Consider the following 124,070-nt stretch of genomic DNA (forward strand, 5'->3'; position numbering starts at 1 on the left):
TTTTACCTTAAATCGGTAGCTTTTATGTTTGTTCCAACTTGCAGAGATGCTCAAAACCTTGAGTACTCTCATTTTGTTACATGGATAAACGTCTTGAAGAAACATCCTCTCTAACTTTTTCTCCATTGTTTATAGGAAGGGTTCCAGATTAAAGGAAGGATCAAGTTTGCATTGTGTAAGAGTCCAAGGGGTGACTGCCACTATGAATGCTTTGGTTGTCTCATTTGCTAGGCCACAACAACACAGCAAATTAGAATTAAGTGGTTATGTAAGTATACGGTTTCTCAAGCATGTTATGTCTGATGGTAAACATTTTCTCATGGCTGTATATACTACCTGTAATAAGTAGCATGAGTCTGAACATGAGCAATGCTGTATCACATGTAGCCTATAGGGACAAACAAAATGTTGTAAAAACAATTACATTGCTTGTAAATGTAACTACAATAAGCCAGTAAGTAACATAATTGTACAATTCTGAAAAATATATATAAAGTTAAAATATCCGATTATTCGCATCTGTGGACTGAAAACATACACTATTCATGTCACTGTTACAGAAATATTACATTTCAATGGAGGCCACATATTAAAGGTCCCAGGAAATTTAAATTATTAAGTATAATTAAGTTTTTTTTCAGATGTAAGTATCAGTATTATTGATTTTTAGGATATCTATAAACTAGTGTGCCCCAAAACAGTGACAAAATTAGCATTTAGAAAATATAAAACTGATATAAACATGTAAAGCTTGTAGTTTGTCACTTCCACCCTAATGGATCGGTTTTATTCACATCACCTCACACTACAGTTTCTCATCACATAATAACCAATCAAATGCTCTATAGTATCTGACATGCCCCACCCACTTTCAGTACACTTCTCATTTGATGCACTTGAGCTCAACCACTTTCACTGGCAGAGCTGTGATCAAAGCCTATTGGCTGTTTTTTAAATAGCGGAGGAGCTACTCTGTTCAAAACTCTTATCGTGTTTTGGTAGAGATTACGTCAACATCGAATAAAAATGCATTTCAAAGCACTTCATGGGACCTTTAATATAGATATAGTATATAGAGTATAGATTAGATGGTACGCAGACAACCAAGGTATTCCAGAAAGTAGGTAATGTGAAATGCTCAAAATAGGTTTTAAGATATGCAAGCGGGTAACCTCAGCATTTGGTTACATAAAATTAGATTATTTTCAAGGCAAAAGTTGTAGAAATTCAGGAGTAGATGTTTCAGGGTTGGTTAACAGATTAGTAAGCATTTGGCACATTTGGTTTCAGAAATACAGCCCAGATACCAAACACCTCATAATTAGTCTGTTAACTGCAGGAGAAATTGGCCAATTTAAGAAGGGCCAAATTGCTGACTATGCGATGGAAACAGAATCTCCACAATGGTTAGAAATTACCAATAGTGGTCCAAAGAGACACAAACCACAAATCAACAATAGGGCACACAAGGCTTATAGATCCACCCTAGCAAAAATTTTGTTTAATAGACGTCTAATAGACAAGGCTAAACTTGGGCAGTCAGTGATAATCTAATAGATGTCTAAGAATAGGCCAAAACTAGACTAGTCATCAAATAAACAGATTTGACAGACTTTATTTGTGTAGTCATTCATTTCTGTTTATTTGATGACTAGTCTAGTTTTGGCCTATTCTTAGACGTCTATTAGATTTTCACTGACAGCCCAAATTTAGCCTTGTTTAGCTAAGATGACTGTTTAGATGTTTATTAGACATCTTTTAAAACCAAAAATTGCTTGCTGGGACATGGACATTTAGGTAAAAGATGCTCTCCTGTCTGGTCAGAGAAGGTCTACTCTACTGTGGCAAAAGTCGCTTAAAACAGTGGTTCTCAAAGTGGGGGTCGGGACCCCCCGAGGGGTCGCGGGGCAATGAAGGGGGGTCGCCTGGTGATTTCCAAAAATCTATTTATTTTTATTAAACCATAAGAATTAACATATTTTATCCATAACCATACTGAAAATAAAAATAGTCGTTTATAGTTAATATATACTATATAGTAGCTTATAGTTACTAGTTCTATTGGATTGCGACCCCAGGGGTAATTACATTATATTAAAGGCAGCAATAGCGTCAGATGCGTTTTGTTTTTATAACATCAGGTTATACTTTCTGGCACATTTAAAGCACTGACACAAATTCAATTGGTGTGTCTGCGTCATTGCTTGCAAGGTTTCTGTATTTATAACCACCTCAGAGGATATTGGGGGTCGCGAGTCACTGGCATTGTTATTTTGGGGGTCGCGGGCTGAAAAGTTTGGGAACCCCTGGCTTAAAACACATTGAAATCACATTTTACAGGGGATAGTGATATGCTCTGTTCTGCTGGGAAACCCAGGGATTATGTACATACATTAAATTTGACATATAGTACCTACCTAAACTACCAAGTTTTCATATATTTTATTGACTACAGACTATGTGTACATGGACACCAGTAATCGAATTATTTACCTTAATCTCAATAAGACTTGAGTTGTCTTTTGAATGTTCCTTTAATGATCCTGTTTTACATGTTATAGCACATAATTTGATTAACGTCGATGCGTCACCACGCTATCCATATTTCCACAATAGTTTCATTTTCAATTTGTCAACTTTAACTGCAGTTTGGCACTTTCCCTTTCATTTAGGAATAATTCATGCATGCACCCCATGTAAAAAGATATTGGATAGGAGTATGAACTACTGGAAGAGTGTAGTTTTAATGTAATTTAATACCGCAGGCCATTTGGAAAAAAAGTGCAGAGAATAGTGTCAAACAGCCGTGTGTGTATATAAATTATCCTGTGGCAAAATGCGGCAAAAATCCAACATGAAGGTAATAGTTTGCTTGTGATAAATGTCTGTCTACATGTCTGTACTGCACTTCAATAATGCAACTCGACATACTCCACGTCTTAATTTAATTTCTGTTTAGTTCAATTATGACCTAATCCGATTAATTCAATTAAATGAATCAAAAATCGTTGTTTACATGGTCCAGGGGTGACCAACCCTGTTCCTGGAGAGCCACCTTCCTGCAGATTTCAGTTGCAACCCATATCAAACACACCTGCCTGTAATTATCACGTGGTGTTCAGGTCCTAATTAATTGGTTCAGGTGTGTTTGATATGGGTAGCAAGCAACTGAAATCTGCAGGAAGGTGGCTCTCCAGAAACAGGGTTGGCCACCCCTGTGGTAGACTCGTTTTAAATGCTGTGTTAATTGTATTGAAATCCGATTATTGGTCTCCATGTAAACATACTTATTGATTCCTGGTTGAAGTGGCCTCTTTTATCGGGATAATGCACCTTGATACAAATGGTTTAGAAGATCAAGGTGTTTGCCTGACCTCCAAATGATCCAAATCTCAATCGAGAGCAGGATCTGTGGACCAAGAGGTTTGATCCACAAGGGCACAACCTTCCTTAGAGGAATTAAAAATTCTTATACGAATAGTTCCATGAAGAACCTTTAACATCCATAGAAACTTTCCGTTTAACAGACAATTCTAATATTGAAAAAATGTTCTTCATGCTAATAAAAATGGTTCTTTTAAGAACAGTTCCTCATAATAAAAATGTGTTCCATTTCCAAACAATTCAAGAAAAAATCACTTCTCTGGGTGTGGAGGAAACGCTGTGATTTGAGCTGTTTAAGTTCACAGACTTCACACTAAGTGAGTGCCCAGCAGCACGTGCATGGTTGTCAAACAGAAGGAGATTTGAATTCAATTAATAAACAAATAATCATCATGTCAATTAGTTATTAAAATTGTTTATCGCAGCCCTATTGATATGCTCTTTTTGTCCTTGCTGATCTTTTCAAGGAGAGCAATATGCGTCAAGGTTGATGAGCTCAAATAGCCAGATCCCTTAGTAGTGATGGAACAACTGCTTATTCAGAGAAAATGAAATGGTTTGAAATGAGTCACTGCTGATTCACATCTGTAAATTTGAATCTGATCCATTTGTGAGTCATGTCTGTGAAGGTAACCGCATGTGGACACAACAGACCAGAGTCTAGCCTCCTGCTAAAACAGTAGCAACTTTAAGAAATGACAGGTTGGATGACAGAAGTGAGGATTTGCTTCCTCAAACAGAGCAAAGAGGGTGGAAATGGCTTTGTATATCACTCACTTTTTGACACCTTCATATACATAAGGAATTTAGCACATCAAGGCAGCTTAGTGTCTTGGAAATACTATGCTTAAGATGAAATAAAGGTTATATTATTCTGCAAAAGTCCGCAATTGACTTTATGCGTAACTATGGCATATTATTTATTGGCTCTAACATTATGGTAATCCTTTAGTAATGAGACTTTCTGTACCACAAGATTACCTCGGCCTGCCAACCATTGAAGATTTGAAAACTTGATCCATTTTACAGACATTTCTACCGTTCGCATCCAAGCCACAAGTGGGAAAGTATGAAGTCACTGACTGCCATTCTCTGTAGCACATCCCATTAACCCTGATTCATCACTTTACAATAAAGCTCATATAAAGCTAAAGGTAACATAAACTAAAAAACTACCTAAGTAATTTTGTAACTATTATCCACATTTTAAATATTTACTATTAATTCATGCACATAAATGTTTGTTGTTGATTCATGATTGTTGTGCTATATCGAATGTTCATTCAAGAGTTCACACTTAGCTGATGATTGATTATAAAGCGTGTTTGGCATGCTGTCCTGGGAGAGAGCCCTGGGCTCCCTCCCGTTTGCAGTGCAAGAGGAGAGTTTGAGCTCAGGTAGATCAAGAACTCCCCTGTTGTTTGTAGCTAATGAACAATTAGGGATTGCTATAAAGAGATAACTCCTTACACCTATGGTGCCGATTTGGATTGGTCAATTAACTTTAGTTGCATGTTTTTAGATGGTGGGTGGAAACCGGGGACCAGGAGGAAACCTACGTGTGCACGGGGAGAACATGTTAACACCGCACAGAAACGTTAAGGACTACAACCAGTGACGTTCTTGCTGTGGGGCAACAGTGCTAACCACTGGGTCGCCATGCCACCAATATAGGAAAGGAGGAAGAGAAGGGGTGGAAGGGGGAATTCTTGAAAATGATAACTGTAGTATCACACTGCACTTTTCTCCCCATAGACTTCCATTCAAATGTACGCGAATGCGTCAGACCGCAAGGTCATGCGTCAAGTTTCACAGTTCGCTGCATTGGAAAGTTCAAGCTTGGTAAACACTGATCTGCGAAATCACATCTATTGACTGCGTGAGACCAATTGATGATCAAAACATGACCTTTCTGTACAGAAATTTAAAATATGGAGCAGTTGCCTGCTTTTTTAATGTCTGATCATTTTAATTAATCCCGTCCCTTGTCGCAGCGCTGTACAACAGAATTTCACACGTTCAAACAATTGTGTGACCGCAGCTTTAGAAATCGTCTGATTGGCGAGTCATGAATTGGCTAATGCAGGACCAGCTGTGATCAATCATAAGCACATGATTTTCTCGAAATTACTTTATAAATAAACTTCACTTCATGCATTTTCAAATGTACAAAAAAGTATTATTTCATGCAAAAATTAAAACAACAAAAATCAATAAACGCTGCAGGCTGTATAATTTGTTTTTTTTAACATATATTGCAATAACATATATTACATAATCTTGTTGCCATTTCACATGATGCAGATGCTATTATTATATGTATATTGCAAAAAATAAATATTACATAATCTTATTGTATTTGTGCCATTTCACAATCGAAATGCAGTTTTACCAGTCATTAAAATACAAATTATGCTAAAGTTATATATTGTAAGAGTAAAATAAAATAATAATATGAATATGTATTCTAAAATAATGCAATAAATTATAATCAAAAGTGTCAGTAAAGACTTATAATAAAGTATTGTATTTAAAAGATATATTTGTAATAATCAAAATGTAATTTCTATTCAACAAGAATCTTGAGAAAAAAAAAAAAACTGGTGGGGTTACTTAGTGGTCTACCGATCGAAAATATTTATATTAAAACTTGTTCACAATCTGGTTTGTTTTTAACATGATTTTTTTTAACATCTCAATATTGATCAAATCCTATAAATGCTTTAAATGTCAAACCCTTATGCTTCAGAATAAGAGACTCTATAGTAAAAAGGTAAATAACCAATAGATGCTATTAAATCAGTGATATACAATAACATTTTCCACTTACTCATATAAAAAAATACAAATATTAAATTGATATTAGCACCAATATTACCAGTTCAGAAGGCAGACATGTCACTTTGCACACTAGCATACACATAAAACACATATGCATAAGGATAAGGCTGCAATAATCAGGGCAACCAGAGCTGGGAAAACTTTTCCAAAAAGACATTGTAATTTGAATGGCATCTACGCTTATGTTGGTCTGTTTCTCCTCATCCCAAAGTTCATATTATCTTCAATCCAGCCCGTATCCAGAGCAGATCGTCATGTTCATCAATAGGTTGAGAGCACAAAGACTCCAGTGGCAGACAAGTCTCTGCATTGATATCTTCGGCAAGTCTGAACAACTGCCCGGAGACATACTTGGACCTGCATCTTCTCCACGATAAACGCTTAACTTTCTCAAGCCTCCAACATCCTGAACGCAGCTCTGCCCAATACGATTTGTCAGAGGTGAACTGATCGCCCTGGCTGAGTCTGATTTCTCCCAAGGTCTATTCTTTACTTCTGTAAATTGGTCGAGTTTTGGTTGCTTGCCACTGTCACCTCTGGGTTGCTTTGTTGGGGTTGGCGGAGCTCCACATCAGTGTATTTTTCTCTTCAGTAAATCGGCCTTCAACAGTGACATTTGCATTACACTGATCTGATTTAAACTAAACTGAACTTTGATGACATTTAAAATAAACTGGACTGATGCTGTTTTAATTAACTAGAACTACACCAAAAGTCTACCACTACACTTCGTCTGCCAGACTTGCTGGAATGTTCCACAATTTTAAATAATGTAATGACTTTTTATTCTCTATTCTTAATCTAGTTAAGCTGCTCGGACACAATCTACATTGTAAAATATGAACTGAATTAAACTGTGTTTACAGTGTTACTGTGTTACAGGTTTACATTGAATTGTTACGATTGTGCAAAGAAAAATCCCAAATAAGGCTAAAATCACACCATCAAATGCTTGTTCAACTGCTGGGAAACTGGTGGGCAAAGAAGCACAGATTGCTTCCCAAACACCACCAAAGCGGTGCGACTGGATTCTTAAACACAGACCAACTGATGATTGAGTGGGTTTGGAGGGAAAAGAGCTTTGACTGTAATCTCGAGGATGGCAGTCGAGGCCCTGTTCATTTGGACAGTTAAATACAGGAGGAGCTGTAATTCATGTGGTGGTGTTGAATTCACAGAAGACGACGAATGCTGACTCAGACATTAGTAAGACAGAGAAAAACTAGGAGAACAGATTTTTTTTTACTTACAGATTTCTGGACAGAAACAGTACGAAGAATTAGCAACATGTTTTGGAGAGTTAAAAGTTAAAAGGTATAGTTTACCCAAATTTATTTATTTATTTTTTTCATTTACTCAACCTCCACTTGTTCCAAATTGGTCTGAAATTCTTTTTTTTTTCTGTTAAACACAGATAAAACATATTTATGAATGTTTGAAACCAGTAGCCATCGACTATAAATTAGCCTATCAGTTCACAGCATTCCTCAAAATATCTTCTTGTGTGTTCAACTAATAAACACAAAGGCTGAGTAAAACATTATTGGTTGATTTATCCCCATTAACTTAAGCTCAGTTTCACAGAAACAGAAAAATCCCTTAACGGTACTTAAATCAAAACGTTGTTGAGAAGTTTAGCTGACAAAAAAAAAGTATAAGCAAAAAAGAAAATCTTTTAAAGTCTTATCTTGTCTTTTTCATAGCTAAATCCATTGCTTTAGCCGAAAGGTTTAGAGATGCCAGTTTCTGCTCCCACATTCTCTCCACCACTTTGTACAGTTCCATGGTGGCTTTGGCATCTTCTACTGACGAGTGGCCTCTATACCCTGTCTGAAAAAAATAAGAAGAGAGCTTTTCAGTGGAAAAGAAACTCAAAGCCATGCCTATCCTTATTTTCACTTGTAAAAATAGTCTGACTCTCCACTTCAGAACTGACTAAAATTGACTATGTCCGCAAGTCCTCTGAAAGCCCGAATTACAGTCGTCTAAATCCTCTGAGGTGAAACTGACGATGTTCAGTGCTGAATTGAACCCACCTGAATGTCTCTCTTTAAGATAGCTTGGGTGAGCTTCTTCAAAGACACACATTGTTTTTCAGGAAATCCAGCTTTCTCGTTTAGCAGTGGAATCCGCGAAGTGTCTCGTGTTTGGAAAGCGGGGTGGAAATATTTTAGGGCCTTGAAGTCATTATGGATAGCATGTCCCACAACCACCTTCCCTGTTATTATCTTCACAATCTGTGTGCAAAACATATAATAGTGTTTTGAAGATTTATTCAATCAGTCAGCAATTACTAGTCGGCCATTACCTGCAATAATGATTGGAATAATCTTACTTGGAACCAGTGAATAAACACAATCAGCCAATCACATGGCAGCAACTCAATGCATTTAGGCATCTAGACATGGTAAAGACGATCTGCTGCAGTTCAGAAAGGTGATTTAAGTGACTTTGAATGTGGCATGGTTGTGGTGGACCAGATGGGCTGGTCTGAATATTTCAGAAACTGCTGAGGCACTGGAATTTTCACGCACAATCATCTCTTGGGTTTACAGAGAATGGTCTGAAAAAAAGAATATATCCAGTGAGCAGCAATTTTGTGGGCACAAATGCCTTGATGCCAGAGGAGAATGGCCAGACTCGTTCCAGTGAAAAGAAAGGAAACAGTAACTCAAATAAACACTCACTACAACCCAGGTATGTAGAGGAGCATCTTTGAACACACAATGCATTAAACCTTGAGGCAGATGGGCTACAGCAGCAGAAGTCCACACCGGGTGCCACTCCTGTCAGCTAAGAACAGGAAACTGAGGCTACAATTCACACAGGCTCACCAAAGTTGGACGATAGAAGATTGGAAAAACGTTGCCTGGTCTGATGAGTCTCGATTTTTTGCTGTGAAATTTGGATGGTAGGGTCAGAATTTGGCATCAACAACATCAAAGCGTGAATGCATCCTGCCTAGTATCATCGGTTCAGGCTGCTGGTGGTGTAATGGCGTGGGGGAAATTTTCTTGGCACATTAGTACGGAACCCCGGAAGGGACGTAGTGGAGGAGAAAAAAGTTGGCTGGGTGAAAAAAAAAAAAATGGGTGATAGAAAAAAATGTCAGTCAGCGCTTATACATGCATTCACTGGTTCAGAGGTTGCAAAGTGAAAGGCGACGATCAGCGCACAGTAATGTAAAGAAAGTGGGGAAAAATACGGGAGAATTTTCGGCAAAAACGGGAGGGTTTACGTAAGTGCAGTGAACAGGTAGTGTTTGTGGAGAAACAGTTTTGCGAGAGAACGCAAAACATCTTTGCGAGGGAACGCAAAACTTTGCGAGAGAACGCAAAAACGTAGAAATATATATTTTCCTCCCACCTATTTTTTTCTTTCACCCAGCCAATTTTTTTCTCCTCCACTACGTCCCTTCCGGGGTTCCGTACATTAATAGAACCAATTGAGTATCATATCAACGCCACAGCCAACCTGAGTATTGTTGCTGACCATGTCCATCTCTTTATGACCACAGTGTACCCATCTTCTGATGGCTACTTCCAGCAGGATAACGTGTCATTTTATAAAGTGCGAATCATCTCAGACTGATTTCTTGAACATGACAATGAGTTCACTGTACTGTACTATCAACAAAGGAAAATTAAGACCTGTTTTAGAAAGATTTAAGATCCACAACAGAATATTTCAGTAAATTTTAAGACTTTTTAAGGCGTAAAATTTAGATTTTGAGATTTAAGACATTTTGACTCTTTTGAAACCCTGTATAAAAGTGTCCGATCCACCATTGTCCAACACTCCAAGTCACTTTGCCTGAATTATGGGAGTAATGTCCATTAAACTGTAAACAATCAGTGATACATTTTTATTTTAAAAATAGATACAATTCAGCCACTAAATACAAAAATAAAACCTTGTTAGAATAAACTAATTGCTTTTAACAGAGATGAGTCTACTCATCCACTACTGTAAATATTAATGTCACCTACTGTAAGTGTAACATTATATTCATGACAGATAAAAATAAAGTTAACGTACTGTACCTTTGAGATTTCATTAAGCATATGGATTAATTGCAGTGCAAATATTCATGTTTTGAAGTGAAGTTACCAAAAGTAAAAGAGGAAGCCATAATTTAAAATACACTAGGAATGTTAGGAAAAGGTGGACATAAAATTAAGCATAATGAAACCTTATCATTTAGCTACTGATGCTTATTTCATACCTCTTTTTGCGCATGATAAAAAGGGGTGGCGTGGAGTAGATCCTGCCTCCTGATTCCACTCCAGCGAGTGCGATAGTCAGTCACTGGATTGATGGGTTTGACATATTTATCATAAACCACATCACCATCATAGGAGACAATACTGCAGCGGGCCAGTTCACTCTGAGCCCCCTTCGGCCCTGTTCCCACCATCTCACAGTCCAGAGCCAAGTATTTTATAGGTCCAGGGGGGCGAGGAACTGCCATTCTTTGTGTCAGATCCCTCTGAGATATGTTGGCATGGGATGGAAATAAATATGTGGACGTCCGGGAATACGCTTGTGCAGAACTAGAAGGCTCATAGGTGCTATTAGGCAGATAAGAGGTAAATTTAGGAAAAACCGCACGTGGTTTTGAATGCTCTCCTACGTTGAACCTGACATTTCTGGGCTTTTTTTTCGTCTTCTTCGGTTGGATCTTTTCAGGTTGCTTTTGATTTTGTTTCTCAGTTATCAAACCTTCGCTCTCCAGGTAACGCCTTCGTGAAAGAAAACGATCTTGTTTGGATTTTCCTCTGGATTTTCCTGATCGACCTCCTTGTCTAGGCTCACAATACCTGTTGAACATCATCCCTGACATTCTTATACCATCAAAAGTCGACTACAAAAAGTGTCTTCTTGATGTCTTTTTGCTCTTAAACAGAGAGAGAAAAGAAAAATTACTGTTCAGACAAGAGCTAACAATGTTCTAATGTTCAAACATTTATCTATCTATCTATCTATCTATCTATATATATATATATATATATATATATATATATATACACACACACATATATTTTCACCGGCCACTTTATTAGGTACACCTGTACCAACTGCTAGTTGTGAATTAAAGGGACAATAAGTTACAACTTACACAGTACTAAATATTTTTGTGTTGCACCACTAAACTTAGTTTAAATGTAACGCTATGTTCTAACTAAATCCCCCCCCATGTATAATGATAGAAAAGAGATGACTGCAAGATGAGTTTACATTGAGCAGCTCGCAATCATAATGAAGAATGCTCTCCCTCTACTCACAGCCTTATTTTCCACCCAAATCTCGTTTTTTTTTAATTTTTTTTTTTATAAAAAAGAAGTTTTATTTTCTTTCAAGGAGGGTTTTGTGTTTATTTTATCCATCAATTAAAATTTGAATTTCTTCATGACTGAGACTGAGTTTTTCTTCCTGTTCTTTTCACATAGGAGTATAGGATATAAAAGATCAAGTTTGCATTCACAGCTCTGACTGTAATCTAGAGACTGGCTAATTTAATATGCTATAAAGATGCAATTTGTTATTTCATTTTTATAGGACAGCTATATATAGATGCATTAGTTACAGAATTTTAAAGCAGTTTAACGATTTAAGTGCTTTTTTTTTGGATATTACGATATTCAATCTGACTACACATGACTTTACAAAGAAATTACAACCTACTGACTACTGTTTGCCTTAAGAACATGTGGTGCAACTGAATGAGAACAAATTTAGTTGCAAACTAGCTAGTAGTTACCAATCCCCTAGTCTGGACTTTGTTTCAGTTTAAGAAAGAACTTACGATCAGCTGGTGTAACCCTACCCTGATTTTAATCCAATAAAGCACCTTTTGTAAGTGGTGGAACGGGAGATTCGCATCATGGATGTGCAGCTGACAAATATGCAGCAACTGTGTGATGCTATCATGTCAATATGGACCAAAATCTTTGTTGAATCTAGGCCATGAAGGATTAAGGCATTTCTGAAGGCAAAAGGGGGTCCAAACCGGTACTAAGGTGTACCTAATAAAGTGTCCGGCGAGTGTGTATGTATGTGTATGTGAATGTGTGTTTTATATATATATATATATATATATATATATATATATATATATATATATATATATATATATTTCTCCAATAGATTATATATTCGGTAAACAATTATTAATATTTGAATATTGAGTAAGCGTTAAACACTCCTCGTTGTAAACCAGTTTCATTAACCAGACAAACGTGATATGTTTAACGTTACAAGTCATTTTGTAAACAGTTTTCAGAAATAACTGACTCTTGAATTTTATGAGCACCACCCCGTATAACATTAGTCCGAATTAATTCGTGTGATTACGGAGAGAAAAACAATTTACAAACGGATAAATACATACCAATATTCTTAACGTTAGCCCTCCAAAAGGCAACTTTGATATTTTTTCGATTCCTATACTCAAAACAATCACACCGAACGTGTATGTGATTTGCTCTTCCGGGTCGAGGGTAACGTATGAATAAAATAGGAAATTCGACTCCTTTGAACAGTTCATTTCAAAGAACCGAACCATCCCGATTCAGCGAATTGTATCTCGTACAGTAGTTGTACTGTTGCTAAAATAATAAAGTAATAATAAATTTAATGCAATTAGAGGTGTTTCCCAAACTTGTTCTGTGTGTTTTAAATGATTGCACATGCAATTAATGTCTGTAAAATATTTATAGAGTAAACTTAGTCAGGGCGACACAGTGGCTCAGTGGTTAGCACTGTCGCCCCACAGCAAGAAGGTTTGGTTTCGCCCACAGTACTAATACATGCGCTATAGGTGAGTTGGATAAACTAGATTGGGAGTAGTGTAGAAGTGTGAATGAAATTGTATGGATGGTTCCCAGTGATGGGTTGCAGCTGGAAGGTCATAAAACATAGGCTGGGGTAGTTAGCGGTTCATTCCTCTGTGAAAACCCCTGATGAACAAAGGGACCAAGCCAAAGGAAAATGAATGAAGGCATAACTTCATTACTTAAAACAAATGTTTTTTTTTTTGTTAAACTAAACTGTAAATTAACATTTACATTAAAATAAATGTAAAACGGACAAAATAGATAAAAAAATATATTAAATATTTTAATAAAGCTAAACAGCAACATTTGATCTAATAAGCAATGATTCAACTCGTGAACAAATCGCCTAACTTTTGAATCAGTTCAATTCTTTGATTCATTCACGAGTCTGACATCATTGATAGGCGGCGCTACTGCAAGCACGCGTGCTAGGGTGACCAGATGTAAACACACAAACCTCCCACGTTCCTTCTAAATTCTTTAATTAAATAACCGGAGTTTTGACGAACACAATGCTCGTGGCGACATTTTCAGAGCAAGAGCAGAAAGAACTAGCCGAGAAGCTCACATCGCTCCTGTCAACCTACAGGCACATATCAGACTCCTACATAATAGTAATGAATGAACAACTTCTTTATTGCTTGTGCTTCATAACTGCATGTTTTATTATTAGTGAGAGTGTAACAGTAAACGAATAATCCCGTGAATTTAAGCCGCTGGGTTTCTGTCTGCTGATCATCACGTTTATCGCGTGATCAAATATTGATGCAGATGTGAAAGTGTATCTCGGTGTTTCAGGAGTTCTTCAGCGAGAGCTTGTGGGAGACTCTGCCGGTGAGCTGGCAGGAGGCCCTCGGTGATCTTACACCCCCGATGATCGCTGATCTGCTGCTGGATGACAAGATTAAGGACAGGCGGTAAAATGAGTTTATTCTCTGTCTCCGGTTGTTTACAACACCTTGACTTAAATTAAGATAACGTTACAAAGTCAGCACGTTGCCCACAATTCACTTTGTAATCTATCAAGAGCATCTGCTTGTATAAAAAGCTTGAGGTAAATAGAAATACACTGCTTTAAGAATACAAACACACTATGGGTTCGAATTGAAGACATCTACTGTTGTGATGACTGTTCCCACATACTAAATTTACTACATTAAAAATATGAATTAATCTGTTGTGGTAATTTTGTATTTGGGGTGGTAATGTACTGTAGTAATATAAACAAACTACCCAATGCTGTAAAGTTTTCTACAACTATTGGGTTTATTATTATACTACATTACGCCACAGTTATTGTGTTCAGCCTCAAAAAGAGTACTGTTCAAAATGTGTTTAATTCAGAAAAATTGTGCGTATTGAGAAAATATGTTTGTGGATGTTAGCTGAAAGTTGTTGAATTGATTTTTTTCTTCACAGCTACTCATCTGTTTGGCCTCTGTCTTTACTGGCACTGCGGACAGCAGCACATGCACTGACGTTTCCACGTACAACTCCAAGTGGGCACCTGCAGAACGCAGGTGTAGCAGCAGAGGAGTTTCAGTCCAACCACAGTCAGAGCTCTTTGTTAGGACACATTTTCCGTAAACACGTCAAGCCAAAGAAGCAGCATGAAATCCGCCGACTCGGCATGGTACAAGTAAATTACTATACATGTAAGACTCTAAATTTGATCTCTTCAGATCATAAATGTTTGTCCTCTTAAACTTTTTTTTCTAGCTCGTCAAGGAGTTGTGTGATCAGGCTAACTGTAACTGTGTGGTTGATGTTGGGTCTGGACAGGTACAGTAAATAATATCTTGTTGAATTTTGTTATTTAAAGCAAATTTAACCCACTTTAATTGTACCCATTCCTGCAGGGTCATTTGACTCGCTTTCTGTCTTTTGGACTCGGTCTGCATGTCACCGGAATCGAGGCTGATCCTAACCTTGTTTCCATGGCTACCAAATTTGATAGACAGCTGCTACAGACACTCACCAAGGAGAATCAAAGTGTACGTCCAAACATCTTTTCAATTATATAGTCCATAATATTCTGTTACTGTAACCATCTTTTCATATGACAAAACATGACTACTTTTTCAATTTTCTAATTTAAATACAGTTCTTCAGTTCAGTTTTAACTTCTGAAATCAAAATTTCAATCACAACAAATGTATTATATGTTTGTTAAATGTATAAAATGTAATGTATAAAAATATTTGTTTTACTGAACACCTGTCATTTTCTGAAAAGTACAATTGCCCTAAATGACAAGACGTTTGTTTTATAGAATAAAAAAATATCAAAATGTATCTCAAATTCATACTTAAAAATCCAGTCTGCCCAGGATTTTTCAGGGACATTTCCTTTAATATTTGAGGCCTAAAATTACTGATTTTGTGACAGGTTTTCTCAAAGCTTAAGGGCCTTTATTGCTCAATCCTTGTGTTTGGCTGTGAAAAAAAAATACACAAAAATGTTCCTTTTTTTATCTTAAAATTCTCAAAATTTTGACTTTGAAAATCCTGGAGAGGCCGATAAACCAAGTAAATCTAGAAAAACTGACAACTTTTCTATAATTTTATAACCTAATAATTGATTTTATATTAAATTATATAGTTTTATGTTATGTCTTAACTACAGTAAACCTAGTTTTTTTACCTGTACCTCATACCTGTAAACCCTCCCATTTTTTGCCGGGATTTTCTCGTATTTTACTATTCTTTCCCGCTATCATTGAAGTATTTTCTCATATTTTTAATTTTTCTATAAAAAGTTAGTCAAAACAACTATCTCAACTGTGATATTATTGCAAGAGCTGTTCAAGTGAATTATGCTTTCGCTTTAGTTTGGCTTGAAACCATGGTTAAATGTATATAAAAAAAATTCTATAAAACTATGGGTGGATCATCACCCTTCCTGTGCAACCTCTGAATCAGTCAATTCATGTAACGTGCTTACTGACGGAGGCGCTCTGTATCACTTTTCTCAGATCAGCTTCTGTACACGTGATTTGAAGAGGAGTGAAAGTGGATGCTTTGGGATTTGCATGTGTTTTTAAAAAGACTAATACACTTAATAATATGCAAACTAATATTATTATATTGCGTCTTAAACAAATAATTTTGTCTTAAATGAGCAGAAAAAGTTACAAAAGTAATCAAATTTGTTCATCATAGATCTGTAGATTCTTGTAGGGACACCTCTGTTATCAAACAAAACAGTGGATCAAAATGAGAAATTATAGAAAATGTATTTCATATTTTAATATAGTGAATATAAAGTTAACAAGATTTTTAAAACCTTAAAGGGCCCCTATTACCCCCTTTTTAATATTAAAGACAAGTCTTTTGTGTCTTCAGAATGTGTCTGTAACTCAAAACACTCATCAGGTTATTTATTATACCTTTCAGAATATTGGAATTTTCTGCTTTGAACACAATGTAGCAGTTTTTTTTTTGCCTGTGCCTTTAATGTTAGTTTTCTTCACCCACCATTCCCACGTGCCTGTCAGAGTGTGCCTTAATCTTAATGCCTTAATGCAGTGGTCACCAAACTTGTTCCTGGAGGGCCGGTGTCCTGCAGATTTTAGCTCCAACCCTAATCAAACACACCTGAACAAGCTAATCAAGGTCTTACTAGGTATACTTGAATCATCCAGGCAGGTGTGTTGAGGCAAGTTGGAGCTAAACCCTGCAGGGACACCGGCTTTCCAGGACCGAGATTGGTGACCTCTGCCTTAATGTTTTTGCATGCAAATGTAACAGGATACCTGTTAATATCCACTGCTGTATGGATATCCGTTATGTTAATGTACAAAATAAACCTGATGCAGTGTGGTGATAAAGACAGTAAAATCGTTGTAATTCATTACAAACATGCACTGTTTTAAAAACGTTTTAAACTTGTAAAACTCATTCTTGATCACATTCAATGATGATTGATGATCACAGAGAGGTCAACAGATATTTTAATCCCAGGTGCTTTGTGCACAGTCTGTCTTGTTGATATGATTGTACGCATTACTATGTAGTCATGTTAATATGAAGATATCAATCAATTTGATGGACATTGAAACTGCACTCGTCACGTTGCAGCCTCAAAATGGGAGGGATTTGGATCCTATTTTAACATCAGGAAATTTAAAAAAGAGACTTATTGTGTTTCTAACACCCAAATATGACTGTGGACACACTATACCTACACACAGTTCTGTCCAAACAACTTACAAAAGATGAATTTCATCATAGGTGCCCTTTCAATAAATTTGACAATGTTTACAGCTATGTAACAGTAACACTTATTTGTCTTGTGTTGCAGTCAGGAAAAGCTCACGTTCTGCGTTCTGAACCTGGACCTCCTCCTCGTCACGTGGTGGGCTGGGTGAACCCAAAGGCTTCATGGGACGTCTTCATTCAGCAGCTCGGTATGACAGCAACTGAAAGTGACAGTATTGGAGCAACCACTGAAAAAAAACAGCGAGTGGAGGATCTGCATCTGGAGCCGCTTTCATGCCAAACCAAAGCAGAGGACTTACAAAATACACTTCACTGTCAAAAAACTGCCTCTCAAACAAACACGTCCATTTTTCCATCAGGCACAGCAACCGAAATGCTTACCTGTAAACCTATACCCATTCCTAAACGTGATCTTGGTAGTTTTGTCCTAACAGGTCTTCATGCCTGCGGAGATCTTAGTGCCACACTTTTACGGCATTTCACCAACTGCCCTCATGTTAACGTCATCACATCTGTTGCTTGCTGTTATATGAAGATCTCCACCCAGGAGAACCCAAACCCTCCTGGAGTTTTCCAGCCACCGTTTTTCTCAGGCATCACAACGGCAGATTTTTGTTCGGAATTTGGTTATCCAATGAGCAACTGGGTCCGTGGATTAACGGGACACCAGCTGTCCTATAAGGCCAGAGAAGGAGCATGTCATGCAATAGAGGAGTATCTCCAGCGGCTGAGAGAGGAGAGCACATTATTGCGCACACACTGCTATAGAGCCATCCTAGAAAACATCATCAGAGCCCACAGGCCTGATATCCGCAGACCGGGAGTTCAGACCGTGAAAAAAGCCCACATGCTGTCATTTTCAGAGTTAGTTACATTTTTTTGTCACATTCGTAAGTAAGAATATTTTTCAAGAATAGAAAGGGCCTCAGAAACTAATTTTGTAGACATGAACTAACTAATCAAATTCAGATTTCAGTCATATAAAGGCCCAATCACAATTCTATTTTTTTTATTTCCCTTCCCCTTCCCCCTTGAAACAGAATGTGAATGGAAGGGCTTTTAAAATTTACCCCTAAGAAATGGGACAGCACTACTGCACCTGCACACGTCATCATATGTCATCGCAATCTCTTGCTTTATATGAGATCGACGACGGCGACTGCTGTAGTTATTCTAGTTGCTTTGTTTTTTGTTGGTATTTATCTTCAGGACATCACACAGAGGGGTATCTAGCCCTTCCCCTTAGCCCTACGCCTTCATGCTAAAGAGAATTGGGACACCAATACCCCTTCCTGTGAATGCAGCGCAAAACGAGGGGTAGAGGGAAGGGCTAAGGGGTAGAATTTGGATTGGGCCTAACTGTCTAAAGCAGAGATGCCCAAACTAGGGCCTGCGGGCCAAAGTTAGGCCATAGTGATGGTTTAGAGATTATATTTTTGTTTTAATGTTCAGCTACAAAAAAGCAAACTAAAATGAAATGTTTCAATTTAAATGGTATAAATTACAAATAACGTACAATGCAGAGACTTTAATGAGCGAATCAAGGCAAAGGCAGTTATAAATGTGTTTGTTTTCATTCAAAGTTATACTGCATTAGTTAATATGATTCAAAGTAATGTTTTCTATTTTTCAATATTATGAAATTTATTAGAAAATTACTCATGGCAACTTTTATGTAAAATAGTTAAGAGAGGTATATTTGTCTTCGGTCCACGGATTTCAATGATATTTGGTTTTTGGCTCTTCAAACAAAAAAAAGTTTGGGCACCCTTGATCTAAAGTGACATTAGGATTAGCACAGAATCTTATAATGCAATTAACTTTTCAACTTCCACTCTAAATCACTGCTCACACTGTGCGATTTCAGCCACGATTTGGCCGTCGGAGACAAGTTTGGAAAAGTACTAAAAGATTCTAATAATTTAGGACTATAATCTGTGGTCTTTGATGATTAGTTTTGACATGTTCACCAACAGCTGCTTAATAGCCGGTGTGATCAAATTTTCCCTGCGATGAAGTTCTGGCAGAGTCAAGAGATTTCAGACTCTTTCCTGTAGTGTGTTCAGCTGAGCATCAAACCAGGACACAATAGGAGTGACGAAATCTGATGACGAAATTAGCACGGCATTTACCAACCAGCACAGGGAACTGAAAGTTTTTTTTCCAGGTTTTATTATAGATCATTTCAATGTGATCATGTCATTGGCCCATGAACATTTCCTGCTGTTTTTCAAACTATTTCATAACTGTAACAAGAGGCAATTCCATCATAACTTAATGTTAAAACAGCTATTTTAACGTTGTTTATCAGTATGTGGCTCATTTTGGATTGTTGGAAGCTATAGAAATTAAAAATGTAAAATAGGGAATACATTGGGGCCATTGTTTTTGTTTACATCCCTCAAAATGGTCTACGGAGGCTAAATTACCGCTACAGTTTGTTTATGTTTGGTGTAAGGTAAAAGCTCAGAACATGAGATAGTGAACCTGTCACAGATGGATGATGTCAAACTCGGGGCGAGTTTTCTTGCGAGTCCATGTTTGGCACATCTTGATTGTCGTTCAGTCTGACATTATGACAATTAAGGTCTTACAGTGGGACATAGCAGTCATGTTCGGGCAGTCTGACATGTTACAATTGTTTAAGATTATAAAAAATTGCACAGCGTGAGCCAGGCTTAACAACTTTTTTTTGGCCAATTCTCTAAGCAATTTGGAGTTTTAAACGGTAAACCAAAAAGTTAAGATGAAAGTTAAAGGGATAATGTAAGCACAAACCAAGACTTGCTACACTTTTTCACCAAAAAGTTGGCGTCTCGACTGATCTAGAATAATGACGAATGAGATCCTACAGCGTGAGGTTTTTTAACTGTGTGAGCGCTTTAAGCTAAAGTAGGAACGCATTTGTACAGTTCAATAGTAAGGGTTGTTTACATTGTGACAAAAAAATGTAATAATAAAAAAAAAAAATAAATAAAAAAAAAATATATATATATATATATATAAATATATATATATATATACACACACACTTGATGACAAACTTGAAAACAGCTTTCAAAGTGCAAGTTTTTGATACAATACTAATAATATTTAAGCGTAAACTACATAAATGTGATTTTGCAAAATTGCAGTTTTTAAGTACAATCACTGTTATTATCCATAAAACTTTTCTATAAACTGGAAATAACACATAAAAATTCCCCACACACACTATATCTGTAATTTTAGACTGCCGCAATAAACTCTTTCCTGCTGTTTTATGGCAGGTATGCTCGTCTGGCACTGCCACGGGTGGGTTTACCTGCTGATCTCCCATTTGATCCTGTCTGTGTGGATGCAATGCTTGCCCAGCAGGGTAAAGTAGTGGCGTATTTCAGCCTGGTTCTTCTGCTGGCACCGGTGGTGGAGACTCTAGTGTTACTGGACAGAATCATTTTTCTGCAGGAAAGAGGTATGTGGAGAAGAATGTATTATTTTTCTTACATTTGCATATTTAAAAATATAATCCTTAACTGTGTTATTATTGTCCATACATTTCACGATAGCTGTTTAAGGTGCATTTATTTATTTATTTAAAAGCATAACAGGGATAATTTAATCGTCATAACCATTAACAGGAATGATATATTCATCAATTGTCTTTGCATTTTCATCACTAGGTTTTCAGAGTAAGCTCATCCCGCTCTTCGATGCTGCATTTTCTCCACGAAACCTGGTTCTGGTGGCCGTCAAGTCTAAAGAAACACGAAGCTGATCTCAAAACCACATAAACTATACAGTAACGCATTATGAAGGAATTGCCCTCGAATGAACCCCTACACAAACTACAAGAAATTTAGGATGTGAAATTAGAGGTCTGATTTTCCAGAGAGATCCATTACTGGCTCATTGTTCAGTTATCTTTCCCCCTTCATGCTTGATTTGACTTATTAGTCTTGATAGTTTAAATTGTTGCTCGTCTGAATATGTGGTTTCAGTAGTTTTGACATTTAAAGATTAATGACAGACAAATTGTATTGCTTTATTTCTCATTATCAGTCAGGAGTTATTGTACAAGCTTGTTTCTCTAATAAAATACTTTTCACCTCCACTCTAAAATACAATTAATATATAATTGAAGGATTATTCAGTGTAAATGTTATCGTGCAGAGATGCCCAGACTAGGGTCTTAGGGCCAAAGTTGACCCATAGTAACCTGTGCGAGTTGGCCCACAATACAATTAGAGAAGTGATGGTTAGGGGTGAATGCTTTTAACTGAGATCGGCATTTCTGATATAACATGACCTTTTTAAATTATTTGTTTAATTGCTGTGCTACAAAAACTAAAATGTTTTGATTAAATCTTGTAAATGAATCTGATTTTCAAAAATGTAAATACTCTGTCTACAGACAGAGAACAATGCAGAAAACATCAGTGAACAAATCAAGGCAAAAACAGGTGAAGCTAAACTCGTGTATTCGGCTTTGAAATCCTTTGTTATAAATGAGATTGCTTTTACAGTTATGAATTCAATAAACATTTAAAAACTCAGCAGTAGTCAATGTAAAGCAATGTTTTCTATTATTATTATTATTATTTTTTAATATTATAAATTATCCATGGCAACTTTAATGCATTACAGCTTTGGTATATTTACCTTCAGCCCACAACCCTCAATCAAATTTGGTGTTCAGCCTCATGAAAACGTTTAAGGACCTGTGTGTCTACAACATTGTAATAAAGACAGGCTGACTTCAACCTGTAGATGGCACTGTTACGACAAAATCAAATGAAATCCTCAATAGCAACAATACTTTTATAAAAATATATATACATTTTTTAATAAGCAATATCAAAATAAATATGCATCAAGAAAAAAAAATTGTGAGTTAAATCACGCAAGTCCAGTCTAAATTACACACTCTGTAAGTCATGGAGACAGTATCTTTGTGAAAAATTAAAAAATATATATTGATTAGGCCTAAACAGGTCACAAAGATGTACCTTATGACAACACACCCCCATATGGACATTTTAGTATGTTTATTTATATAAGAATTTATAGGACTTTTGGATTAGAAAAAACACTTTCAAAACCAATTTTGCTGTTATTTAAACCATTTAAATTTCAAAACTAATATAAATATGTCAAGAAAATAAATAAGACTTTTATTTTATCTTTTTTAGCCATTTTATTTTGCTTCTGTCATAATGTACATCATTAACATTAAAGCAGCATTTCTTAAACAGGTGAATCTAATGCACACTTGACAGTTCATATACCACTGTACTTTCCCATACAAACACACACAGTCTGCAGTGTATTAAATGGATGAACAACATTTAGAAAACCTTTTCCAGCAAATTAAGTAACACATGGAAGTTTAATTCTTCATGCTCTCTACAAAAAACTCATTGCATGCCACAGTGAGAGCAGCCACCAGCACAACAAACTCCTGAAAGTCCACCTCTCCATCCCGGTTCTCATCCAGATCAGACATGATCTTCTCCACCACCATGGGGTCTTTACTTGCCTACAGTAGGACACAAATATTACTTCAAATGTGCGGAATGCAGATCAGACATTAAATGATAATTGTGGAGGTTGAAACCTACGGCTAAAAAGTCACTGAGTTCCCCTTGAAGCAAGCTTTTAAGCTCAGATTTGCTTAGCTTGTACTTGTCTCCCTCTTTTGAGGAGTATGTGTGGAAGACTTTAATCAGGCCTTCCATTGCATTTTCTAGTTTCGAAACCATGTTAGAAAATATTATCTGCAAGATAAATAATTAAATATAAATCAAACATCAACAGAATATCAATTTTAAAAATAAATGCATGTACAAAAATTTAAACAAAATAAAAATTACATTTAAATTAATACAATTGTATTAAAAATGTCTAAAATAAAAATGTTTTGTTTTCTTTGTTTAAATACCAAGTTTAAAAATCCACTTTCTGTTCTGTGCAGGCATTAGTCAATTATATGCTCCATTTAAATGCATTTGTGTTCATTAAATTAAATAATGCACAAACATAATAACAATTTTCTAAGTGCGTATACCCTCTCTCAATTTCTACAAGCTTCTAGTAAGCTATTAGCATGGACACCTGCTGACCCCAGGGGCCCCTTCATTACAGAGAGAGAAAGCGAGAGATCTAATATCTTTGAGCAGACTGGCCTTTTGGCATTGGCTGACTGATGACGATCAGGAGGGAGAGGGAAGACAGGTTTACATCAATTATTCAATTAGCCTTTTGTATGAACTAAAGGGTCTGATACCATTTATGCGCTGTTAAGGCATGTAGGCCTTAATTTTGACATTAGACTGCTATTGAAGCCAAGCTCTGGTATAGAATTTAAATTAAAGACACCGACATGATGTTGACGAGGATATTCAAATCTGAACCAACACTGCCGACTTAAAAATAGAAATAACAGTATTATGAACATTTAATTAAACTGCAGGAACCTCTATTGGTTTTAATATACAAGTATTATACGTTTTAAAAACGGCTTATTCGTATGAAATGGAGTAAGCTGCGTGAAGTTACACTTCTTCCATGAGCTCTAATCACGTGCGTACACTATTGACATAGTTCTATCGAATTACTTTGATAGGGTTTTTCTTACAAAACCGGAGAACACATGATAGTGTTTTAGAAAGCTGACATGAATAACATCTAAATCAAAAGGAAAAGTGTTATTAACTTACCCACGAGACGAGGAGCGGTGACGACAGCTTGAAAAGATGTTACTAGAGCTCATTCATTAAATAGCGTCCATCACCTGTGTGGGGGAATTAGGCAAATAGGCGGAGCCTACTCCAACTGCAACCTGTACGTCTAATGACGTCATTAAGCAATCCCCACCCCCAATTTAAATATAACCTGCAAAAATATAACCTATTTTTAAAAAGGTGTAACTTTAAACCATGCTTTAAGACGTTTTGGCTGAATTTTGAAGTTCCAATTTGGCTGACTTGATTTGCCCTATTTGTTAGTTTTAAATTATTCATTTAAAAATACTCAATACATTTCAATATCTTCTCAATGCATATCATGCTTTTTTAATTAAAGAAATCTATGACTATGCAATAATGTGATAATTTGATCTGTGGTGGATAACTGGTGCTTCAACAATAACAGTAGCTTTATCCAAGGAAAAAACATTAAATTAAAAAGTTTCAAGGTTCAGTTTGAAGTGTGACCGTCATGAGGTCTTATATTCACATAGTGGCTTTGTTCTTTAGTACAAACAGCTCACTTTTCATTTTATCTCATTATTTGGTGACACTTAATTTTGATCTAGGCCAAATGATATCGGTGTCAAGCTGAACGAATCTAATGCTGCACAATGCTGTGCGTGGAATGAGTAATGTCTGTGGCTGCATGAGGCACGAGCTAGTTTTTTAGTACCATTGTGACAAGTAATACTCTCTAGTGTTTACATCATAAAACACGTTCAGTGGATAGCATCTTAAAATATATTGATTAATTATTTATTTTGAGATAAAATGAAGTAACATCAATGTCAACACAAAGTAGTTAGTGTAGTGACTAAACAGAAGTAGTGACTAAACATCCACCACGTTCATTCATTCATTACTCTAAATGCTTCCTCATATGAGAGAGAAATCACGTGAGAGGTAAAACTGGCCTCCAAGATTGCAAAACAGCTTATTTTCTTCCTCTTTTTTGTAAATATGCATTTTGTTCAACACATTGTCTGATTAATAATCTGATTAATAATTAATAGCTTCACAGAACCGACACAGAACATATACAATTAAATGTAATTCTGCCTGAGGTGATCAAACTTGGGAGTGAGAGGCACATTTTGGGCTTAATCTAGATAATAAAGTATCATAAAATAACAGAAATATTACATTCAAACGGCAAGTTTAGTTTTCTTACAGTAAATTTACTACTTTGTTTTGTAACCTTGGCAACTTCTCATATAGTATACCTGTATTGATTTCTTCTCAAGAATCAATCGAGCACATCTGTTTCTCCAACACTCATTAACAGAATATCCCTACTATTATTTACGTCTTATTCCATGTACAGTAATAAAAAAAAAAAAAGTAAACATTTTGATCACAAATTCACTGATACATTTTAATACATTTTACATTTATACAATGATGGTGTCTTATGCAATATAATAAATATATCAATATTAGTTTGATCTTTTTTCTGTGACATGATTGCAAAAAATTAAGGGCCTGGTAAAGAAGGAACACAAATGAATGGAAAATATGGAAACCATTTCTATCATATAAGAAACAAAACGCATCAAAAGTCAAACTTACTATAATGATAATAATAGCATTAAACTATGTACTTTAAAGTCATAAAGCCATAGAAAATAGCCTGTACTAAAACTTTTTAAGAAAATGTAGGATATATATTTATAACTATCTCAATAATATATTTTCTGAACCACAAAAAACACCATGTTATTGAAATAATGACCTGATTTATTAGTTTTAAGTGAGTGAGCATGCAGTATTGCAGTTCATTACCCAAATTAAGGTAAGTATATATGCTTGAACACTTAGGTAAATAGGACTGTATTGATCGTCAAAGTGAGCATGTGTGTTTGTGTGTAGGCTATTGGCAACTAGGTCAATAAATCACTGTCTAGTTTGTCTAGTCACTGACTGAATTTATGAGTCAGCATTAATTCCTGTCCATCTGCCACCAGTGAGTCAGACAAACCGGTTTAGACAAACCTTGGGAGCTCCAGTTCCCCCCTCAATAGGACATGGAGTACAAATTGTTTTGTTTTTTTAACATCTACCACAATCGTAACCCTACCTTTAGAGTAACCTATTGTTTTTTTAATTATGTCTTACCTACCACCACCTTAAACCTATCCCTTAAAAGTAACCTGTTGTGTTTTTATTAATGTCTACACTTAACACAACCCTAAATTTACTCCTTGGTCTCAAACTCGATTCCTGGAGAACCGCTGTACTGCACAGTTTTGCTCCAACCCTAATCAAACACAGCTGATCCAACTAATCAAGGTGATTAAAACTAGGTGTGAGTTGGAGGTAGTTGAAGCTAAACTATGCAGAGCTGCTCCCTCCAGGAATTGAGTTTGGGACATCTGCCTAAAGCTGCGGTCACACTAGAGTTTGAGCTTGCGAAATTCTGTAGTACAGCGCTGCAAAAAGGGGTGGGATTAAACAAGAAGATTTTTTAAAAAGACATTTAAAAAAGCGAGCGATTGGTCCATATTTAAAATTTTAAAGTTTATATACTCAATTGGCCTCACGCACTCAAGTGATGTGATTTCAAAGGTCAGAGTTCACCAAGCTTGAACTTTGCAACGCAGCGAACTGCAAAACTGTACCACGAGCTTGCATTCCAGTTTGATGCATTTGTGTTTGTATGAATGGAAGTCTATAAGGAGAAAAGTCCAGTGTGAACCGCAGCTTTAGAGTAACCTATTGTGTTTTATTTACGTCTACAATACCACAATCCTAAACCTACCCCTTACATGAACCTGCTGTGTTTTATTAATGTCTATACTGTGTTTTATTATTGTCACCTACAATGCCCCTAACTCCAACCCTCAGAGACATCACGTGCAGGTGAGGGCTAGTGTTGCTCTGCAGTGAGTACCACTTGCAAACCATCACTTCTATTCATCAATTATTTTGTGTGGCCTCATGGGTTAGTAAAGTGTCCATTTAAAAAGCCCTTCAGAATCTCACCAGAAGTAGTAAGTCGTCTGGGTACTTCTTGGCTACGGTGTTTTGAATACTATGGCTACGTCTAGTTTTAGCTGCTAACTTGTTGCATCACTGCTCTAACGTTTTATTGCTTGAAGGCACACAGCATAACAATAAAAGTACATACAGCAAAATAGAGAGCGCTTTGGTGATCATTAAGGAAATATTTTTTTTAATACAATAATAACTTCTTGGTAGAAATGCCATCAAAAGTAGAAAACATTAAACAAAACCTTATGTTTACACACAAATCGACATTATAACAGCACTTTTAGATGTCGAATAATTTTATAGCTCAAATTTAAGAAATAGAATGCATAGGATTGTGAGATATTGAAGGTAGTGAAGGACACATCTATGCTGTCCTGAAATTGGATTAGAAGAAGGTATCTCAACGGACAGGAATAAAGCAGAATTTGGCTTTGCTTTTTACTTTAGAATGCTGCATCCAAAAGGCACATTGTAGAGCTTTCCTTTGGATGCAACCTATGAATTTGAACACGCTCAACTTGCATACTGTTTTTCACATATATAGTAGGGAAGTATGTGAAATTGATGCACTTGCTACTTACTGTACTACAGGTTCGTTGAATGTTGATTCTAATTGGCTGATGGACATTCTGAGGGTGCTTTCACACCTGTGAATCGATTCATTTGTTCCGAAACAAGGATTAAAATTGTTCAATTGTTGCTCTTTGCTCTTGGTGTGATTCGCTTTCACACAGCAAAGTTCTAAACTGACAAAAATAGCTAAAACAAGTCATGTGTGAGTAAACTCTCCTCAAATAGGTCAGAGTTTCACGGTTAACTTTGCAGAGTCCCACTCAGCTGTCAGGGGAGGTGGTGGTTTGGTGGTGTTTGACAGAGTCCTGGAACTTCCGGGAGACTAAGATGTCTGGAATGAATCCCGCCCTACTCATAATTCTCTCTTTATATAGACGTATGGCTATTGCATATCCATAAAAGACTGTGATATAACCGGGCTTGGATCGTATCGTTCTCTCAATACAATCGATCCGCTCCAGAGTTTGTTTCAATTGAGCCGAGACCACCTCATTCAGGCGATCTCGGACCGATCGATTTGGCGCGGATCTGAGCACGTTTGCTAGATTCACATATACCAAACGAACCATGAAAACTGGGCAAACGAGACATGTTCCAAAACAATAGTCTAGGTGTGAAAGCACCCTGAGGTTTGCAATTATTTTCAGGTTACCACATGTACCACATTACTATGCTACACAATTTATTTCACAGACTACAAGAGTCAAAAATCTAATCGGATGTGATGTGTAAGAAACTATTCGTAAAGTGAGCTTAGTCAAGTATGGTTTTACCCATACTAGAAATTGTTTCCCTGCTTTTAACCCATCCAAGTGCACACACAGATTTTGAGTAAGAAGTGAGAGCACACACATAGTGGGCATAGACCAAGAGCAGTTGTCATCGCTTCAGGGTATCGAAGATGGATTCCACATCTTAAATTCCTGCCAGGATCAACCTTTTGATTACAAGTCCATATCCCTACCCGTTAGTCTTATAAGTCTTGACACACAACTTCTGAGCAGTGTCTTTAGGTGTTGCAATGTTGGTATAAGTGAAATAATTCATTCTAGTAAGTTAAATTATTAGAAGATTAAGACAACTCGAGCTTGCTTTATTTTCTAATAATTCAAAAGCTCATTGTCAATTACTCCTTTGTATAATTCTGTATGTAGAGGGAAAATAAAAATACAATCTGGTCACCTCTTACTGCTTTACATTGAAAGTCTTGTATGTTGATGTCCTTCAAGCAACTTCTATGCAAGTTAGTTGACATTTATTAGAAGGCTGGGGGCTGTTCTGGTGATCCTCTTCATCTGGGCCTTCAGGATCTTGGATCTGTGGTGCCTCTATCAAGGAAACAGACCTCGCTGAAGACAGTCTACTATGTCGGCTGATTGTTCTCGGCCGTATAGAGTTTGGTTTACCCAGAACACTCCTCAGCTGGATCCAGAAGAAGTTCTGTTCTGTGGGTTGCTGAGGCCACTCTAGATAGGTTTTGGTGTTGAGCATTCTTTTGAGTTTGCAGAATTTACTGGGAAGAGAAGTGGGATCAATGGGCTCCTTCACGACCAGGATGACATCGCTAAATGTTTTGCCAATTGCCCGCTGCTGGGCAAAGTAGAGCTCATAGTTGCACCACTCACTGTTGACGAAGTTATGCGACAACACAAAAATGACCTTAAAAGAGAGAAAACTCTGATTACTTTCAGCATTTTGTCAAGTTAATTAATTTTTTACTTTTTAAAAATGAAATATTTTATATTGAATATATAAATATATTTATATGGGAACCTACTTTGATCTTGGAATAAAAAAAGCCAATTTTTATAAAGCTATAATGTGACAATTTGTAGAAAATAACACTAAGAATATAAAGTTGCAACTGCAAGATAACCGAGTACACCTGCTATAAAATCACAATTGTGAGATATGAAGACATTTAACAATATAAATAGGGCTGGGCGATTAATCAAAAAGTAATCAAAATCACAACCTCTAATCGATCTTTTTTCGATTTTTCCAGATCAATTTTCTAATCCTACATGACACCACTTTGTTTATACTTCTGCCTCGCGCACACGTTATGGTCCGGCGAACTTTTCGCGTGGTTACAGATCCCTCGCATCTCTCAAAAAATGTAACTACATGTAGCAATGGCACATAGTGCAAGCTCTGTGATTGGTCGGTTTGGAATCAATGATGAGTGTGGGAAGCGAGTCTGTTTACATGTGTCGAATCCCATGAAGGAGCTCCAGTTTGAAACTTTTTTGTTTACCTTATGATTAAAATAAACACCCGTGAAGACATTTTTACACAAAATATTTTCTTTGAACTGTCCATTCAAGGAAAAAATACTAAAACAATATCAATATATTACGCAACACAACTGTTTAGAAATAGCCTATTACTTCTAAATCATGTTTCTGTTGTCAATAATCTTCATATCATTATAAGTAGACCTCAGAGAACAGAACAAAATAAAAAGACAGTTTAAAACAATTGTTGCCAAAACCAAGTTACACAAATTTTTTTCTTCTTTTTAACCTATGTGTGATTAGTGTAAAATTACAGAGAACATCACAGCTCATGCATTTTGGTTTTGCCCCTCTTTGTTTGATTTTTGGACAAACATTTTTTATTTCTACTCCAAGGCCTATTACATTTCCCTTCTCCCAGACAGAGCCTGCAATTGTTGGTGTTTCTGAACACTCCCTCATCGTTCTAAAACATCTCCAACAAGCCCTCACTCCTGGCATGACTGTAGCCAAGCGGCTAATACTAAAAAACTGGAAATCTCTTTTACCTCTTTCTTTTAGAATGTAATTAAAGGACATGGCCTTTGTCATCCATTTGGAAAGGCTCTGATTTATAAGGTCCAATTCTAACGGAAAAGTCTTTGCTACCTGGGAAACCTTTCTTGAATAATCAGACTTGAAACGTGCACAATCCAAAACTGACTGGCACACTACCTTTTAGGACTTTTTGATAACTACATACTCTGTAACACTACATTTCTATTTTTGTACCTCTAATAGCAGGACCCACATGTATGGCAGTTCATATTATAAATACCTGCAAAGTGTGTGTATTCTGAGACAATGTTGTTTGTTAGCTATTTTGTACTTAAAAAACCTTAAAATAAAAGTATTTAAAAAAAAAGAAAAAAAAGAGGGAAAAAACTATATAATTGTTGCCAAACATATCAATTACTGCAGCAAAGATCTAACCGTGCACTTAAATACAGTATTTGCTTACTCTTAAATCCAAACAGTGACTCTATTATTAGAAGTGTTTGGCCAGGCAGTGTATTTTTCTTTTGTAAAAAGGCATCTTCAATGTACCTAAGTGTGTGTGTCGACGTACCTTGCGACTGTTTTCAATGTTCTCGATGATGTTGTCAATGATCCACTTCCCCGGAATGAAGTCCCTTTCATGGATGCAGAGCCGGTAAGGAGGCTTAGCATTCTCTAGACAAGGAAGCAGATGATTTCGAACCCAGTCTGCATCCGAATGACTGTAAGAGATGAATGCATGAAAGGCGTAATCCACCCCTTGACCTAAACCTTCCTTATGGGCCCTGTACTTGGCTCGGATGATTTGGTATGTGGCTTTAACGTACCATGGAACATGAAAAATGTAGCACAGAAGCATAATAACCAGGACAACAGCTGCCGTTGTTGACACGGAGATAATGATAACAAGTGTTATATTACAGGCTAAATGACCTGGGGAGTATTTTGAGACCATCGTGTTCAGAAGACGCTCAGGATGGTAACACTTGTAGTTGTTGGGCCAGTCAGTAATGGTCACCTTGCCTTTGCTTGTAGTTTCCTGAATGAATGTGTACAGATCACAGGTACAATGGTAAGGATTGTTTCCTGCAGTCAAAACACGCAGGCTAAGCATGTCCTTAAAAGACTTCATGCTAACAAGTCCAAATGAGTTTCCATCTAAAGCTAGCGTCCTCAAATATCGATTCTTCCATCCTGATGGGATGAATTTGATCTTATTTCCGCTAAGAAGGAGCTCGGTTAACTCAGAGGCTTTATTGAAATAATCCATATCCAGCTGGTCTAGACTGCTGTATGAAAGATCCAGGAAGTTTACCGAAGTAGGGAGGCACTTAAAACTGTCGCTTGTTAAACTATTGTGATGACCGATCACTTTAGTAATGGTTTGTCTCCAGTCACAGGCACCGTTGCCCAGGTATTGCAGCTGGTTGTGGCTCATATCGATTGTTGTTAGCTTGACAAAGTCTTTAGTCAGAGATGCCAAGTCACTGAGGCTGGTAAGTCTATTATGACTGACGTTAAAGGTGTCCAGCTTGTGCAGTGTGTTCCTGGTATCACATAGCGGGTTGTATATATAACTGTCCAGCAGCTGGTTGTTGGAGATGTCCAGAAGTTCAACACTCTTCATCTCCGGCCACGAGTCGCAGGGGACACTGTTGAAGTTTACATTCCATACAATGAATTTGCGGACATGATTAAGCCATGTAAAGCTCCAGTCGAAGCGCATTATATCTGGATTACTGATGTCCCTGAATGGGAGAAAAAAAGATATAGCAATAAAGATGAGAATAATTAACATATTTACATAAAGAAATATGTATTGTAATGAATTTAGCGAGAATCATTTCAGTTCAAAATTTATTCTATTGCAAAATTAATTAAATGCATTTAAAATAAATAAATAAATGAGGCTTTATTACACTTTTATTGCTTCAAAACCTATATTAACCCAATTAACAGTAACAAATTATTAATCTTATTATCACATAATAAACACACATGGTAATCTTTTAACATTAAAAAAATGATCATTTGAGCAACTAGTTAGTAAGTCCACTGATTTAAGCCTTTGACATGTACAATCACACCTGTGTGATCAGTGTGGTCCCTAGAGCGTACGATTATGTCATTATGATTAGAACGTTCAGTGCATCATGTAATCAGCTGAAAATTTAAAATCTGCTTTCATGCGGTGGCTCATGGTGAGCCAAAGAAAGACACCTGTGACACTTGATACAAATAATAATAAATATGTAACATATAATATCTAAAATATAATGTAATATAAAATGTTTAAACATAATAAAATTATGTGCTTTATTCACTTCAGGTATACAAAATATAGAATACTAGAACATTTACTCTATTCCTCTTAGAGTTAAACAGCCACTTATTTTCATGTATTTTTGGAGAAGCTGATGAATTAACCTTTTCTAAATCCAGCAGCTCTAGTTTCTCCACTGCACCGCAAACTAACTAATGGCCTATTATATCACCAATTATAGACCAAATAATATGATCATTGTTAAGCTATTTAAATGACGAAATATGTCTTACACATATCGGAGAATCAGAATATCATTTTTCACAATAAAACTTATTGTCATGGAACCTTTTATAGTGATGCATTCTTAATAAGAGTATTCTTTAAAAAAATGTAAGTTGGAAGAGCATCTCAAACTTATGTAAAAAGGGTTCAAATCAGTGGTATGCTGCATGTGTCTGTTTTAGTAAAACAAATGAGTCATTCTTTCTGTAATTAGACTACACCCCCTTTTGATTTTTAATTAAAAAAAGGTAATTCGTCTGGATTTCTGAGTGATCTGGCCAAGCTTTATATTACTGATTCAATTAAAAAGAACTGACTCATAAAAGTCTCCATCAAGGATTAAAGGCAACATTAGTGAATCATTATTTGAGCATTTTTAATGAACAGGGGTGATTTATAACTTACGAGAGAACCAGCCTGTCCAAGGACAAGTTCTTCACACTGGATCCTTGTGTTCTGTTCTGCGAACGAGCAAAATCGATGAGCAGCAGTTCCAGGGCTTTGATTGGACTGATCTCCACATTTTTCAGAGCCATTCTCATAACTTCCTCGTTGAATTTACCTCGATAGAAGGTTAGGGTTTGAGCATTTACATACTGAAGGCCATAAAAAATGTCCCGTTTTCCTGTGTAATACTGAAATTCAAAAAGGTTTCTGAAACGTAGCACATCAAATGTCTTGTTTGCCAGATCTTTCAACATCTTAGGAAGTAAATCAGGATTTTTGTCAAAAGCTATATCAAACCACAAGTGTTTTGTGCTGAGGCTTTTGAAATACCCCGGTTCATAATCCCTAAATCCAGTGCCTGTTTTTACTGCAAACTTGTCTAATGAAATGTTTTTCAACACATAAATGTCACGGCTTCCCAAACTGCTAACCAGGGGTCCGCCAATGGACAGCACTTTCAACTGATTGAAATTCAGGAAAGCAGCACCCAAAGATGCTTGTGAGTACAGATTATTGGACATTTCTAAAACCTTCAAATTGGTGAGTGGCTCAAGGGCTTTAAATGGGATTTCTGTCAAGGAGTTGTTGAATAAGTTTAGCTCCTCCAGCAGCAGGTTTCCCTGAAAGGCATCATCCAGAACAAGAGAGATGTTGTTGAAATTAAGCTTGAGGACTCGTAGATAAGTGAGTTTGAAAAAGTCTTGTTTGCGGATGACGTGTATGGTATTGAAAGACAGATCGAGCTCTTCCAGAGAGTCGGGCAGTTGTGTTGTAGGCACACTGTCGAGTCGTAGACCTTTGCAGTCTGCTGAAAGCTTATCAAATGCTATTGTGCATGACTGCTTTGCTTTTGCATGCTTAATGTGCAGAACTGCCTGAAGGCTGAGAATAAGTGCCAGCGGAACAAGCATTTTCACATGCGTGGGAGAGATCTGAAACAGACGAAGGGTATTGGTTATTAGGATTCTAACCTTTCAGTTTCATTTATTCAACTTCTGTGAGAATGGTATAAGTGTTTTGCATGTCTGAAGGGTTACGTAACAGATCTATGACTGTGGACAGAATAAAAGCTAGCTCATATGTTTTAGTTGTAGCTTTTAATTTGACAAACATCCTATAAAACAGGGTCACTAATTAATACATTTATGCTCATAATTTATTTTAAAATTGCTGTAATTACTTGAAAGAAGCATAAATTATTGAGAATTAGCTGTATTTTGCAATTGGGCTGAACAATACTGGACAAAAATGGATTGGAATATTTATTTTTCTGCAAAATACAGCAATATAATAATTTCATTAGATGATTTGAAAGCTGTTTGGAAAGAATCCATAATTTGAATTGGTGAGGGAGTACGTCTACACTCACCGGCCACTTTATTAGGTACACCTCACAAGTAGGTTGGGACCCCCTTTTGCCTTCAGAACTGTCTTAATCCTTCATGGCATAGATTCAACAAGATACTGGAAATATTCCTCAAAAGATTTTGGTTCATATTGACATGATACCTGCAGATTTGTCGGCTGCACATCCATGATGCGAATCCGTTCCACCACATCCCAAAGGTGCTCGATTGGATTGACCTCTGGTGACTGTGGAGGCCATTTGAGTACAGTGAAGTTATTGTTATGTTCAAGAAGTCCCTCTGAGATGATCTGAGCTTTATTACATGGCGTGTTATCATGCTGGAAGTAGCCATCAGAAGATGAGTACACTGTGGTCATAAAGCGATAGACATGGTCAGCAAAAATACTCAGGTGGGCTGTGCGTTGACACAATGCTCAGTTGGTACTAATGAGCCCAAAGTGTGGCAAGAAAATCTCCCCCACACCATTACACCACCACCAGCAGCCTGAACTGTTGATACAAGGCAGGATGGATCCATGTTTTCAAGTTGCTGACAACAAATTCTGACCCTACCATTCAAATGTCACAACAAAAATCGAGACTCATCAGACCAGACAACGTTTCTCCAATCTTCTATTGTCCAATTTTGGTGAGCCTGTGCGAATTGTAGGCTCAGTTTCCTGTTCTTAGCTGACAGGAGTGGCATCCTGTGTGGTTCTCTGCTGCTGTAGCCCATCTGCCTCAAGGTTGACCGTGTTGTGCGTTCAGAGATGCTCTTCTGCATACCCCAGTTGTAACGAGTTGTTATTTAAACTACTGTTGCCTTTCTATCAGCTTGAACCAGCCTGGCCATTCTCTTCTGATCCCTGGCATCAACAAGGTATTTACGTCAACAGAACATCTGCTCACTTGAGTTGCTGCCATGTGATTGGCTGATTAGAATTTTGCGTTAACAAGCAGTTGGACACGTGTACCTAATAAAGTGGTCGGTGAGTGTATAAATTTATAATAAAAAACATTTTAGTATAAATAAATATAATAGAACATCAATATTTTATACAAAAATGCTAATTATATTAACAGTCCTTTATGATTTTCTGTGGAGTCTGACAGTACAGATATTAAATAATCAAATGTAATATAACACTGTGTAGTTTCATTGTATTAATTAAATATAGTTCATCTTTTTAAAGCTACATATGCCATTCAATGTTTTAACAAATGTTTCTGAATTCTTTGAACGTTGTTGGAATGTTAACATGGTAACAGGGTCCAGTTACTCTAAGTAAGCCCTGAGAAATTTGACTTAGGGGCATCCCTGAGGGGGAAAAATTCCTGAGGCAAGAGAATTTCATTAAGAGCCTTCTAACAAACTTCTTAACTGTCTTCCAATGCATTTAAGCAAAACCATGGCTGTGTTCAAGGTTAAGTGTTTCACTGCAGTTTCTGGCAACATATGGCATTGAGTGCTGTGGTTGTATTCTGTTTGCACTGTTTGTGTTAAAAACTCACACATTTTGACCTACTGTATCTGGCTTTCCATATTTATATGTGTTGGCAGATGGAAAATATTAAAAGCTATATTACAGAAGAGCTCACCCACTCACTGAATTGTATGACAGGCACATATTAACATGTCTCCATAGTAACACATATAAACATGTACACAAGACAGGAATTGCATATAAACTGGGATAAAAAGATCTGTTCAACTCTCTGAAATAGACTGCACCTAGTGAAAGTTTAAAACATTTTAAAAACAGTGCATGTTTGTAGAAAAAAAAACAGTAAAAATCGCTATTTAATTCATAACTGCTGGAATCAGCACATCTATATAGTGTCAGTACAACTATAAATGAGGATGCTTCAATCGTACAACAGTAGTCTCTGTTTGTGGAATTTAAACAACATAGGCTCATTCTGAAAACGTAGTACTATATATGTTTTTCTGTGGACCACACATTATGTAGCCAGAGGTTTGAATGGCTGTATTTAATTTTTTAAAGGAGTGCTATGGGTCGGTAATCACGCCATTCCTTTTCGCGCTTACCTAAGTATAAACAGCTTTCCTGCTGTGACCAGTTTGTCTCATTAGCATGCTATGTATGTTGACAGAATTACAAGAGGACGCAGAGAGGAGTTGACCACGACGACGTGGTTTGGGTCCGGTGAAGCAGGTAAGACAAGAGTTCCAGAGTTCAAGAGTGAAGAGTTCCAGAAAGCACTTAAGACAAAAACTAAATCCAAAAAATAAAATAAACAAGTAAATAACAGGTTGAGAATGTGGTAAAATCTGAAAATATGGTAAAAATCAGACAAAGGGCTTTTTTTCTAGATTGCTTTTGAAAAATGTTGGTTGGGTTTAGGGAAGTGGGAGGGTGGGTAGGTCAATCAATAAAATTGGTTGGGTTTAGGAAAGGAGGATGGTGGGTCAGTTGATTGGTCGGTCAGTCAGTTGTTCAGTTAGTCAAACAGTCAGTCAACAGCGGCCTCTGGTGGGTTTATGCGAGAACAGCAGGCGCGAATGGCCCTCGCGAGATCTTAAAAAATGTAAAAAGCGGCCTCTCGTGGATTCACAAAAACAAAAATTAAAAAAAAGAACCTCCTAGCACGCGTTTCGCAGTCTCCAGAAGCGTATATAGAGGTACCTTTTCAGAATGAACCTGGGTTGATTTTAAAGTACAAAACAAATTAATAAATAAATAATACAAACTGGATCTCCACTTCATTAGTGTCATTCACTGACTGCTGTTTATCTGGTGTGACGCAGGAGAAGCAGACACACATTTTTGAATAGTGGGTGGGGAGAACCAGCTCATTTGCATTTAAAGGCACAGGCGACAAAAACAGCTACAATTTTCTCTGAAACCAAAATTGTCATTTTCAGCAGGGTGTAAAAATTATCTGGTGGGTATTTCTGAGCTTAAACTTTACAGACACATTCTGGTGACATCAACGTCTTATCTTAGATCTTGTAAGAGGGGTAAAATAGAAGCCCTTTAAAATACATATAAATTCACTCAACCGCTTAACTTTGAGTGCTATTGAGATGTGAAGAGACTTTCAACCAGCATAACAAAAAATGGTTTTAAACCAAATTACCTACACTGCCTTAACGAAAATTATGGGGGAACTTATTAGCAGCCTTAACTTCCTTTAGTTAGGTTTCAGAGTGAAACCAAGTTTCATTAAGAGTACCCTTTACATTATTACTATGGAATTTCTTAGTTTAAGTGCTTTCATGCAACCAGGCCCAGGTCTCAAACACATAAAAATTATAAACATCTACTTTTTTATGGTTAAAATTTGCAATAAATCTCCTAATCACATGTGCTTTGAACTGTGGTGCCTGGTCAACTATGATCCCTAGTGTACATCCTGTAATGTAACTGTTATGACGCTGAAACAATACATTGTGCAGCCTAATGTCATTCTAATGTCATCATGGGTGGACAATGAGGAAATGAGAAAGCAGTTGGTACAGAAAATGTTTGTTTTTTTGTAACAGAGTATTAGTTTTCAGTTTTTGGAAAATTGAAAGGATCTTATTTCAGTACACATTCCCTCATATGTGATGATACTCTTCCTTTGAATGAACAACAACTTTTATTGTTGTGGTTTCTCCAAAAATCTATAAAAGTTGTATGAGAAACTTGTAACAAACTTCTTAACTGTTTACTTAAGTATTTCACTGTAGTTTCTGGCAACATTTGGCAGTGAGGGCTGTGGTTGTTATAGTTGCAGCACTTCAAATCAAATGTAACAAACCTTAAAGCTACCTTAGCCTTAGCTTAAACCACAGTTGTATTAATACATTTTGCTACAATATTCACTGGAAAAAATGGTTAGATAAAATGAAAAGCTATTTTTTTAGATAAATTTGGCAAAAGAAATCTCAAAAAATTGCACAAAAAGTATTGCATTCGCATAAGAATAAATGCTTTATTATATATGATTTCTTCAAAAAATAAATAAAAGCTGTATGTACTGTATGTAAATAAATAAATAAATAAATAAATATATATATATTATATGTCCACAAATGTAGCAAATTGACAATAAAGCTCAACTTGACTTAAACCTTATTTCTGTATCTGTATCATTTAACTTTTTAAAGTGCATCTTACCTTTCACTCAGGAACTGTGTCTGTGTTTGTGGGTGAAGCACAAATCCACAACAACCTTTCCGACTTCATCTGCTGAAAAGAGTTATTAGTCTGTCAAAATGTCCAAATGTTTCATACACAGTAATAATTATATGCCTATCTGCTGAGTGGCCTAATAATGTAAACAATATCTAAACCAAGCACAGAAAAAAAGAAATAATTAACCAAATGCTGTGCTGCCTTGTTAAACAGATCTTGATTCAATGTTTTATCAGCATAGCAGGATTTAGTTTTTTTTTCCATTTTATGTACAACATTTCTTGTGTTAAAGACAAAAATATGTGTATTTATTTAGTATATGGCATTTTCTCATGTTAATAAACATAATTAATAAACTTCTAATAGACATAATTAAATGATTAGCAAACACTTGACATATTAACATTTATTAAGGCTTGATATTGAAAAACAAAACAAAAAAAAAAAGAAATTATTTTCTAAATAGTGAAATCAACACAAACTGTGTAGCTCTTTGCGTAAGTTTGAGGTCTAGATCCCACCTATGATAATTCATATAGAACAGTAGCATGTAAAATAAACCAATTCAAACTGCATATCACAAGCTGACACAAAAGATTTAGGTGCTTTAAAATATAAATATTTTGAAACATATGGTTTTACTTTATGTTATAGTCAGAGTAAGCAAACTGTGGGTGAAAAAAAATAGACTATAGCTTATTAGTGAACGTTTGAATTTTTTTTGACAGAAAAAAAAAAACAGCAATGTCACATTCATGGCATCCCCATTTCCGTTTGTATCGAGCAAACAGAACTATTCGATTGGGGGTGGGAGAAAACACCTGACGGCCGCAGGAGTTCCAGAACAAGATGTTTATGTGTACAGAGTGTTCATCCTTCAGCGGTCAGCAAGTATTTAGGGCAAATTTGGACATGACAAACATTCGCTGTTCACCGGTTTGTAATAAATCTGTAGTGTAAATAATGTGGCGATACTACGCGCAGGAGAACCACCAATGAGGAGGGAGAAATGTTTATAAAGTTGCTTCCGTTAGTAGAGTCACTCACACATTACAGGACTTGATTCATTTGATAAACGTTTCAAGAAAAACAAACGCGCGCCTAATACAAACACAGGTGGGTTATAGGGACGGTATGCTACTTGTTTAAAATACATGAACCAGTTGGTAAACTTCGTTATAATTTAATTCAGTAAAAATCAGTGCGAAGAAGAAATACAAATAAAGCATCGCGTGTTCGTAAAAATAAGAAAGAAGACACTGCTGCTCACCTCAGTACAACTCTTGAAAAAAGATTTCTCAAACTTGAAGTTTTGGTTCCATCAGTTTTGGTTCCAGACGTTTCCACAGAAGAAATTGGCTTCATCAATAAGCTACACCTGCTCAGAAGAAGTTCAAGCGCATTGTTTGAAATTTCAGGTGGTGCCTTCAGGTCGTGCTGTCTGCACTAAAACCGGAGACGAGGATGAACCGCCCAGTTAATGGTTCAGTTATTCAGCTGGTATGTTAAACAGGGCTGTTCTACTCCGAAGAGCTCTTTAAAGGGATAGTTCACCCAAAATGAAAATTCTGTCATTTACTAATTCAGTTCGTAACATCATTCAGTTCGTATGAGGACCAAAGAAGATATTGTGAAGAATGTTGAATGAGCAACAGTTTTGGTTTCCAATGACTTTGGTTTTTAAATTATCTTTTTTTTGTCCACAGATCTCAGATGACATGAGGGTGAGTAGGTCTTAATGGTGACAAAAGTTTCACTTTAAGTTTAGTTAGGGAGATAATTATTTTCAAATACAATTGGACTTTTAAACATGTTGACTGCAACACCCCTTATGGATATTAGCCATGGTTTTATGACATGCAAAAACAGAAAAACGTTCTGCATATAAAATTGCCCCTATAGCATACCCTTATTAAATATTCCCTACATTAGTCCACAAATATTGTCCACTTGACGGAGGGAATGAAAATGAGTGAATGTTTGTTCGTGCTTTGCTGGTTGATAAATCCCTCAGATGGATTAGATTTTCAACTTCTTAATCAGATTGTGTTATTGGTCAGATAGTTGTTTAACACCTAGTGAACTCTCTGTTAGTAATGAAACTAGGTATTTTGTCTTCTGTCATGTAAACAAATGTTAATTTAAGTAATATTATGTTTGGAAATTTACACACCGATAGTAGTCCGCTGTGAATCTTGTAGTGAGATGCGGAAATTCATACATGTGTGCAAACTCTCATGGCAATAATGGCTATTTTGTAGCCATTGAGTGTATGTGGGTTGTGCATTTATTATTGCAGTGTGTTGTAGGATTGATTGAGTGCATTACTAGAAATGGCGGCTATTTCAAATAATATACAAGAGCATAGGGGGCTATTTCAGGTATAGCCATGGTTTTGCTACTGTATAAACAATGTAAACCATTATTCATGGCAAAATTATTAAATTGTTTTGTTATTCTAACAATAGTTTAACCATAGTGTATTTAGTAAAACTGCAAAATATGCCACGTGGTTACTGACATTTTACTAAATTCATGGTTAAAATCTGTAAGGGACATGATTTAAATGTGTGAATTGTTAGGTGTAAACCATTTAGTAAATCCATTTGTCCGCTTTAGAGACATTTATTTTTTCCCTCCTTAACCTTAAAGTTTTAAAATATTTGTGTTAAAAACAGACAAGCTATAAAATATTTAATCCTCATTGCTTTATATTATGTCATGCATAAGTGCCGCTTTAATTGGGAGGATTAGAATGAGGCTCTGGTCACTCAGGGGGCTCAGCAGACCCCCATAATTTGCAAACCCGTTTCAGGTCTTTCAGTCTCTGCTAACAAGTTGAAGATCTGAATCAGGTGTGTTTAGTTAAGGAGATATAGAAAATGTGCAGAGCTGATGGTCTGGTTTTAACCCAGATAAGGCTCAAAGGAACCAAAAGTGCATATTCTGTCATTATTTACTCGCCCCATCTTGTTACAAAACTGCATAACTTCTTTTTTCTGCTGTGGAACAAGTACTTTTTTTCTCCATAAAATGGAAGTCGGGTAACCGAAACTCTTCACTGGGGTCCAATTATGTTTACAAGATATGGTGCAACACATTATTGACGCAACTCAACCAGGTCTTGTCACATTGAGCATGCATTGGGCCAGATATTATTTAAGTTTGGTTAATTTAAGACAGTTGAGGCTTTTGAGGGGGTTCAAAAATAATGCTGGCTGAATAGCTTTATTAGGAGTACAATTTGTGCTTCGCAGCCTTGCAGATCAATTAGATTTTATGCTCAAATGACAGCATTTACCCCCCTTTTTAAAATGACAATTTAATTTTGGGCAAAAAGTTGCTTTTAACCTAAGCTACTGCAATCGTAAGGCACAGGTTTGATCCCAGACCGTTTCAGTCCAAACAAGGCTTCAGGGTGCTCCAGACGATATGACACTGCAATTAGTGAACTGTTCTTTGCCAAAACATCTGCTAAATTAACATGTAACCACATGTTCGTGCTTCTAGCCCCAGAATTTCCATCTTTTGAGATGCTTCTACGTGGTGTAATGGCAAAGATTTGTTTGTCACATTATCATTTTTAAAATATATTTCAACATTTAAATCATTGAACCATTTGGAGTCATTAGTCATCTATTTTACTCAAGCTCTTTAAAAAAAAAGCATGCTTTTTCATAATTTTCATATTTTCTATTGACGATAGTACTCAAAACAAGTTCTGTCAGCACTCTGTCATCAAAGATGACTTACAATTAGCATACATATTGTGTTGGAGGAATAGCTTTTTTCTGGAAAGTCATGAAGACTTCAAAAACCCCAAGTGTAAACAGAACAGCAACAACGTTAATGATTAATATAGCAAATATTATTCATGTTCTTTGTGACGATGTTTGATTTAACAACATCTGACTCAACAAGAAGTATCTATTGGCAAGCCATGACTGGAACAAAGTTGCTAAGCAATCAAAAATAAAAAAAAACACAATATAGTAAATATTTATGTTGTTTATTTTAATGCACATTTTCAGGGAAACATTTATTGTATAATTATATGTTTCTGTATTTTACAATGTCTTTAATCCCTTTAGAAAAAATTGCTATGACTTTTGGCAACAGGTTATAAATATGAATTATTAAGTGCAAGCTTACACAACTGCAAGATGCTTTGAGCAGTAAACCGTGCTAAATGAGAAAACACTCCCTGCCACAAGTCCTAAACAAACACAAGGCATAGCAAATGACAGACAACAAAAACACAGTGGCCTTAAAGGTACAGCTCACTCAAAAACTGAAAATTCTCTCTTCAAAAAACTTTCAAGGTATCCCCCTTTCATGATCCCTAAAACAATTTTTGAGTGAATTATCCCTTTAAGTTATCCTCACAACACCATATAGTTAAAAAAACAAAACAAAAAACATTTAACAGTTGTTTACATTTGTTGTTGTGTTTATGCGCTATATTGAAGAACCCTGTGTCATTTACACTGGCGAAAGAGATTTAGAGAGTCTATTAATAATGTGTCAGTGTGTGTGCGTCTAGATACAGCTAACTACATGTAAACGTTTGGCTTCGAAGCACAGTGGAAAAGTTAGAAAAGCTTGAGAAAAAAATTGACACAACATTGGTTTGGCACTACAACGTTCCTGCATTTAGTGCAGTGTAGCACATTTGGCCAAGAGACAGAGGTACGAGTACACAGAGGGTGACAGTGCTGTGGCATTCGGCATGCAAACAGATGGGCTAGCATATGTAGCTAACGCACTAATGTAAAGCGACACCGCGGTCAGTCCCTGGACTATTTACATGGCTTTGAACATCTGGATATTATGCCTAATATGGCAAGCCTTTTAAACATTTAACCTTTATAGCACACTAGTATGTATTTCAATGCAACTAGTACTAGTTTTGGTCACACTTTATATTAAGTGTCCTTAACTACTATGTACTCACATCAAAACAAATACATACTGTGTTCATAATGTATTTGAGAACACTTGTGGAGCTTTTAAGTTAGGATAAGGGTTGGTTAAGAACAAGTTTGGTGGTATTGGTAGGTTTAAGAGTGGGTTAAGGTGTAAGGGATGGTCAACAGTGTAATTACAAATGTAATTACATACAGGTATTTAATCAAGCATAAGAACAATGTAAAAACATGTATTTACACAATAAGTACATTGTAATGAATTGTTAATTTAGGTGTACATATTAGTTAAGGTCACCTAATATAAAGTGGGACCCTAGTTTTTTAAGTAATTTAATAAGTAAATTTATAAGTAATTTTTAGAATTTCATTTTCACTTATTAATTAAATACGAGTACCTTTTTAAAATATACTTTTTTGGTTTCATTAGATACTAGTAGTGTGTATTAGATGCTAGTTCTTATTCATTAGCTACTACTTATTTAAAATAGGGATTAGTATTCTAAAGTTAGTAGGTATCAAAAAAGAACTAAAGTAATTACTAAAATAAATTAAAAATAACTAATGCAAACTATTAAAATTATGTACTAATCACAGTTGAAAATGAATACATACTAGTCAAAACTGAACCGTTGATATACAAATGACGGTCTCTATAGAAACCAATGGCAAGCATTTCAAATTTGCTATTAGTGACAATAGAATTGTTACTGCTGAAAAAAAAAATGTTTAAACCAGCTTAAGCTGGTTGGCTGGGTTTAGCTGGGTTTAGTTTTAGGGGTCTTAGCTGGCCAGGCTGGAAAATGACCAGTTAAAATCAGCTTGACCAGCCTGGTTTAAGATGGACATAGCTGATTTTGAATGAGCTAGAATCTAGCTTGGAAATGGCCAAAACCTCTCTAAAACCAGGCTGGTCGACCAGCTTAAATCAGCCAACCAGCCTAGGCTGGTTTATGCTGTTTTTTCAGCAGGGTATTCAAGCCTCATTCACCCTACGAGCAACTCAAAGCGGCTAAGTGACAAGTGACTGTTCACTTCAACTGATAGTTCCGTCTACGCAACCAGTGGCGACAAGGTGGGCATGTCAAGCGAGGCGACAGAGATCCTTCAACTATTTGTAAATGAAGAATGACTTTTTTTATCGTCAACCAATAGAAACACTAATAGAAGTCAGGTGATCCTCCTTGTACACCGCCACCCAGAGCGACAGGCAGCTACAAAGTTGCTGCTAGTGTGAATGAGGCATCACTAATGAACAAAATACTTGTATTTAATGAACAAGTACTAGTAGGTACTAGTGTCTACTAATAAGTACACACCAGATGCAAATTAAAGGATTCACATGAGCAAATTACATATAAATTCAGTGCGAGTGTGAATATAGGCAAATTTCCTCTAGGCGGGTGAAATGATGTGGAATGCGCAATGTGCTTGCCACCAATGCATTGAATTTTCATCAAATGCATTGTTCGAACAAGTTCAAATATCAATTGAAGCAGAATTTCACGAGTAAACTAGTGATGCAATCCCATTTTCTTTGCATTTGGTGTGAACCCAGAATACCATTAGTAAAAAAAACACTAGTCGCTAAACAATAATTAAAAAAATACTAATACTTATTTAATGGAAATACTATCTTATATTAGCTACTACTCATTTATTCATTCCTTTTGTTTCGGCTTAGTCCTTTTATTAATCTGGGGTCGCCACAGTGGAATTAACCACCAACTATCCAGCTTATGTTTACAAATACACTGCGGCCAATTTAGTTTATTCAATTCACCAATAGTGCATGAGTGTGGGGGAAACCAGAACACCCAAACTCCACACAGAAATGCCAAATGACCCAGCTGGGGCTTGAACCATATTATCTACCAATAACATGAATATTAAAACTAGTATTAAATGTTCTATTGGCTTGCCATATGTCTAAACATCAAGTACAAAAGCAAAGACAACTCCTTTTAGCGTTTTAGCTGCTTAGGATAAACATGTCACGAGTAGAGCAAGAAACAGAACAACACAAGACCTAACTAAGGAGTCACAACATCCATCAGCTGAAAACACAATGCACTTCTGGTTAATTAGTGATCAATAAGTTCCTAACACCATTGATTCACTCCTGCTCCCAAAATACAGCAAGGAAAGAACGAGGTTAAAGACAAAATTGGCATTTGGGGTCAGTTGCTCTGAGAGAGAGAGAGAGAGAAAATACAGAAATAGTGTGCGTTAGATGACGAATTAGAAGTGTGCTAGTTAAAAATTTGTTTAATTTGAGCATTTCCGTAATATACATTTATATGATGATGACCACCATAAAGATATTAAGCTGAAGTGGGAATGAAATGAAATGGTCTGAAGTAAAATGATGGCAGATTCGCTCTCGGAACACCTCGGCTCTTTAGATCCATCAGGAATACTTTCTATTCCCATAGGCAGCAATGGTGAAGAACAGCATATGCAGCATTACAATTAAAACAACATCATAATTAAGCCCCTTTACACTACAAAATGCAACTCTATATTACACACACCGAAGCTTATTTCGTATGGATGCGAAAGATGTTTCATGAGCGTGAAAAGTACAGGCATTAAAGAGTGTTTGTTAAACACAGTGATGTACTGAGAGAAACTATCCGCTTGCTATGGATTCCGGTTATTATCGCTGTTCACCCACTGAGCAAAAGCAGTTGAATCTGTGTCTCGTATAGGATCGTTTTACAGCTCATATTTCAAACTGTGACTGATAAGTGATTTCAAACTTGCAAACAGGCGCAAAACAAATCAGCTGCATGTACTCCTGAAATAACATTCGCAATGACTCAATGGAAACACAAAGCCAGCAGATTCTGCAGGTTCTGCTCAGTTTGCAAGTTGTGCTTCGGATGTGGCCCTTGCAGAGACTCATCCTTGTTTTAAGGCTTCAGAACTGTCCTAATGGCACACAATGGAAAATACTGAAGGATTTATAACAGTATTATGTTTCAGCACGTACTGTACTCCTCTACAATTCTACATACCAAAAAAGTAAGACTTTAAAATAAGGTTCAGTTTGGTAACACCATTAGGTGTATGCTAAATAACCAATTAACTTAAACGAATAGCAAAACTAATGTATTTAAGCATTTCAAGTTGTATTAGTTCATGTGTTAGGCACAAAGATTAAACGATAATGAACATTGGTGTATTCAATGTTACACAATAATAAAGTAATACTTTACTAAAGTTGTAAAAACAAGTCAATTCATAAAGAAATAATTATGCAAAATTTGTTGATTTTCTCTAACTCAGGCCATCCAAGATGTATAGGTGACTTTTTTCTTCAGTACAACCTTTAAGAGACAAAGGCACACTTTTAGGGTCAAAAGGTACACATGTTGAGAAAACAAAAGACATAGCTATTGATACAGCACAATGAGGTCTGTCATATGTTATGTTATACACATTATGTACATTACATAGCTGTGTTGTTATAAATACTATGTTGTACTATAAACAATGTTATAAATATTGTTCGGTTTTAATAGTTTTAATTCACAAGACTTATTCACAAAATTCACAAGTTTTAGTTTTTTTCTCACGGTCTATATTAATTTTTGTAGCATGTACAACAGAAATCAAAATCAAACATACAAAATAAAATAAATAACTAAAAATAACAATAATAATATAAAGGTGCATCATATAACAATAATGGTATATCAATCGCAGGTTATACAAGTTACACAGAGAAAAGATTTGTATCAGCTTCCTTCAGGAATCCTAGAAAGGGACTCCAAATTTTGAAAAACTTTTCAGGTTTTCTCTTGACTTTAAGTTAATTTTTCTAAAGTCAAACAATAAGACAAATTCTGTTACCATTGTCCAAAATGCAGGCTTTCTGTATTTTTCCTAAAAACAAGCTATTATCTTCACAAGATTTAAATATATCGTCAGGTGTCATGAATAATAATATTGTTAACAAGTACCATTGTAACAAGTACCAAAACCATTGACCTCCACTTTGTGAGTCATCAAGAAAAAAAAACTTCAATGTTCTGCTCAAGAAAAAAATCAGATTTTTCATCTTGGATGGCCTGAGGGTGAATAAATTACCAATGTTTGAGTGAACAATCCTTTTATTATGAACTGAACCAACTTAAACTGAATAATAATATTTTAAAGCTAAATTTAAATCTGTCGTTTATTCGATGTTGTTTGCATTACTGATTCGTATTATGCATACTGTCAATCGCCTTTCTTATTGTGTGATTTGATTGAATCTGATTTGATAGTACTGATGCGTTTGACTAAATGCGACTGAACTTCTCTGGAAAGTGTAAATGAGAAAACAAACTGTTAAAGAACTGATTGGGATTCCATGTCTTAGCAAAGCAGTCCTCTGAAACATCTGAATGATGGCACTAACATTTTGCAAGCAATGTACACAAACCTCATGTATTAGATATTTAAACATACAGTATATAAGTCTAAATGTTGGCTTCAGGCAGATGGCAGGATGAAAGTTCACTTACATATAAGTTCATGTTATACATAACATTGGAGTTTGGTAATGGTCAAGCGTTTCGCTAAATGAGACGATAGTAGGCATTTTCTCGGCCCTTCAAAGAAAAGAATAAATCTTGTGATTTAGAGCTGCACGATTTTGGATAAAATCGCAATTTATTTATTATTAGAGATCACGATTCTCCCATGATCCTGAATAGATGACATTATTACAGAAAATAATCATTTATTCGATGTTCAGACGAAATTTTAATTAACTGCAGATTAAAAAATAATTATATATAATTTAAACGGATAATTTATAATTTAATAATAATATAATTTTAATTTAAATGGTTATAATTTAAATTAACTTCAATTTAAATGAACAATTCAACGACTCATTTATAAAAACTTGGAACGTTTCATTACCTGATGAATCAGCATTTTTGAATCGCTTGAACACATTATTGAGTGACAAATACTTTTTTAATAGTTGAAGTTGACAGTGTAATTACTACAACCTTCATTTGAAGCGTCAAGTTGCTTAGATTTTTTTAATCTCAGATATATTTATATGTAAATTAATATAATTTAATCTACCGCTACTGTAGACATCAGTGTGTTTAAACTTACCCCAGACCTTCTGTGGCAATTATAATATTTATAAAACAGAAATAGTAACACTGTCTGAAAAAAATAAATCGAATGCAGGTTTGAACCAACTGTACAACTATAATCATCAAAGCTTTAATAAACACACAAATTACAGATTGTTAAAAAATGTATATCATTCATTTTATTGTGGTGCTTTTACTTATATATATTTGTAGCCTGTTGATCTTTCATATGTAACCCTTAATAAAATTTTATATAGCAACATTTTATCAACAATAGAAACAATGTAAATGAGATTGTATTTGGTGAACTTTGACACTTGTATGGTATGCCTTTTTTTGCTTCCATGTTCCTTTAAAATGTTTTCTTTGTTTGTTTTGTTCTGAACTGTTTTGAAAAAAATAAAATAAATAAATAAAATATAAAAAAAATAATTAAACTATTATAATGTGGGTGTCTGAATTAAGCTAGCGATTTTTACCGATTAATCGTGCAGCTCTATAGTGATTGCTCCGAATAAGACACAAGAAGCTCAGTTTATACCGAGACCAGCCGCTCCTGCAGTTAAGCTGAACTCATGCTCTGCTGACCTTAGCATAACACTGGTTTCTTCCTTAATCTGGATCTACAGGAGCCAATGTGCGGTGACAGCCAGCAGCAGAGTGGAGCCCAGTGTGGAGGCCAGAGAGGTGGAGAGTGGCCCACCGTTGAACACCAGCTTATAGGACACCACCTCCTGCTGCAGGCCGCTCTCCTCCGCCAGACAACGGAAAACACCCTCCTTCAAGGGCAGCTCGGGGGTCGGAGCCAGGACGCAGGAGGAGCCTGAGATGGTGCAGGGGTACGTCTTGATGCAGTTGTCTTTCTCCCAGCGGTAAGAGGCGTGATAGGAGCGAACGGGGCAGGGCAGCAGGACCGGCCCATCTTTATCTACTAAAACTTCTTTGGGGATAGTGCTGCGGGCTTTAGGAGCTGTTTTAGAGAATGGTGGGAAATGTTTTAGTGTGATGAAATGATTATGTGGTACTTATAGTGTACATAAAGGACAGTGCCTATTTATTTAGCAATATACAGTTGGAAGACAGAATTATTAGCCTCCCCAAATTTTTAGCCCCCCTGTTTGTTTATTCAACACGTATTTAAACATAATAGTTTTAATAAGTTATTTCTAATAACTGATTTATTTTATCTTTGCCATGATGACTGAAAGTAATATTTTAATAGATATTTTTATGACACTTCTATACAGCTTAAAGCGACATTTAAAGGCTTAACTAGGTTAATTAGGTTAACTAGGCAGGTTTATTATATAATATATTATTGTATAATGATGGTTTAACGAGGGGGTAATAATTTTGACCTTAAAATAGTGTTTAAAAAATTAAAAACTGCTTTTATTCTAGCCAAAATAAAACAAATAGGACTTTCACCAGAAGAAAAAAATAATATCAAACATGCTGTGAAAATTTCCCTGCTCTGTCACACATAATTTAGGAAATATTTAAAAAAAAGAAAAATAATTAAAATTGTATCTTTAAATAAAATCTGTAAATGAAAAAAAAAACAAAATTAAAATAAAAGGAAAATTAATGAACACACACACACACGCATCTATATATATATACATACACACACACACACATACATACATATATACATACATACATACATACATAGATACTTACATACATACATATACATTAAATTTCCTTTTATTTTAATTGTAGTTTTTTTTTTTTTAAGTAAAAGTACAACGCCTTAGTCATTACATTACATTTATTCTTAAGAATATTTCATTTGATTATAGTACTTTTGACAATTTACATATTGGAATCAGAATCTGAAAACGTATATCCCAGATAAATAATAATAAATGTTAACAAAAAAAGTGCAAGATAAAAAGTAACAGAGGCTGCAATATCTGCTACCAGATTTATTTTCAGTTGGTAATTTATAGTTAATACTAAAGTGTTTTTTTACCCATACTGACACTGACACATCCAATAGAGATGTTAAAATCAGCTAAAATTTTGCAAGTAATGTATTTTGTATAGGTGTGTGGTGAGGGGGCGTGGCCGAGAGCCGTGGGAACGGGGTGAGGCCACCGCGTAAGTGGATACACGTGCGGTGCGCACCTGCCTCGGATCCCACGGAAGGAGCTCTGGACCATAAAAGGAGGACCGATGGCAGAGGAAGCCGAGAGAGGACCGGGCCCGGGCATGTTATTTTACTTTTGCTTTCAGTTTGACGGCAGTCTCCGTGAGGAGCTGCCGTCCGTTTGTTTTTGGTTTAGGCGGCAGTCTCCGTGAGGAGATGCCGTCATTGTTATTAATAAATATTTAAAACCGGCGTCGGTTCTCCGCCTCCTTCTTCCCGGCGGCCAAAGGGCCGTAAACTTCATTACAGGGGTGCCGAAACCCGGGAGAAGGAGGGACGCGTTGTCCAGATGCCCTCGCAGCTGAGAGAGGGGGCGAGTGTTCGGGAGTTAACCCGAGTGGGGGAGAAACCCGTCCGTCTGCCCAGAGTGCCGGGGCGGCCTGAGGCTGGCGAGGAAAGGATCTGCCTGCTGCCGTCTCCCAGCATGGGGAGGAGCAGGGGACGCGGGGCTCACCGCCGGAAGGGAAAGAGCTGAAGGGAGCCATCCCACAGAACCCGGGGGAGTCGCCGCGATCCGCCATGATGCCAGAGCCTGCATCCATCCACCGAAGCGGGAGCGGAGCAGGAGACCAGAAATGCCGCCAGCCAGCCAGGAGAACCGCCGCCGGACGCCAGAAGACGGACGGGTGGATAGATTCCTCCACAGGGCTCCCAGCACGTCGTCGCATCTCTCAGCTGGTGGAGGACCGAGTGGCAGCGTGTCTGGAGAACCGAACCCCAATTATTATTTTTTTTTTTCCTCTCTCCCCTTTCTCGGTCTACTCTGTCTTTCCTCCTTTTTTTTCCATCACCTTTTCTCTCGGCCCGTCTCATATAGGTCTTGCGGGTGCTGCGGCGCCAAACCCCCCCCCCCCCCCCCCCCCCCCCCCCCCCGGAGTATGCACAGCCACGGGGTGCCCCCGGCCTGTGATGGGAGATGGGGGTATGTGGCGAGGGGGCGTGGCCGAGAGCCGTGGGAACGGGGTGAGGCCACCGCGTAAGTGGATACACGTGCGGTGCGCACCTGCCTCGGATCCCACGGAAGGAGCTCTGGACCATAAAAGGAGGACCGATGGCAGAGGAAGCCGAGAGAGGACCGGGCTCGGGCATGTTATTTTACTTTTGCTTTCAGTTTGACGGCAGTCTCCGTGAGGAGCTGCCGTCCGTTTGTTTTTGGTTTAGGCGGCAGTCTCCGTGAGGAGCTGCCGTCATTGTTATTAATAAATATTTTAAACCGGCGTCGGTTCTCCGCCTCCTTCTTCCCGGCGGCCAAAGGGCCGTAAACTTCATTACAAGGTGATATATATATTACAGCACCAAAAACACCAAAAATGATTGAGGTCATGTTCATGTTTTGTGTGATAAGTCAATATATTGATTATTGTGACAGGCCTAAAGTAGTGCTTTCAAAAGACTGATCGCATCCACAATAAGTTTGTATTTACATTAATTGTGTGTACTCACTGTGTATAAATACTGTGTTTATATAAATAAAAAATACCTAAATTGCAAAAAAATTCAACTAAATATTTACCTATATTTATATTTACATCGACTTTGTATTACATATAAATATTTAATTTATAAAATAAGCATTATCTCAAATATATATTAATATATGCATGACAAGCATGTTATTATTTCAAGTTATTGAGTTATTTCAAAGTAACTTAAGGTTAACAAGTTCCAAATTAAATACTCCCAGGCAAGTGATAAGAAAGGAATGAAAACTGGATGTTTCAGAGGAAACAGGAGGATGCTGAAACAGTTTGGAACGCTTTCAAATTTCTCAGTCAGTGCTGTAAAGTGTAATGTAATACAATACAACAAAAAATATTTTGAACAACCTACCTTTAGCATCGCCACAGATTGAGGCATTAGAGTGGTCAAGCGTCTGAATAAGGCTTCTGATTTCAAAAAGAAAGACACAAAAATCGGTTTACTTCAGAAATGAAAGCAGTGATGCATCATTTGTTGGTTTATTACATTAGCTAGTGCATATGTACCCGGTGTTAATGCTGCCTGTGGTGATCGCAGTGCACTTCTTCTTGTGCACGTCCCACGCACAATATGGGTCCCGTGAAAGGATGCATTCCCTACAGCTGAGACCGTAACGACCGCAGTCCGCCAGAGGGAGGCGCTGCACTTCAAGTTGTGTGCCAATGTAGAGATGACCCTGGCACAAAGCACAATACAGAGGTGAAAGCGCCATCTGCCTCCTATGATCAAACACTATTTTTTAAAACTATGTGAACAGCCTTTGAATTACATTTCGCTGTAAAGTAAAAATGTTAAATATTATTATATTACAGTAGAATAATGTGATCCAGCATTGCAGGCTAAAATTGGCCTATTTTAATGTAAAACAAGACACTGTAGGCAGGTTTTTCGTTCACAGTGCACATCATTTTTGAGAGTTTGGACTATTTTTCCAAGCAGGACTCATATACACCAAACATTTTTATACATAGGTATATTATAAAGATTTATACAGAGGGATTTAATTTGTCAGATTATGTATACAGTTCAAATTTCAGAATTATTAGCCCTCCTGAAATATATATATATATATATATATATATATATATATATATATATATATATATATATATATTCTTTAATTTATTTTGCCATGATGACAGTAAATAAGATTTTACTAGATATTTTTTAATATGCTAGTATTCAGATTAAAGTGTACTTTAAAAGCTATATTAGGTTAATTAGGCATCTTAGTTAATCAACACATATAAGGGGCTAACACTATTAACCTTGAAATGTTTTTTTTTTTTAACTGCTTTCATTTTAGCCAAAATAAATCAAATAAGACAAATTATGTTTCTATTAAACATAATTTGGGAAATATTTGACAGTAGGGCTAATAATTCTGACTTCAACTGTACACCATTTTCTGAATTATGGAGTGATACATAAAAAAGATTCCCAAAATTCCTTTTGTCAAATAAAGAAATAAATAAAAACAAACAAGTATTTTAAATGTGACTTTATCCAATGCTTAAATGTTTGTGCTAGACCTCTATGCAAATTTGCACATATTTAATTAAACATTTACATATTTCATATGGTTATCATTTACATATTATATATATTATATTTACTATTATTATAATTTATTCAAGTGATGTTATCTACAGTAGTCAACATTCGAAGTGGATAAAAAAAAATCTAAACTGTCCTGAAACCAAAATGGGTGTTGTTCAATAGTTTTAAAATGATTTGATGAAAGGTGATAAACCACTTCCAATGTTGACTAAAATATATTTATTTAGTTTTTCACTTGTAGTGTCTTGTTTCAAAAAGCAGGTCTCTACCTTTTTGGGGTCGATGGCCATGTTGGTGACAGGACTGTCGTCATGGAATAAGGAGTACTGTGCGATGATAAAGGCTCCTTCTATGGTGTGGAGCACCTTCAGGACTTTACCTTTTTCTGTACAGAAGACACAAGAAAAACTGCATTACAAAAGATTAACAAAACAGTAACAGAATGAGAGAAAAATGTATGGGATGCCATAATGAATGTTTGATGTATTCTGTATTTAGTTATAGAAATTTTAATTAGCATTCAGGTTTGTTTGTTTTTTTGAAAGAAGTTTCTTATAGTCTCACCAAGGCTGCATTTCAATATTCTTGTGAAATATTAAAGTAAGCATGGATATATTTTAGAATATGTTCAGTTCTTGTGATTCAAAGTCTGTAAATTCAGGAATATTACTCTTAACTCTACTCATTTTATTTCTAGAGCCCTTTCAACCAACCACAATGGGTACCAAAGTGCTGTACATAAAACATATAATACATGCAAACTTGCAAGGAAGGAGCCAAAACACAAAAACTTACTACACGTGATTAAATGCTAAATAAAAAAAAATGTTTTCAGTGACTTCTGAAAAGACTCCAAAGTAGGAGATGTTCTTAAGGAAAGTGGAAGATTGTTCCAAAGTCTTGGAGCTGCTACTGAAAAAGCTCTATCACCTCGACATTTCATTACTCTGGTCTTCAGTGTCACATGATCCTTCAGATATCATTTTAACATGCTAATTTGGCTGCTTTATTGTGATCAGTTATTATTGCTGCTCAATCATATTTTATCCATATTAATGTGTGCTTGATGAATTGTGTTTAATGAAGGTTTTATATTAAAAAATTGTCATTTAAATGGTAACATAATATACTTTTTTTGCACCAAATCATTAGTATGATTTCTGAAAAAAAATGCAGCTGTAAAATTCAACAGAAAATAAATGACATTTTATAATTTATTCATTTAGAAATATTAAGAACATTTTTTTTAAATTATAATAAAATTTTACAATATTAGTTTTTTATTGTTATTTTTAATAAAAAAATGTATCTGGTGAGAAGAAAAATAAAGTATTCCTTTTAAAATAAACACTTAAAGTTAATTTAAAAAAAATATATACATCATAAAAGCTTTCATAATGTATTTTGTACTGTGATTTATTCTTGCACATTACTGAAGTCAGTTCTTTGTCATGATTGAATGCATTAAACATTCTGAATGTGTACTAATGAATAAACAAATACTGCAGTGACAATCAATCATGACATCATACAGTACATTACGAGGTGCATTACGCAGCATAAATAATGCATTAAAATGCTTTTATAGTACATTATATATAAAGGCTTATGGTAAAGTGCTACCAAATAATATGAAAATTACTATTTGTCAGTGTCATCAAAAATCCTTATATCAATGCATCTCTAGCTATAAAAAAATCTCAATTACTCATGCTCTTTAGCACATTTCTCTGCAGTTTACTGTACCTGTGCCCAGATAAATGATGCTGTAGTGTTCATCATTGACAGCCAAGACTGTGTCTGCCACAATATGAGTGAAGTGGTCTTGAACAGACAACTCCAGAGGAACGTCATGGACCGGGCCGATCACTTCTTCAATTTCTGGGTGATCCCTGATCACACTCAGGATCTTCTGGTTATGAGCTTGAGTGTTATTCTTGAAAGCACACTGGATGGAGGAAGACCACACAAATGATGAATCAGGTTGTGTTTTTGTTTTAGTATCTAATAGATGTGTTAAAATGCATAAGAACGTGATTAAAAATACTGTATAACCTCTGTTAAGCTAATTTTGACTTTGCTTTGACTTTGTGTGTTTACCGTTCCAGGACGTGGATTTGCCAACGGTGAGTTGTAGCCCTTCAGTTTGGATGAAGAAAAGGCTTTGTCAATATCTTCAATAGAGTACGCACATACTACGGTCGTGTTCCTGTTGAAAAACATAAACAGGAGACACAGATTTTTGAAGCCTGTGCATTACTGTACACCTTCGCTCATATGCAAAAACTAATTAGCTGATAATTATTTTTTACATTTTGGTCTTTAACTCATGATACGTTTTTCACAGAAGCATTATCTACAAAATTAGTGAAATGCTTTATATCTTTTGAAGATCTGAAACCAATATTAAATACATATTGCACATCAAAAACAAACAGCAGACCAAACGGGCTGCAAATGAATCAGTTGTGATGTGGTGATAAGATATCTACACTGCAACATTTGCTTATCTTACTTAGATTTTCGTCTTTGTTTCTAATCCAAATATCTAAACATTCTTAAATCAAGAAGCCTTTTCTAGACAAGCAAACATATTGTCTTGTTTTAAAAAATAAAATGCCAACATTAAGTGAGTTTTTTCTAAAAGCAAGCTAAACAATCTGCCAATGGGGTAAGCTAAATAATCGTATGTCAAAAAAAATATATATATATATTTTGCTTTCACCAGTGGCAGATTATTTTGCCTGTTTTGTGTGTTATTAAGTTTTAACTATTGATTGATTGATTGATTGATTGATTGATTGATTGATTGATTGATTGATTGATTGATTCATTTATTTATTCATTCATTTTCCTTTGGCTTAGTCCCTTTATTCATCAGTGGTCATCACAACGGAAAGAACCTGCCAACTTATCCAGCACATGTTTTACACAGCGGATGCCCTTCCAGCCACCACCCAGTACTGGGAAACATTCATAAACTCTCACATTCACACACATACACTACAGCTAATTAAGCTTATTCAATTCACCAATAGCACATGTCTTTGAATTGCGGGGGGGAACCTTAGCACCTGGAGGAAACCCACACGAGAACATGCAAACTCCACACAGAAATGTCAATTTCAAATTATTGCTATGAAGCGACAATGCTACCCACTGTGCCACTGTGTTGCCATTTGTTTTAACCAAGTTAACCAAATTTTATAATTAAATTTTTCAAGGGAAAAAAAAATAAGAAAAGGCTCATATTCTATACATTTTTTTCTGAATGAATGAAAGACCAAAACAAAAGACTTCAAGTGAAGATCTGTAAGAATGTAATGAACTGTACAAAAATTTGTCATTTTGAAATCTGCCAAAGATTGCATTTAACATCACAGTTTATTTTATTTATTTGTGCTTTAATTAATTGGTTTTATGTGATTGTTATGTAAAAAGAGGGGGAATATATATTTAAATATACAATGTCAACCAATATTGACACTGTTAATATGATATTAAAACTTGTATATCTGTACACTACCTGACAAAAGTCTTGTCACCTACATAAATGTTAGGAACAACAAATAATAACTTGACTTCTAGTTGATCATTTGGTATCAGAAGTGGCTTATATGAAAAGCAAAGGCCTCTAGATTACAATTATTTTACCAAAATAAAATATCATGCCTTGATTTTTAATTATTTAATTAGGACAGTAAGGTCTGACTTTGCTTAGACATGAGTCTTGTCACTTAACAGAAATAATGTACAGTATAGAATATAAAGTCATGGTGCAGTAGAAAAAGAATGAATATTGTGTTTGACTCCCATGAGCTTGGAGGACTGCATCCATACATCTCTGCTATGACTCAAATAACTTATTAATAGTCATCTGGAATGGCAAAGAAAAGGTTCTTGCAGGACTCCCCAGTTCATCAAGAATGTTCATGTCTGGTGACTGGGCTGTCCAATCCTGGAGCACCTTGATCTTCTTTGCTTTCAGGAACTTTGATGTGGATGCTGAAATCTGAGGAGCAGTGCTACACTGCTGAAAAATTTGCCCTCTCCTGTGGTTTGTAATATAATGGGCAACACAGATGTCTTGATACCTCAGGCTGTTAATGTTGTCATCCTCTACATATCTTTTGCACCCCCCATACTGAATGTAACCCCACAACTATGATTTTTTCTTCACCAATAGGTCCTCTGTAGTATTTGTGATGATTGGGATGTAATTCAACAGATGATTCATCAGAAAAATCTACCTTCTGCCACTTTTCCAAATGATCAACTAGAAGTCAAGTAATTGTTTGTTGCTCTTACAACTGTGATCGGCGACAAGACTTTTGTCAGGTAGTGTACTGTATTTTCCAGAAAAAAATTGTTGGACAAGACTTTATCTTCGGTTTTTGTATATTGTATTGTTGAAAGGTGGAAAATCATACAGTACAAGTATAGTCTAAGTCACATTTTAAAAAATCATTAACAAATAATGTAAAACAGGCTACCCATAGACCAGCAAAACATCTACAAACATTATAAAAATGTATTTTGCTTCCCCTCACCACACAACAAATCCCTTAAAAAATGAATGAGACCTATAAAACCAACAGAAATGGTTTATAAATTACATTAAAACAAAGGCAAATGGCATTTGCTATAAATGACATTTCATCATAAAGGTCAAGCCAAAACAAATTTATCAAAACTAAAAGTGGAACTAGCTTTGTGTTTTAACTGTGCTACCTTACAAAAATCACTCCCATCTGCACCAACACACACACTTTGCATACTTAACACTAATTACATTTTATAACTTGCTTCAGGAAATTTAAGTTGCACATTTAAGATGGTAAAAAGTATGTAACTTTCATTAGAGAAAATGTGGTTTTATGTGTAAGGGCTTTTTTTAATAAACCGTACTGTGCAAAAGTCATTGGCCACCATTAGATTAGTCATGTTAGCATAATTATTTATATTATAATATAATATAATATAATATAATATAATATAATTAAATATAATATAATTAATATAATATAATAAAATATAATATAAAATAATTAATATAATATAATATAATATAATATAATATAATATAATATAATATAATATAATATAATATAATTAATATAATAATCTCTTGTTTTTCAACTAAAAAGTAATGATTTTTATAGAAAATTATATTGTACTTATAATCATTGCCTTCTACGTATTACTGTCAACATTGCCAATTGTATATTGTTTTGTTTTTTTGGGAGTATGCTGTTGTAAGTTGCACTGTCTGTATTTTGCACTGTCTGGAGCCAGCACCTAAGTTTTTCACTCATCATAGTACACGTGCTGCTGATGATGTGACAATAAAAGTGATTTGATTTGATTATTGATTCTGACATTATATGAGTTTCCCAGTGATGGGTTCCAGCTGAAACATATATAAAACATATGCTGGATAGGTTGTCGATTTTTTTCCGCTGTGGCAACCCCAGATTAATAAAGGGACTATGCGGAAAAGAAAATGAGTGAATAAAATTATATGATATTTATAGATATTCTTGATATTTATAAAATATAACAGTCATGAAATGGCCTCCACAGAGTCCAGACCTTAATATAGTATTATAGAGGCAGTATGGGATTGCCTGGACAGGAAAAAAGCTTAAAAAAAACACAAAAATTATAAGATAGACTCTGGGTCTGGTATATGGATGCATACTAATTACCATCTTTTACTAGCAGGAGCCATCTTACTCTGAACTTTCTCAATTTTGTGCACATATCTGTTTATATCTTAATGCAGAGACCAGTCTTATATCTAGAAGGTCATTAAAACTTTTCTAAAACGCCAAAACTGTTGGGCGACCAAAATTTTGGCACAAAAATGTATATATATAAGTATGTGTTTTGAGCGTTAATCTATAGGGATGTTTTTCTGTGTTGAATGTAGTTCTGCCAGAGGCATTATTCAGCAGTCTGATGTCAAATGCTACCATCCTACTCACTCTCAGACTCTCAGACATCTGCTTACCAGGCATTGGAGAAAATGCCGTAGATCAAGCCAGTGCGGAGATGAGAGGTCAGAACAAAAGCCTGCTTGAAGTTGTTGTACTGTACAGGAGTACCAGATTTCCCACACATCACACGTGCCTTCAGGAATGTAGTCCAGGAGTTAGGCAGCACATTCTGAAGCCCTCCCTCGTCGACCTGAAACACAGATATAAAGGTCATCCGAAAGCTTGTGTCCTTACAGCAGTGTGCTGTATATGAAGCAGGAACTGCTAAAAGCTTGTTACCATGCAGACTCGTCCTATCCGTGCCCTGTACGGCTCTTCATCTAGACTGGAGCTGCTGTTGACTTCGCTGAAGAAGAAGTAGATCTCATTTTTGAGTTTCTCCTCGTGTGGTATCACAGCGGCTCCTGCAAACTGCGGATCTAAGAAGGGTAAGACATTTGGTATTGTTATAGATTCAAACTATGCTGCATTTGAAAGTATAGTAAACCATTTGCAGTATTAGTTGATTTCAACAGTTGTGGGGCTATTAGTATAGCTGTATTTGAAAGGCACAACATGGCAACATTCACTTATCCTCAATAATTTGGGTTTCATTACTAGCAAAACTGAAAAATAATATATTTATTTAAATACATAATTAAAAAATGCAGTTTTTTACACTTTCTATTGATCAAACAGTGCTGATAAAATATATCACAACTTCCAAAAATAATTTTATCACTAATTTACTATACTGTCAGTAATCATCAGCACAGAATTTGTATATAAGATCATGTGAACACTGAAGACTAAATAATGACATTTTAAATTATAAATATAGCTTCTATGACAGGAATTAAAAAAAAAAATAAATAAATAAAAAAAAAAAAAAAAAAAAATATATATATATATATATATATATATATATATATATTAATAAACTCACTTTTTATTGCAATTTTAGAGCACAAAACATAACAATAACATAAAATAAATACAATATATGAAGAAATATAAAATATTTACAATTATTCAGAGTTGATTTAAGGCTTTAAAATGATTAACAGTTTTTTGCTTTGGTATTTCTTGTTTCTTTTAACGTACACAGGTAATGACTTATTTTTATTTTAAAGTGATTAAAATTATTTTTTTTTCACTGCCCATTTACATTTATGAATAAAAAAATGTCCCATATATAATGAGCAAATTGACAATATGCCAAATTTTGAAATCAACAGCATTCTCATTAAAAATAAAACATATCTTTATTTGAATTCCAATTCAATAATTAAACTTGTTTAACAAACAAAGAACACAACAAAAGAATTGTGTATAAATGCATTCATATAATAAATGAATAATACTCTCTTCTTTATCTTTACAGATACACATTTCAAATCTATATCTTTACAAAATTTTGCAATTACCTATTTTAAAGGATAACTACGATGAAGATTTTAAAATGGTACCTCTATAATATTTGTTATACAAAAACATCTGGAGATCTTTAATTAATAAACTAAATTGATGATAGCTTTTGATATACAGTACAGTAGTTGTAGTGAAGACAATCAATTACATTTAGATTAATTTTTGCAAGTGGATAAATTTACATTTAAAATGCATTACATAATCTTTAGAGATGAAATTAGTTCAAAAACATTTGAGGCTATCGTGTTTATGAATGAGTAAATATTGTATCTTTGTCTGAATTAATACATGAGAACATGTGTATATGTGTACTTGCTAATATAAGTATCAGAAAAAGTGAGTACTTGAGTATACAAGTATATAAGTGTATACGAGTACTTGAGTGTGTGTGTGTGTGTGTGTGTGTGTGTGTGTGTGTGTGTGTGTGTGTGTGTGTGTGTGTGTGTGTGTGTGTGTGTGTGTGTGCGTGTGTTGAAGTCAGAATTATTAGCCCCTCTGTTTATTTTTTCCCCTAATTTCTGTTTAATGGAGTGAAGATTATTTTAACACATTTCTAATTTACATGACAGTAAATAATATTTGACTAGATATTTTTCAAGACACTTCTATGCAGCTTAAAGTGACATTTAAAGGCTTAACTAGAAAAATTAGGTTAACTAGGCAGGTTAGGGTAATTAGGCAAGTTATTGTATAATGATGGTTTGTTCTGTAGACTATCAAATATATAGCTTAATAGAGCTAATAATTTTGACCCTAAAATGGTAAAAAAAATTAAAACTGCTTTTATTCTAGCCAAAATAAAACAAATAAGTCTTTCTTTAGAAGACAAAATATTTTCAGACATACTGTGAAAATTGTCCTTGCTCTGTTAAACATCATATTATACATATAAATACTTTTACATATATATATATATATATATATATATATATATATATATATATATATATATATATATATATATATATATATATATATATATATATATATATGAGATATGAGTATAAATGAGTACTCGAGTATATGAGTGTATATTTGGGTAAAAATTAGTAGATGTGGATGCGTACATTATAATTAAAGATCACTTGAGAATACAAGTATACGACTATCCACATGTATGAAGGAGTATAAATGAGTGCACAAGTAGATATGACTATAAATGAGTACAAGTGTAAATACTGTATGAATTTCTGTGCATAAATGCACATTAGTATATATGACTAATATATGAGTATCTATATGTTTGTAGGCGTATAATGAGTAAACAAGTCATTATGTATGGTGAAGTACAAGTGTATGTATGGATATCTGTGCATGAATGAATACATGATTGTATTTTCTGTATATATTGAGCATGCATGGGTATAAATGAGCAAGAGCACATACAATAATTGACTAATAACATTTCATAATGTATTATCTGCTCAGTTAAAAATCTGTTTAAAATCCTGTTTTATTGCAATTATTTATGATATACATTTTAAAAATAATTTCCAAAACAGCTTTTGTTTTTGCTCTGCTGTCATAACAGACCTGAATCCATTAGCTCCGTCCTTCAAGAAAATCTCCAAACCTTTAATGTAGTATAGATAACAACTGTCAACTCACTTTGTAACCATTTATTCTCTGTCTTCAGCTGCTTTTTGGAGCCGAATGTGCGACGGATAGAGCCAGTCTGTCCTGCAGCCGCTGACAGAGCAGAGTACAGATTCTCATCTAAATGAGGAGAGAGAAAGAGAGAGATAAGTATATCCATCAGCCAAAGCTCTGTTACTACACAGTCCTGTCAAATCAAAGAATCCGCTACACTTTGATTCAGAATTAGCAATGTTTGCAATACTTTGATACTCAGACTAAAACAGAAGGCTGCGAATGAACTGCAAACTACCTCTTTCTGACTGACAGATAAAGACATTGCAGAGACATTCAACGTCTTTCAGGATCAGTGTTGACCTTTCGGCCGTGTGGCATATAAAATAATGAACTTTGTATCTGACATTTAGAGCGCTAAAGAGAGATTTCTCTGTTTCATATACTACAGGGATTGTTGTTCTCTTTGTAAGTTGTTCTTTTGCATTTACTGTGATGCACACTGTTCTTTCTGAGCAGAGCACACAGCGTTTTCTCCCATCATCTTCACATTATCTTCTTTTCCCTTCCTCCGTTCCTCTCTTGTCCCCTACCTGCTGACAGACTGATGGAGCGCTGAGAGGGAAAAGGTGCCAAGATGTTAGATGCTGCTGTTTCCTCAGACATGTCCGTCAGTGTGCTGTCATTTACCTGGGTGAGAGAGATGATGTGATTATTCAGTGCTCCTCAGGCTTTCTCTATGAAAACAGCACTGAAGACCCTTTAGCACTCTCTGAAATCAGAAATGTGCTGAAAACTTGTTTCCTCATAATATTAATCATCCACTAACAATGCGTCCCACATTTCAGGATGGGAAACTCTCATTTTATTATAATGCTTTCTGTTCTGCCTGGTTTTAATCCAAGCACAGAGGCGAAACGAAACTGTTAAATGATTCGGTTATAAATCACACCCACAGCAGAGAGACAGAGGTTATGGAAATGTGCACAATAACGCAGAAGCAGTTAAATAAACAGCCTCAATTCTGCCAAAGCAGCTGAGCTCTGACAGAAAATTGGTCTCATTTTCCCTTCGCTTTTTCGAGTAATCGACAGAAAGCGCTTGGAAAGATGACAAACAATACTCAATAAGTGTCTTCAATACATAAGAGAAACTGACATGTCTGAGCAGATGCGGCGTTTCTGCAATTTTAGATTGTAACTTAAACAATAAACATATCTTATGGTGCGTTCACACTCCCTGTTGTGTTCATGTCTCAATCAAACCACGTCAGAGTTTAAGTCTTGATCCATTTCCAACAGAACTTTGATGCAGTTTGAATGAATTATGAACAAGACACTGACAAACGATATCAACATGAATCAGAAACAAGATGTGATGTCTAAGCTATGGAGATCACCGTGTTCAAGGTATACCATGGTTTGGAAAAGTCAAGGTTTTAAAACCGCCAATTTTTCTGCCATACCATTCCTAAGGTATGAGTAGGATCTCCAGCAGAAAAGATCTCCAAAGTTGCTGTTTTAAATTGTAAAATAATCTGTGTTTTTGAATCAAATAAAGACAGCCGAAGTCCATAATTCATTTGAATTATTCAGCCTGACATGTTTACTGTTCCAAAATAGTTTAAATGTTTCTCAAATTAAAATATATTGTGTACAAAGGGGGAAAAGGTTTTGTTTTTTACCCAGACATTTAAAAAGAAGTTATTTTAGAGCAGTAATCTCAATACTGTCATACTGTAAAACCCTGATATTTATATACAAGGTTATCATACCATCAGAACCTTATACCGGCCCATGCCTAGTGATGTCACACTCACAGGGAAAAAAAGGTAAAAAAAAAAAGGTTCCCTGGGTGGTACCTTTTCAAACAATAATAATACCTCAAGGGTACTGTGGAAATATAAATTTATATAATCTAGTTTCAAATTAACAATAATCTATGTATATAACTGTAAAGTTATATTCTTTGCTTTTTTAATTATATCATTTCATTTGAAACTTTGCTTCCTGAGCTCCGACTGAGCCAAAATGATGCAAATGTTTTGGCAGGGTCTTAACGACTGCCTTTGTCTTTAGGTGACACTTTCAGAGTAAAGAAACCCTTTTGTTGATAAACTTGTGTGGTCAGTGGCTTGGCAAGTTTATTCATTTACCTACCTACTTCATTTGCATGCTTTGTTTAGCCATCTCCACCTAGCCACTTCTAGGACATATTATATGTCCTTCTAAAAACATATAACAGACTCATTTTAGACATGATTTTAAACTTGTGGTAAAACTTGCAGACTGCAGACCTGTAAAAGACTCCTGTAGGCTCTTGCAGACTCGTTGACTTCTTGAAGATGCTGTATGACTACAGACTAACCAACACATCTCAATGAATAAATTCTGCTTGTTCAAGTTTACTGGACTGGGTTCTGTCTTCACATATTTCTTCCAACAGTATGTAATAATACATAAAAAGCACAAAGCTTTATCTTGTCGAAATTTCTAGGTACTAATATATACCTTTGAGTTACTAATATGGACCCTTAAGGTAGAAATGCGTCCCTTTTGAAAAGAAACCACCCAAGTGACAGCTCTTGTACTTTTCATAGTGCAGAGGATGCGACCATAAAAAGGACAGAATAGCCAAGCATACCAGGATTTTGCAGGCATGGGTTGCCTTACATGGGATAAAGCCCACAAAAGATCCACACAACAGTAATATCAGTAATATTATTTTTTTATCATAATGATTATTGAATTTTTTCAAAAACTATTTTAAGGTTGGCTAATATGTGGCTAGAAGGGTATCCACCACATAAAACATATGCCAGAATAATTTGCGGTTCATTCCACTGGGGCGACCCCCAATCAGGAATTAAGCCGGAGGAAAGCAAGTGAGGTTCCCTTATAATTGTTCCAAATTCAGTTCAGCTTCTGAAGTAATTGCAAAACTAATTTCTCCAATAGTGTCTGTGGTGCACACCTCAAACTCCTAGTGCCAGAGAAAACAGATCAGGCCGTAATCTGGCATGTTTATAGCCTACTGGTTATTGACAAATTGATAGCAAAGCTGAACCACAGGTTCAGTTCATATGACACCACAACCCAGTGCTTTGGCTTTTAACATCCTCTCCTTGACTACAGAATAGTGGCATGCATTAAAGATTTTTATTTCACAATATACATAATTTCTATTAGAATTTTACATTTTAAAGCTGAGTATTAAATCCCTGTATAATAGGCAGCTTTTACAGATTGCCCAGAACATTAGTAGATGTAGCTCTCATCTTCTGTCTGAGGAGTTTATCCTGCTCCCTTCGGGTCAAAGGTTTCAGATACGTTTTAGTAGGAAATAACATTACAGGAATAGCTTTGTCCCATCATCTTTTTTCGCTCTGAAAATATTTTAATATTTTAAAAGGTACTTTTGTATGTGTATTTGCGGATATGTATATGTGTGATTTAATCAACTCAACTCATATGCACAATTGTAGAGGTGGAGGTGGAGGGAAAGAACCGCCCAATGCAAAGCACATTTAAAATCTTTTAATGCATGGCACGCAGTTGATTATCCTATTTAGTCCGTGGTCATTTGAAAAGTTATTGACAATTTACAAATAGTACTGGTTTTTGCAGTGTGATATTTGACCAAATCAAATGTTAGATCTCTCAGTTTTAACCAACTAACCACAGGCAAACAGAGAGAGTGCGTGCTCGAGCAAGACAGATAATGTATGTACATAAAACTAAGGGCATATATATCTTATAAAAACATGTTACCACTTTGCAAATGTTTTTGCGAATATAAGTGAATTGGTTGATCTCCATCGACTCGCTGGTAAAGTACTAAAGTCTGTGTCCTTGAGATCACACAGAGGATTGAAGGCTTTAGCAACTTTCACTGAGTTTCTATGGTTAATATTTGAGGGTAGTGCATTTATTTCAAACTCAAATCTAAATAGAACTATCTGTGCACTAAATGATCTTATTGCAAACCTTCAGCCAATCAAAATCAAGAATTTCAACAGACTTACCAGCAGCCAACATTTAGGAGTTCCTGCTCTTGTCCCACACACCACCATTGAATCACCGACTTTTTCAATTACCGTGATGAAATTATCACACTCATGCTATTGAAAGATAAAAGAACAGTCAATCCAAGACATACAGACTATTATACATTATATAGACACACACTACCAGACAAAAGTCTTCAATCTCAGTTGTAAGAGCAACAAATAATAACTTGACTTTAGGTTGATCATGTGAAAAAGTGGCAGAAGGTAAATTTTTCAAATGAATCGTCTGTTGAACTGTATCCCAATCGTCACAAATACTGCAGAAGACCTATTGGAACTTGCATGGACCCAAGATTCTCACATATATCAGTCAAGTTTGGTGAGGGAAAAATTATGGTTTGGAGTTGGATGGCAACATCAACAACCTGAGGTATCAAGACATTTGTGCTGCCCATTACATTACAAACCACAGGAGAGGGCAAATTCTTCAGCAGGATAGCGCTCCTTTTTATACTTCAGTCTCCACATCAAAGTTCCTGAAAACAATGAAGGTCAAGGTGCACCAGAATTGGCCAGCCCAGTCACCAGAGATTAACGTTATTGAGCATGTCTGGTGTAAGATGGAGGAGACATTGAATATGAATCCAAAGAATCTTGATGAACTCTGCATGAACACTTTCTTTGCCATTCCAGATGACTTTATTAATCAGTTATTTAAGTCATTGCAGAGATGTATGGATGCAGTCCTCCAAGCTCATGAGAGTCATACACAATATTCGTTCTTTTTCCACTTACTTTATATTCTATATCATACATTATTTCTTTTAAGTGGCAAGACTTTTATCTAAGCAAAGTCAGACCTTATTATCCTAATGAAACAATTTAAAGTCAAGGCTTGATCAGTTTATATTGGTAAAACAATTGTAATCTAGAGGCCTTTGCCTTACATATAAGCCACTTCTGATAGCTAATGATCAACTAGAAGTCAAGTTATTATTTGTTGTTCCTAAAACTTGGATAGGTGACAAGACTTTTGTCAGGTAGTGTAATTACTAAAACATTTAATTGTGAGTTTGGAGAAGATCTGTCTTTTCCCACTATCTATACAACATGCTCAATACTAAAGGTTGTAAAAAGATATTATTTTTTGGTTCCATAAATAACCTTTCCAAAAATAATCACTGATTTCTTATAGTGATAAACATTTATTAATTTAAAGAACATTTATTGCAATGGAAATGTTCCATAAAGGTTAAAGGTGACCATTGGTGCCATCATGGCACCATCAGTGCTAAAAAAAACGTATTTTTTTAACATTTAATTAGATTTTGTTACAACTTCATTTCTCCTGAATGATCAGTATAACCACCCCAACCACCATCTTTATGATTTCTAAACAAGCCAGACTATCATTTGACAGCCTGTCTGTGCCATTACCCTTAAAAAATAGCCTCATTCAGTCAACTCTTGAGTGATGACCTGCTCATCATGGATGACTATTTCTGTAAATGTTGAACCAGGGCAGTGAATCCAGCCAGGCTTTAGCTCACGAGGGAAACACTTTCACAAATGGTCTGATTACAGTCAGTCTCAGAATTCTACATTTATTATAATCCCGCTAAACCTGACGAGTGCAATTCACACTGAGGGGTTTAGGAGAACAGATGAATTGAATCACAGACTAAATGAGTCAAGATAATCCTTTTCTTTGCCTGAAATCACAAGCTACCCGAGGTCTAAACTGGCTGAATACTGCAGGATTGTCTCTCTTACCTTCCATTGGGATGATTTAGAGTGGCACAACTCTTTTGCATTCTCATCCATCACCACAGGGATCTGTGAGTACATCAACAACAGTACTAATCACACAGCCTTGCATTCATAATAATGTACTGTAGGGATGATTTGTTCTCATCATGTTAGAGCTATATTCTGTTATAGAAAACAGAACATAGTATAATTGCTGTAGTTAAATGGTAAGAAACCATAACCATCTGTCCTTGGCAAGAAATGCTTTCTTTACCCAACCGCAAAGTAATCGTATTACAGAGCCTCCGTTATAAGACATTGTTCTGCTCCATAAATAATAGCACAGTTTTTTTGTTACTTGCTGAGTACCAGCTATCTAGGTCAGGATTTAGAGCAGTGATAGATCTACTTTGGCTCTGGGTTACAGTGTCGGCCCCCCTACCTGAATGTCATGCACTTCTTTATCACGAAAACTGAGCTTATAGATGACCCCTTGGCCCCCCACATACAGGACATCAGTCTCCTGTTGGTGGTAAACTGTAGTGAAGTTCTCTGGTTTTATGAAGCGAAATCGAGGTGATTCTAAAGACAAACAGACAGAAATGAAGTGCGTACACAAGTCTGGTATATATGTTCATATATTGTTACAGAGAAAACAATGAAAATACAACTATAGTCATTAAATTTGAATAAGACAGCAAAACAAATGGAGCCTAATGAACCTACAGTATTTAAATGCGTTGAATGTTTCCAATATATTTTGCTGTGGATTTTTCTAAACCATGAGTTTCCTTCTTCTGTTAAACACAAGGAAATATATTTTATTTAGAATGTTGACTTTAATATTTGTATTTCCAATGTATGCTGATGGTTACAGGTTTACAATATTTTTTTCAAAATATCTTACTTTGTGTTGAACAGAAAACCAAAACAAAGCAAAAAACAATTGGTTAGGAAAAAGTTAAACTGTATAAAGTCTAATGTGTATGTCCTGGTCTTCCAGGGTAGGGGTTGAGCGCTGGGTTAACGACCCACCTTAAATGTCACAAAACACCAACATGATGCTGCTAAATATCAACTTTGATATAAACAGCCCTGGGAGTAAGTATCCTTTAAGGCAATAGTCTCAAACTCAATTCCTGGAGGGCCGCTGCTCTGCATAGTTTAGCTCCAAGTGACTTTAACTTAGACCGGCTTAATAGTCTTTAGTAGTCTTGAACACCTTGATTAGTTAGATCAGCTGTGTTTGACTAGGGTTGGAGCAAAACTGCAGGGCTGCGAGTTTGAAACCTATGGTTTAAGGGCTATATTTTGATTTCTACTCGAAAAAACTTGATATTGGAGACCCTATGGTGTTTTGGTTCAACTAATCAGTTGGTTATGCATTAAATTAATAATTGTTTCAGTGATGCACTGTAAAAACAGTGTTATTTTATTGGTAAAATACTTGAAAGGGCATCTAGTTCACCACTTTTACAAGAAGATAAGCCTTTGGATTCTCCAGAATGTATCTGTAAAGATTCAGCTCAAGATACCCACCAGATGGTTTAATATAGCCTTCAGAATGGATTGTGGCTTTAAATCCAAATGAGCTGCATGTCCCCGCCCACCACTCCCATGTGCATGTCTGCTTATTATCATGTGGTACATCAGATAAACAGCCGTCAGTGATAGAGACAGACACAGATGAAGCTGAAATACAGCTCATTAGTCAAAAATGCCCAGTAAGTTTATTCCATGTATTTGTGATGTAGTTTATTTTAGCCTTTCTGAAACAATGAGTCACAGTCAAATGCTGTTTGCAGTATACACAAACACACATATATATATATATATATATATATATATATATATATATATATATATATATATATATATATACATATATATATATATACATATACATACATACATAAATACATACATATATATTATTGCGCATTAACTGACACCATGTGGCCATGGTGATTATATCGTTAAGAATTACATAGCCATAATATTTTAATGCCAATTCATTTGGAAAAAAATGTTCATCAATGCACTGGAATTTAGGTCTAATTTTAATAATAATAATAATAAATCTAATAATAAACTTGCTGGGTTTATATCACTCTAATATGACTATGGACACACTATACATACAGTAAGTTCGGTCGAAACAGCTTACAAAAGTTGATTTTCATCATAGGTGCCCTTTAAATTGATATTGAATAAAAATAATTGGTTAGTTTCTTTATTAAGTGCAAAAAAAACTGTAATGGAAATAACTCAAAATTTCAGTTTTAGCAGCAGTGTGCACTGTTGAATTTGCTGGTTTAACATATGTTCACAGATAAATATTCTGGCAACAACGGTTGGCTTTACATTTTATAAAAAGCAAGATATATTTTTTACAGCATGTCTAAATTGTTATCACTATTCTCCCTATATATCATTTACTATTAATGAATTCCACTGTACAATCTTGTTTTTGGGGTTAAACAGTTGATGAATTTTGTGGGCGTGCTTCGTTTGACCTAAATTAAGGGAAATGTCAAATGTGGTTGTCAATGGTAACCGCTATGTAGATATAAATTATTGATAGCCTGCTAAATTGCATAGCCCACCGCGGGGCTGCGCAATTATTTCCTAAAACTAATACATTGCAACAGGTGTTTGTTTCGCTCTGCGCTGGCAGAGATCTTAATCAATAACTGGCGTTTGAACAGGGGGGTTGACGAGGTCGAAGCTTGCAGACCAGTCTGATCTGGTTTGTATTTGCATATCGTTTTCCATAAAGCAGTAGTTTAGCTAAGAGTATTTGTTCGCTGATCGCATCCTTCATTATTTTAATGAAGACGTGCGCTGAATTGAGAATTGAGGGAAGCGTTGTCCATGGTGCTGAAGTGGGCGGTCAAGTAAATTGCTCCTATACCTTATTTTCTCATGTTTTAAGAGGTTGTAATGTCACGTTACACTTAGAAGATGAGCAAGAGACGTGTTGATGTCTTTAAATAAACACCTGAATAGTGAATCGCAGGGCTTTATAGATACACAAGTCTATGAAGAACGTGCCTGGAATAAACAATAATGGTAGGTTTCGTGGAAATTTCCATGGGCTATTCGAGAGTGTTTCTCGCTGGTTCGCATGTTGTGCCCTGTGTCTTGGAAATGCATCAGTTGCTGCAGTGCCATCATTCCCGTTCGCTCGCGCACCTGCATTGCAGCTCTGAAGATTGCGCCTTACGCTTTTCTTAAAACTACCAGCCGCGGATGTAGCCCAAAATAACTGCGTACAGCAATGACATTCATTGCGAATACATGTTTAGGGAGCAAGTGGATGGTCGGTTGATGAAATTACTTATTCAGTAGCCTCCAGGAAGAATCAAGAGCTTGTTTACTCAAACATCTCAAGCAGACTACTCGATCTTGACCAGCCTAACAAATCTTAAAGAGACGTTTCTATGGCTACACCATCAAAAAGCCCTCCAGTAGTGTTGTATAAAGCGTCGGGTTTAGGCTATAAACACCGCTTTATTGACAGCATGATTAAATGTATTTGTGTTTACATTTTCCCCAAATAACGCGATGCTACAGCTTTTTTTATCAGTGTAGTGCAATAAATAAACTTACGCACTCTTAACCACGATTAATATCACATATATACGTCATGATGTAAAGTCATGACGTGAACATGAGCCTCAATCGGTTTTTGTTTTCAAAACAGCTATGTAATGCAATCAGTGCCCTGTCTTGGCCTGCTTCCAGTCACCAACATTGCCATTTGATTTCTTTTATCCTAACGGAAGTAGATACGCAGCAGTTTTTTCCCCCAAGGGAAAAATAAGATGCAATTTGTGCTAGAGTAAGGATAAACATGGCTTTAGAAAAATCCAGAACTTTCCACAGAAAAAAATACGTATGCGTTATGCAGACTGAAACTGTAACGTTAAAGACAAATAAAGTCTTACCATTCACGATGAATTTCAGCCGAGGTGATTTTTCGGCCAAAACCACTGAGAAAAGAGTTGCTAGTACGAGCAGATTCATGTTGCTCAGCGGTGCTCTAATTAGAGTGACGACAAGCTAATGAAAGAGTGCTCTCGCTGAAGGACTGGGGTTGTTTTTTGCAGAAGTGCGCGTGCGATAAGCGGACGCCGCCTCGCCTGTCTGTCCCTCAGAGCTCCGCGAGAAGCTGAGCGGTAATTGCCTTCACGTCACACCTCCTGAAAGAGAGAAGGAGCGAGCAGACATGCGCTCACCCCACTGACAACTACTAACAGAGCAAAACACTCACTTTATTTACTAGTTTCAGAGCTTCTCGATTACATTTGCTTGTTTGTCACTTTATATGTATTATCACACTTAATATCAGTTTATATTTGTTAGAGATCTATATCTATCTATCTATCTATCTATCTATCTATCTATCTATCTATCTATCTATCTATCTATCTATCTATCTATCTATCTATCTATCTATCTATCTATCTATCTATCTATCTATCTATCCATCCATCCATCCATCCATCCATCCATCCATCCATCCGTCTGTCTGTCTTACCATTAAAAATACGGCAGGAACATAAAATAAATCTTACTATAAATTACCATATTTCATAAATGTTTTGTCCTATACATCAAAAACACAAAACAAAATAAACCATAAAGCTAAACACAAACAACTTTTCCCACAAGCAGCATACTTATATATAGAAGGTGCTCAGTGTCATTTACATAACTACAAAACACAATCTTGGTAACACGCATGGCACTAAATTAATGCAATAAACATTATATGCCATAAACGTTACATGTAACACAACTCTCATGTACATACCTATAAAAAACATAGTAATATCAACAACAAAAAAGCATAAACATTGAATTGTCATATAGGGAATTAAAGGGCAATTATGATGAAAATCATATTTTGGAAGCTGTTTGGACAGAACTGTGTGTCGGTATAGTGTGTCCAGTCATATTGGGGTTGATATAAAGACAATCAGCCTCTTTTAAAAAAAATTCCTGATGGTAAAATAGGATCCAAATCCCTCCCATTTTGAGGCAGACCGCAACGTGATGTAGGAAGCATCGAATTGATTGACAGCCGCGTATTAACATGTTTCCATAGTAAAGTGTATAATCATATCAACAGAATGTGCACAAAGCAACTGGGATTAACAGACCTGTTTAGCTCGCTGTGATCATCAGTCATCATCAAATGTTATCAAGAACGAGTTTTATAAGTTTAAACTTTTTTTAAAACAGTGCATGTTTGTAATGAATTACAGCGATCTTTACTTTATCACCACAGCCACATCTTAGTACAATTCTAAAAGAAGACGCTTCAATCCCAGTTTGTGGACATGAAATCACGTTTAATTTGTACATTAACATAACAGATATCCATACTGCACTGGAGATTAACATGTATTCTGTCACATTTGAGTGCAAAAACAGTGCAAAGTTAAACACATTTGCTGTGTGTGTGTTTGTGTGTGTGTATGTGTGTTTGTGTGTCCATTGTAACTTTGTAATGACATTGTGTGTGACTCATTGGAAGGCTTGAATTAACTGCAGTAAGAATCTTTGGAAAAGTTCTTACTGCAGTATTTCTCACAAACCTTACGTGAGTTCTGCTTCCTTCATGTTTCTCACTGTGCTGTTTATCTGACGTAGCCGAGGCGAAGATTGAGGCCACATTTACACTAATACATTTTAGTTTTAAAACGCATAAGTTTTGCTTCGGTTATGCCGGCCGTCCACACTACGCAAGAGTTTTCGAGCACCGGAAACAAATGATTTTAAAATGCTGAAGGGAATGCTGAAAAGGCCGTTTTCATCTTAAAATGCTGCAGCTCAGTGTTAGTATGGATGGGGGAAAACTGAGAAATTTGAAAACGGAGGAGTAGCTGGAGACATTTGCCAGTCTGATTTGGGCTTTTTCCTCAATATTAAGTAGCCTACACACAGTTCAGTCTTGCATTTTTTCCTTGTAAGTTCAGACTTCACAGGTTTGATATGGAAAACAAACTCCCGAGGACACGTTGAGTAAATCTTCAAAGGGAACAATGTACTTTATAACGTCATTCACATCATCCTGGCTACATTGTTTCACTATCATAACAATAAAATGAAAACATGATTTAAGGAACTGTCTATTTTCATTTTGATATTAGCAACTTAACAGACATAAAAAATGTTGAGGCGTCATGTAGCTCCATATTTATATGACTGTCATCTTTACTGTATGCATATTTTTAATAAAACGGAGCCTTTAACATTATTGCCTCCTTTCATTTTCATTGAAAGTACGAAACATACCCTCTCTTTTGCTGAATATTAGTTTTAATAATCAATAATTGCCATTATAAAAGTATAGCATACAATAAGTTCATACATTATATGAAGTAAATGCAAGCAATTAGTCAAATGCACAGAATCAGTGTACGTGGTTACATTAATTAACATATTAACTATCTTTGGGCTCAGCCAGAACACGTTACCTGAGAATAAGTAATAGATTCAAAAGACCGAAGTCAATGAATATGTCGTTAGATATAGACTAGATGAATTAAATATCACGTTTAACAAATATAGTGAGATTAGATCCAGTGGTTGAGCGGTAGATCCTTAATGGACAGTCCGACGTGCTTAGCTCTTATCTGGGTAGATATGCTGCAATGCATGCCAGAGTGTGTGTGAGTGGTCAGGTGATATCAGTGATGTAGTGTGGATGGAGAGTTTTTTTGGAGACGCGAAGTAAAACTCCAGTGTGGACGCGAATCATTTTCATTCCAAAATGCTGTTTCAAAACAAAAACGTATTAGTGTGAACGGAGCCTGAGGCACACTCTAACAGGCACGTGGAAACGGTGGGTGGGGATAAATAGCATTAAAGGCACAGGCAACAAAGTAAGTAAGTAAAGTAAGTAAAGTTTATTCATAAAGCACATTTACTTCAGTTTGGCACTGACCAAAGTGCTGAACAAAACCATAGCACACACTCTAAAAGAGTAAAAGATAACAATAAAAGTAATAAGAGAAATAAAAGTATTACAGCAACAACCGCAATAACGATTAAAAGCCTGGGAATGCAATAGAATAAAAATGTGTCTTAAGTCTGGACTTAAAAATAGAGAGAGAAGAAGCACTTTGTAATCTCCGGTGGTAGCTGGTTCCACAAACGAGGAGCAGCGACTGCAAAGGCTCTATCCCCTTTCAATTTAAGTCGTGACAGAGGAATTTGATGTAAAATTTTATTTGAGGACCTAAGTGACCGAGGAGTTGACTGTAAGTTAATAAGCTCTGATATATAAGAAGGTGCTTGCCCATTCAGTGTTTTAAAAACAATAAGTAAAATCTTGAACTGAATTCTAAAATGAACAGGAAGCCAATGAAGGGATGCTAAAACTGGTGAGATATGAGCATGTTTTTTGGTGCCTGTTAAAAGTCTAGCTGCTGCTTTTTGAACCAACTGCAACTGTGCCAGTGAGGATTGGGGGAGACCAACATATAAAGAATTGCAATAGTCGAGGCGGGATGTGATAAAAGCATGTATGACCTTTTCCAGATCTTGAAAGGAAAGAATGGATTTGAGTCTGAAGATGATCCTCAGCTGATAATAACTATTCTTAACCACTGAGCTAATTTGTTTTTCTAGACAAAGCTCAGAATCAAAGATAACTCCTAGATTTTTTACTTGCGATTTAACATACGGTGCAAGACTTCCAAAGCTCCCAATATACAACATTCTTGTTTATGAGGGGCCGAAGAGAATAACCTCAGTTTTGTCATTATTAAGTTGAAGGAAGTTTTTTGCCATCCAACATTAATATCCTCAAGACAATTAATTAGAGACTGCAGGGAGTTCTGAGATTTTAAGGGAACATACAGCTAAGAGTCATCTGCATAAAAATGAAAAGAGATGTTATGTTTCCTTATAATATTACCAAGAGGAAGCATATATAAATTGAAGAGCATTGGACCCAGAATAGAGCCCTGGGGGGCACCACACAGAAGAGGGGCAGATGTTGACAAAAATTGGCCAACAGAAACTGAAAAAGACCTGGGGCCTCATGTATCAACGCTGCGTACGCACAAAAACTTTGCGTACGCCAGGTTTCACGCTCAGAATCGCTCACGTTTGGATTTACTAACAATGAACTGAACGTGGGAATGTGCGCAGCTTCACGGCAGCTTTCTGGCAGGCGTACGCACATTTTTTGTGCGTGTCTGTTTTATTTCCATCGGCGACTCCTAGAGGCAGTTGTGTTAAATTGCTCTCTACAAAGTGTCTGAGCCTTGCAATGGCAGCTGTATGAGACGGGTTCAGCAGGTATATAAGGTTTCCATACCATACATTTGACCAGCTAAACATTAAAGCACAATTTGCAGCAGTCGCCTGTTTTCCCAATGTAATCTGAGCGATCTACTGCACGCACATTGCTATAAAGACACTATCTGAAGATGAATTTGCATGCGTGAATCAGAAACATTTCCATTCAATAAATGTGCAAATAAAATATGATGCTTATTGATATGAACTTATTGATGATTCCTACTTGTCTTTCTCGTGATAAATAGTTGGCAAAATCTGATATGTAGCGGGGGAAAAAAACAAGAAAGAGTTCATCAGACGCTGGATTCGAGCCAAGATCATGCTCGAACGTATCAATTCATGATCACAAGCGTCTTACGAGTAGCGCCATTGAAACTGTTAAGCGTCCTGCAACATTTTACAGATATAAACCACACTATTTCTTTTTTTTAATGCACTCAGTGCGATGTTCAAACCCAACTGTGTTAACCGCATCAGCTAAACTCTCCCACTCTATATTTGTAGTTAATTCTGGAGAACAAACTTGCAAATAACACCGCTTTTCTCTGGTCTACCTCTGAAAGGAGCACCTCCAATTCACATTCTGTTCAAAGTTTCTCTTTTTGCTTGCTTTTGCCATTGCTTTTTCATTGGGTTTTGCCATTAGCATAGTCATTAGCATATTCATACGGGGGAGGAGGCAGGGTGGGGTTTTGTGCTCGTGCATGTTGCGCTCAGTTTCACGTTCATTCAGATGTACAAAAGAATATGCGTGAGATTCGGCGTACGCAGTGTTTCATACATCTGAAATTTTTTCTGCGTATGCACATTTACAGCTTTGTGCGTACGCAATGTTTTAGTAAGATTTCCACGCAAGTCTTCGTACATGAGGCCCCTGGATTTCAGATATGACTGAAACCATTGAAGTGCTGAACCCTTTATGCCGACCCAATGTTCCAGACGTGACAGAAGGATGGTATGATCAACTGTATCAAAAGCAGAACTCAGATCCAGTAAAACCAAAACTGCATTAATGCCTGAATCTACCGACAGCAGTAAGTCATTCCACACTTTTAACAGAGCGGTTTCAGTACTGTGGTGCATTTTGAAACCTGACAGTAAAGGTTCAAGTTTATGGGACGATTTTAAAAAAGGCTGTAGCTGTGATAAGACAGCTCTTTCTAGAACTTTTGACATGAATGGAAGTTTAGAGATAGGACGGAAGTTATTTAAGCAATTTAAATCTGCATTGGGTTTTTAAGCAATGGCTGGACAACTGCATGCTTTAAAAACGCAGGGACAGTGCCTGAAACTAAGCAGGAATTAATAATTGCTTGTATACTAGAACCTATTGTGTTAAAAGTCTCCTTTAAAAGGTTAGAAGAAATAGGATCACACGGCGAAGTTGAAGCTTTTGTCTGAAACACTAAACCCCTAACTCAGAGAGAGACACCGGTTCAAAATTACAGAAGGTAGCTGAAGAAACTGTCAAGTCCACACAGGAACTAGGGCAGAGAGGAGCAAAAGAGGATCTGATATCAGCTACCTTCTCAGTAAAGAACCTTTTAAATCTCTCACGTATCTCTGATGACTGCTTAATTTTGCATGAGGTTCGTGGAGAAATTTTTGAGTTAATTGTGTCAAATAAAATTTTAGGGGTGTGTGAATGTTTATTAATAATGTCTGAAAAGTATGTAGCTCTTGCCTTTTTTGCTGCTTTTTGAAAGTTTACTTGTGCATCTCTAAAGATTTCAAGAGAGACAACAAGGTGATCTTTTCTCCAGCGCCGTTCTGCTTTACGACAAATCTGTCTGAGTGAGCGAGAGAGATCATCCAGCCATGGCTGTGATTTCATTTTTGGATACTTATATTTTAAAGGAGCTACACAGTCTAAGATATCTGAACAAGAAGAATTAAAAAGAGAAATTAAATCATCAGGGCTTGAGGAATGCTCAGCAGCAGCTAATATTGCTGTAGACACTTTGTTACTATTAAACATAGTAGAAAACTGATTTGCAGTGAGAGAGTTTATGCAGCGAGAGTGAAAACCTTCACTTTTTGTAGTACCAGAGAAGTATGATAGAGTGGTGTTAAAAACAATGGGCTTATGATCTGAGAAGGAGGCATCTTCAATGACAATATTTTCTATGGAAAACCCGTAGGACATTATAAGGTCCAAAGTGTGGCCTATTGCATGTGTAACACCAACAATATGCTGAGTAAATCCAAAAGAAACCAAAACATGCATAAACTCAGTTACCAAAGGCTTTCCAGGGCAGCAAACGTGAATATTAAAATCCCCTAAAATTAATAAACGATCATAAGATGTGATTATATGAGAAACAAATTCAGAAAACTCCTTTATAAAACCTCTATCAGGTTTAGGAGGCCTATAAACCAGAACACACAGAAAAGGAGTGGTATCCGATTCTATCAGAGCACATTGGGATTCAAATGTAGTGAAGTCCCCGACAGAAATAGTCCGACATCTGAACCAAATTCGGCCGGCTGCCATTTGTCCAGGAAGATAGGCAAGTGACAGGTGTATCTCACGTCCCACGAGCGTCTAGCCGGGCGCAAACCATGGTGACCATATGTAGGTACAAATGAGCACGCAGTATGTAGAGCCAATGAAATAGAAATTTCCCTCCTCACCCTCACCCGGACACCTCCGCGATTTCCCCTTCTTCTGCGACGTTTTCGTTGATAGATAAGACAGCAGGAAAGCCGGCGAACAAACGCGTGGGAAAAGGAAACGATGAATAGCAGTAGTCTTGTGTTATGGAGCAGTCTCTGGGTTGATTCTCCAACAAACCTCTAATGTTTAACAGTGCTTGGCGATCATATGGAATTAATGCATCAACACAGCTCATGACTATGAGCAGAAAAAGCACTGATAGAATGGTTGCCGAACAGACATTTAAAAATTGACGAGGCAAACGGCATGCCGACAAACACACAGGCGCCATCTTTTGCACACGTCAGCTGTCAGTGCCATTTCTGTGCGGAGTTTGCATGTTTTCCCTGTGTTGGCGTGGGTTCAACTAAATTGGCCATAGTGTGTGTGTGTGAATGCGAGAATGCACAAGTGTTTCGCAGTATAGGGTTGCAGCTGGAAGAGCATCCACTGTGTAAAATATGCTGGATAAGTTGGCGGTTCATTCCGCTGTGGCGACCACTGATGAATAAAGAGACTAAGCCAAAGGAAATGAATGACAAAAACTATTAACAAAAACAGCTACATTGTGTTCAGAGCAGAAAATTCCAATATTCTGAAAGGTTTAATAAATAATCTGATGGGTGTTTTAAGCTGAAACTTTACAGACACATTCTAGAGACACAAAAGACTTCTCTTAAATTTTGAAAAAGGGGTAAAATAGATGCCCTTAAAATAAAATGTTTATTCTGTAAAATGTTTATTCAAACATTTTACAGTGACTATTATGGCTCACAAATAAAATGAATGGAAAAAAATGAAATATCTAAATCCAGATCCAAGCTTTTTGCATCAAATCACTTTTTATGCTGAACCGTTTAACCAATCACACATTTTTCTAGCAGCCAATCACATGCGTTCGGATTAGTTACCACTGAAAAAGGCAGCATTTGGGTGCATGCTCAGTGGCTGATTTCTGGGCTCTGTTGAATTCTATTATCATAAGCAACAAAAGTGATAAAACAATTTAAATAAGAGATTATTCACAACTTTAGTGTGTTTTTTTATAACCCACCTTAGACTGTATGGATCGTCATGTGAAGTTATTATGATGTGCCGTTTCTGCAAACACAAAAAAGTTATACATTCTGGTAATCATCATTATTTATTCATTCATTTATTTCCTTTGGCTTAGTCTCTTTATTCATCAGTGGTCGCCACAGCGGAATGAACCGCCAACTTATCCAGCATGTTTTATACAGCGGATGCCCTTAGAGCTGCAACCCTAGGGTCTGTGACAAATCTGTGACCTTCTTGCTGTGAGGCAACAATCCACTGAGCCACCATGTCACCCCATGCAATCATATTCATTATATGCTATTAATCATTATGTATAATAATAATCAGCAATAATAATTTTTGTCATAATGATGCTTCTATCTGATTGATGCAAAGTAGCATCTAATTTGACGTTTTTCAAATTGTCTTATAAAACCTATCATCCAAATCCTATTTCAAGCTTTAACATGTAAAAAGCTTAAACATCAGGTATTCTGATGGGGATGCACCTCTGTGGCAATTCTGACCAATACCAATAACCCATAACTTTTTTGGAAATTGATTAATTTCGATAAACAAAAACTTTTAATATGGTGGCACAGTATATTAAACACAGCTGATTCGATTTGGCTGGGTCAGTTGGCATTTCTGTGTGGAGTTTCACGTTCTTCCTGTGTTCACGTGGGTTTCCTCCAAGTGCTCCGGATTCCCCCACAAGTCCAAAGACATTCACTATAGGTGAACTGGGTAAGCTAAAAAAAACTTTCAATAGTGAATGAGTGTGAAATAGAGAGTATGAGTGTTTCCCAGTGATGGTAAAACATTTGTGAAACATTTCCAGTTGTCAGTTCATTCCACGGTGGCTAACCCTGATTAATAAAGGGATCAGCCAAAAATAATTTTAATGAATTAATTAATTTTAATATGACTTTATTTAGAATATGTAACAAATGAAAAGATTACAGTGTATGGATCGATCATCAGGCACACTCTCTTGTGTCTTCTGGGCTGGGTAAAAAAAACTCTGTGGACTGCAACACCTATTTCTGATGCTAGACAGAAAGTCTACATTAGACTGTTCATCCTACATACTGCACCTTGAAAGAGGAAATGTACTAAATTTCAGTGTTTTTTTTCATTGTACTATTTAAACCTAAAACACTGTAGTATCGTTCAGAAGTATGCAAATTGGAATGCACCTAGGCTTGGACTCTAGTCTTCCCTCATAAACTCCAATACATTGCTACACGTGTCATATAATGTGGAAAGAACAACACGCTCATGGCAAGCAAAATGCATCTAAATTGGATCAACCAAAGAATACCAATCCATAATCTATCAGACAATACTTTTTTTTTTATTGGGCTGAGGTCGATCCATCTTAAAATCAATATGCAATTTGAAAGAAAGTTGTCCTCTAGAAATAGTCTTTTCCTGACCATGACAGCATTTACATTAGTTCAAAATCATGGACAGGAAAAATGTACTCAAAAACGTATCTGTCAGTGTTTCCAAACAATTATGTTTGATTTACCAAAGACACACAAGTGGCAATTTCACATCCGTCACATCCATAACAGAGAGATGTCACATCGCAACAAAGCTTTTTCCTCATAAATGCAAAAATGTAAAATCAAATAAAATCAATCATGTTTGTTCTATAGTGATCCAACTCTTATCCTTTTGATTAACATTAGCACAATTTCTTTTGGGTTGTGCAGTTTATTCACAGAATTTCTACAAAGTATGTTGTATACTGTAAACTTGCAGACTTTTTTGTCACATACATAACACGTATATTGTCCTAATTTAATATATAAAAAGTGTTTACAGATTGGTATTTTTCTGCTCCCACAACTCTGTGGCTAACGTTAATTGTTTAGAAAAACATAAAGAGATGTTACAATATGTTGACATATACTTCGTCTGTTAATTTATGTTTTGACATACTGTAAACGTCACATCCATAACACTGGAATTGCTCATAGTTAAATATTTCACATGAAATATGGTTCATTTCGTAGCAAAATAATCCTTTATATATCTATTTATTTGTTCATGCTAATGCTAACTATATCACGCGAGGCAAATGTAACGTGTTACGTTACACTGTAGGTTAACTTAGCTAACAAGATGTTGTACGTTGTACCGCAGTTGAAAGCCTTAATTATTTGAGACGGGACACATTTCAGGAAGTTGTACCGTTGTTTAAAAATACATTACAATGTTCATTCAATGTTTTCATCTTACTTTAACCGTTGAAAATATATTTTGCGTCCGACTTCATTTCCTTCGCGAGCACTTGTCGACAAGATGGCATGGGGCAGACCTAATAACGCCCATGACGAAGATAGACTCCGCCTTCACTATCAGCAAAGATATAGAAATGCGATTCGATGGTCAGATTGTTCTTCAAACTATACCATGACATGACTGGCTACCACTGTCTATTTTGCCTAACGGAAATATTAGACATTACTAGAACTTTATAGTCATATAGAACCTTTTAGTTTTTGGTTGTAAGTTGATACTCTTAAAAGAGCTAAAATAACGGGATGTCTGGTCACCCTGCTGCTGTGGTAAGCTCTTTTTTCTGTTAGTTATTTATCTTTGACTGTTTTCAGAAGCAATCCTGAGTGCTGTTGGTGTTGCTTTGTCCAGTTCTTGCCAATACTCTGAATTAGACACAATCAGCACTAACAGTCGGCTCACTTTGTATCTTGCCTGTGTTATTATTCTCCTTTTCATCAGACTCATCAAGCCAATGCTCACTGCATCAGCCAACAGAGGGACCCTAAATGTACATTTGATTCTTCCTCGTTAATCCTAGAGTATCTCACACTAGTCAATCTCTTAAAGTAAAAATAAATAGCTACAAATGGTTAACTGCTTTCATAGCTTGTGTATGTCTTTGGCTCCAGCTAGTGGCCAACAGGCATAAACAGTTCCTCACAACTGTGAGTACAGAACAGAGATCTCAGCATAACTTTATTTGATCATGAGCTTATTTTACCTACACAGATCTATACAACCACATATAGTATGGGTTAAATTACAGAAAGTATTGTATTTCTTGACATGACATTGTGACATTTAAATAAGTGTGAATTTAATATTATGTATTAATGTTTATTATAGGGAAGCATGGTGGCGCAGTGGTTAGCACAATCACCTCACATCATGAAGGTTCCTGGTTCTAGCCCCGGCTGGGCCAGTTGGGTTTTCTGTGTGGAGTTTGCATGTTCTCCCCGTGTTCGCGTGGGTTTCGCCGGATGCTCCGGTTTCCCCCACAGGCCAAAGACATGCGGTACAGGTGAATTGTAATTTTATTAAGTTCTAATAATTGTTTAAAAGGGACTAAGCCGAAAAGAAAATGAATAAATGAATCAATAACTGTTTACAAATATTTTAAATAAACAGCCTTTATGTTGTTTATACATTTAGCAGGAATTTAAATGTGAAATAATGCATTACAATGTAAAAATAATATATTAAATTGTTATGGTTAGATTAATTACTATCAATTACAAAAAAAGGGTAATTATTAAGATATATACCAGTGAGCAACCATATATCTATATCTGTTTTTCATCTATATGTGTTTTGAGTAAGATTTGAAACTATATTTAAAATGAATTTTGTGATTTATCATTCATTCATTCATTTTCCTTCAGCTTAGTACCTATAATAATCTGGGGTCACCACAGCGGAATGAACCGCCAACTTATCCAGCGTATGTTTTACACAGCTCTTCCAGCTGCAACCCTATACTGGGAAACATCCCTACACACTCATTCACACACATACACACCGGCCAATTTAGCTTATTCTATTCACCTATAGCGGAAATTGGAGCAGCCTTAGGAAGCCCACACTAACACGGGGAGAACATGCAAACTCCACACAGAAATGCCAACTGACCCAGCCCGGATTCAAACCAGTGACCTTCCTGCTATGAGGTGACAGTGCTAACCACTGAGCCAGCTTGTCGCCCTGTGATTTGTCATTTTCATTATAAGTTATAATAGTAAGTACGATTAATTACTGTCAATTACAAAAAAAAAAGTGATTAATCGATTATATATCAGTGATTGATCTTATTGTTTTAAACCTATTATATATACATATATTGACTGACTGAACGTGTACTTGAACTGTAGTTTAATTGTAACACATTCAGTGAAATAAAAAGCAGCCTGTAGCCAGACAGACCTATATACTGTAACAGATTGAGAAATCCAGAGGTAATCCTAAAGGGTTTAAACCACTGGTCATACACGTGATCATCATCTTTTTCTAGGTTATTCCGGGCAACACATTCTCTCTCTGTGTCTCTCTCTCTCTGCAGAATTCAGATAAAGCTTTAAAAGTCCCCCATCCCAACCAGACAATAATCTGTCATCAGCGTAATAGAACAATACCTCGCACGGATCAATTTCACTTTGTTATTAGACTGAATCAACAGCATCAATTCTGTAAAATCATACATAAATCAGGGTTAATCAGATGAGAGGCAGCAGGAGCAAATAATTTCACCGTTTAACAAACAAGACATTGACTGATGTGGATAAATATGCCGACTCTTCTCTCTTGACACCACCGTTGAGTCTCATGTCATTTATTTTGCACAATCAGATGAACTACAGAAAAACTGCAAACACTCAAGGTTAGAGGTGCTGGCTCGATGAAACAGATGGAGCTTACATCTGGGCTATTTTATACACCGAAGTGTGATCACAACGTCCTTTAAAATTACAGCTGTCAGGTGTATTAATGAAACCCGCAGATTGTTCAGACTTTCAGGAGTCAGACATTAATTTTAACTAGAAATGAACTTGAATTTTTAATAGGGTTTAAAATGGAACACGTATGGAGTAAAGAGAGCGAGACGAGACGGTTTTGTGAACAGACAGACTTGCATAGTCTTTAATAATCCGATGCAAAATGTTGTAACTTACAAATGCGTTAGCAAACATTAAAATGAGGAAACGTAACTTACATGAATTTATACATGAAATTAATTGCAAAACATAAATATCAATGTGATTTGTGCATAGCCTTAAGAGCTTTAAAAGTCAGAGGCATGGCAAATCATCACTTGGTTTTGTTAATAAAAAACAAAGACAGAACAAAGAGTCATAAAATAAATTGTTTGTAATCTGCAGCCGATAAGATCTGCTGTAATGTAATGTACAGTATCACACACAATATATAATACAGTTTTCAATATTGATACATTTAAAAGCTTTTCAAATGCTTGTTTTAATTCTGGTTATTATTGCTATACAAACTACAATACATATTTATAGGCAGTTAAGTTTTACAGTATATAGCAACATATAGATTTATACACTTGTACAGCAAAGTTAAAATATCTAAAACTGCGTTGTCATATGCTTAATCGCATGACCTGCTCTGGTTTAATTTGGCAGTGAAATGAATATCTCGAAAAAGGCTAACTGTGCCAGATCTCTTACAAAAGGAAGAGATTTTATTCATTATACTAATAGCTGAGCCTAAAAAATCAAGCAATGACATTTCAAATCAAGGGCACACGACAATGATATCTAACAGTTATTTCAATATTTAAAACTGGAATACAGTATTATTAAAATAGTGTATTAAAAGGTAATAATGTTGTATAGATTGTTTCTTGTACAAATTGCCTTGGTTAATGTCTGCATATGTTTTTATAGACTCTTAAAGTGTCAGTAGCCATCGTCTTGCAGCTTATGTATCACAAAGCAAAACAGATTCAGTGAAAAATCTTCTATAATTTACTGAATAATGAAAAAGCAGCCATCTACAGTTAAAACAAGAATTATTAGCCCCCCTTTGAATTTTTTTCTTTTCAGAGCAAGGAAATTTTCACAGTATGTCTGATAATATTTTCTTCAGGTTTTTTTTTGTTTGTTTTATTTTGGCTAGAAGAAAAGCATTTTTTTATTTTTAAAAAACATTTTAAGCTCAAAATTAGTAGCCCCTTTAAGCTACATTTTTTTGATAGTCTACAAAACAAACCATCAATATAAAATAACTTGGCTAATTACCCTAACCTGCCTAGTTAACCTAATTAACCTAGTTAAGCCTTTAAATGTCACTTTGTATATAAGTGGCTGTTTAGAAGTGTCTTGAAAAATATCTAGTCAAATGTTATTTACTGTCATCATGGCAAAGATAAAATAAATCAGTTATCAGAGATGAGATATTAAAACTATGTTTAGAAAAAAAAAAATCTTCTCCGTTAAACAAAAATTGGGGAAAAAATTAAACAGTGGGGCTAATAATTCAAGGGGTTTAATAATTCTGACTTCAACTGTACATCAGTAAATTCCTAGCAAATTTTGAGCGAACTATCCCTTGAAAATTAAATATTAGATATAACTTACATCATTCATATTTTTTATAAATATAAAATATTACCTTTGGATATTAGGAGTATTTGCTTTTTGTTTATCTTCAGACTTAATTGATAGCATCATCTACTTAACTTTAAATTTATATAATAGTGCCAACCTAATTTCTTCACTAAAATAGCATTTTTTATTGTGATAAAGTAAACTTACAATGTATATTTACATTAATATTATTCGGGCTTAAAAAATCTAAACGAGAGAATTATAAAGATAACATACTATACTTATTTACAAAAATGCCATTCTGGCTTGCAAATAAAATGTTATAAGGCTTTGTACCTTGCTGTGTTGACAAGCAGCAACATCAAAAAAAAAAAAAGTTTTTTATTGGCATCAATGGTTCCATGAAGAACCTTTCAAATTGAAGGAATCATTTCATTCCATAAGATTCATTTTAGATTCTACATTTAAAAATTAGTTCTTTTAAGAACCATACACTGATAGGTTATTTGGGGAACAAAAATAGTTCTACAATAGCATCACTAAGAAATCATAGTTTTTAACTATTAATAATGAGTGATGGATAAGTTTCTTCTGCACTTTGAGAGTTATAGTAAACCTTCAAAAATAAAGGTTCTTTTTCGGCATTGACATCCATAAAACCTTTCCATTCCTCAAAATATTCTTTTCAGTTACAAAAAACAGTGCTTTATATTATTACATAGTTCTTAAAAGAACATTTTGTTCTTTGTGTGAAGAACAATTCACTTTATGGAACCCTAAATGGTTCTTCTATGGCATCACTGTGAAAAACCTTTAATTTAAGAGTGAACAACAGTTTTAAAGGCTCAACTAATTGTAAAAAAAAAACATGGATTCTCCATTCCAGCTCAAATAAGCTTCATTGTGAATCTTCCAGTGTCTCCACCATCTCCACCTCCACCCATGGATGATCGTGGCACAAAGTCTATTGTGGCAGTGTGTTTTATCTGACCTTTGCTCTGACTCCAGAAGAACATAAACACAAAACAGATTGCAACAGAGCTGAGAAAAGACAGAAATCCCATGGTGGTAGCAATGATGAGGGTTTTAGCATCAAACGGGTAAGGACTTGACACCCGAGCTGAGGAGTTGGTAGATGGAGGTGCTGAAGTTTCTATCCATCCCTCGTCTGAGAAATATGACACTGTGCGGTTTTGTGGAAGCCCCTCCACATGCAGACTCACAGAGATGCTGTCATTACCTGCAGCATTAGCTGCGCTACATAAATACGTTCCACTGTCTTGTACTTGCGCATAACTGATCTGTAAACTCCCATTAGTAAGCACTCGTACTCTCCCGGCAGAGCTAAGTGCAGACTGTTGGGCTGACAGCCAGGTTATAGACGGTGATGGATAGCCATCTGCTTTGCAGTCAAAATGTACACTCATTCCCTCAATCACGCTTATATCCTGCAGCTGTCGGTTCAGGATCTGCGCCTGTCTGCACGTAAAAACAACCGGAAGCTCTGCCTCTGAGAAGTCCCGAAATGCCTTCCTCTGATGATTCAGGGGTGAACAAGTGGGTTGCCGGCCATCAAAATCCAGCCGCCGACGCCGTCGCATCACCCAGAGTAGCCTACAGTCACAAGCCAACGGGTTTCTGTCCAGCCGCAGTGTCTGCAGGTTCCCCACAGAGTGAAAGGCGCTTTCTTCCAGTGTGGACAGACGATTTGAGGACACATTGAGTAAGCGAAAGCGGGACAGACCCCTAAAGGCACCTGGCTCTATCCGTAGCAGGTTTCCACCCACCAGGTGCAACTCTTGGAGTCTCAGAAGGTCCCCCAAAAGGTTGCCCTGTATGGAGGTGATGGGGTTGTAGGATAGATCAAGGTACTGCAGGTAGGCAAGATGGCGCAGGGGAGAGTAAGGTATGGCACTAAGATTGCAGTTGGTTAAAACTAAAGTGGTCAGGTTCAGGCCGACCAAGCTGTTGCTGTTCAGCATCTCGAGAGAACTCCAGTGGAGGATCTGCAAAGTACGCAGCTGGTGCAGTCGGCGAAAGGCATTGTTGGGCAGCACGCTAATAGTGAGCTTGCGCAGACGCAGCTTAGTCAAGCTCTGAAGTTGCGACAGAGCTTCGGTTGGGATGGAGGTCAGATTGCTGCGGTCCACGTTCAGCTCCTTCAGTGCCTGAAGCCCAACAAACGCACGCTGCGAGATAAACACCAGGTCATTTTCCCCTGCGTCCAGCTGCTGCAAGTTAATCATATCCCTGAATGTGTAATCCAGGAAAACCAGGATCTCATTCTCACTGATATCCAGACGTCGAAGGTTGGAGAGGCCGGAGAAAACCCCGACTGGCAGGATCTTGAGGCGGTTGTTCTTAATCCTCAAGTATTTCAGGTTCTTCAGACCCTGAAATGTTTCCACCTCAATCATGGAGATTATGTTCTCACTCAAGTCCAGGTCCTCCAGCTTTGACAGGCTGGAGAACTGACGCCTAGCCAGCGTTTTCAGCTGGTTTCCTGAAAGATCCAAGCGTTTGGCATTGGTGGGTAAACCCTCAGGCACAGCCGTCAGGTGTCTGGAGGAGCAGTTGACCTCCAGAGGGTCTCGGGAGCAGCTGCACCTCTGAGGGCAGGGGAGGTCTGCAGCTGACAAGTTCAGGCACCACAGCAGCAGGACGGTCCATGCGCCCCGCTGACCACACAAATCCAGGAACATCTTACCTCCTTCCTACGAGATAAACATAAGCAAGAAACACAGTTTAGGAAAGGAACACTGTAGATAGGTTGTTACTCTAATCATTCAGATTCTTTCAAATGAATTTCACGACTCCTGTTGTTTACTCCTTACTCCTTAATTATTCATTCATTCAGTCATTTTCTTGTCGGCTTAGTCCCTTTATTAATCCGGGGTCGCTACAGCAGAATGAACCGCCAACTTATCCAGCAAGTTTTTACACAGCGGATGCCCTTCCAGCCGCAACCCATTTCTGGGAAAAATCCCCACACACATTAACACACTCACTTATACACTACGGACAATTTAGCCTATCCAATTCACCTGTACCGCATGTCTTTGGACTGTGGGGGAAACCAGAGCACCCGGAGGAAACCCACATGAAGGCAGGGAGCTCCTTAATTATGTTTTAAAATATATACTTCATAATTAAAAAAATAAGTATCTTAACCATAAGTAGCAAGGCAGTTTTGTCAAAATATTTCTTTCTGAGAATTAAATTAAATTAAATTATTTTAAAGTGCTTGTGTTTTACATTTCAAGAATATTGGATTAGGAGTTACATTTTTGTCTTGATTTTGAAGTCAGGTAAAGACATCCCTTCCCAATTTCCCTAAAAATACTCATTTATTTTATTTCTGAAATTTAAAGCATTTTTATCATTGGAATATGTATCCTTACATTGTATATTGTATTTTAAGAGTTCACACTTAGCTTAAAATCAATAGAGCGTAATTGGCACGCTGTCCCGGGAGATAGCCCTGACCTCGTAATATCCTTGAGCCTGGGGCTCCCACCCGTTAGAGGGGAGTTCGAGCTCAGGTAGGTCTCGAGAACTCCCTTGCTTGTCGCCGTGTGAGAATTTTAATCTAAGGTTGTCTTGGGTGATAATTTGGTTTAGTCGATTGGCTATAATGTATGTTTTTAGACGGTGAGAGGAAACTGGGGAACCAGGAGGAAACCCAAGCAAACACAGGAGAACATAGAAACTACGCCCAAAAGCGCCAACCGGTGCAAAACAGTGCTAGCCACTGGGCCACAGTGTCGCCCGATCGGAAAAAAAGGTGGGAGGTAGAGGAGGAAGAGGGGAAAAGATAACTGGAGTGAAAAACTTTGGTTATTTATAATGCTTCCGTAATCATCTAACAGAGCAGATTACAGAGCTAATGAGTTTCCAGCCGTGTTGATCATAAGCACGTGATCCTCCACACTTTTTGAGATGCATTTACAATGTATTTTTAATTAATGACTTAATCTGTACTAAGAAATATATTGTGTTCTGTAACTGACTAAACCAAATAAGTCTAGAAAAATCAGGAAATTAGTTATTTTATTGGTCTTTTCTCTAGTTTTGTCCTTTAAAAGGAGTTTTTGAGTAAATTTTCAGTTTTGTTTTCTTTTTAAGACTAAAAATAACTTGTCTTCAAAGTTTTCTACAAATTTTGCGTGTCCACTTTTTTTTCAACTTTTAAGGTCTGAAAACATGGAATATTTTACATTGACATTTGCTACTTTAATGCAAACAAATGCTCTAAATGATAATATTTTTATTTGAAATAACAAGCAGATTATCAATAGTTTCTAAAATAAAACACAATTAATCATTTTACCCAAAAAACAAATATACATCTAATAAAGGCAAATCTACAGAATCAATAATAACTTTGAAGTGGTCCCAATTGTTATCAATCAGTCAATTCAACAGCACTAGAAATACATTTAAGTATCTACAGTACAAGAAATCTGAAGACAAATGACTTATTTCTGTTCTCATAACACTGTTTATTCATTTATTTTCCCTAGGCTCAGTCCCTGATTATCATGGGTCGACACAGCAGAATGAACCACCAACTATTCCAGCATATGCTTTATGCAGCAGATGCATTTTATGATTCCAGCTGCAACCTATACTGGGAAATACCCAAACACATTTATTTATACTCACATACACTACAGACAACTAAGTTAATTCAATTCACCTGTAGTGCATGTCTTTGGACTGTGGGGGAAATCGGAACACCTGGAGGAAACCCAAGCGAACATGGGGAGAACATGCAAACTCCACATAGAAAGGCCAACTGGTCCAGCCGGGACTCGAACCAGTGACCTTCTTGCTGTGAGGTGACAGTGCTAACCACTGAGCCACAGAAAGGCCACCCTTTTATAAGATTAATATTGTACTATTACATGTCATCTGTTCAGTTATGCTCACCAAGGGACTTTTGTAGTGCCAGTTCTCATAACCAGATTTTTGTTCAGGTGGGTCTCTATGATGGGCTCAGTGTTTGTTGGAAATGCATTTAAACATCACATGTTGAAAATCCTAGAGCCAGAGAGAAAAGAAGAAACAGAAAAAGGTGATTCAGACAGTGTTACAGTGATATAACAATCTCTTTAATCCTCTGCTGTTAGACTGTGATCCAGACACGGCTAAAGTTGTGGAGCAGTTCATCATCCATTTCTGATGAAGGACAATGATGGAATGTTCTAGACCTGTTATGAGACTGCAAAACGTGCTCAACGCGCACTCATTAGGTAAGTACCAGTGATGAGACATGCGACAGCTGCGCAGTAACACGCTTATTTCCCTATTTCAGCTCCAGAGGGTTTGATGTGAGAGGACAGGTGTGCGGGACACTTTCACTATAGTCCAGCTTAACCTCATGCCACAGGGTGCAGGTGCAGAAGCCTAAACACAAATTAGAAATTACCCAGCCGGAATGGACAGACGCTGACTCTGCTTCAGTTTATTGGAGAGAGCTGAGCCAAATGATTCACACAGAGAAGAACAATAGACTGCTTTATAGTATACCTGTTCAACAAACGCATACTAAACCAAGAGCAATTCGTTATTTGAAGATGCAAATACTGAAATAAGAATAAGAGTGCTTTTATGTGACAAATGCATATACTAAAAATGGAAACAAATATAGGTAGCCCATAGATGACAAAGCTGCCAAAATTATGTCTTTTTATTTAAATATTTACTACATTCATTTCCATGTTTACTTATAGGTTTCTGTTATGCAGAGCTTTTATGAAATTAAACAAGTAAATGTGAGAATCCAGAAAGAGTAGTAAGAAAAATGATAAATAAATGAATCAATAAAGAAACAAATAAATCAAACTAAGGACTGATTTCTCTAGGGTGGCCTTTAAAATGTGTTTTTGAGTAACTTTTTCAATTGTATAAACTACAGATTTGACTTTAAAGTGTTCTAAAAATATTTAATGTGTCCACATTTACTTTTTAATATTTAGGCTGTGAAAACATGGACTATTTTATAGTTATATTGATCATTTTATGCAAAACTAAAATTCATTCATTCATTTTCCTTCAACCTAGTCCCTTTATTCATCAGGGGTCACCACAGCGGATTGAGCTGCCAACTTATCCAGCGTATGCTTTACACAACAAAACACAATGTGTTTCACAAAACACACCCATAACTCATTAAAATAAGCACAACCCTGTTAGATCATGCGCAGCGGCGCTAAGCGTATTTTTCCATCCTTAAAATAGCAAGTGGATTCGGACACACCCTTAATGCTTTTGCACCATTCGTTTTAGACTTTGCGCCTAGATCATTAAAATAGAGCTTAAAGTTTTCATAAGTTTACATTTTTAGGTGCTCAAAATTTCAGGTCACCAGTTCTCATGTGAACAAACAATGTTTTCTGATTTTAGCTGTTAAAAATCATGTACATATTTCCTAAATTGCACTGTGAAAATATGAATATTTTCTATTCTATTCTATTCTATTGAATGAACAGCATCTATGAATGGGAAAAATATTTTGTATAATGCTAATCAATTTTATAGAGAACCTGAATCAGCTAGTAATTTTCTGTATTTATTTTTTTAGTCTATTTGGATTTGTTTGTTCACTGAACGCTGAATGTCTCCTGCATCTGCTAAAGTCAATTTACAGCACAGCAACTTTTCAATTATTTTATCTTTATCACGCACAGGCTTTATTTATTGCTCATCTCTAAAGGGAAAGTCTGGTGTAGGTGTAATTGAGAAAACATTCTGCATCATGACGATGTTTCACTTCAATTCATTATTATAAATAAACAGCCTCAGCACTCCACGCTTAAAAAAGCAATAGTGACAATTTACTACAGCTCAATGGAGTGAAAAAGAGAGCTTTAAATACCACATACCACACTACAAAGTAGCACTGGTGCCAAAAAGGACAACAGTAAAGGATAGGATAAAATAAAACTTGCAAACAGTAAAAAAAGATGTATAGTTAAAAGTGCATGTTGTGAAATCTCAAACTATTAATAAATCAGTCTAAAGTGCCTTTGTGATTCTGTTAAAAAGCATATTGTTGAAGAATAATAAAAATAAACTTAAAAATGAAAATGTTCTGGGAATTTACTCACTTATTTGGTATCAGAAGTGGCTTATATGAAAGGCAAAGGCCTCTAGTTTATGCTTATTTTACTAAAATAAAATATCATCATGCCTTCATTTTTAATTATTTAATTAGGACAGCAAGATCTGACTTTGCTTAGACAAAAGTCTGGTTACTTAAAATAAATAATGTGCATATACATTATACATATACATTATATAGAATATAAAGTCATGGTGCAGTGAAAAAAGAATGAATATTGTGTATGACCCCCATTAGCTTGGAGGACTGCATCCATACATCTCTGCAATGACTCAAATAACTTATTAATAAAGTCATCTGGAATGGCAAAGAAAAGGTTCTTGCCGGACTCCCAGAGTTCATCGAGATTCTTTGGATTCATCATTAATGCCTCCTTCTTCATCTTACCCCAGACATTTTCAATATTGTTCATATCTGATGAGTGGGCTGGCCAATCCTGGAGCAACTTGATCTTCTTTTCTTTTAGGAACTCAGATGTGGAGGCTGAAGTATGAGGAGCGCTATCCTGATGAAGAATTTGCCCTCTCCTGTGGTTTGAAATGTAATAGGCAGCACAAATGTCTTGATACCTCAGATCTCTCACACACCCCCATATACTGAATGTAACCCTAAACCATGATTTTTCCTTCACCAATTTTGACTGATTTCAATGAGAATCTTGAGTCCATGTGGGCTCCAATAGGTCTGCTGCACTATTTATGACGATTGGGATACAGTTCAACAGATGATTCATCGGAATAAATCTACCTTCTACCACTTTTCCAAGTGATCAACTAAAAGTCAAGTTATTATTTGTTGCTCTTACACAATTGACAACAAGACTTTTGTCAGGTAGTATAGTATTAAATTCTAAAAGGCCACTTAAAATTGTAATTTTCTTTGTATTTATTAGGCATTTGTTTGAGTAATAGTTACTATGAGTTTTATTCTTTTAAGGTTTGATAACCATATTTCATATTTCAAATAAAAACATTGAAGCTTATAGCAGTTATTATTCAAAAAATAACTAATGGTCAGAAAAAAAATGTCTTCATTTGTTGTAAATTGTGATCGAAAATCGGGATAATTCAACTAATTATTGTTCTAAACTCAACTCAAAATGAAAGTAAATGTCTAAAACATGGCATCTTTTTTGTTGTTAATTGAGTTCTAAATAAAAAAAATTATAAATTTGTTATGTTGAAATAATGTCATCAGTATTTTAAAGAGTAAACAAATAATATGTTTTACTCTACATGTTAATAAGGTTTAAGTCCAGAGAAACAAGTCAAGTACACTGAAAAAATGATTCAAAGAAGATTTCTTGGATTCACTAAAAAGTGAAGTGGTTGTAAACTATCTATTTAAACTGAATTTAAAAAACAAATTAAGTTGAACATTACTAAATATAATTTGTCTGTTTAAATTCAACACATAAAAATAGTTTGTAGCAATTTTGCAGACATTATTTTTTTCAGTGTAGTGCTCCAGATTGTCATGAATGCACTCATGTTCATTTCCCGAAGGCAGTGGATTAAAGGTATTAATGTTGTACATAATGTTCATTTTTTTTATTTATTTGGTTCATAAAACCTCAATGTATCATCAGTAGCCAGGGGTATTCATGTTATCTAGTCCCAAAAAAATTTGTGACTCTCAAAATGCCATCAGCCTTTAATTTGCATTTATGAATCACAAAGCAACACAGTTTTATGTTCAACTGAAAAGAAAAAGCCACCGACAAGAACATGAATGTAAATAAATTTCAAAAAGTGTACATTTTTAGTCGAACTACTTTATTGAAAACGTAAAATTGACTCAAAAATGTATCATTTGAATGTATAGAAACAGTAAAAACATGAAAATCCACCTCATAAGTATCACGTTAGCAGATAAAACAGTTTAAAAAGTACAAAGTATGACTTATAAATCATATAATAAATTATATCATTACACTGTATTGGTTAATACATACATCCACAAGTCCTTTGCTTACTAATGAATGGAGTGAAACGACTACAAACTCCTACCTTGTCGTGACAAACGTTCTCAATTATCCAGTCGTGTATTACACCTCTCCCACTGCTTGCTGACTCAATTTAGACTATTCACACGGGTCTGAGTTTCTCACATCTTCTGTTTACACACAGAGCTGCTATTTTCAACTAGTTCCAGCTGAAGCCACTTAAAAATCAGGTTGACTTGTTTTCCTGAGTCCTCCAGTGTCCAGTGTCGTCCCCTGTCTCCACATAAAGGCCTTATACTGGCCAAATAAGCTGACTCATAATGCTGTATCCAGAGAGAGAGGGGGAGAGAAAGAGAGAGAGTCAATCCCGGCTTGACTGTTTTGACACTGTATTGGTTTTCCACACAGCAGAGAGCCCAGGCTTACACAAATTAAAGGTGTGAATCCCTCTCTGTGGACTTGAGAAAGACAGAGCAGCAGGTGGACGTGATCTGGACACCAAACTCGTGCTCTGTGTCTCGCTGCTGCTCTGTATTACATTTCACACTGTCTGACAGCTAAGATCTTGATCATCTGCTAATAAAACACAGGGAAAAGTAGTCTGAGTGATTTGTTGTCATGATTGCGGTGCTGTTTTGAACATCCAGATTTAAAATATTACATTTTCTTTATCACATTCTCTATAAAAATATAATTTTTGCATTTTCAAATATGTGTTTCTCTCTGAATATATATTTTCTGTTGACATTATTGCTGCAAAGTTTTTATAATGTTTATCAAATATCATTTAATAAATGTTTTAATATTTTGTTATTATTATTATTCTTGGTAAAAATGTTATAAAATTGTATATATTGTATATATTTTATATATATATATATATATATATATTGTATATATATATATATATATATATATATATATATATATATATATATATATATATATAAATAAATATATTGTATATATTTTTATTAACCACGCCAACTTTTATATCTTACAAATCTGTACCCCAAACCCAACATGATTTTTTTTCATCTCTTTATTTATTTTCTTAAAAATAAAAAATATATTGTTAATATTATTATTAAAACAATATATATGATATTTTAACTATATATATTATAGATGTATATTTATTAAGATCTGGTAATATTACAATTGAAATATGAAAAAAATGCATTTGTTTTATAACATAAACATTTGTTTTCATTTTAATATACAGTTTATTTAGTTTTGAAAATATATTTTTATATTTTTTATTAACACTGTCTAGATAATAAATAAATAATGATTAAATTTTTTTTTATGATTAAATTAGTATATTAAATGTATTTATTTATACAACAGTTCTGTCTGGTTTTCGAATCTGATTGCAGTGGAATATTCCTGTAATAACAGCGCTTGTACAGCCTCCTCACCCTTCTGTATTACACAGAATGAGAGCAGATCAATAGACACTCTACAGTTGGACAAATATTGCAGCTAATATTGGACAACATAAAGTACTTTTGAGACTATTTTAGTTGAGAATGCAGTTGTTTAGATCGCAACTATGCAGTTTATTTATGAGTGTCTATCAGCCTGTCAAATCCACAAGTTGTCTATCCACAAGATGGCAACAGAGACCGCATAATAAGCCCTTAGAAGAGAAAAACTGCATAGTTTCTAACTACAGCTGATCAAACCATTATAAATTTGGCTCTTTTGCATGTTGCAGTATTGTATTTATACCATAGTAATTGTAGTGTATTGAGTGTGAGATGGGACTCATATATCAGGAATGTATGTATTTTGGGTTGGCCACTCTTTGTAAAACCCTGTGTTACTTTTTGGTTGGCCATCTGTTTGTTTCTAATGAGTCTCCTGTTTTTGTTACTGCAGACTAGTTCAGTAAACAGAAAGAAAGAAGAAATGCTTGCATGTGTTTAGCATTTTTCCTTATCGCAAACACAACAGTAATCTGGTAGTGTTTGTGTTGCTTTAGCTTTTTTGGGGTTAATTATTGTGATCTCCCGATTGCAGCAGAGAAATAATAGGAAACGTTTCAAGACTCTTGGCATTTCATGACGTTCAGCCTAATAATCTTAAAATGTGAGCAAAATCACCTGTTTTGTCTTCACTTTAGACATTACGCTAGAGAATCATTCAAACACTTGCTCTAAAGTGACGCTAGTAAATTAGTAACGGCTTCTGCTGTTCTGACGTCAGCTGCAGATGTGAATAGATGGGGGAAGATAGTAGTAAATCCATACAAAAGGATTTTGAGACTCTCCGTGTTTGATTTCTTTTTTATATACGCGATTACGTCATTGAACAACTGTATAAACGCAATATCACATTCGTAGAGGTGCTATATGGCTGTATATTGTTATTGGTGGGACACCAAGAATGTCACACAACACACACCTCCCACCAGTGACGATATACAGCCATATTGCACTGCTTCTCAAGTGATATTGCGCATATATCTTACATTATAAAAATAATGCTTACATGTTAATAGATAAAATACAGTAATGTGGCAATTAAGGTGTTATTTATTCCAGTTATCCATTTCATTTATTAGTTAATTACAACAAAAATTTAAATGTATTATTATTTAAAAACTGCCACATACATTATGTTGCCTCATAGTAAAACTTTTGCATAATCATCTACCAGAAGCATCTACCAGCATCGGAAACGCTGTTATCTAACAAACAACGCTCTGCCAAACACTGAGTGTGTCCTTGTCGATCTGATGCAATGTCATCGCAGTTAGCCGGTCCTCTCTAAGCTAAACACTCACACACACACACGCACACATGCAAACATTACGTGTTGTTTTCTCACATCAACCCTGACTTTCATACTTTCACGTCAACAATCAAAACTCATCAGGGTCAGACAGGCTTCATTAGGTTACGGCAAATAACATGGACCACTGCCAGATACTAAAACCGGCCGGCTAAACCTTATACTGACTCCATTAGAAAACCATAACACTTCAAGCCTCTGCAGACTCACTCCAATTTGCACTTCACTGGCTCCAGGCGGCCAACATGGAATATAACAGTTATCGAGCTATAACTGTGTATTCTTGTGCGAAAAAGGTCAGAATGGATGTGCCCAGCAAATAGATGAGAGACGCTTTGAAATTAATATTTAAATCTTCAATATTAATAATCTTCAGCATTACAGGATATTCACAGTCTAGCCCATAAGCTTGGCTGGGTGAATTTTCTAGGTTATTATTTAGTTTATTAATTAGTAATATAGTTTGAATAATTATAATGACATTATTATGATAATTTAACCACATAAAGACACAACTGCTCTACGAAGAACTGTAGAATATATCAGAAAATATACAAAATGTGCTTTGTATCACATCGGTGTTGTGTTACTGTGAATGATAGCCTATAATACAAGCAAGCTGTGTGTTTTTGCTTTAAAATCAAATAACATGGGTAGTGAAATGGCGAAAAAAGTCTTGCAGACACACTTTGAATTTGAACTTCTTTGAATTTTAAGGATACACTTACAAGACATTAATTTTACTACAAACTACTTTAATTTACTATGGTAACACTTTATTTTGATATTTTGATTAATGATCTTTCAACAGACATTTAACTGACTATAAGAAACTTTGGAAGTACATGTCAACATACACTAACCCTAACAGTCTACCTACAATCTAATCTAATTAGTTGGCATGTAAATGCAATGTAACTTATTTCAACAAACGGACCATCAAAATAGAGTGTGACCTGTACTCATTTTCTAAGCATTTCTTTTTTGCAGACCTACAATGTTGGTCAAAACAATCATGGTTCATTTAGATCTATGAAAGACCAAAATGTTTTATGCATGCCAGGGCAGTAGGCGGCAATATCACTGTTAAGCAGGTGTCTGGAACCTTTTTTTTTTTTTAGCAAAGAGCCATTTCTGAAATGTTTGGCAAATGCTTTTTTTTAAAGACCCATTGGGGTAAATATAAACCCCAATATGTGTTACTACTAATACATATTTATGTTCATGCACAACTCAAAAATAAACAAATATGAAGCATCACATTTTGAACAAGTCCATAAATGAAGAAAGCTCAATTAATTTATAATTCTCGTAAGTAAACTCTTATTTTTTTCTGAAAAGCATCATAATTTAAAATAAACATTTTAGTATTACAAAAAACTACTTAGTTACAAATAATTCCAAATAAAGTATGCAGCAATAATTTTGGCTAGTTTTACCGAATATATATTTTTTATTATATTAATTTTGGCTAGTTTTAAAGAACAACATTTATGTTTTACTATTATGAGAAAAGAAAGGGCAAACAACTTTTATTTCTGTGGTAACCATGTACACGCATTTGCCCTTTGTTGTTGTCATGATTCAGTTTTATCCACAGCACACCACACGTACATTGGTCGAAACATTATTTTATTAAGTTTTTATTCAATTTTCTGTTAAAAAATACAATAAAGAGGGAGTTGTAAACAAGTTTCTAGTGACAGTTATAATTTTTTTTAACTGTAAAATATTGCTAAAGGGAGATAGCTGGAGAGCCACATATTTTCAGTCAAAGAGCCACATGTGGCTTGCGAGCCATAGGTTCCCTAACTTTGCTGTTTTAGTTGTCAAGTATTTACAAATGTGCACTAGCAGTGCTTTAAAGTGAAAGTCATGATATGTGGCCAAGTATGGTAACCCATACTCGCAATTTGTACTCTTCATTTAACTCATCAAGTGGTGTGGTGAGAGGGTTGATTATTCACTCCCACCACTGACATTCTGTGCCAGTGCCAGGATATGCAACTTTCTGATCAGGTTCTTATTAGGCTACAGCTGCATCCACATTAATAGTCTTCCTCTTCTAAACAATGTTTTTTCCTTCAAGCATATTGTTTTTGTTTTTTATGAGCATAACAATGAAGTCAACTGATATGATGTAATGAATTGAAGGCATGAATGTAGTTTGGGGCTGAACAATATAAAATGTGAGCGTCGATTTCGAAATGTGTTTATCCACAATAGTCACATTGCAGGATTATATTATTTATTAAAGGTTAAAAGATAAAGATATTATTAAATGTCAATTTTATATTATTGCATGAGGGTGACACGGTGGCACAGTGGTTAGCACTGTCATTAAAAAATTACTAAATGTAAAAGCTAAAAAGACCTTTAACCAATTCTGAAAAAAATATTAAAAGATGGTAAATACTATAAAAAAACATTATTATTAAGAGTTTATTAATAATATTACTATTATTATTATTCTTATTATTATCTACTATTATTTATTTATTTTTATTATAAGGTCCTGTTCAGTTTTGTGCTGTAAACTTTCTTTACTTTGTAATTGTTATATCTTTTAATAAAATAATCAAATGCTTATGGAGGTGGTTCATTCCGCTGATAAATAAGGGACTAGAGCTGAAGTAAAATGAATGAATGAATGCTTATGGACTGAACATGACTTCATACTCATGCAAGTTTTTAATACATATATATGATAAGTTTATAAAGTATTTGCCTTTATTTTTCACGCATCGTTTCTGAAGAGATGTTCAACAAGTGAATTTCTTTTACATCGGTGCTTTTTTTTAAACAGAACTTCCATTTACATGAATAGTTATGCAAGGTTTTAATTTAAATTTAATTTAACATTAATTGAATCATATTTTAGTAATGGATTAAGTTAACGGTGGCTCAGTGGTTAGCATTGGTGTCTTACAGCAAGAAGGTCACTGGTTCGAGCCTTTGCTGGGTCAGTTGGCATTTCTGTGTAGAGTTTGCATGTTCTCCCTGTTTGGGGTGGGTTACTTCCAGGTGCTCGGGTTTCATGCACTATAGGTAAATTCAATAAACTGTGTAAATGAATGTGTGAGCATTTGGGTGTTATGGGCATCCGCTGTTTAAAACATGTGCTGGATAAGTTGGCAGTTCATTCCTCTGTGGTGACTCTTGATGAATACAGAGACTAAGCTGAAGGAAAATGAATGAATGAAAATATTTGAATGGTTATGTACTGAAAAAAACTATTTTCTATTTCCCCTCTGTTCACCAAGCCCTACTCACAAGTGATTTTAATGTTTTTCCATTATGCTGGTTTATCTCGCACTAACACTTTCTAAAATATCAAAACTTTTTTCCAGTGACAACATCAGAGGTCACTGACCTGCATATTTAGCCTGACCTCAGACCTCCGAGAGCAGCCAGGGAATGTAGTTCACCTGTCTCGATGGAGCCTGTGCTATTCTGGTCCCAGCCGGGGCGAAAAACTACCCGTCTCCAACTCTCCAATTATAATTCCTCACATCCATTCTTCACAGCAACAATTGCAACAAAGTGAGAAAGAGGCTGTTTATGGCTGCTGGCCCTCCACCCCCGCCGCAGAATGCAGTCATGCGGATGAACGCAAGTATTAAAAGCTTTTCTGAAACAGGTGTTGTTTAGCAATGGGATACGATGACAGATCTTCAGGACGTGGAGAATTTGTTCCCTTGCCCGGGGAACGGAAAAATAAATATAAATGAGAAGGTGAGCTTCACACTTGGATGCACAAACCACAGATGCTTCCTCAAAGTGTTTATTTTTTAAAGTCCACAGTGAATTTACAACATGCTTCTGCTCATCATTCTCTAATCCGATTTTGCTGAAAGCCATTATGATGGAAAACATTTGCTTTGTGCTTGCATGTGTAGCATATAATACACGAGTTTATAGTCTTTTATGTTCTCTGTTAGAGTGTGACTGATTTGGGTTATTTACTCTAAAGGAGTGTTTGAGAAAGATAGTCTGACAGGGAGGATTCAGAGTTGGTATTGTAAATCTCTGGATAATTCAGGATGCAAGTCAATATGTGTTTTGTGGAAGTGGGTTGATGATTTTTGTGTGTATATAAAATGCACTAGTTTGGCAGGCATATTTATTAAAATCATATCAGATTATGATTATGCCCTGTCAACAGAATTAATTTGAAACTAAAATGATCGCATTTGTAATTAAATGATGGTTATCGGCTGTGATTTAGTGATTTTTAACAATGGCTTTTTAAACATGTATGCTAAGTTCTCTTATTTGTATATTTAGATTGTCATCTGAAGCACCCTTAAAATATTAATAATTTATTAACATGATTAACAATTTATTAATAATGTGTAAATGTAAAATGTTAATAATATATTCCAATTTGGCTTATCTCAACATATGCATTTTTACATGATAATTTGGAGGGTGGTACGGAATCTCAGTGGTTAGCACTGTCGCCTCACAGCAAGAAAGTCGCTGGTTGGAGCCCCTGCTGGTGTAAAGTTTTTCCCCGTTTGCGTGTTTGCTCTGGTTTCCCCCACAGTCCAAAGACATGCGGTGTAAGTGAATTGGACAAACTAAATTGGCCAAAGTGTGTGTGTGAATGCGAGAGTGTATGGGTGTTTCCTGGTACTTGGTTGCAGCTGGAAGGGCATCTGCTGCGTAAAACTTACGACAGAATAGTTGGCGTTTCATTCCGCTGTGGCAACCCCTGATGAATAATGGCCCGTTTCCACTGAGTGGTACAGTACGGTACGGTTCAGTAGGCGTTTATGGCCATTTTCACTGTCAAAAGGCGTACCGAATGGAACCGTACTTTTTCGCCACATATTTGAAGGGTAACAAAACACGAGAAAGGGTACCAAAAGGTGCAGCTACGATATTTAATATAACGCGTCTATTTTTAATATAACAAACTTCTTGAGCTGATGATAATAACGTGTGTGTGATTACTGAAGTGTCTTCGACATCTGATCCTAGCGAGAGTGAAGTGCGAACAAACAAAGGAGAAGCCCAACAACACATAGGAGCAAATTGTTTGAGCAACCTGAATCACGAACAAACTGCCCTGTTCTTTCATCGCCTCTTGGACACGGAATGACAAAATTACTCTCTAACAGAGGTTACATGTGCTGGTGAAGATACAGACACAGATGAGAGGTTTGCACTGACTGTGGGCTATATGTTGTGTGTTGTTTTTGAACCCAAACAAGGACTAAATGTATACTGTATGTATTTTTTCTGCCATCAGTAGCATATCAGAGACTGTAAGGGTCTGTAGTTGTTCATATATGCTGCATTTATGTATTTATTTTTTTATAATTGCAGACGTTACAGTAGGCCATTTTGCACTGTCACAGAATTAATTAATCACAGAATTAATTATGTTCACAGAAAAGTTAGTGATGAACATTTAAATACAAGTATTTATGTGTATAAAGCATCTGTTTTGTGAGAAGTGCTTCTCATGATATGTGAACGACCTGTACAGCTTTACTGTAGACATTTATTTGAGCAAGAATGACATCGACTGAAACTTTCTATCGTACATCACGGCCACCAAAAGTATACCCTTGGTAGTGGAAAAGCAAACCTGATAAAGTTGGCCTGTACTGACCTGTACCGTACTGTACCAGTCAGTGAAAACGGGCCATAACGGACTAAGTCACAGAAAAATAAATGAATAACATGGTGATGCCTATTTCAGTGGCATTTAAAATACAAAATAATATTGCATTTGAATATATTATATAATAATAATTATTCTCTTATTATTGTTTTATGCTTATTTCATGATCTTGTAGTACCTTTATTTATCAGTTCAGTGGTTAAAAAAGAAATAACAATTTCATAATAGTTTAAACTAAAATTTCTATATTTTTGTCCTGATAAAAATCTAATATTTTTGAGATGCTTTTAAATCGTTTAAACGTTCAGGACAATCTCACATCAATTCGTAACTTTAGTCGCTAATTCTATTTAATTTGTAAAATCTCATTCATGCATTTTAATACAATGGGGGAGGGGGTGTTCATACGTTTCAATCTCACATTTATATGAATTAGCCACTTTTCTGGCAATTTGTAAAATAGTTATGTTTCCTTGTGAGATAAAGGCTGGATACTTATCTGTTATCATTGATAACGCAAAAAATATCTTCTTATTAATCATGGTTTCTGCTGGTTTCACTTAAATTTAAGTCTTTTAAAAACATTTTTAAGACCATTATGAATTAAATTTTAGACTCTAATTAAAGCGCTAAAGGCTGAGGAATTTTTCAAATGGCCCAGATGGAAAAGAAGAACCACACACATTACAGGCACACACAATCTAGCACACACAGTGGCGTAGCGCAAGGGGGTAGTAGTATAAATTACTATAGTATAAATTACTATAGTTAATCATTCAAATAATATATAGTTATAAACTGATCTTAACTGATTATCTGATTATAAACTACTATCATTAACTAAACTGTAGCAACTGTTAGTAATATATATATATATATATATATATTTTTTTTTTTTTAATTATTAACAGTTAATTTGTTTGTATTGCTACATTTTTTGCAACTATAATTATCACAAAATTACCAGTATTTTATGGTTTAAAAACAATATATATTTCTTACTATAAATTACTATAGTATTTAATGTGGGAAATCATTAATAAAAAAGTTATTGGAAAGCTAAGCAAATAAATACTATTAAATCGCTTGAGTAAAATAAAATATAGAGTTATACATTTATTACATGTAAAAATATTTGTATTACATAAAATATTTATTATTACCTATATTAACTTAATTTCCTTCATTATAAATTAATTATATATTTTAAACCTGTCCAATTTAGATTGCTCAGCAAGGCAGCTAACGAGTAACTGCTATATTGAGTCTGTCAGATAAATAGTGACTGATCATCTATGAAGGCTGATTGAAAACTGTTCAGTCTATTATATTGAATGGCGATCGGAAGCAACGTTTCCCATTCGCCCATCACGATCGCCATAATTGTAAAATAGCATACACTATTGTTTATTGTTGTCATGTTCACCAGTGAACAAACCACCAGATGTCGCTGGTAAACACTCACTCATGAAACTACAAATCTGCCAGTAAATGTACTACATATTCAGTCATGCCACACACACACACACCTGCTCCAAGTCTCCACTGATTAGACTCCCACAGCTGATCCTGCTTCAAGACTGATTACACACAGTATTTAAGCAGCACACACACTCATTCACATTGCAGAGTCTTGTTATCTTTCACAGTGACATTACAACGCGTTTCTTTTGTCTGCCTTTGCCGTGTTTTTAATCCTTTGCCTTGTTTATATATTTAATGCTGTTTGCTGCCTGCCTCTGACTAACTGCCTGTTGTTTTGACTTCGACTCTGGATTGCCCTCATACATCTGTTTGCCGGTATTGACCACTACTTGCCTGACAATTCTAATAAACCTGCACGTGGATCCAAACTTCTGTTGTTGGTGTCACTCCCCGTCGTTACAATTGTATACAATATTTATTAACTATATATAAAAATATATCGATGTTGATGTCCGAGAATACGTTAATAACATTAACATCCGTTGTAACCATATATGGTTTGCCTAGGTTGTGTGTGCTGGATTGTGTGTGCCTGAAGCGTGTGTGGTTCTGCGGGCCTGCAGCTGGATATTATTGGGGTGGTTTTTCTTTAACAAACAAATATGAATGTGCCTTTTTGTTGTTGTTTTTCATGATTATGTGGAGCAGCTGAGAGAGGTCAAGCAGAGTTTAGATCAAAACAGTCTGAAGGACAGATTATGATAATTCAGCTTTGCGCTGGTCATTTCACTCGGTACATGTACATTATGTACCACAAAGAGAATCAAACGTGCTGCAAAAGGGGAAAAAAATATGAACATGAGATCATCAAACATATTCCTACTGCCTGCTAGAAGGCAACACACGTATGAGCGCTTTAAACTAACTTTGTCAGTAACTTTTCAAGGACACAAAAGTAAGGTCACCTCCGGCTAAACTCAATGCATTAATGTATCTGGGTCACTGCACATGTGCTCAAGCTCATTGTTAATTTTAGGCAAGTTTAAATAACAATGGATACTGTACAATATAAACCAATGAAACACTAAAAGCATTGGCAATTCAATAAACAAGCTGGTAGGATGGAGATCATTTGTCTGCGAAGGGCCGGATTCAGATTTCATTTCAGCGATGCGACGTGTCTTGAAGCGGTGAGCATAAATCAAGCCAGAGTCCATTGATTTTTAGTGTGATTGTGGAGGGGTCACACATATGGACGTGGTTTACACTCATCTGTCATCTGTGAAAAGTGCAGAATCTGCTTCGCCCGTGTATGTACTGTATCAGACGTCCGTAGATTTTAATCCATCAATTGAGTCTGAAACCCAGTGCTGACAGATTGCCTCCCTCCCATGGTCACACAACAAGCTCTTAAAGAGATAGTTTACCCAGAAATGTAAATTTGCTGTCATTTATTCGCCCTCTGGTTATCTGAGATGTCTGTTAAAACAAGGTATGTGGCAAGTAGAAGGATTGGAAATGTAAATGTAATTTCGTCACCTTAGAATTATAGAGTTCTATCTGAGTTATTGACATATTCTTATTCAATGAAAACTTATTTACATTATGGGAGGTTTTTATAATAAGTTATTAGCATTTTAATACATGTATTAAAAAAACAAAAAAAAATGTTACACAGATACTGTTTGCCATGGAATGCAAAAACTTTGAAGCTTAATATCTCAAAATCATTCAGAACGCAGATAGAACCTTATAACCACGATTTGTAATTGTTGTTATCGTTTGAAAAATTGTATTTAACTGCATTGCTCAGGATTTTTTCCTTAAATTACTGTGAATTTGTGGTAATAATGCTGTAAATTATGTTCACTTTCACGATCCAAACTGATCGTTTTGCTTCAGAAGACCTCACTCTAGAGAAGGAATCACCAAACTTGTTCATGGAGGTCCGGTGTCCTGCAGAATTTAACTCCAACTCTAATTAAACACACCTGAACAGGCTAATCAAGGTCTTACTAGGTATACTTGAAACACCCAGGCAGGTGAGTTGAGGCAAGTTGGAGCTAAACCCTGCAGGGAACCGGACCTCCAGGAACGAGACTGGTGACCCCCGCTCTTGAGCATAGGTCTCAAACTCGATTCCTGGAAGACTGCAGCTCTGCACAGTTTTGCTCCCTAATCAACACAGCTGATCCAACCAATCAAGGTGTTCAAGACTACTGAAGACTATTAAGCAGGTGTGAGTTGGAGGTGGTTGGAGCTGAACTATGCAGAGCTGCTGTCCTCTAGGAATTTGAGACCATTGCCTTATTGATAGGATCCACAGGTCCCAGTTATTTTCATTTTTTTGTTGTTGTTTTTTAGGGATGTCACGTGGTTTCAGACTAGCAATCGGACGTTACCTCCAGATTAGGACTTGAATATATATGCATATTATATTTATTCTTATTAATTTTTTAACACATCTGTAGTTATGCAGTGGCAGAGAGGTAGACCTCTTTCTTGACTTCACACAGAAACAGCAACGTGTGGGGCATGACATCACTGTTGCAGAGTTTCTTATGGGTTAAATGCTAGCAAAGTAGAACATGGAAGCAGCTTAAAGTGGAAAGCGCGAGTATATCTGTGGTCTGGAGATATTATAAAGAAAAAAAAAACTTGATCGGGACATCCCTAGTTTTATTTATTTTTTTATTCTCAGTGTCGGTAGCTATTGACTTACATTATATCAATCACAAATGACCATGGTTTCAGGAAATAAAATAAAAAAACTTAATTAATTCCTTCATTTTCTGCCACTTTTCTGGGGCCGTGTCGCGGGGACAAAAGACTTAGGAGAGAACCCCAGACTTCCCTCTCCCCAGACACTTCCTCCAGCTCCTCCGGGGGAATCCCAAGACGTTCCTAGGCCAGCCAAGAGACATAGTCCATCCAGTGTGTCCTAGGTCTTCCCTGAGGCCTCTCTAGGTAAGCGTCCAGGAGGCATCTGTAACAGACCACCTCAGCTGGCTTCTCTCGATGTGGAGAAGCAGCGGCTCTACTCCAAGCTCCTCCCGAGTGTCAGAGCTCATTACCCTATGCATAAGAGTGTGCCCTGCCACCCTGCGAAGGAAACTAATTTCAGCCGCTTGTATCCGAGATCTTGTCCTTTTGGTCATGATTCAAAGCTCATAGCTGAGAGTAGAAACGTGGATTGACCAGTAAATCGAAAGCTTTGCCTTTCAGCTCAAACATCTTTACCACAACGGACCGGTACATTGACCGCATTACTGCTGCCGCTGCACCGATCCGCCTGTCAATCTCACGTTCCATCCTTCCCTCACTCTTGAACAAAGCACCGAGATACTTAAACTCCTCTACCTGGGGTAAGGACTTTCCTCCAACCAGGAGATGGCAAACCATCTTTTTTTCAGTGGAGCACCATGGCCTCAGACTTGGAATTGCTGATTCTCATCACAGCCGCGTCACACTCGGCAGCAAACTGTCCCAGTGCAAGCTGAAGGTCCATGTTCAATGAAGCCAACAGAACAACACTTAATTAATGTTAATGAGTATGAACAAACTAACAGCAGATATTCCTTTTTGGGTGAATGTTTCCTTTAAAGGGATCATTTTTATTTTTATGAGCAGGGTTGTTGCTTAGTTAAAAGATGGGTCTGGTCTATTGGGAAATTTCTCCAGTTAGACCTCTGCATCAGCCTGTGCTCTGTAATACAGGACACCCATTAGCAGGGTCATATGGTGCCCTGGATAGTTCAGTGCCTAAGCACTAAGCAGTCCATTTTAGGGCAGCAGGATTACACAAAGAACAAGGATGATGCTCATGTGATGATGCGAGACAGACCCGGGGCCCCAAATCTCACATTTAGTCCAAACATAAGTGCTGTGTGTTATTAAAAAGACAAAAACTGATCAAAACAGGACATCTGCACCGGTTCAGTCATATTAAACCCTGCTCCAAAATGACCTCATAACAGCAGCCCTCACAAATCACATGCCGATACATCTGAGGGTGTGATGAGAATGTCGAGTGACCAAGCACAACAAACCAGTGATCAAGTAAGTGCTTTTACTGCTCCGACTCATCAACCGATGATAAATCAGGCCCTGCTGTGCATTACAACCCTTCTGATTAAAGTGCTCATCTGGACGGGCCCCAAAGCTTGCGCTCCTTGAGCTCTGGCTCACACAGGCGCGACAGGGAATTTGCGGCGCTGCACTTCACTGGCGGTGTGGGATACTGTTTGAAATCTCATTAGACAGATCTTGCATAGATTGATTAGAGCTAATTAAGGCAGCCATGACTGCCAGGGGCCTCTAAACCCAAGCAACTGTGAGACCAGAGACTGTGAGGCAGGAACACACATACTGCATATACTGCAAATTCACCACTAGGACAACACACTATTTTTAGGTGCACATTTGCCTCCAAAAACAAAGAGCTTCAAAGACATGTGCCTCATGAGACAGTGATCTGGCCCTGTAATGAAGGCTTTAATCAATCAATCAATCTATCAATCTATCTATCTATCTATCTATCTATCTATCTATCTATCTATCTGTCTGTCTATCTATCTATCTATCTATCTATCTATCCGTCTGTCTATACTATTATTATGCTATCTATCTATCTATCTATCTATCTATCTATCTATCTATCTATCTATCTATCTATCTATCTATCTATCCGTCTATCTATACTATTATTATGCTATCTATCTATCTATCTATCTATCTATCTATCTATCTATCTATCTATCTATCTATCTATCTATCTATCTATCTATCTATCTATCTATCTGTCTGTCTGTCTGTCTGTCTGTCTGTCTGTCAACTCAATGATCTCCCACTCCAGTTTTATTGCTTGTAGCAAATCTTAAGAGCAGTTTTTATTTCAGAAAATAAAGGTCCACACTTAGGAAAACATTCCAATTAAAACTTTATATGTGCCTTCTACAATAACTGCTTTGTCAACCAATCCAAATGAAATGTTCATCTTATAGTAACATAATGTAGGCTAAAGGACAACTTTATGACGTGCAAAAAGTCTGACCACCTTGAAAAACTCCCAGCAAACACTTTATTTTCAAATATACAGCCTACATAAACTATCAGAACAAAAGAAAAAGCGGAACTCACCGGCTTCCCTCACAGTATCATTACAGCAGCGATCTCATCATCATCATTGCTCTCCAAGTCGCTTGTCCATGTCGAGTCGCAGTTTCTCACTTCTGCACAATGTCCTCTAACATCATCCTCGTGCTCAGAAAGACGATGAGCCCGTCTTGAGAGACAAGACCCGAATGTTTTTTAATCGCTTTGCTCCTTCATTAATTCGTTCTGTCTACGACACATCTCTCCAGGGGCTTGCAGGATAATTGTAGCCTTAATTTGGGTTGGCTGTTCTCCGCGCTGACGCTTCTCTGCACTCGCTCCTCCAACTTCCAACTCCCACCTGACCATTTCAGTACGAGTGAATATCTGAAGCCCAGTGCTTTCTGGAGAGCAGATCGGTGTTTACTGCTCTGTTCGGCAGGGCTGGTGAAGGATAACACCTCGCGAGGGCACTCTGAGAGAATAGCAGATATTTGCGCGGCTTGGCCAAATCTCCGGATTTAGGTAAAACAGCAGATGGTTGGCCGAGAGAGACTCGTGGCTTGTAGATGCTGGGAAAACATCTCATAGGACACATGTTTACTTCAGTCGATTTATGCGATACAAAGACACACAGAGATCAACTAAATGTGACTTTTTGTAGTAAACTACAGGTTTTTTGTCGAAAAGAGTACAGCAGTCTACAAAATTTCAATGAGCCCATCTCTGTTTGTTAAATCTAAGGCTATACGGTAATGGCCCAGATTTTGACACAAACAAACAAACAAACAAGACTTCTGTAACACACAGGTACTGTAATGAATACAAATACTAAAATGCAATACCTCATTTTAATCTATATCCATTGAATTTACTTCATATATCCTGGTAAGATTAGTCTAATAAATGCTTTAGAAGTATTTGAATGTTAACCGCGCGTGTGTGTTATACCAATGTAGTTGACTGATAAAATGCAAATAGGCTACAAATTAAACTTAATTTGTGTGGGTTTGTTTAATAAATGGAGTAAAGTACATTATATAGTAACCTAACATAGTAAATATAATATACATTATTTGTTTATTTTCTTTTCAGCTTAGTCCCTTTATTAATCTGGGGTCCCCACAGCGGAAAGAATTTTTTTATGCAACCCATCACTGGGAAACATCCATACACACTCATTCACACACATACAGTACACTTAGCTTACCCAATTCACCCATAATGCATGTCTTTGGACTGTGGAGGAAACCAGAGAAAACAAACGCAATCACGGGGAGAACATGCAAACTCCGCACAGAAACACCAATTGACCCAGCCGAGGATCGAACCAGGAACTTTCTTGCTGTGAGGCTATCGTGCTACCCACTGCGACACCGTGCTGACCTAACACAACTTTTAATTTTAATAATGCATTAGTAATGTTAAAATTAACATTTTCTTATGTTTACATAATGCACAGTTATGTTTAATATCATAGTAAATTTAGTATAATATATTATTTTAAAGGGCGACATGGTGGCTCAGTAGTTAGCACTGTCGCCTCACAGTAAGAAGGTCACTGATTCGAGTCCCAGCTGTTTCAGTTGGCGTTTCAGTGTGGAGTTAACATGTTCTCCCTGTGTTCGTGTGGGTTTCCTCCACAGTCCGAAGACATGCACTATAGGTGAATTGAATTAACTAAGTTGGCTGTAGTGTATGTGTGTGAATGGGAGTGTATGGATGTTTCCCAGTACTGGGTTGCAGCTGGGAGGGCATCCATTGTAAATAACATGCTAAATAAGTTGGCGGTTCATTCCACTGTGACGACCCCTGTTTAATAACAGGACTAAGCTGAAGGAAAATGAATAAATGAATGAGCTTTTAAACTGATTATTATTTAAAAAATAATCTAAAGTTATTTAGGTTTTTGCTCATAGGGTTTTTTTTTTACTTTTTGTTCATACATTTCTAAAGTGTTTGCTTATGATCTAGTGCAGTGAATGTGGTAATAAATCGTCAGGTTTTAAGTCCAAAGTGCAAGTCTGCAACTAAGATTCTCTAATATGCTGACCAGGGTCAGATCTCCCAGAAATATCCGCTGGACTAAAATAGCAACTTTTCTTTTTCACTTTAATTTCATAATACATAAAGTTTTGAGATTACCATTTGTAGAGAGACCTCTGTATTATATAACTTGTGGTAAAAAAGAAATCTCTGTGATTTAATCAGGCTGTAATGAAAGTCCATAAAACCACCCATTTTCAGACTACAATTATTCCTAAATAACTTAAGTGCCTTTTCAATGAATATCACACAACATTAAGCATCACTAATATAAAAAAAAGATGTCATCTTTGATTTTCTTCTTATTTTTTGTGTGCGAAGAGGACAGAGACTACACCTAATGAACCATGTTAATAGTAATTTTGGCACAAATGAATAACAGGTGTGATATTTAGGCTCAAAGAACAATGAATTAGGTCGGTCACTGACATCGGTTGCTCACAAGCATCATAAGGATGTTCCCTAATAGCAACAGCTTATTTACTTCATCTACAGTCCATGGATACAGCAGATTGAATAGAAACAGTAAGATCTGCACATACATTGGTGGTTTGGGAGAACAGTGACACCCTCCACATTGCCTGTAGGTTTTTAATTAAATTTGGCCACTAGAGAGAAAACATTTCAAATGAAGGAAGGGACTGAGTGCTGAAACGTCTCTAATATAGGAAACTTTCACCTTTATCCTCATTTAGTCGCTCCAAGTTCTTTAAACTTCACCAAAGTAATACATCACAACAAGACTGGCCTATTTTACCAAACCCTTTGTCTTTTTATGCTATTGTAGTTGAACTAAAATAGGGTTAAAGCAGCAAATTCAACATAAATAAAATTAAAAATAGTATTTATGTAAATGCATACATTATAAAAAACATTAACCTAACTGAAAATATCATAGTTTAATATTTACATGATTATTGTTTTAATATAATTGGTATAATATAATTGGTATAATATAATATAATATAATTAATATAATAAAATAAAATACATAATTTTGTGTGATAATAAGCACTATGAATAACCTAAAAGTACAATAGAATCATTTATAAATAATTCACTGGTAGGCTTAACTGTGTAAATTAAAAAATCTGACCTAAATAGCTCAGATGTAGTAATGTATAGCACAAATAACTGATGTTACCAGCAGCTTTGTCTGTGTGTTTGTTAGTTAAATCAATTTTTTAACTTAAATGCCTAAGACATGATGTTTAAAATGTTTTATTTATGCAAACATTTTATTTATTCATTTATTTATCTACTTATCTATTTATTTGTTTGTTTGTTTGTTTGTTTGTTTGTTTTTGTTACAACTAAATTGTTACCAGCAGGAGTTTTATAAAAAAAAAAAAAAAAAATCAAATCTAAATTAGATCATATCTAAATCTCAAGTAAATGTCAGTAACATTGTGACAGCTGTTTTAAGAGTTCATAAAGAGCGACATAAAAGCCTGGAAGCTGAAGAGGGTTTAAAATGCCTGTGTGTTTAGTCGTTGTGCTGCTCACATGTTTGTTTCAGAAACTATTTGTCCTTGAATGTTCGCATATATGCCTTACACTAGCAATTCCTGAAATAGCTTTGTATGAATTATACAAAGCTATAATTAGTTGCAATAGATTTTTACTCTTAACCATTTCAACAGTATCTATTAATTTATATCAGAGATTAAATTGATTTAATTTAGCATTAACAATATATTTACTTGCAGTCTGTTTTGTCAGAAAGTAGGGGTGCGTTTTATTTTAGAAGATTTGTTCTTACAGTACTTTGGAAAATGCTGGCTTACAGCTGTAAGCTTAATGCATGGGTTACATATAAGCTGAGGTGTAGTTTTAGGCAGTTGTTCCCGAAGTGGGGGTCATAGGACAATTTCAGGGGGTCGCTTGGTCATTTCCAAAATCAAATCAATTTTACTAAACTATTAGAATTACCATATTTTATCCAAAACCCTCAGAAGATCCAATAATAGTTTTTAATAGTGAAAAACAACAACATGCAAATGAAAAGCCATCAGCCTTTAAATATTTTTTTTCACAACAATAGCGTCAGCTGCAGCAGACTGAGTTTATAGAACCAGGTTAAACTTTCTGACACCTTTATGGCAATCAACTACATTTAAAATAAATACAGGCCACAACTTAACATTGAGGATGATCGCTGAGTGGTGGTCTCCAAAATTAAAACAAGAATAGATTTGTGCTGAAAACATTGTGCCACCAGTCTCTGTAGTTGAGGTTAATATTAATGAAACAAATTAATAATTGACTATAAAAAATGATATGGTTGTTAGACTGTTGCAGTTTTTTGTGTTGTCAGTATGCTTGTGTTTATATAGGCCTATTGTTGCGTGAGCAGCGTTTGTATATTTATAACCACCTTGAGGAATTTGGGGGTTGCAAGTCACTGGCATTGTTTATTTTAGGGGTCGTGGGCTGGAAACCCTTGGTTTTAGGGACAGTACTACCCTCTTTATGTAATGACTATGATAACTATATAGTATATACATGCAAAACAGAACTATAAAACAGTACTTTAATAAACGCTTTGTTAATAATTCTAACTTAATGTTTTCTCTTTTCCAGCATGTCTTCTGCAGAGACATTTTGATAGTGAGCCAGGAATTTGGGTTATTTGATTTTTTTATTCTCGGATATAAGCAAAAATCTGTCTGTAGTTTGTTGTACATTTTAAAACAGATTGTAAAAGGATGTTTATCTTATACCCCCAGCACAACCTTCTAAAAACCTCATCATTCCCTGCTGAATATTTTCTCTCTCTCTCTCCCTCTCTCTCTCTCTCTCTCTCTCTCTCTCTCTCTCTCTCTCTCTCTCTCTCTCTCTCTCTCTGTTTTGCAGTGAATCCAGTGACACAAGCCTCTCTGACCTGCCTTTATAAATGCCGGTCTGACCTTGGATTAGCGTAAGACTCACTGATTTGTATTGGTCAAATCTTGCCATCACAAGCCCTCAGATGCCTGCGCACGTGGCAGATGGTACACTTCTGAAATTGTGAATGTGCTTCAAAGGCACATGTGTTTATCACGAATGTATAGTTTGCCAGCCTTTTACTAATCCTCAGCCTGAGGACATCTGTGCATCAATGGTGGCGGCACTGGAAAAACACAAACAAGCTTCTGTTAGGGCTTTTATGAATGAACTGTCACTCATTCAGCACTTTATTCCTATATACATGCAGTTGACAAAATTATTAGCCCTCCTGTGAAATTTCTATTCTTTTTCAAATATTTCTCAAGTGATGTTTAAGAGACCAAGGGAATTTTCACAGTATTTCGTATAATATTTTTTACTTCTGTGTAGTTTTATTTACTTTGGTTTGACTGGAATAAAAACATTTTTGGGACAATTTAAGGTCAATATTATTATAATCTTTTTTTTTTCTTTTGCCCATAAAACAAATCACTTTTGTCCAAAAACTTGCTTCATCATCATAACTTGTTGCATTAACAATATAACCTAGTCTTTAAATTGCACTTTAAGCTTAATACTAGTATCTTGAAAAATAACTAGTAAATCAAATCTTATGTATTGTCTTGATGGCAAAGACAACAGAAATAAGTTATCTGAAATTCATTCATTCATTTTCTTTTCATTTTTTATATTGTTATTTTTTATATGTTTTTTTGATTTTTTATATTTGTAAATAATGCATATAAATGTCAAATACAGAGCATTGACATAAAAGCAGAACAATACAACTGAAATAAATACAATAAATAAATAATGTCATATAAATTGAGTAAATAAACCAAATCGAAACACAAGAAAAAAAGGTTCTAGGGTAGGGGGTTCAAGGTTCAAGGGTAGGGGGTTGCCAATATCATAGTCTTAATATTTTGTCTTTTTACATGTTTGCTAGCATCGTGGGTCACAGAAATTCAGAAATTTTCCTTAATTATTAAAACAAATTTCAATCCTTTTATGGAAAGTTTTCAAAAGCTGCAACTCTTCCTTAACCCTGCGATCTACTGAAAGATTTCCAGTTTTTAACAATCACCATCTGATGATACAGCTCTGTATCCACTGTGTTTCAGCTTTATTCATGTGGCTTAAGGGACAGGGGGCACCAAATATTTACAGTATAAGCTTGGGCAAAAGTCATACTGGGTCTGCAATATCTTTACAGGGTATTCATGCACTTCTCTCCAAAACATTGGACTTCTGGCCATTGCCATAATGCATGATAGGTCACCTGCTTCTTCTTGGCATCGTCAGCATTCTGTATTGTTTTTGAAACCTGCTCTAAACAGTCTCTTAGGAGTCCAGTAAAATCTTAAATTTTAAACTGTAAAAGACGGGTTTTAACATTCGAGACATTCATTTTACATTCCCAGCATTTTTTTTCTCAGTTCTCATCTTTAAATATGCATCCCAAATCCCAGATTATCTTAAATGCAGAACTGATATTTTGACTTGTTTGACTAATGAGTAGTGCATAATATTTAGAAGCTTCATGGCTAGCTATAAAACTGCAGACCATGTTATCAATATTTTTACCCTCAGGAGAATTTGAAGGGAGGCCAAAGACATTTATGGGTAAATGCCTCAACTGTAGATACCTCCATAACTGACTACTAGCCAGATTAGATTTATGCTTAAGTCTTTTAAAAGATATATATATATATATATATATATATTGTCTTCATAAAGATCTTCCAGAATGTTTATATTATTATCAATCTATTTCTTCCATAAAACTGATGTTACATCTATTAACAATTTTGGATTGGCCTAGATGGATGATGAAGAACTTAGAAAATATAGGAAATATTTTTTAAACAATTGCAGAAGGGGCGAATAGTTTTGACTTCAACTGTATATGTGTACACAAACATTAAGTTAAATGTAATTGTGCAATGCAAAATATGTATTAGTGCATTTAAGACTAACTTAGAATCACTTTACCTTATGAACTGCTAGGTTGTAACTTGTGTAGATGAACTGCTAGGTTGTAACTTGCTAGTATGTGTAGTTATTATTATATAGTTATAGAGCATGCACAAAAAGGGAAGTTTGATGCAGGTTCTCTAGTTCTCACTCTGTGAAAAAACTTTGAATCAAAAGTCTCGTGACAGTCATGGGACCAGCCATATGACTGCAGCAGGGCATTCTGGGTAAGGTCTGCGGTCAGACTGGAATGTAAATTTACAGGAAACAGATGTGGATTCGCTGTTAACAGAGTAAAAGGAGAGGAGCTTTTCCTGCTGTAAAACATGCATGAACAACTATAAACACTTGGCCTGTTTAAATATATATCGATACAAAAATAATACATTCAGTTAATTAAATAATTTTTGACTGGTCAGGCTGGTTATTATCTGACAGACGCAAACTTATGACTTCAAACTCAGTATTAAAAAATAGCATCTTTCTCAAGCCCTGGTAACTTCAGCATGACGAACACTTCCCCTTGTTAGTCTATACAGTTACTCCATGATGTTCACTGTATAGGCTTGCAGTCAGCATTCATATAATGTAATTTATGAATATTTAAATATTAATTATTTTATTAGGTCTCTGCTTGTTTTGTATAAGCATTGCAGTGTTTTGTGATGATTTAAACATTTGTTTGCAATTTTATTTTCAATATAAATTTTTTAATTTATCACAATTTAGATGTGTTTATACCAACAGTATCTGCACTCACAAAATGTTTGTTTGCTACACACACACACAGTCATCAAAATAAAGGTAATTTAGTGCCATTAAATCTATCATTAGCCTTTTACATAGATTTTTTCAGTGCACAAAATGTATGGTATAAAAAGTATTGTAAAATGTTCTTTTCTCTTTAGATCAAAAATACATTCTTTTAACTGTTTTCTGAAAGTCAGTATAGCTCTTCTATATGACCACACAGCTAAATCCTCTGTATAAAATTTACTCAGTTTAGATAGTACTTCATCCCTCTCTAAATCGAGTTAGAGTTTTACTCAAGTAAAGGGACAAAGAATTAATACGGTGATGTCACAATCTCCAGCGATCATAACTCCATAGATCGCTGGATTTGACTAAATATAACCATGGACTACAAATCCACCATTTCTGGACTACATTTTCATACATGCACTCCGCTCACACTCACACATGCTTCCTCAACTAGACTGATTACACTGACACCACCTGAGGATTGTCAGAGACTGACTGCACACACTATTTAAGCTACACACTCACTCAATCACTTGGCCGAGTCTTGTTTATCTGTAGATGACATTACAACGCGTTTTCCTTGTCTTGGTTTCCCGTGTTTTGACCTAGCCATGTTTATCCAATTCTATCCAGTCTGCCACCTGACCTCTTGCCTGTGTTTGACTACGATTCTGGATTTGCCTTTATACATCTGTTAGCACCTGTGTTGACTATTGATAGCCTGACTTCGATTAAACCTGCATTTGGATCCAAACCTCAGTTGTCTGGGTCACTCCACGTGGTAACAGGTGATGACTGAGAACTGATAATAAGCACCTGCTGTTAATAAACAGAAACACGGAAGAGAAACACAAAACTACACCTGACTTCAGTCTTAGATGAAATCAGCTGAAATATAATACATTGAAGCTCTCAAAATCTCAGCAGAGGATCATTAAGCAACTCCACAAACAGCTTTACTTATTACCAATCGTTTGCCTCTATTTAAAGATAGACCAAATACTCTCTGAACTGAGTAAATATTACTCAGAGGATTTTGCTGTGCATATCTTCATTTTGGGAGCTTTTTGTTAAAAATGCATATTAGGGTTTATTGACCTTATTCTAAAATGCGGAAGTGCGCCTGTTTTTGCGATTGTCTTAGAAGTTCCGTTTCAGTCGCCTATGGGAGAAATGACAAGGAATAATAAACTGCAAAAAACGGTCAAACTACTTGCTCTACAAACAAATGTTTGCATGACTATACAGACCAAGTAGAATAATATAACAAGAAAATATCAGTTTGCAATATCAAACAGCGAAACGAGCAGTTTTTAATGTCTAAAAATGAATGGAAGTGAATGAGACTGGAAGTCTCGTGCCAAAAAGATTCAAATGGCAGCGCCCGCTCGTCTGCGGAGAATAAGGTCAATACTGTGCTGTGTCCTCCAATAACCCCCTTAAAACTCTCTTAAAAGATCAATAAATTTTTATTATTATTATCCTTGATTTGGTCAGTGAATGAAATTCCCAATCATCACACACACACACAAAACAGCCTAAAAGGTTTTGTAAAGCATGAATGGGCAGGTGTGTATCATTAAATAAATGCTTCAATCATTTAATGCCCCTGGGTCAAAGTCAATCCTTCCTTTCAGGTTATGCGGGCGAGTATGTAATAATATCAAATTAATCCCAGTAAACACTGTTTTACCAAGAACGTGCAGTAAACGTGATGCTGAGGAATTATCTAAACAGAGTAAAAATACTGTATCTGAAATTATTATGGCACTTGTTTTTGTAATTGAATTTTCAGTTTTGTCATGCATGTCAGATGCTAAATTTATACTGTACATTGATTAAAACTTATTAACATATGGGGTAGGACTGTAAAAAAAAAAAAGTCTTCTTGTCTAATGTCTACCAATTATGATTAATGCAATCCATATAAAATACATTTAAATATGAGGAATGTATAGAAAACACTGACACAAGTTATATGAATCTCCCATTATAATTACTGAACTTTGTTGTTAATGATGAAAGAATGTGTAAATGCGAAATTGTGTTAATTGATGACTTTGAATAAATCTGACTATAAACTCAACAGGAATTTGTGTAATAAGAATTCTGAAGCAACATATACACAGACCTACAGTAAATAAATGTAACGAGGAGACTGACACGGAGGGATCCATTATGCAGTATTTATCACAACTTAACTCAAACACACAATGTGCACCGGAGTGCACACACACATCCACAGTAGTAGTAGTACGAGTATCAAGACTGATGATGAACAGACACAGAATGAGTTACCTGGCATGAGTAGAAGGGAGAGAGCGAGAACAAAGTTCCGTTAAGCAGGCTTGGGTCAAGGGCAGGCAGCAAGGATCAGAGTCCGTATAACAGGCGTGGTTCGTGGGCAGGCAGAGAGAGAGTCAGAGTCCGTATAACAAGCGTGGGTCGTGGGCAGGCAGAAGGCGAAGCAGAGTAAGGGACAGGCTGGAGTCGTACACAGGAGATCAGGCTGGAGATACCTCTCAGAAATGCTGGCCAGGGCTAAACAAGACTTCCACTGCACGAGTGTTTGAGTGCTGCTTATAAGAGGTACGTGGGTCATTAGCCAGATTCCAATCAGGTGTATGCAATCAGTGTAGATGGATGACGTAATGCTAAAAGTCCGGAGATGGTGGCCTCTGCTGGCCAGCGAGGGGAGTTACTGGGACCGAGTCGGTGACAATAAAATGCTAATGCAATTTCAAATTTCACTTTGATTCATTTGAGGGGCATTGTCTTGCCACAAGGCCTAGTTAACTTTTGACCCTGATTTAATAGTGACGCTCTTTATTTCTTTTTACATCTCACTTTAACTGGGACAGACGCAATCATTTAGTTTAAAGGTAGTTCACACAAAACTACAAATTGAATCGTAATTTGCTCACAATTAAGTGGTTATAAACCTTTATGAGTTCCTTTCTTGTTGAGCAATAAGTAGATATTTAAAATAAAGCTGAAACCCATACAAATACTGTGGAAGTCAGTGGTTTTAAATTTCCAGTCTTCTTCAAAATAACTATTTTGTGTGTCTTCAACAGAAGTGTATTGATGAAAACACTGTCGGTTTTTTGAGTGAACTATCCCTTTTGTGTTCTTCAATTCAATCTTCAATTTGTGGGGCATTGTTATATATTTTGTAGCCCTCTGTCCTCCCACAAACCCCTTCTAAACTTAATTTTCAACCCTAATTTAAACTGATTGCAGTGAATTGACACTATTATTTTGTACTTTAATTTCAACACCTAAAACAATTTAATTATGCATTTTTTGCACCATTTCTTAAATTTGTGGGGGATTTTTGTTCATTCACATTTTAGCCTCAAGCCCTCATTAATTTGCAACCATGATATAAAGTACACCCTCTTTATTCACATTTCAATTTAATTGCAACGTCTGAAATAGTTTCGATTAATTCTGCAGGGACCATTTTCCCTCTTTTCTTGAGTTTGTGGGGCAGTTTCTTGAATAAATCTAGGTCATGGTTTTGATTCCCTATTCATAAAAGTTGAATGTATTCTTAAATATAGTCTGCTCAGACTTGTCATCACATCAGCAGGTCGTCCAGCTTTTGGTATTTATGGGTTTGCTTGTATTTTTGTGAGTAATTTGCACAATACATGAACGACTAACACTAAAGGGGACTTTCCTCAACTTATATTTATATCTTAATGCTGACTGCATGCCTATACAGTAAACATCACGGGACGGTTTTGTAGACCTCAAACACTGACACACTGCACAGGGAACATGCATTGTTGACTAACAAGGGGAAGTGTTCGTGACTAGTTAACAGGGCCCCTGGAGAATGACCCTGAGAAAGATGCTATTTATTAATACTGAGTTTGAAGTCATAAGTTTGCATCCGTCAGATAATAACCAGCCTGACGAGTAAAAACTGTCAGCTGACTGAAGATGAGCTGAAATGAGAATGTTTATCAGTAAATCACATGCATCTTTATTCAAATTGACAAAAAACTTGGCAAATTGCTAAAACAACAAATAATAGTTTATCTTTTAGTTGATCATTTGGAAAAGTGGCAGAAGGTAGATTTTTCAGATGAAACATCTGTTGAACTGCATCTTAATCATCACAAATACTGCAGAAGACCTATTGGAACCTGCATAGACCCAAGATTCTCACAGAAAACAGTCAAGTTTGGTGAAGAAAAAAATCATGATTTGTGGTTACATTCAGTATGGGAGATCTGCAGTGTGGATGGCAACATCATTACATTACAAACCACAGAAGAGGGCAAATTTTTCAGAAGGATAGCGCTCCTTCTCACACTTCAGCATCCACATCAAAGTTCCTGAAAGCAAAGAAGGTCAAGGTGTTCCAGGATTAGCCAGCCTAGTCACCAAACCTGAACATTATTGAGCATGTCTGGAGTATTGAAGGCATTGAAGATGAATCCAAAGAATCTTGATGAACTCTGGGAGTCCTGCAAGAACGCTTTCTTTGCCATTCCAGATGACTTTATTAATAAGTTATTTGAGTCATTGCAGAGATGTATGGATGCAGTCTTCCGAGCTCATGGGAGTCATACACAATATCCATTCTTATTTTCACTGCACAATGACTTTATATTCTATACTGTACATTATTTCTGTTAAGTGACAAGACTTTTGTCTTGGCAAGTCAGACCTTACTATCCTAATTAAATAAGTAAAAATCAAGACATGATCATATTATATTTTGGCCAAATTTGCATGATATAGAGGTCTGTGCCTTTCATATAAGCCACTTCTGATACCAAATGATCAACTAGAAGTCAAGCTACTATTATTTGTTGCTCCTAAAACTTGGATAGGTGACAAGACTTTTGTCAGGCAAAATTTATTTGTTTATGACAGATGAAAAATGTTTTAATATTAGTTGGAATGGGAAATAAGACAAGGAGTCTCTACAATAGTTTTAGTAAATTTCACATACAAATATATTTTCTGCAACCTGTTTATAGGGCTTGGATGAGTTTTAATATTGGGGTCAAAAGAAATATTTGGGGGAGAAGCATATGTACTTTTAAGTGTTAAATAATAAATAAATAATTATTTAAGAAACAATGCTAATAAAAAATGCAAAGAAATGCAAATGCCACTGAA

The 124,070-nt window shown here is 36.0% G+C and overlaps 6 protein-coding genes and 1 long non-coding RNA gene across 33 annotated transcripts; 2 read left to right on the plus strand and 5 right to left on the minus strand.

Moving 5' to 3' along the window:
• Positions 1-7,616: 7,616 nt before the first annotated feature.
• Positions 7,617-12,708, minus strand: isg20l2 (interferon stimulated exonuclease gene 20-like 2). The gene is given in 4 exon segments (NM_001103193.2): positions 7,617-8,055; positions 8,262-8,462; positions 10,451-11,122; positions 12,617-12,708. Coding segments are annotated over 3 exon segments (966 nt in total). The 5' UTR covers positions 11,069-11,122; positions 12,617-12,708; the 3' UTR covers positions 7,617-7,908.
• Positions 12,709-13,473: 765 nt separating this feature from the next.
• On the plus strand, positions 13,474-21,812 carry mettl25b (methyltransferase like 25B). 3 transcript variants are annotated; one of them, XM_087286298.1, is made up of 8 exons: positions 13,474-13,675; positions 13,860-13,978; positions 14,481-14,694; positions 14,781-14,843; positions 14,921-15,055; positions 17,364-18,145; positions 20,551-20,735; positions 20,944-21,374. In XM_087286298.1, exons 1-8 carry the CDS (start codon positions 13,574-13,576, stop codon positions 21,036-21,038), a joined length of 1,695 nt encoding a protein of 564 aa, XP_087142424.1. In that variant the 5' UTR covers positions 13,474-13,573; the 3' UTR covers positions 21,039-21,374.
• A 620-nt stretch (positions 21,813-22,432) lies between these two features.
• Positions 22,433-24,087, minus strand: s100a1 (S100 calcium binding protein A1). 3 transcript variants are annotated; one of them, XM_087285624.1, is made up of 3 exons: positions 23,328-24,011; positions 22,882-23,037; positions 22,433-22,799 (listed from the first exon to the last, which is right to left on the minus strand). In XM_087285624.1, exons 2-3 carry the CDS (start codon positions 23,020-23,022, stop codon positions 22,650-22,652), a joined length of 291 nt encoding a protein of 96 aa, XP_087141750.1. In that variant the 5' UTR covers positions 23,023-23,037; positions 23,328-24,011; the 3' UTR covers positions 22,433-22,649.
• Positions 24,088-28,645: 4,558 nt separating this feature from the next.
• Positions 28,646-78,645, minus strand: tlr18 (toll-like receptor 18). Of its 12 annotated transcripts, XM_087285520.1 has the most exons (7): positions 40,106-40,314; positions 38,818-38,889; positions 34,852-35,057; positions 33,301-34,274; positions 31,175-32,095; positions 30,919-31,069; positions 28,646-29,232 (listed from the first exon to the last, which is right to left on the minus strand). In XM_087285520.1, the coding sequence occupies exons 3-7, from the start codon at positions 34,876-34,878 to the stop codon at positions 28,798-28,800; spliced, it is 2,508 nt and encodes an 835-aa protein (XP_087141646.1). In that variant the 5' UTR covers positions 34,879-35,057; positions 38,818-38,889; positions 40,106-40,314; the 3' UTR covers positions 28,646-28,797.
• On the minus strand, positions 42,826-83,184 carry si:ch211-113g11.6. 3 transcript variants are annotated; one of them, XR_015510548.1, is made up of 16 exons: positions 72,767-72,996; positions 69,259-69,398; positions 68,841-68,903; positions 67,083-67,178; positions 63,652-63,748; positions 63,077-63,184; positions 60,338-60,477; positions 60,073-60,248; positions 56,160-56,268; positions 55,806-56,007; positions 54,329-54,444; positions 53,006-53,175; positions 52,851-52,906; positions 49,454-49,835; positions 44,684-45,949; positions 42,826-44,591 (listed from the first exon to the last, which is right to left on the minus strand). XR_015510548.1 is itself a non-coding variant. In XM_087285950.1 (15 exons), the coding sequence occupies exons 1-14, from the start codon at positions 72,843-72,845 to the stop codon at positions 49,489-49,491; spliced, it is 1,899 nt and encodes a 632-aa protein (XP_087142076.1). In that variant the 5' UTR covers positions 72,846-72,996; the 3' UTR covers positions 42,826-45,949; positions 49,454-49,488.
• LOC141378215 (uncharacterized) lies at positions 60,291-96,854 on the plus strand. Of its 7 annotated transcripts, none has more exons than XR_015511537.1 (5): positions 60,291-60,486; positions 63,105-63,526; positions 63,662-63,752; positions 92,324-92,446; positions 94,784-96,854. It is a non-coding gene; the product is annotated as an uncharacterized LOC141378215 (long non-coding RNA). The 7 variants fall into 7 exon arrangements; XR_015511542.1 differs by having other exon boundaries at positions 63,105-63,214; XR_015511541.1 differs by lacking the exons at positions 60,291-60,486; positions 63,105-63,526; positions 63,662-63,752 and adding exons at positions 82,902-83,411; positions 83,584-83,632; positions 83,971-84,145 and having other exon boundaries at positions 94,784-96,332.
• lingo4b (leucine rich repeat and Ig domain containing 4b) lies at positions 85,431-111,692 on the minus strand. 4 transcript variants are annotated; one of them, XM_087285951.1, is made up of 3 exons: positions 111,261-111,692; positions 92,124-92,234; positions 85,431-89,905 (listed from the first exon to the last, which is right to left on the minus strand). In XM_087285951.1, the coding sequence occupies exon 3, from the start codon at positions 89,891-89,893 to the stop codon at positions 88,079-88,081; it is 1,815 nt and encodes a 604-aa protein (XP_087142077.1). In that variant the 5' UTR covers positions 89,894-89,905; positions 92,124-92,234; positions 111,261-111,692; the 3' UTR covers positions 85,431-88,078.
• Positions 111,693-124,070: the final 12,378 nt, after the last annotated feature.

The sequence above is a fragment of the Danio rerio genome, chromosome 16, assembly GCF_052040795.2.
Source record: "Danio rerio strain M-AB ecotype USA chromosome 16, GRCz13ab, whole genome shotgun sequence".
NCBI lineage: Eukaryota > Metazoa > Chordata > Actinopteri > Cypriniformes > Danionidae > Danio > Danio rerio.

Excerpts from the sequence above, each read along its gene's own strand:
- tlr18 (XM_087285514.1), bottom strand. The coding sequence starts at position 35,067 with ATGACCACAGTGTACTCATCTTCTGATGGCTACTTCCAGCATGATAAC. Across the intron at positions 32,096-33,300 it reads TTGGACAGGCTGGTTCTCTC|GGACATCAGTAATCCAGATA; the intron begins GTAAGTTATAAA and ends TCTCCCATTCAG. Across the intron at positions 29,233-30,918 it reads ACATTGAAAACAGTCGCAAG|GTCATTTTTGTGTTGTCGCA; the intron begins GTACGTCGACAC and ends CTCTCTTTTAAG.
- s100a1 (XM_087285624.1), bottom strand. The coding sequence starts at position 23,022 with ATGGTTTCGAAACTAGAAAATGCAATGGAAGGCCTGATTAAAGTCTTC. Across the intron at positions 22,800-22,881 it reads AACTCAGTGACTTTTTAGCC|GCAAGTAAAGACCCCATGGT; the intron begins GTAGGTTTCAAC and ends GTCCTACTGTAG.
- mettl25b (XM_087286298.1), top strand. The coding sequence starts at position 13,574 with ATGCTCGTGGCGACATTTTCAGAGCAAGAGCAGAAAGAACTAGCCGAG. Across the intron at positions 13,979-14,480 it reads GACAAGATTAAGGACAGGCG|CTACTCATCTGTTTGGCCTC; the intron begins GTAAAATGAGTT and ends TTTTCTTCACAG. Across the intron at positions 20,736-20,943 it reads CATTTTTCTGCAGGAAAGAG|GTTTTCAGAGTAAGCTCATC; the intron begins GTATGTGGAGAA and ends TTTCATCACTAG.
- si:ch211-113g11.6 (XM_087285950.1), bottom strand. The coding sequence starts at position 72,845 with ATGAATCTGCTCGTACTAGCAACTCTTTTCTCAGTGGTTTTGGCCGAA. Across the intron at positions 67,179-68,840 it reads CTAAATCATCCCAATGGAAG|CATGAGTGTGATAATTTCAT; the intron begins GTAAGAGAGACA and ends ATCTTTCAATAG. Across the intron at positions 60,478-63,076 it reads AGAGAATAAATGGTTACAAA|ATCCGCAGTTTGCAGGAGCC; the intron begins GTGAGTTGACAG and ends TACCCTTCTTAG.
- lingo4b (XM_087285951.1), bottom strand. The coding sequence starts at position 89,893 with ATGTTCCTGGATTTGTGTGGTCAGCGGGGCGCATGGACCGTCCTGCTG.